This window comes from Mauremys mutica, chromosome 1 (assembly GCF_020497125.1).
Source record: "Mauremys mutica isolate MM-2020 ecotype Southern chromosome 1, ASM2049712v1, whole genome shotgun sequence".
Classification (NCBI taxonomy): domain Eukaryota; kingdom Metazoa; phylum Chordata; order Testudines; family Geoemydidae; genus Mauremys; species Mauremys mutica.
In genome coordinates, this window is record NC_059072.1 from 177729058 (window position 1) to 177853071 (window position 124014).

Genomic DNA, 124014 nt, shown 5'->3' on the forward strand with positions numbered 1-124014 from the left:
CTCATTATTTGACAAGTTTTCAGTCCTCTTTCAAGGGGGTCAACCCTCCTACTCCCCACCCCATCCCTGTGGCAAACACACTGCTCCCTCTCCCCCTTCTCAGCTAGATTCAATATTTCAGAACCTCACTTTTGTACAGCGTAGAGGAACAGCAGGCCAATCTAAAGATCCCATGGCCTGAGACCCTCCCTGAGGGTATGAATTGCAAGAGAATACGGAATAGCCAAAGGTTCCTGTATGTTCCAATGATTGAGAGAAAGCTTGGGCCCGATTCTTCTGTCCATTTGTACATTGTAACTTCATTGACTTGAATGGAGCGCCAAAAACAATGTAAAGGAATAAAGATTCAGCCCCCCTTCCCTGTAGCCTCTGTGTTCAGACCTGAACTGTACAGCTTTTGTGATATATTCCAAACTGTTCAAAGCCTAGCTAAGGGGATTGTTTAAAACAACATTAACATTATTTATTTATTTTGTTTCTACAGACCAATCACCTTCTCTCCTAAAACAAGTAACCCATATCTTGTATTGGTGTGTGCTAACCATTCCACAATGATATTAATTTTGATGCCTATGATATATGCATTACAGTCTCTCTTAGAGCTAAATTCTGCCCTGGTGTAAGAGGGCCACAGGCAGACTTGGTTGCTCAACTAACTTGAGCATACAGTATTAAGGCCTTTATGTGCCACGAGCAAGATCTTGAAATGAATCTCTTTTCTTACTGGCAACTGGTGCAGTTCATAGTGTGGGCACTTGCTCATCTGCCAAGACACTCACAGTATATTTCATCTTATGATAATGCACCGTCCTTTTCGTACCTAATAATTTGGCCTTTTGGACTCTCTCGGTCACCAGAAATGCTTATTGTTCTGCCAAATGGCCGCATTCGAAGCCAGTTGTTGAAATGGAATACAAGATTTACAAAGGCACAGCTGCACTGGGCAGTATGATAAAGTTCTGCAGAATTCCCCAGCGAAAGGCTAATTGGAAGGATTGGTAACAGATATGGCTACAGCGAGAAGTGATCGTGCAAGCTGCCTTTCTGAAAATTCTCCAAGACTCGCGCCAGAAGTGTTGGACGAGCTGACAAGGCTGCTGCATCGTAGATACCCAAAACAGCTGCAGGGTCAAGAGCAAAATGCCAGACTCTGGAATCAATGAGTCCTTATGCAAACACTCAAGAATGACATGCCAACCAATAGATTTGCAGGGCAGTGTGCAATAGCTTGTTATCAAATGCCCCCTGGCAGTGAAGACTGAGACATCTGCAATTCCTGACCCATTTTCCTGCTGGCTTGATAACTAGCTAATTGGTCACCCAATGGGGAAGCAAAATAGAGAGAGAGGCACCAAATCACAATGAGCAAGAGATGCTGAAGCATGAAGAGGCACCTAGAAAGAATTGAAGGGAAATGCATACACAGGTTGTCTTGTATACTGTTACTATTTAAGCATCACGCTCTCTGGGTTGCTGCTGGACCTGTGTGAAAAAATTTGCCATGTTGTCTGAGAATCTTTATCTTGCTTTTATTTTGCATGCATTTGCATCTTCTATTGTATGCTTGAAGTTTCAAGTTAAAATGAACCTAAAAGTACATATCAAAACCCAACAAAGCTGCCAAGTTTTCCTTAGTTTTCATCTGAAACCAGAAAGCTCTCCTTAGCATCCCCTTCTCTGGTCTCAGCAAAGAGGGAAGATCCCCACAATTCTGGTCTCTGGAGCAGCCTTTGCAACAGGATCTCTGCTCTGCAGGATTCAGCTCTTCCTAATGGCCCTGAGCTCCCTTCCATTTTCTTTTGAGGCAGGAGATGACCAATGGTCCTCACCTCCTCCCACCCAGATCCAGGATCAGACAAGATGCCTTTTAGGTCCTAGCATGCTTTGGGGCCAGCCAGCATCCTGACATGTCTCTGTAACCTGCATGTCTCTAGCTATTATGGCTACAATTGATTTAGGAGTCTACATATGGATTTAGCAGTGTAACTTTAGGCACTGGGTTTTAAAATTTACACTGCTAAATCCATGCGTAGACACTTAAATGGTGTGTATGTCTGTGTGTGTTCAGCATTTCTGAAAACTCAAGCTACCTATATTTAAGTCAGCATGTTTTAATATCAGGCAACTTATATTGAGCTGTCTACATCTGGATTTAAGAATCTAACTTTAGGCACCCAGATTTGAAAATTTAGCCTATATGCTGTGTCAAGGAATCTTGTAAGGAGTCTAGCATGAAGTTGATCATGAAGTCTGAGAAAGAGTTTATGAAGTAATGATTCCTGCAGAAAACAATGTCTGCCTGCTTCTTTCCAAGGACCCAGACTTCTTCTGAATTCATAATACATTCCTGCCTTGCAGAGCAGCTGTGACACTAAATTCATTAACTTTGCAAAGTGCTTTGAGAGCCTCAACTGGAAGGTGCTAGAGAAGTAAAAGGTATTCCTAATTATGACTAGTATTATTTTATTACATTGGGCATTTTTTCCAAAGGTAGAATCTATTCTATGATTAGTAATAAACAGCACTTAGGCCCAATTCAGGAAAGCATTTAAGTACAGTATGTGCTTAAGTGCTTTCCTGAATAGGGATGGACTTAAACTCATGCTTAAGTGCTTTCCTCAATGAGGCCCTTGTCTAGGACACTGAAGCTTATTTTATTGAGAAGGAGAACGTTGGCCAAGTCTAGTGTTGTTTGAATAATATTGTCAAATAGTTTATTTGACCACTTTCTTCTGTAAATTCTCAAATAAATCATTCACAAATATTTTTCTTCATGATTTGGCTAACTACATATGGTTGAACAATATTTATCAAACAAATTACTCACACATTTTCCCATCAGTCAGCAATAACATATTCCAATTTTTTTTGTCTTATATACTATCTGGCCAGCTCTATCCAGGACAAATTAACGTAATGCCTATTCTCTTTATCAAATGCCAAGATGACCTTATCATGGACAGCTCAATAGAGACAAGTTTTAGTGTGTATTATATAATGGGAAAGCTGAGCTTTTCACAATTCTTTGTGAACTGTCTGCTGTTCCCCATATTTCTGTTCAGCTACTGAGATAAGAATGACAACAGGGGCATGCATTTTTCATCCAAATGGATACCAAGCATTTTACAAAACTGATTGTAGAGTGTACAATACGTAGGAATCATGCCATCCACCACTGAAATGCAGCAACTTCAGGGGTAGAACATGGAAGCTGTTTAATATTGCATGGCAACAAGTTTAGGACAAGAAGGGAAGACTACTGTACTCAACTGAAACTACAAGGGGAACTAGAGGAAGCATGCAATCAAGCAAAATGGAATTTGGTCAGTACAGTGGGGGGTCATTCCTCCAGCTCTTGAGAAAAATGACAAAGGATGTTTAATGATCATGCATGGTCAAGACCAAGACAGCACTTCTGCCTGTAATGTATCTCCCTGTACAATGCTAGGGCACTGGTTCAGTATGGAGTCAGGGTGAAGAGTGGCAACTAATGAATTGCCATCTCCATTTCCTACTGCACCGTGGATTTGGTGTAGAGGTCTATGCAAATAAAGACTTTACTCACAATCTAAGCCTGGTAGGGCAGCTGGAAAATAGAATTCCCATTCCATGAAAAATGTCATGTTTTTGAAAAAAATGTCATCCAGAACAAGAGCAAAATATAAAATAACCCACAAAACCAACAACAAAAAGGACATTTTTCACATGAACAATTTCCAAGAAAAATTGAGTTTTGGAAGAACAGAATTTTTGAGCTGTCTGGCTGGAAGGCTCTTTTCAGTTTCATGGGCGCTCTGCTTCTGCAGCCCCAGACCTTCCAGGTGGGGGATGAGCGGGCGGGTAAGGGCCAGGGAGGCATCCTCCAGAAAAGCTTTTGTCAGTTTCACTGGCAGAAAGTGAACTGGACAGGAACTTCCCAGACAGGCAACTGGTGAGCTATTTGGAGTTTTCCGATGGAAAATTGAATTTTTTGGCAAAACTGAAACTTTCCTGCAGAAAATTTTGGTTTTGCAACAAGGGCATTTTTTGTTGGAAAATCATTTTGATAAGAGAAATGTGACCAGCTCTATAAGATTTGTGCTGAGGTAACAAACTAGGGGGACACTTAGTTAGAGCCATAGTCCCTTCAATTTTTTTTGGTTTCCTCCATGAACTACTACAGAAAGGGATTTTCTGGGGGAAGGGAGAGTGAGTTTGTGTATATGGGGGGGAAGGGTTCTTGTTTCACTGATGGTGAATGAGAGCTGTGTCTGCTGCGTGGGACTAAATGGGGCTTGGTTTAAGGTGTGTATATGCAGTACTGCCAACCCCATTCATTCAAAAATCATGAGTCAGACCACAGCAAGTCATGTGACTGGCTTACAAATCATGCAACTTTAAAAAAAAAAAAGTTGGGTTCTTTTTATTTGCTTTCTGAGGCCCAGATCCTCAATGGGAATTAGGTGCCTAAATATCTTTGAGGACCTGGACCTGAGCCTTTAGAGGTAACTTGGGTCATGTTTTCAAACTTTTCTCCACAACCAGGAGGGCTAAACACTTACTTACTCACTTCATCACTTGACTCCAAAAACGTTCAGTGTCACATGTTTGAGTGGGTAGAGACAGTGAGTTTGTTTCAGATTCCAGGGTATGTGCATAGAGGCTTTTGAGAGATTGCTTAGGGCTTGGGGGCAAGTCTGCCAAGTGTCATGCATCTCACAGGATGCTCATACCTACAGGTGCCCCTCCCCTTGGATTCTCATGCATCCAGCTGGGAGGCAACAGGTATTCCCTAGAAGTTGTTCCTTTCTGTTATTGGTAGGCACTGTGGTGCCTGCTGAGCAGGTGGCTAAGTGTCTCTCTGTCTCTGTGGTCTCTGTTCCCCCTCGGAGTTGGTAGCCACCATAGAGCAGCTGCCAGAAGCAAGCTGAGCAGAGCAGATGCAGCAGGACAAAAGGCCAGGCGAGGGGCTTCCCTGCCCAAGGCTCTTTCTCTCCTTCTTCTGCATTCCCACTAACACTATGAACTTCCCCTCCCCAAGTTAGGGTTGCTGGGTGCTTATGTGCATGGGCCCTTCTGCCACCTGCTTCTAGGGAGTGTTGAGCTTCCACCCATACTTGCTCCCAATACTCTAGGTGAGTTTGTATGTATCTACACCAGTGGTCGGCATCCTGCAGCCCACGGGACACACACGGCCTGTCAGGGTAATCTGCTGGCGGGCCATGAGACAGTTTGTTTACATTGACCGTCTGCAGGCACAGTCGCCCACAGCTCCCAGCGGCTGCGGTTCGCTGTTCCTGGCCAATAGGAGCTGCAGGAAGCGGCGGCCAGCACGTCTCTTGTGGCCTGCGCCGCTTCTCGCAGCTCCCATTGGCCAGGAATGGCAAACCACGGCCACTGGGAGCTGTGGGCAGCCGTGCAAATGTAAACAAGTGGTCTTTTGGCCCACCAGTGGATTACTGATGGGCCGTGTGTGGTCCGCAGGTTGCCCACCACTGATCTACACCATCCCCGCCCTCTACTACCTAGGCAGGGAGAATAACTGACTCCTGTCCACGAGAAATGTCAGGCATGGGGCTTTACCAAACTTGGCAATTGTGGAGTGATGTGAATGTGGAGTGTGTGCATGGTGCTTCAGAGAGAAAAGAAAGCTACAGCAGAGTTAATCAGGTGTAGGCAGTAGTGACAGATGAACATGGGATAATATCAATATCCTGGATAGCCCTTCTTCAGACAGATGTTTGTGGCTTCTGTCTTATTCACACTTTGGAAGCACTGGTTTAGTCTGTCACGTCAATGAACCATTGTTCAATTGAACTGAAAAATTCTCTTACCCAGAAGCAAAGTCTGGAGCTCAACTTTGCCAACCAAATTCACTAAACGGGACTAAAAACCCAACAGAAATTGGACACATACAGTTCTGCAAACAAATTCTACATGTGTGGAGGAACCCCAGGGATACTGGTGGCAGGGCAGAAACAGCATATTTCACGTTCCTAATCAATTTACAAGAAGAATCCATTTTAGCCAAGACAGCAAACGCTCCCTCCACTGCAAAGCACTAGAGGATTAAAAACTAATCCAAACTAAAACAAAATCCATGCCTATCATCACACCCGGGTCTCAACAATACTAACGTCCTGAGCAGAGAAGCAAACACTCTGGCATCAAACCAAAGAATACTCAAAACCTAAAACACCAGTCAATTGCACAAAGCACTGGGAAGAAAAAAACAAACCCAACAAGCTAGACTGCTGAAGATCCTTGCACAGTCAAACTTGCAAACCTGAGGCAGGCTCCTCTTACCAAACAATTGATAATCAGTAACCCAGGTGGGGATCAGGAGGCATAAAGCATAATTGGAAGAGAGATGAGAAACAACTTGTACTGTGGCAGAGGAACTGAAACAGAAGATAGTGTCCAAAATACTAGCGTCCAAGAAATATTTCCTCAATAAGGTTTCCTCAATAATTTAATAATTTAATTTTCCTTAATAATTTAACTAGCCCAGGGAAAAATGAGACAGCAGAGATAGCATGACTAGGCTGTGCAGAAGCCTGTCACTAAATCTGTGGGGATCCATCAAGGTACTGATTGAACTCCCAAAAGACGGTAGAAGCTCATGGGGAGATGCTTGGCGTACAGCAGGGGTTCTCAAACTTCACTGCACTACAACTCCCTTCTGACAACAAAAATTAGTACATGACCCAGAAGGGGAGACCAAAGCCTGAGCCTGCCCGAGCCCCGCTGCCCCAGGCAGGGGAGGGGCCAAACCCCTAGGATTGCAGCACCAGGCAGGGGCCTGTAACCTGAGCCCCGCTACCCAGGCTAAAGCCCTTAGGCTTCAGTTTCAGCCCCAGGCAGTGCAACTTGGGTTTTGGCCCTGGGCCTCAGCAAGACTAATGCCAGCCTTGGTGACCCCATTAAAATGGGGTCATGGCCCACTTTGGGGTCCCAACCCACAGTTTGAGAACCCTGGTTTATGGTGTTGGGGAATAACCCCAAAACACACTGTGAAGTCCTGTCCTGAGGGGACAGATTCCTGACACCTCTCACATGGAGCTGAGGATCTGGCACGGCACCACTTCTGTGGCTCAAGTATTATGGAACAGATGAATGAACCGTTTCAGACATGGATGTATTTGGTGAGAGGAGAGAGGATGGGGACTCCTCTGTGACTAGGGGTGTCACCCAGAGAGTACGTGTGTGTGGAGGAGGTGAGAAACCTCTCTGAGATCAGGGAAATTCCTCCTCCTTCATGTGTGTGTATGTGAGGGTGTGTGTGTGTGTGTGTGTGTGTGTGTAGGCAGGTGGAGCGAGTGTGTGTGTGTAGGCAGGGGGAGGGAGGATGAGTGTGTGTGTATGTAGGCAGAGGAGGGTGTGTGCATGTGCGTAGGCAGAGGAGGGTCAGTATTGTGTGTGTGTATGTGTATAGGCAGGGAAGGGTGTGTGTGTGTGTAGGCAGGGGGAGGGAGGATCAGTGTGTGTTCAGGCAGGGGAAAATGAGTGTATGTGTGTGTGTAGGCAGGGGGCAGATGACTGTGTGTGTATAGGCAGGGGAAGGTGCGTGTAGGCAGGGGGAGGATATGTGTTGAGGCAGGAGGGGATGATGTGTATGTGTGTTTATGTAGTCAGATGGAGGACTAGCACCTCCCACTGACCAGGGTACACTGCTTACCTCATGTCTGGGACCAAGACAGGGCCACCCAGAGGATTCAAGGGGCCTGGGGCAAAGCAATTTCAGGGGCCCCGTCCATAAAAAAAAAGTTGCAACAGTATAGGATACTATATTCTCGTGGGGGCCCCTGTGGGGCCCGGGCAAATTGCCCCCCCTGCCCTCTGGGCAGCCCTGGACCAAGAGGTCCCTCTTCCCTGTTTCTGTCCCTTCCAGGGGAGATCCCCCATCCTGTGGCGGGATGTGGAGAGAAGAGGAGGGGGGAAGCTCTCAATGGAGCAGGATTTCCCTTCCCCTCACTGTGACCAGGCACCCCCCGGGCAGGGGTTACCTCGGGGTGTGGGGGAATCTCCTGCGCCGGAGCAGGGCAGCCCCTCCGGGGGTGGGCGCGGCTCTGGTGCGAGCCGGGCTCCAGGGCGGGCGGCCGGCCGGCTCTCTCCTCCCCTTTAAGGGGGCGGGGGCCGGGCCGGACCCCAGCGCCTCCCCCCGGTACCTGCGGGAGGGGGAGCGGGGGCGGGGGCTGGCAAAGTTTGTCTCTGTGGTTGGCTGCGAGGCGCGGCCGGGCGGCTCCCAACCAGGGCAGCGAGCGGAGCAGAGCGGAGCGGAGCGGGCGGGCGCCGGGGCGGCTGGTGCGCGGCTCGCTCGGGTCGGCGGCGGGGCCAGCGGCTGCTGGGCGCGGGCTCCCGCGGCTGGTCGGTGCCCGCGGGCTGGGGCCGGGCGGGGGGCTCCGGGTCCGAGCAGCATCTTCCGCCCCGCACGCAGCGCGGCCAGCATGGGGCGCCGCGTGGGGAGCGCGCCCCTTCTCCTGCTGCTGCTGCTGCTGCTGCTGGGTGAGCCCCTGCGCGGGGGCGGGTTACTGGGGAGCGGGCGCTGGGTCCCCACGGGAATATTACACCCCCCCTCCCGCCGCTGTGTAACTCCGCGGAGGAGCTGCTGCTGCGGAGGTGCCCGGCCGGGGTGGGGGCCTCAGGCGAGGTGCCCCCTGGGGAGTCCCGGCTCCTTGCGGTGCCCGCTCCGCTGTGCGAGGCAGCGCGTTTGCGGCGCCGAGACACTCACTGACCCTGGATTTGCTCTGCAGCTGGAGCTGCCCCCCCTCCCTTTCCCAGAAAAGCGCGCAGCCCCGAGGAGTTACCGCCCCGCGCCCCCCGGGGTGTATTGATCCATGGAGCTGAGAGCGCGTCTGGCTTCCTCTCCTGCCTTGCCTGTTGGCAGTGCCTGAGGGAAGCTCACCTTGGGCCCCTCCCTTTGGGCTAGGGAGCTTGGCACGGGTTGGCCTGTGATCGTTTATATCCTGCTTCCCAACGGTGCGTTTGTTTCTTGGAAGGGGTGGGGGTTAGGGAGTCATTGAACTTTCCGGTCACTTACTAGTCCCAGTATTGTAGTTCAAAGTAAAGCTGCTGCTTCCTTGCGTCCATGCCCTGTGCACATTGCTATGATTCAGCCTTTCTTAACCTCTGCCAGGTTCCTTTCTCTCATTGTTTGGTTATTGACTCTGCCATGGCAATGTCTCTAGCACTTGTTTTTACTTCACGTTTTTTTGCTATGACAGCTAGGCTTACAAAAATGCAGAACCCCTCTACTGGAACCAGGCAAGGTAACAGTAGAAAGGGCTGGCATAGCTCAGGAGGGAATCCAGCTCCCACCCTGGCATTCAAAGGCTCGCTGGTGCTAATTTTTGCCTTGTTAACTACCATTCTGAATCTACCAAACTGATTGACTCTTGGCACATCTGTAATTACTTATTAAAGTATAAATCTCCTGAGTAGCTATGCTAGGTATGGGTGACAGTGCTAGACAAGACAGGAGGTGTACTCTGTGCTTGGGCCTTTGGTCTCTAAATACTGTGATTTTTTTCTCTGTAGATTTAATGACACCTTTTTAATTGTCAAATAAGCTGTGTGTGAGCAAATAACCCCAAAGCAGTTAATTGAGATCAGTAAACCCTAGCTGTACTGGCATTCATTTTAAAGACTAGATAGTATGCTCCCTATGACTCTTATAGCTTCAGTAAAATAACTGAGATATGCAAAATACTGCTTTTTCCTCCTCTTTAAAAAGAGACTGAAATACTCTTTTGTGCATTTCAGTGTAGCCTGTATACAGTGTATAGTCAGCCTGTGGAATTCATTTCCATAGGAAGTCAGGGATATAGAGTGTAGCTGAATGTATAAGGTGGTGGGTTAACTTTGACATTATAGTAATAATTACCAATTCTACTAAACTGTAGAAAAGTATTATCTATTCAAGATAAGGGTAATGAAATCTTATACTTCAGAGTCAGGAAGAGATTTTTCTCCTGTACAAGCACAGTTGGCAAGGCACGTTATAGGAGTGTTTCAAGCTTCCTCTGAAATGCTGGGTATTGGCTACTACCAAAACCAGAATACTGGACTTGATAGTCCAATGATTTTGTGTGATGCATCAAATGTTATGTTCTGTGTTCACCTGTAACAACATATGAGCTCCCCGGGTAATTGATTAGCTTACATTTTGTAGTACTGTTTATTTTTTGACAGTCTATCACTGACAGTGGGCAAAAATGAAGATGATTCCTGCCTCGAAGATCATACAATCTAAAAGTATTTTTCTGCAGGTGTATTAAATATGTGTTTTGCAGCTGACAATAGTATTGGAGTAGGGGTATATTTAAGTAGAGACCAAAGATTGCTCAAGTAAGAACAGAATTACACACAGTATTTAAATGATGCTGCATTATATCTATTTAATTGGATAGCAGTACTAGAGGTGTTGCTGCATTATTATATGCAGGACTTGAATAGTCTATTTTATTAATTGCTAGTAGCAGATGGGTGCTAAGCCATTGATTTTTACAGAATTTAACCTTTCATTTAAACAAAACAAATTTTCTAGCCTTCATGGCTGGTGAGTTAACCTCCTGAATGCGAGCTCTTAGTTTTGTCTTCCTGAGGTTGCAGACAGAGTATACTCTGCCTTACAAGCAGCTGAGGTGTATCATAAAATATCAAGGTTGGAAGGGACCTCAGGAGATCATCTAGTCCAACCCCCTGCTCAGAGCAGGACCAATCCCCAGACAGATTTTTGTCCTAGATCTCTAAGTGGCCCCTTCAAGGGTTGAATTCACAGCCCTGGGTTTAGCAGGCTAATGCTCAAACCACTGAGCTATCCTGTAAGCTGGGCTTCTCAGCAGGCTATTATTTCTGGGCCTCATAGGGGGTGTGTATGCACGTGCATTTTGCTAAATGGAGTCTGGGTTTACCAAAAAACAACAACAAATAAATAAATAAATCCCGGAGTGTAACACTGAATTTACATGGTGCTTTAGAAACTAAATCTTAGGTTAAGATAGCCCCAAAGGCTTTTGAAGGGTAGTGCTGCCCTTGTAGGAGATAAAATGTGAATGAAATGTCTCTTTAAAGAGTGACCTAATGGCCAGCAGCAGACTAGAAGGCTGTGTTCATAGAATGGTTTGCTTGAGCACTCTGGGTGGTTATAGCTGCTTGTTGATTTTTCCCTTATGTTGGGGATTGTTCTATTAAAGTTAGAAATGCTGCTGTTACCCAGAAGCTCCTGAGCCAACATTGCCTGGTGAGAAGGTATAACTGTTTAGGCGTGGTTTTCTTCTGGTATAAACTGCTCAGAGCTGAGGGTAACTTAGAGCAGAGGGAGGCTGGGCTTCACTTGAGGAAGTACTTCTCTTCATACTGGGAAGAACAGAGTTTCTGCTTTTGCTAACCAGTGGTGCATTTTCAATCAGTTAAATGTGTAATAAATGCAGGTAACAAAATCTTTCCCCTGCACCAAACAACTGTCCTTTAAGAACCGTTTTTCTGACGTTCAGTGAGAGCTTTTGTGTAAGTGCGATGGGGAAAGGATTTTGGAGTTTAGAAAAGTTGTTCACTGCTTATGCGCCCTTCATAGGGGTTTGTACTGTGCACACTAGTGTAGTGCAGCTCAAGATGCGTGTGGCTGAAGCACTTGTCTGCCAGATTAGGAATAACTCTTATATTCTTAGCAGAGCCAATAGCTATTTAATGAAAACAACCACCATCACAGCTGCCAGTGAGGGGCCTATTAGTGCCAGTCTCAGCAGAGAAGTTGTGAGATCTGAACTCTCCTCTCTCCTGGCTTAGGTCTCTCTGGGACAGTGGGAGGGGAAACTTGCTCTGCTGTTGCCCATGTTTTCAATCTGCAGGGCTGTCAAGCCAACACCGTTGGTCAGTATGAAAATTACTTGGAAAACAAAAACATCCAGGATAGGACCCTATTTTTTAAAAATAACGATCTTGTGATTATTTTATTATTGCTGGCATTTGGTGTGTGTTTAATCAGCACCCCGAATAACTGCCAGCTCTTTCATTCTTAATTATTTAAAAGTATCATGATAAGTATTTAAACTTAATTTAAAAAACAAAGCTTGCTCTTATTTGTGTGAGAAGGAACTTGGGAGAAGCAGATGGAGACAATAGTCAGGTTCCATTACTGGCACATCTGCTCTGCATCCAAACATACAATGTTCTTCATTGCCAAGAAGCCCTTGCAACAGCTCCTCTCCCCTGTAATTCCAGAGATCTGTCCAGCATTACAGATCCCTGCCAGAAACCTTCTGGTATGGACCTCTCAGGTTATTTGTTATGACTTTCACCTGAAATTGTTTGGTTTCTCAACTGCTACAACAATTAATAATTTGAATCAAGATTTAATTCAAACTTGGCAGTTAAAGGCTTTCAATAATTAGTCACCTGTGTATTGTTATAATTGTAAACCTCAAGCCTTTTCTAGTTATTTTCAGCAATGGGGCAGCTTACCAAACCTAATACAGTGAAACCAGCACTGAGCTCTCTAATCCTCCTCTACCTCACTGGCATGCTTCTGCTGGCAGGCCTTTTATTCTACCACTTGGAGTAAGAGAGGGGAAAAGGGCTGTCCCCTCATTGGTGTTTGGAAGGGTGGGAGACATCACTCCAGTCCCTTTCCTTTTCCCCCCCAGAGGTGGATGAAAGTCCCACCAGGAGGGGAGTATCCAGCCCGGTCTTTGTCATCTTTAGGAAAGGGAAGTATTTTCCACATAATCTTGTTTGTCTGATTTATGTTCTTGGAGGGTGGAGTTAGGAAAGCAGGGGTGAGAGAAAGAGATGGGAGGCACAGCTGTTTATCCTCATCCCCCTTCCACAATCTGCCCCTGACATGGTTGTAAGATGTTTCTTCTCTTGTATTCCAGGCTGACTTTCACCAGGGGGGAGTGCTGCTTTCTCCTATATCTGCTTGTGCCCTCCCACTCCACCTGACACGCTGGCAAATAGTAGCTTATCCTCATCCATTCCCATCCTTGGTGTGATGTTTCTCAAAAGCCCATTCAAAAGTTCAGCATAGAAGTAGTTAGCACATATGTTTGTTTCCTAGAACTGCTCCCCCTCCTCCCGCCACCCTTGATTGCTGCTCTTTGAAGCAGCAGCCTGTAGTCTTTAGGCAGCTACTGCTGTGGTTGGCCCAGTGCCCTGCTGCTGATGTATAAGCCTGCCTGAGCAAGAGGTATGATAAAAAGTGAGGGTCAATTTTTAAAAAAAGTGCAGCCTACTGAAAGGAACCCCTTTTAAAAAGGGTACATGTGCATGTAAAAGTCAAGCTTATTTCAAAAACTCCATTTTTCTATGATTTGTTTCATGGACTTTACAGAACTCTATAGATACTGTTGCAGGGCTATATTTTCTGCAGTACCTCCTTAATGTTAATAGACATTCATAGGTCCATCTAATAACTCTAAAAAATTTCCCCTCAAATCAAATCAAATAGTCCTTATTACACACATTTGTGTGTAACAAGTTTGGAAGTTTTCTTTACAGCGCTGCAGTTACAAGAACTCATTTTTAGAAAGTGGAAAATGTAATTGTCTTTTCAATGTTTCAGAAGTCTTTTTAGTGCTTTTGGTAAAGTCACATGTTGGAGGAGGGTACAGATTATTCTGATCTGTCTAGAGACCAATCATTAGAAATTCTAGTAAAAAATGCTTTATATGTATTTAAGCTCGTTGGGTCAGAATCAGGCTTATAATGGAGTATTTCACAATTTTAACAGTCACTACCTTGTAGTTCAATAATTCCCCAAAACAAACGGACAAAAAAAACCTACATTAAAATGGAGTTAAATTATTGATACATATTTTTAATCTTAAGAGTAAAAAAAAAATTAGAGGGCTGTTGCAATTATGCCCAAACTTATAAGAACAAGGAAGGGTCCACAGGAGTAGGCATGGAGCTTATTGTCTGCACACTTTGTAAGACAAAAATGCTTATGGATGCTGAATGTTTCATTTTGATAAATTGTATTTCTTGAGCTTTTTTTGGTGGTTTAGTGAGGGTTGTCATCTAAACTGCATTAGCACTCCAAGAGTACCAAGCCTTTTGCCAATACATGTGCCACAGTTCTGAAGAAAATAGTTATAGAAAGACACACCAGCATCAACTTCTTGGACATCACGATTAGCTTCAACAATGGAGCTCTACCGATAACTATATATAAGAAACCCACGGATCACCACACTTACTTTCATGGGTCTAGTAACCGCTCCAGACACAGTAAGAAATGTTATCTATGACAGTGGTTCTCAACCTTTCCAAACTACATGTACCCCTTTCAGGCGTCTGATTTGTGTTGTGTATCCCCCAACTTTCACTTCACTTAAAAACTACTTACTTACAAAATCAGACATCAAAATACAAAAGTGTCACAGCACACTATTACTGAGAAATTGCTTACTTTCTCATTTTTACCATATAATTATAAAATAAATCAATTGGAATATAAATATTGTACTTACATTTCACTGTATAGTGTTTATACAGACAATGACTTGTTTATACTGCTCTGAAATTTTAGTTTGTACTGACTTTGCTAGTGCTTTTTATGTAGCCTGTTGTAAAACTAGGCAAATATTTTGATGAGTTGATGTAGCCCCTGGAAGATCCCTGTGTACCCCCAGGGGGACATGTACCCCTGGTTGAGAACCACTGATCTGTGGCTAGGCACTCAGATATCACAGAATATGTTCTGAAGAGAAAGTCTGGGATCCACACTTAAAACCGCCTCACCAAAAAAGGATGCTCCATGGGAGAAGTAGATCACATCATGGAACTGGTCATCCAAATACATCGAGAAAAGCTGCTTCTATACAGAAATAAAATCCCCTGCCACTGCGCATCCCTACTTATCACCTGCTGCCCCATCCTGGAACCTAGGTGGGGTATTATTAAACAATTACAACTCCGACTCGGTGGGAAATCTGTTCCAAACCCTCTCTTCTGGCCTTCAAATAATTCCCCAACCTCACCAAGCTCATCATCAGAAGCAGGCTCCGCACAGACCAGGACTCACCAACTCAAGCAGCCACAGCCCCTGCCACAAGAACAGATGCAGAATCTGCAGACATATCTCTACTGTTACCATGATCAGTACCACACACAATACACCTTTCAAGATCCCTGGGTCCTACACATGCCTATCACATTATGTGGCATACATCATCTAGTGCACTAAATACTCCAGTAACAACTATGTGGGTAAAATGAGACAATCACTATGTTTTCAAATGAACTCACACAGAAAAATGATAAAAGACAAAAGCCCCGTCTTTCCTGTGGGCAAACGCTTTTCACAAAATGATCATTCTGTATCTGACCTCTCAGTCCTTAGCCTGAAAGGAGACCTGTACAATGCCCTCAAAAGATGAGCCGAGGAACTTAAATTCATAATTCTGCTAGACACCAAAAATCATGGTCTAATAAAGGCAATGGATTTATAGCTCATTACAACAACCCACTAACCCTCCTTTGTCCTCTGACTGTAGAAGTGTTAACTGCCTGTTTCACCTTGAATGGGCTCTTGCAACATGTTATCTCCTTATCTGTTCCACCCTTATTATTACCTCATCCATCTTGTCTCACTTATAAAAAGACAGACTGACAAAAGTTTGGAGAAAAGGGATGTAATGTGTAAGTGAATTGGTCAGGACATTGATAGGTGTACAACTTTTATTTTTTGCTCTTCGGAGCACAAGGTATCTGGTTTACCAGCCGTTTTGGTGTTCACTAACAATTCAGTCCAAAAGTTCCACGTTTTCAGAAACCTCTTGAGGTTCATATATTTGCAGAGAATAACTCTAAAAGTAACCAGCTAACTGTAAAGTCCTGATGCGTCAGATTATATTGAGGTCAAAAGAATACAACAAACTATTAGTTTCTAGACCAAAATGCTTTTGAGATAGGATTTTCTAGATGATAATGTGAGGGCACCTAGAGCCTTGGATACATAGTTTTCTTTTTTAAATCCTAATAGATAAAACCTAAGACATTTGAAAAGTGAAAAACTACTAAATTTTAAAAGTTCCATATCTCAAAACTGGCTTATCTAATTCAACTTGGACTTTAATTTTTTTTTTAAAGGATCTTCTCTGGACTGAGTAAGCAGGACAAAGCAAACAGGATAGAGCTTTTTTTCAGAGTTAGATGAGGTTTCAAAAGGTGGGCTTATAATGGAAATCATCTCACAATCTTAACTATGGAGTCACTACCGTGGTGCTATAATTAAGTTTAACATCCTTAAAGGAGATTTGACTAAGAGGTGGAGCAATGTCATAAACTTCAAGAAGGGGGTTTAAAAAAAGAAAAGAAAGGAGGTAGTCAGAGCCTGACAGGGGAAGTTAGTAAATTAGAATCAATACAGTAGGGTTGTCATGGAGGCTGTTTAAGACATACTGTAGAGCATCATGGAAGACTTTTTTCTATTCCAGAACGTAAAAAGGAAACAAATGGAGGAAGAATCCTAGCATGGTTGTGTTAATGTATAGGAGTTTATCGAGATGGAGATCCAGCCTAAGCAATGCTAATAGAACAGAATTGTTCTATGCAGTGTTGTCGTTATTGTTGTCCCACAATATTAGAGAGACTAGCTGGTGAGGTAGTATTTTTTTACTAGACCAACTTCTGTTGGTGAGAGAGAGAGAAGCTTTCAAGTTTAAGACGAATTGTGTACGTTGGAACGTGTATCTCTTTCAGCAGCAGAAGCTGGTCCAATAGAAGATATTACCTCTCCCATCTTGCCCCCCAGAATAATTGTTGACCGTTAACTGGTGATTAAGAACCTGATCCAAAGCACTTGCCCAGGGAAAAGTGTAACTGAAATCATTGGTAATTCTGCCTGTGGAGGGGAATACAGGCCCGTATAAGTGCCAGGAGGAAATTTGAAAAAGCAAAGCCAAATATAACTTTTATGTTTCATTTGAAATGAAAAATTTGTGGGAGGTTCAGTGGGTTCATAATATCCCCAGACTATAGAAGGGGCAATCTGAGATTATAAAGAGACTGCATCATGCTTTACCAAAGAGGATGATGAGAAAATAACTACTGGGGAGTTTCTTATTTTCAGGTAAGTGAAGGTGAAATACTATCACAGAGAAGTATCAATAAGTGATGAAACAAGTCAAAATTTCACTGGACTTGATGATATTTATGTGTGTGTTTTAAAAGAACTGAAGAATCAACTGAGCTACTAACAAAAATAACTAATAAGGAGGAGACTGAAAGTTGGCCAATACTGTAATCTACTTTTAAAATGGACCTAATGATGGTGTTTGGAATTCATTGACCGGTGAAGTTCAGTACCAGGATTAATAGCTGGGGAACTAGTTAGATTGAATTCTATGGCACTCTATGAATATATATCAAAGGGACAAACTACACAGCTGGTTATACACAAATCAGCTAGCAGTGCCTATAGTTCAGGCTGCCTAACACTTTCCAGTATAAGACCATGTTTGGAACAGTTTGCCTAGGGAGGTTGTGGAAGCTCCTTCACTGGAGGTTTTCAAAAGGAGGCTGGATCTAAACCATCTCTCTTGGATGGTTTAGACACAACAATGCTGCATCGTGGCAGGGGATTAGACTAGATCAGTGGTTCTCAACCAGGGGTACGTGTATCCATTGGGGAATACTGAGTTCTTCCAGGAGGGGTACATCAACTCATCCAGATATTTGTTTAGTTTTACACTAGGCTACATAAAAAGCACTAGCGAAGTCGGTACAACTAAAATTTCATACAGACAATGACTTGTTTATACTGCTCTATATACTGTACACTGAAATGTAAGTATAATATTTATATTCCAATTGAGTTATTTTATAATTCTATGGTAAAAATGAGAAAGTGAGCAATTTTTCAGTAACAGTTGCTGTGACACTTTTGTATTTTTGTGTCTGATTTTGTAAGCAAGTAGTTTAAGTGAGGTGATACTTGGGGGTACGCAAGACCAATCAGAAATACAGTAGTCTGGAAAGGTTGAGAGCCACTGGACTAGATGACCCTTGCAGTCTCCTCTAGCCCTATGATTCTCTGTTGTCGTTATTTATAACTAGGATTGGCTGAAATTTATTTTTCAGTTTTTCATAATTTTGACGGCTAATATCTACACTTCAAGCATTTCTTTAGATTTGTATCAATTTAACTTTTCATAGTTGTGGGAAGTTATGAAGGGGAGGGTCAGACAATATTTAATGACAGTAAATGTTGAGATTCAAAAAGTTAAAGCTTTATAACTATCGAAACACAGTATCAGAGGGGTAGCCGTGTTAGTCTGGTTCTGTAAAAGCAGCAAAGAATCCTGTGGCACCTTATAGACTAACAGACGTTTTGCAGCATGAGCTTTCGTGGGTGAATACCCAGTTCTTCAGATGCAAGATGTCTTGCATCTGAAGAAGTGGGTATTCACCCACGAAAGCTCATGCTGCAAAACGTCTGTTAGTCTATAAGGTGCCACAGGATTCTTTGCTGCTTTTATCGAAACACAAATGATCAATGTCACATGTCAAAATATAAAAAGTAAATATCCTCAAGTCAAACTGTAATAAGTTCTCAAGCAGCGTTTTTCTTACTTTGCTTATCTGTATTTTCAGTGATTATAGATGGAAAGATTCTTTGTTGGTTTGGCTGTGTACAGAGAAATTGATTTTATTGATAAAAGTCAAATCCTTCCAAGTTTACTTATAACATTGCCAAACTTTAATCATTCAGACTGAAATTTTCCGTGCTGGGTGTCTGCATCAGGCTGAATAGTTTTTGTTTGTTTGTTTGTTTTTGAAAGTTTAAGCAAAAAATAGTTTTTCTGACAAGATTATTTTGCTCATATTAAAAAAAATCTTTACAGCTTCTAAGCTGAGAAGTAATGTACATTCATGCTTTGGAGCAAAGACTTGACATTTGGCCCAGAAGTTGCCTTTGTGTCAGGAATGTGCCTTTTGCCTTTTTGCTGAAAAATGCCCCAGTTTGGCCAAATTATAAGCTTTAGAAAAATATTATTATCTTCAGTAATAATAACCATAAGCAATACTCACCTATATTCGCCAGGGGCATTTCTTCCTGCTTTTTGCAGCACTCAACATTTCCCGATCTTGTTGTTCAGAGATGAAAATATAAGGGACATGCCTTGTAATAAGAGCCTGTTGGCAACCCTACTTGGGACCATCCATTGGAGAACGCAGCTGCCTTGGCTGGCAGGGTCTTAACTCTCAGACAAGCTAGCTTCCACTAACCTTGCCAGTCTCAAAAGATCAGTCAGCAAAGTAATGGGCCTAAAGCCGATTCAGTGTACATTCCATCCTTGGCTCAAACTGCAGGGATATAGCATCATGCCTTTTTTTTCTTGATATGATGTGGCCATGGGGAATCTTTGAACAGGTTGGAACCATGATGCTTTCCCATACATTCTGCATGCTTTGGACTGAATGCTGCAGAAGAGAGAGTTGTCATCAGCTGGGGTTCAGTGTTTGTGACAGGGGTTGGCAACCTCTGGCACGCAGCTCGCCAGGGTAAGCACCCTGGTGGGCTGGGCCAGTTTGTTTACCTGCCGCGTTGGCAGGTTCAGCCGATTGCGGCTCCTACTGGCTGCGGTTCGCCGTCCCAGGCCAATGGGGGCGGCAGGAAGCGGTGCGGGCAAGGGATGTGCTGGCCATGGCTTTCCCCCGCCCCCATTGGCCTGGGACGGCAAACCGTGGCCAGTGGGACCCGCCATCGGCCGAACCCGCCGACGCGGCAGGTAAACAAACTGTCTCGGCCCGCCAGGGTGCTTACCCTGGCGAGCCGTGTGCCAGAGGTTGCCGACCCCTGGTTTGTGACATAGGACACATGCTTCTTCTTACTGGCCTGTTCAGTAGTTTGCACTGACACGTTACCCTTCATGATAACCAGTGTATCCTCTAGCTATGGAATTTGCCTTAGAACCCCCACTGTAAAATGGAACTATTCAGCAGACTCTAAACTCTTGTTTTAAAAATGTCTCTGGCCCATATGTTGGCAAAGAATATCTGCCAAATATGTAGCATACTTGAACCAATCCAGCACTCTTCCTGGATTTTCAGACAACCCAAAATCATTTAGTGAGAAGTGACCTGTTTCTCCTTCTCATCTGGGTGTTAACGCTGAAGCTTAAAGATGACCATTTAAATCCCAACACTAACTACAGGTCTGTCTCATCTTACGCGGGGGTTCCGTTCCGTGGTTAGCACGTAAAGTGAAAACCGCGTATAGTCAAAATTACACTGAGTTGAATGGCGGCCGGAATCGCCCGCGCTACAGAAACAGTATTTAAATTGTTATTTTTCTCTTTTTCTTTGTTTTTGCCAACTGTGTAAAGCTGAAATCACGCATGTTAAATGCGTGTAAGATGCGACAGACCTGTATATCACTGCTGATCATTATAATAGCAATATATCCAGCTAATGTACTTATCCACTGTGGTTGAATACAGTGACTGGTATTGAGTAGTGGGTCACTGAGATAGACGTTTACTAATGAGAACTGCTGGGATGGACTGAGGTGTTCAAAGTTCCTTCCTGTCTGCTCTAACCCTACCCATAGCATGAGGAATGGAGGGTGGAAAGAGATGATGCATCTCCCTCCCCATTGGCAAAATTATCTTCTGCCTCCTAGGCACCAAAAAACCACTACTGTCCCCTACCCAGATGTCAAAGCCTCTAGCGTGTCCCCTGACAAGAGTTGTATTTTTAGTGCTAAATCCCTATGCCACAATGAATATTTTGGGGTCAGCATAAAAGAAACGGACCTTAGTGTCTAAGTAACACGGAGTGCTGCATTGCTAGTGTTGTGCATTTCTTGTTTAATTCAGTTTTAAAAAAAATCAAATTTACTTGCATTTGCTGCAGACTTTCCAGTCTGCTGCAGAAACTAGGTGACTTGCCTCAAACTCCAGGTGTAGATTTGACCCAAGGCATGTGGGTCAAAAAGCTTAACTTTTTAGCTTGCTTAAGGGCAGTGAGATTTCGTCCATGTGTTTGTATGCTCCTTTGGTGACCAACTGTTCAGGTGACAAAGCTCTGACCAATGACATTTCTTTAACAGATCCTTCTTTTCGGCCTTTAAAAAAAAAAAAAGGGCAAGCAAGCCTGACAATTTATTTTGGTAGCTTAGAAACAGTGCTTGTTTGGGGGTGAGGGAGGTTTGGCTGCCTTATATCTTTGGGAGACCTAGCACAAATTGGGGGGCTGAGTAGACCTGTCTGGGTTATTGACCAAGTGCTGGGCACAGGAAGTTGTACTGATAAGTAAGTGTCTGTCAATTATACACAGCTATTGACAAATGTGTGTTTGGGAATACTGGGAGGAACAAAAAGTGTAGCAAGGTGACAGACTGTGGGCACTGAAAATAGGCTGTTTCAAAAACGGGGGGAGGGTTTTTTTTCCCTGCAAGTGAAGAATGAGGTAGGAAAACCTTCACCAAGGAACAGCCCTTGCAAAGGGTGAGAGAGGACATGTCCAAGCTTTGCTGCTTTAATGCAGTACTAGGAAGGGAACCTGAAGCAGCAGATCTTGAGAAGTCACCTTGCCTATTACTCACCAGTGCTGAGTAGTAAACTTTCCCTAGGAAGTCAGGGATCTAATGGATTTCTTCAGAACATAAGCTTTAATTCAAAACAAAGTCTGAAAGGGCCCTGGGGATTGTACTTCTTTCCCAGCTATTAGAGGTAGTCCCTCTTGGCTATGGTTGTGGCACACTGGTAACGGGCAGCATGGGAAAAGCTTGCATTGCTGTTGTCCCTGCTCTCTGTCCTGTGGGTAATTAAAGGACTTTGGTGTCCAAGACTGAGTTGAGCACCCTTTACTAGCACTTCACCTTCCCCTCCTCCCCACAGTTTTATTTTCTATATATTTATACAGTAATTTGAAAGACTAGTGAATTGGCAATTATTTCCATTAAATGCAGCTAAGAGTGACTTGAACAAGCGTGTGGGGTAACTGACTCCCAAACCCAAGAACTTTTCTGAGATGTTGTTCACATACCATCATCTTATGATAGAAAACCCACCTGACAATGTTCTTGATTCTGAGGAGAGACCTGGTAAGTGATTCCAGGTGGCCCATTCTGTGTTTTGTATCCTTAAACTTTTTTCTTCTCTAACTCTGTTTAAAAGCTGCAATTGGCCATGGTTGCACATGTAAGCTATTTAAAGGGAAGGTCAAGACTTGGTCTCCAAGGTGCATGATTTTATTGGAGGTTAATAGAGAATTCCATTTTGCCCCTAATAATTTCCCATATTGAGAGGTGCCCAAACTTCGCCCAGTAGAAGACTGCAGTGGCAACTTGCAGGAGCTTTACAAGTTCTCCAGAATCATGTAAAACAGCAGATGCAGCTCAGATATATTGTTGTGGTCCATGGAGACTACAGCTTCCTGCATATAATTGTCACTTGGCTCAAGGTGGTATGTTACCTGTTGAGATCTATAGTTTCTCTGGGTCACTCTGTAACTGTGGCTCTGCTTCAGCAGTCTCTGCAATCAATGCAATAGAGTGTGGATCTATTCCAGTCTGTTGTACTGAAATTGCATTACTATTTCTGAAAAAGATGACATGAATGCGCTGAACTTGATTTTATAAAAAGCTGATAGTGCCTGCTGAGAAACTTGAAGAGCTTTCTATTTAGAGTGATAATTTTGCTTATCTGGCACATAATTCTGTCTTTCCGAAACTTCATCTGTTTCCTCTTTATTATTAGGCACTTGTAGGAAAATGGCATCTCATCTGGCTTTTTTAGAATTTATCTGTTTCTACACTTGAAATCATAATCCTGTCTTCTATTCTTGCTTTCCCTTTCTTCCTCCAGTTGAATCTACTGCTTCTGTCCAAAGTGCTTTCTTCACAGTGCCAGAATTGCGAAACGGATGAGGCTCTTATTGGTCTCTCTTGGGTGTGGCTTCTCCTGGGAAATTGCTATGGGCAGCAGCCCTAGCAGAGTGATATTCTGTATTTAAAATGTGAGAGGTGAGAAATCATGAGACAGCCATGGGCCTGTGCTGAATTTAAGCTGTTTACTGAGGATTAAGACCAGTGTTTTGTGTACTCCCTCTCTCACCAGGCCTAAATTATGCCATAATTATAATAATTTGATTTATTACAGTTATATTTTTTGCCACATACATGCTGAAATAGGCAGCATGTAGAAGTTTCTGCATAAACTTCAAGTAAACTCAAAACCAGAGGTTTTGAATTAGCCATGAAAATGGGTATTAGTGCAGTATGCCTTGTATTTATTTTGAAGTGCAGTTTGCTCCAAATCTTCATTTTTAGACTATCTCAACTTAATGCTTCCATGTTTTCAATCTGTGGCTTAAATTTGTATTTCTGATATGAACTTCAAAAGCTGCTGACGGGGATGAGGTGAAGACTTGGGTTGTGAGGGCATCCAAGAAGGGATTGGGGAAATGTATGCCATATTGCTGTGAGGGTTGCTAACGGTACCTGGTTACAAAGGACCTCCCCTGTTTTTTCATCTCTGTATATTAAGATCAGGAGTTGCCGAGTGCTGCAAAAAACAGCAACCTTGGCGAATGTAGGGGAATACTGCTTGTTGTTGTTTGTTTTATTTATTATTAATAATGATAATATTGGGAGGAGGGTTGTGAGGGTGCTAAGAAAACAGACCCTTATTTTTGAAACACAATGTTGGCAACCCTAGTGTCAGTGCCATCTAGGTTCAGCTAAGCTCGTGGCACGGGGAGGCTTCTCTTCTTCCCTTCCTCTTTCTGGGCAGGGGTGGAAGTGACCTGGAGTTCCGTTTTCCTTCAAAGCTTTCTGGAGCCCTGTTCCAACAACCCTTGATCCCTTCCAGCATCTTCACTCCACCCTCAAATCTGCATCCAACAAAAGCAAATAAGTACATTTGTTGGATGTTTCTGCTAAAGCTAGCAATGAAATAATTAACGAGGATACTACATTTGCTGTCTTTAGCTTCAGTGTTCAGACCCACTAGAACTGACTGAGACTCAGAGCTGCTGTCTCAGGCTGTGCATAGATTCATGACTGCATTGGTTTACATTAGGTCTGTGTTTGGGAGGGTATTCTCACCAACCAGAGGAGCTAAATGTTAACTTAAAAAAAACCTAGATTCTGGAGCACGGTACTGTCAGAGGGTGGATTCTGCAGTAATTCTGCAGCTGTGTAAACACAGGGCTCTGATTATCACTTCAAGTTGAGAACAAACTGTATAAGTAAAGGTGTTTCATTAAGGCCAAAGGTCTTTTCTTCCAAATTGTTTATATTATAAATACTGTAGTAGCAACCAGATGCCCAGTCATGATTAGGGCCCTGGTGTGCTAGACACTGCACAAGTGCATAAAAGTATGTAGTTCTTGCCATAAAGAATTTATAAACTTGACTATATTGTGTATATGGTAACTCTCACAAACTTAAACATAGCCTGTTCTGAAGATCTTGTAATCTAACTCTGACTAATGCAGTGTGAGAACAGCTTTATTAGAGACTTATAAAGATATATAATAATGAGAGAGACAGATACACCTGCCAGATAGATCACGAACAGTTAATTCATTACATTTATATAGGGGCTTTCCAATGGGATCCCAAAGAACTTTAGAAGCATTCACTGACTGAAAATTATATATGCTTTATAGGAACTGAATCTCCCATAAATTAATGCACCCACCAATAGAGTGAAAAAACACAGTAACATGAAATGAATCAGGACAGGACAGAAAGTGATGAATATCCTAACTGAGACTACAGGTAATTGTCCTTGTAAACTGGCTAAATGCAAGGTGTGTGTCTTGATGGGCAAAAGGGGTGTTTGTTTTTTAATTAATGTTTTAAGCTAACATGATTGAAAAAACACCCCCTTTTTGTCTATCGATGTAGAGCTAAGGGTGAGCACTTTTACTCTTTTGGTGCAACGAACACATACTTTGTATATAGATTTACAGTTAAACCTACCAACTAGTACAGGTTACAAAGTGTACAACTTGCATAAAATATTTTACAGTATGAAGCCTGTTCTATTTGAATATTTTGAAATGTCGTAATCTGATGGCGGTATTATCTCCTGGGAAATGTTGTTCAGATCACTAATATTTTTTTTTCAATTCAGTTCCTGTTGCTGAGAAATTAGGGGAGAAAAAAATGACTTGTTAATTAGGACCACACAAATGTAGCTCTTCGTTAGTTCTCAAGAGGCAAGATAAGTGCCTATTAGTTACTTTTTTGATTGCTCTTATAAGAGTAATAACTGATTTACTGTTTAATAATTAACTAAACAAACTTTATTGCAAGGTGGTGGTGTTAACATGACTGATTCTGGGGTATAAACAAGGAGGTAAAATCATACTTTGAGATACAATAGAATAAAAAAAATCATTTACCAGAGAAAATGAACAGGAATCTTACTTTTAAGCTTCAAAGCAGGAATTGCAAACAATGAAGAATTAATAAATATCTGTTTTAATAGGTTTACATAGGAAGGACCTGTCAGCCTTTTTGTTGTGGCTTTTAAATCTATCAACATGTATCTTGTTGGCTTTAGACATGGCCTAGATGCAAAGGTGTTTTTTTGCTTAAAAATAAAGATTTTTTTTTAATGTTCAGAAATCTGTGATAACTTGATAGGTTTTTCTGTTGCAGCTGTTTCTAAGAGATAATTATATCATAGCTCTTTTCCTCCAGCTCACTGGGTTTTGTGGGTGTTAATGCCTGAGATACATACTATCATGGGACATGAGTGAGGGGGCCATTTTCTCACATCATGCAGGTTTCAATGTCTCTTGTTTGTTCATCATTTATTTTTTGGTTAATGTTTTTGGTCAGAGCTTTCAGCTTTTTTGCATGGGAGGTCAAAGGATCAGAAGCAGCTAGGCAACTCTTGAGTTTAAGTTGGTGCTGGGTAAATGCTATGGAAAATCTCTGTTTTGCTTTTTTCCCCTCCTTTTGTGGGGTGGAAGGTTGTTTGCCTCATGTTTTGAAAGACATGCGTACTCCTGTTCTCTTTGTCACAAAGACCAGAGTGGGAGTTCCTGACTTGGTATGATTGTTATGATATTCTGATAAGGATCAGAAACTAGCCCTGGGTTTGATGGCACAGATGTATGCATTTGTCGGCTGACCTAATCAAAAACACTTTTCTGAAAACCTGGTTCCAATAGAATTGTGCAACTCCTTTGTAACCTGAGCGCTACTCACAGTCAGATGGGCCAGCTCGGGGAGCTGATTATAATGGCTGTATATTAGCTTTTTATATAGCATCTTTCATTCAGAAGGGTCTCAAAGAGCTTTACAGAATATATATATTAATAATTTCATAGTATCTTTTATAAGTCTGGGGGACCATCGTACATCATGTTCGTTGGGTGCCCACCCCCTCCCATTTTACTTTATTTTTACAGATGTTTGTGGAGGGTCCTGAGCTCAGGACCCTGCTATAATTGTTTCCCCTTCTGCTTCTCTCATCAGGCCTGGTGGTGTATGTGAGGGGGAAGGGCGGGGGGTGCTAGTCCTGATCAAATTCCAGTTTGAATACAGCAGAAAATTACTAGCTCAACCCCCCTTCCCTTAATTTTAAATGGGAAGTTCTTCACTTTCTGTCTTTAGCTGCTGTCAGTGTTGTGCTGCGCTGTTTAACAGCTGCCATGCTATGGTCAGAAGTGGCTGCTTTTCAGTGATGGGTGAAGTGATTCCTTTGTAGAAATGGATATAGTGATTAGCATAATGCTGCCAAGATCTGAAGTAGTCACAGGCCACACCCTCATTTTGGTGATGAGGAGGGCTGCTGCTGATTTTTGTTGTTGTTAATTTTTAGGCAAATGAGGTGTATCCCCTCTGGCTCCTGAAAAGTTGGTCGCATGCTCTGTGGTTGGGTAAAGCTTGGTTCTGGAGCTTTTTGCTCATGAAAGCTGCAGGCATTATGATGTCTTAGACTTTACATGACAGAGATGAGCAAGATATATTGGGGCGGAAAGGACTGGATATGGACACGCCCCCTGCCCCATGCAGCAAAGGGTTGTTTTTGTTTTTTTGGCTGTAGCAAATAGCATTCTTTTGTTACTGTCTTGATTCCTATAAACATACAAGCTGATTCTCAGTTTTAGTTACTAAACAATTTCAGGTACTTACATAATACAAATATTAGCAACTTACCATGTACCTAACTGTAATAAAGAGAATTCTCTTTCCATTTGCAGGATGACAAACAAACTAGTACAACCTAGAACAATCCTACAAGTATATCAGCAGCCAAACAAAATAACATGATCTCCATCCTAATATTAAACAATTCCTCTGCTGGCTCCACAGTCCAAGATTCTATACATTTTTTTTTCTGCTCCTTTACTACAATCTCTTTCCTCACCCTGTCTGTCTACCAGTTTGTTTGATTCTCCATTCCCTTTGTTCTTGAAGGAGTTCTTCTAAAATTCCATGCTTCCTTTTTCACCCTCCCCGCTGACTCATGCACTGAAAGTTCAGTCTCCATTGATGTGTTCTGCATTAGGTTGCTGTTCCAGGTTCCCAGTCTTGGACACTATATTGGTGATGGTGGCCATATAAATATCTAGTTAAATGAATTAATGGGCACTTGAATGTGAGTTTCTCTTTCCTTCCTCCGTCCCTCATTGTCATCTATGTTGAGCATGCAGTGTGTTCCCAGAAGACGCAGCAGAGAGAAATCCAACTTGGATATATAACTTTAAGCAGAACGTTTATTGCATATTTAAGCATACCAGTTAAGAAATTACTAATTTAAGGTTGAACATCCAACTTTTACTAAGGTCCTTTGTGACTGTGCTTTATGATGCAGTCTTAAATTACATGGTCACATACTGTTTTTCAAATATATACTTTTTTTCGACAGCCGTAGCAGTACATGTATAATATCTGCAGTACTGTATGTGAGCCTGGCAGTCCATTAATCCTCTTTGTATGAAATAATACACTTCGTACAGATCAAATATAATGGAGTAATAGTGATTTTGTGTGTTTAACTTGACATCTTTAAAGAAGCCTAATTTTTGAGAGGGTTAGTGGTCAGCACTTTCTGAAAATCAGGCTTCATGATGTCTCAGGTTGGGTAGCCTTAAATCACTAGTCATTTTTGAAACTCTCGTTCTGTGTATACTGGTATTTCTCTCTCCTCAAGACTGAAATAGCAGGGAGCAGGAGTGTGCTTCAGGTAAGGATCATGCATTTAAAGTTTAGCACTCTCTTGCAGGACTTCTGCATCTTCCATGTCTCCCCACACAACTGAAAGACTCTTCTTTCCATCTGTTTTAATTGGTTAGCAGCTCATGCCATGCATTCCTTTTAACCGTCAGCACAGCCTTCCATAGGTGCAGTTCAGGGTTTGAGCCAGTTAACTACACAGCTAACTTGGCTGCAAGTTTTGGGAGCCTTTATATGCCAACACACTTTCCCTTATTCAGACAACCTCTTGGGAAGAGATGGCTAATTATACCAAACTGCATGGTGAATTTTGTGATGTGGCCAGATATACCATAAAGGAGAGTTTAGTCCTCAGGGGCTAAGGTAGAACTTTGACATGTAAACCCAGGTTTCTAGAGTTAAAATGTGAGTATGACTCATTAAGCCGCCATAAATAATACACTAGTGTGTCACAGTTTGTGCATAAAAAGGTAGAAACCTTATACTTTCTGGTCCCATGGTGAAGTAAGGAAGAATGCTGTCTTGGGTTATACCTGTTGATTTAAATAGCTTTAACCTGAATCTCTAGTAATCTAACACAAGGATTCTGTTCATTCTCTCCAAGTTAATGTTGTGCTCCCAAGTCCCTTGATCACAATGAAGAATATTGGGGCACAGTCAGCCTAAAACAGGTTGGTTTGCAAAAACACCTGGTAGTACTTCGGAAATGTGCTGTGAGGCAGTGGGGTCTGGAGCATAGACTCTTTAAAGCTATTGACCTGTTCCTGTGTATCTTTTTTTAAGGTTTTTATAAGCCTGCTCACTTCTGTCCTTCACTTACCACTTTCACATTGTGCTAAAATTAAAAATGTCTCTTGCTAAGCAGTGAGGTTTCTAGGTGCCTATCCTGAGACAAAAGAGGGTTCCTCTTTGTCAAGATCATATCAAATAGGAAAGGCTCAACAATGACGACTGTAAATATCTTGTGTCCCCACTTTCAGTTACAGAATGGTTATAAAAATCTTAGATTAAATCAGGAAGAGCACTAGTGTCTCTCTCTCTCTCTCTCTCTCTCAAATCAGTGTGTGTGTGTGTGTGTGTGTGTGTGTGTGTGTGTGAGAGAGAGAGAGAGAGAGATTCTGTCTTGCCTGGGATTGGGGGACAAAGAGATATCAATGCTCCTGACATCCAGACTCTGAGGAGATTAGCATACTAAACAGTGCTGCTCTGCATGACCTGAAATTGGCTCTTAAGTGCTGATTAGGATCCATTGGTTGTGAGAGAATGGGTCTGAAACCAGTAGTCTTTGTTGGTTTTCCAGATTGTCACTGTACACATGAGGTGGCAGTTCGCCTTGCACCAGGAAGATGCCCAAATGCCCTTTGATAAGGGCTATTAAATTACAGGAGTACCATCTTGTAGGAGATGCATTAAAATTAGTAATCACACATTTGCTTTCTTCTTTGCCAGAGTGCATGGCTTTCAGGCTTCTTGATCAGTGAAGAGGCAGCATGATGTGGTGGAATAAACACTGTGCTGGAAACCAGGAATTCCTGGTTTCATATTCCTGACTGTCACTTATTTATTGCATGACCTTGGGCAAGTCAGTTAATACCCCTGGATAGCAAAATACCCATATTATATCAACTGTCAGTAATGGGGTATCTGAACTACTTGTGGGGAGATGGCTCAGGACATTTTATCATCATGCTATACAAACCATGCTCTGTTTTCATTGTTTGTTTGTGCCTTAACTTGGTCCTTAGAATGGTTGTTTTTACAGTGAAAATGGACCCCGAACTAATACAATGAAGATGGATCCCTAGACGACAAAATCTTCTTCTCTAGGAATTTACAATCTGAACGCTAGTTCATCACCAGCTTGTCACTGCAGTTTTACCTCATGGCAAATAGTTTGCAAATGCACTCTCAGGCTTGGTACCATGGTGGTCCTGCACTGTCTGTTTCACTGTTTGTTTAGCACCTCCAGCAAACTCTGAGGCTTTACTCTCATCACCTCCAATCATCAACACAGATGATGTAAACGGGGAAGAAACTGCTGCTCAAGAGAGTCAGGGCCCAAGGCGAACGGGAGAGGCTAGAGCCTGACATGCATGTTTTGGGTTGGTCAGTGTTGTGGCTGCTGTCGCACATATTCTGGCTCTGCTGGATGGTTCTATTTTGTTATAATGCCAGTTTTTGTCACTCAAAGTGCAGCTTGCTGGAACATCAGGCTACCCGGAGACTGATTTCGAATGGTTTTTCAAAAGAGGATTGAAAACTTATTGGAGAAGAAAAGGGGGAAGATGAGATTATGGGCATGTCTAGACCAGGAAAAATGGTAGTATTTTTTCCCCCAACATGTTGGCTGACACATTTTAGTTAACATGACTTTACAGTAGAACCTCAGAATTATGAACACTTCGGGAATGGAGTTTGTTCATAACTCTGAAATGTTCATAACTGAACAAAACATTACGGTTGTTCTTTCAAAAGTTTACAACTGGACATTGACTTAATTCAGCTTTGAAACTTTACTGTGCAGAAGAAAAATGGTGCTTTCCCTTTATTTTTTTTTTTTAGTAGTTTACATTTATCACAGTACTGTATTTGCTTTTTTTCGTCTCTGCTGCTGCCTGATTGCATACTTTCCATTCCAAATGAGGTGTGTGGTTGACGGGTCAGTTCACAACTCTGAGGCTTTACTGTATGAGACCTTCCACCTAGTATAGATTGGGTGATGAGGGAGCCAAGGGTTGACAGGTGTTGTTTCTAGAAGTGACTTTCCCTGTCTATGCTAGGTGTAAAGTCCTTTGTAAAATCATGTTGGTTAAAATATATGAGTCAATGTCTTAAATCAGGGGTCGGCAACCGGTGGCTCGCGGCTCGCCAGGGTAAGCACCCTGGCGGGCCGGCCCGGTTTGTTTATCTGCCGCGTCGGCAAGTTCGGCCGATCGCGGCTCCCACTGGCCGCGGTTCGCGGTCCCAGGCCAATGCGGGAGGCAGGAAGCCGCGGCCAGAACATCCCTCGGCTCGCGCCGCTTCCTGCCTCCCGCATTGGCCTGGGACCGCGAACCGCGGCCAGTGGGAGCCGCGATCGGCCGAACTTGCCGACGCGGCAGATAAACAAACCGGGCCGGCCCGCCAGGGTGCTTACCCTGGCGAGCCGCGAGCCACCGGTTGCCGACCCCTGTCTTAAATAATGACCATTTCTTTACACATGCACAGATAAAACCTAACAATGGTGGATACACTGGCCCAGATGGTCTTTTCCAATCTCAAAATTGTCCCTTAAGGACAATGGCTTAGATTTAGTGCCCAAGCTCTGTGCTGTACAATCCACAAAAATAGTCACTTGCTTCCAAAATATAGACACATACCTGTCAAAATGCATTGGGACTGCTTCTCTCAGGCTGTGTTCTTTCAAAAGAACTGCTGAGAGGACTGCTCCTCTCAGCGGCAAAGCTGTGCCACTGTGAGGCCACCTGTGTAGCTGCTCTGTGCCATCAGGAGAAAGCTCTCCTGCCAGCATAATTAAACTGCTCCCAAAGAGTGGCAGTAGCTCTGTCGGCAGGAAAGCATCTCCCGCTGACATAGCACTGTCCACACCGGCACTTTTATGTTGGTCAGGGTCGTGAAAAAACACACCCCTGACCAACAAAAAGTTTGACCAACAAAAGTGCTAGTGTAGACATAGCCGCAGTTACACAACAGCTTAGGAAAGAACTGGGATAATAAAAACTGTATAACAAGTAGCTACTGTATAACAAACTAGCTATTATTGAACAGCTCTGATTTTAATCCTGTAAATTCTAGTTGGCAGACATCTTAATGTCAGAAAATTTATATACAAATATTTACAGTTTGGTTTGACATTTGTATTTCCCAAAAATTAAGAGCGACAATTGGAACTAATATTTCCACAAACATTTTCAGCTTTGCTTCCAACCATGCCAGCTTTTCCACTTTAAACTTGTTCCTTTGTTGGAGTGGCTATATCAACTTTTCAGCTTATTCTTCCTTAAAATTTAATGTATTCAAACTCTCCTCTTGGAATTCAGTTTGAGGCAGAACATCAGATAATTTCTCCCGTTGCTTTTTGGAATAACTTAACTTCCTGGAACTAGAGAGACTAAACCTGTATGGGCAACTCAGCCCCTTATCCTTTGGAGGTAGGTAAACTGAGTTCCATGCAGAGCGCTATGTGAGGGTCTTTTCTTTTGGATTTTACAGATTTCTTCACTACTTTCTGCAGTCTATTATTACCTATAACTATCAGTGGCAGTGAAAGGAACTACAGAGCCAACACTTACTAGAGTTGCATTTGACATTATGAGAAAGCTAAAAACACAACCGTTAGTGTCGTAAACAGCTAGCAATCAGTGATCTATTTAGAACAAGGGCTGCGTTAGCAGTTTACAGCAAGCTACAGTTGTCTTCTCCCTTGTGAATTCCTCTTTAATACCAGGTGTACTATCATCATCTGATTTGCTTTGTGTAGTGATCAAGGTGCAGCAGTGAACTTTGGGACCTGTACTCTCAAGTAGGCTGTGATACAAAATACTATAGCCATATTTAGTGTTCCATTTTGGCACATAATCAGCCAGTCACTACTTCTCCACAAACTGCCACTTCACTTACCAGTCTCTGCATCTTGGGTGGTGCAGGGTTCATCCTGACAGCCGGAAGAAATACACTGTCAAACTTTCTAGGAGATGAGGAACTATTGTATAGCTGGGTCATTTAAAAGATGGAAGTGCAAGGGGCAGGGGTTACCTTTTCTCTACCAGGGATTGGTGGCTTGGTAGGCTGGAACTCCTGTCCCATAACTCTTCAGTAGAGAAAAGAATCAGGGTAACTGAGTGATGATTGCCCTGGGAAGGAGGTGTCTGAGGCATCCTTCCTTCCTCATTGGCAGGTAGGAGGAACTACTCTAAGGCAGATTTATGGCCAGTGATCAAACGTGTGGTAAGCAACTATTTTTAGTCTTGCACTGTGAAGCTACCAGCTTGTGAGCACACAGTTTTTCTTATGTCCCTGCTTTGGTCACCCCTGACATAGTAATTGGGCCTTCCTATTGCTGTTCCGACAGGTCCTGATCTTGCCCATCCACCATATATATCTCAGGCAGTGGCAGCATACGGGCACTTGTATGAGACAAGTGGGGAGACAGATCTGAATTTAGCTGAGTTTTCATCTGACCCATCATGCTGAGGCTGTCTGTGCTTCTGCCCTTCCAGCAGAGCTCCTTTGCCTTAGAGCAACTTTTGCAATGTATCAAAATCCTCTGGCTTGGGAGTTTAGCCTCTCTGGGACCCCATCTTAACTGGGAAGTGTGGAACACTGTTTCCTGTGGAAAGGTCAACCCTTTTCTCCAGGTATTAATATATTGGGCCCATTATCCCTCCCAATCTGATTTTTTTCCTCAGGACCTCAGGTCTCCTGTTGCCCACTTAAGAAATGCTGGGTTACAGGTTGCTCGGGTGAGTTGAAACTCCATTCCTGGGAAGGGGAGATGGATGAGATAACAAGCCAATATTGTATAGAAAGAAATGTGGGGGTTTAATCCTGGTTGCCTTGTATGTGGAGCAGGACATCAGAACTTGTGGATAGAGTATGCTGTGGAGTGGGATCCAGGAGGTATTCTGCATGGGCTGAGCAGCAGGGACCTGCAGGTCTCTGTTCTGGTCTCAGTGACATCTGAGTTACTAAAAAATCTAACGGAATTAGTCTCTGATCACATGTTTGAGGCTTCACTTAAGATGCAATATGCGTTTCTTCAGCCTGATGGAGATAATGGGTTTTAAGCAATTACACCCAGGCTTAATTCCTTTAGATAAGCACTCTGCATTATCTAAAAAAAGAACCCCAACTGACTGGGAAAGAACAATGTAAATGTCTCTCTCATGCACTCTCCCATTCACTCCTTACTGATGTCTTGGGATGATAATGCTGCAGATCTGTCGAGCCATAACAATCTACAAGTCGTGCTTCATCTAGATGGTGCTGCAATAAGGGAGGTATAACAGCGCTGTCAGGAGACAGGGTACAGAGCTCTGCACGCTTCAGACACTCCAGTGCTTGTAGGATGATTACAGCTTGGCCATAAAGACTCAAATTTGACCTCTCTTAATGGAGCCCCCAGCGTGCTCTCTCTGTAGTCTCTGGTTATGAGATGCCAGGTGCTCTGAATGCTGTCGCTTGGAAGGAGTGATGAGAGCCTACCATTTCATTTAGTATAAACCCCCAACACCCCGTCCTTTTGTGTGGGTCTGCATTAGGGAGAGGGGTATGGTGTTGGGGTGAGTGGGGCTATGGAGGGAGAACGAAAGAGATTTCCCTTAATTAGATTTAAGATGAGTAATTTATTTAAAGTAGCTAGCTGAATTTCTGACACCCAGAGAAATTCCTTTCAATCTGCCTAACCTACTTCTTGCCAGACTGCAAAGCGCAGTATGAGATAAAGGTTATAATTGGATGGATTTTTTTTTAACTATGGTGTTGGTGTAAACATGTCATTTTTAGGGAGGTTATATTATAAAATAAAATGTATGTAACAGCAATAATATCAGAGGGTTTTGACGCAAAGTATGGGTGCATTCATTATCCCCTTCCCTTCCCAGTGGTGGTTCTGTGACTTACTGCATTTGTTTCTTGGTTGGAGCTGCCTAATGGCAATCTGACATGGAAGAATCAGAGATGAGGACCAAATTGTCTTTCACTCCCTGGGGACGGAGAACTGTAGTGCAGCTGAGGAGAGCTAATAGAGGAATGGTAGACCTCCTGTCTCTTCAGTTGCTGTTCTGTCCACAGATGACCGGCAGGTGAATAGTTTCTGACAGTGGTCTGACCAGTCTTCCTCTGGAAAGAAGGCTGCTCTGATGCACTTGCAAGGGTGTTTCCTTGTCAGTGCAAAAGGGGTGTAAGGAACAGGGCTTGTTACCACTCTGTAGAAGTATCATGCGCATCACAAGTTTAGTGCATTTTCAGTTGTAGTATGGAAGGGGGAAACCTGGCACTTCGCTAGAAATAGGAGACATGTCAGCTAGCTGCTGGTGGAAGCAATTCCTGGTTGTTTGCAGCTGATGATACGCTAAGGGGACTCTTTCCTTTGACATACCACTGCACTAAATCAAAGCCCAGATTGCAACTGTGCTAATGATTCTACCTTCCTAAATACCTGTATTTTCAAAGTTGGCTGCCGTATTCTTCCTGTCATAAATTGTTGTACACTGTTAAAAAGATGCTTGTTCCACCCCAGACATGCCTGCATTTCATTGGCAAATCAAGCATCCAGTGTGTGTCTGCTTGAAAAGCATTTCAGTGTGTTCATCCCTGAAGGATCTCAGACATACATCATTTCATATGGTTGCCTTGGTTGAAAGAATCCACCTGGATGTTTCAGCTATCGTTGCCTGTCTGGAGCATAGACATATGGTGCTTATTCTCAGCCAGTTTGCTCGTCTTTCAGCTCTACTTTTTGCTATTGAATGGCCTTTTAATTGGCATCCCACTGCTTATCACATCACACTTACCTTTGAGCAGCTGACATGGCGAGATGACCTTCTCCCTCCTGCCTGTTGAAACCATGTTCTCCTTTTATTAGGTGGATGTGTCTAGGCCACAGAAGGAACTTCTTACAAGAGAGTGGTCTCCAAAACAGCGGTCTGTTCTGTTGTGACTCTACAGTGGGCATGCTTAGCAAGTCCCAGCAGTGACACATGAACGGACTAGCTAGGGTGGTAAAGATTCCCTTATTACCTTTTAGTACAGACATTTTCACCTCCAGAGTAATAGGACACATTACAGCAGCTTCATTCTTATCTGGAAACTAACATAAGTGTACAATCCTATGGTGCTAGCAAACCAGAGTGCTCTCCCAATGTAGTCTCCAGGTCTGTTGTGCTCTAGCAATAAATTCACTCTGCCTGTGTCACAAGAAAAAGGGCTACTTACAGAATACCAGGTTTCTGTGCCTTGTAGGTGACACTATAGATTCAATGCTTTCTTCTCCTATATGTAAAACCTGAGCAGTCAAGAAGCATCTAAAATATTTTAGTATCGGGTGCTCGTCACTTCCTATCAGCAGGAGTCTCATTGATTGAGGCAAGAGCTGCAAACTGGTATTGATGGAGGGAATAATTGAGTTGGGAATTTCCTTGTCATTGAGAATAAATTTGTACAAAACTTAGAGGTGGGATATTTTTAAAACTTCTCTTCATCTGTCCCTCACCATCCTAAAACCATGAGCTGCTCTGCAGATAGTCTGGTTAACTTCAGCCTGTCCAATCAATCTCTTTCCTCTCCTCCCCACCTCTAACCCCTCCCAGCCCCCATCTCCACTCTAGCATTTATTTCATCATTGGATAATACATAAACAGTGCATACAGGTGATTGAGAGAGAAGCCCAGGGGGCAGGTGAATGTGTACTGTATAACAGGTACAGTGAAGAGGGCAATAATGGGACCCGCACAACTGTTAATTAGAGGGGAAATAGACACTAGTCCAGGGGTGGCCGAAGTGTGATCTCCACTACACAATGCCTCCAAGCTGTCCTCTGCTTAAATACAGCAATAAGGCTTATGGAGACTACAGATCCCAGTATGCAACCTTCCATCTTGATGAAGACTGCTTGTCACTCTGATCAAGATGAGGCATTTGTATGCTGGGACTTGCGGATTCCAGTGGGTATATTAAAAGGTGTGAGCAACTGAAATGTGCTCCATTTAAATGTTTCTGATAAATGATTAGCATGGCTCTTTGGTTTACCTACATTCTGGTGGTTCTTGCTTAATCCCCCTAGAGTGCAGACACTAAGTTACCTGGTCCTGTCATTTGTATCACAAGGCTGAGGAATGTTCACTTGTCTATTGTATAATGTTGGCCTCACTACAGAGATCCTTTTATTTTGTAAAGTAACTCTAGTTCTTCAGCTGGTGGCCTGGTAAGGCTATGGCTACACTTGCACTTCAAAGCGCTGCCGCGGCAGCGCTTTGAAGCGCTAAGTGTAGTCAAAGCGCCAGCGCTGGGAGAGAGCTCTCCCAGCACTGTCCGTACTCCACCTCCTGTGGGGAATAACGTACAGCACTGGGAGCCGCACTCCCAGCGCTGGGGCTTTGACCACACTGGCGCTTTGCAGCGCCGCAATTTGCAGCGCTGGAGAGGGTGTGTTTTCACACCCTGCTGCAGCACTGCAAATTTGCAAGTGTAGCCATGGCCTAAGTCTTTAAAGGAGATTAGCATTTATGCAGGGTTTCTGTTCAGCCAGGTTCAGTGTCTTAATTCTAGTTTGTTATATGAAGACAGTTGTCTTTAAGTCCAAGCTAAATAAACATTGTTGGTGGTCTCTGTAATAGTATAAAATATTAAACTTTAAGTATCCTCCTTGCTTTTCTGTCACTAATATATACAGTGTCTTGTCTTCTCCCCCATCTGTTTCTGCAGTTAAATGGGATTCAAGTGAATTCATTACAAGCATGCCACCCTGTATTAACACTGAAATGTATTGGATGTCTTGAGAGATAAATGCTCCCAATAAACCAACAGTTTGGAAACCTTCTATATATCACAAAAGTTGAACTCTGGCTGCTCTGAGGGATGAGGGAAATATGGGTTTTAAACAATGCATTTTAAAACCAAATATTAATAAATTGTCTCCATGTATCTGCTAATGCAAATGGGAGTTGCCCTTCTGCCAAGAACAGAGTTCATAACTATAGCAGAAGCCATGTGCATCACTAACCTCAGTAGAGAACGAAGCACTGTACTTGGTTTTTAGGGATAACGATGGCATTGACTGCAGCAGGAATAAAAGCAGAACCCCAAATTCCAGGGGTTGGTTGATATCCAGCCTTCCAGGTCACCTGTAACATCATGGAATGTGATCTGTCACAGAAGTCACCCAGTAATGGGTATCTTGGGCAACTTGAGCCACATCAAATGCTCTATCAGGTGGAGCTGTGCTCTTGTGTTGGCTGATCAGAGAATGAGGTAGAATCTTAGGACTGGGGGAGAGACAGTTTATATTAGCAGCTGCAAATAGTGTTTTCAGAAAATAATTTTTTTTCCTCCAGTTCTCTTCCGCCCCAAACCCCCAACATAAGAATGGAACAATCCCCTGTTGCCAAAGCTGTGCCCTAAGGAGGGGGTTAGTCTGTGCTTTACCAGTAGGGGTGTTCGGGATGCATGCCCAGCAGATTCACCACAGAGCCTATAGACCTGGTTTTCAGAGGTGCTAAATGCCCAGGCTTCAGTTTAAGTCAATGGGATCTGTAGTGACCTTGAAAGAATAAGGTGCTCAGCTGACTCTCTGTTAATCACAGTGCAAATGTGTAGACCTCACCACATTAAAGATGGCAAAGGCCTGGCTAGATTGGGTTACTGCAGTACACTGTATGTGGGGCTACACCTGAAGACTAGTGAAAAACACAGTTACCTTCTTATTGAGGCCACGCCAACATTACAAACTTTTATGCATGCAAAGTTTGCATATTGCTCAGGCATGTGCATGCTTATCTTCTTGTGTGTTCGCTGTGCGTTCTCACCAGGAGAGCTTGTGTTGATGCAAAGCGCAGTGCACTATGGGTAGGTATCCCTGTGTGACAAATGCTGCTGTCTGGGGCAGTGACTTTTGGGACACTTCAGTAATGTTTTGTGGGATAGTAATGACTTGCCCAGGGATTGCTGAGAGCCAGAGTTTAACTTCCCAGCAGGCAACTTTCTTCATCCCATAATGCCATCCTATCCCATAATTTTCATGCCTTTAAAAATAATAATCCCACAAACTCATATGGCACTTTGTCTGCAGTCTCTGATAGAAGCACAGAGTCCAAAGAGCTCTGTACTATTTTCATTAAGGTTGCAAACACAGGGCGCACGATTATCCTGAATTTACAGATCTGCAGGAAGTTCCCCAACAACCGAGGACATGATTTCTTCAAGGACAGTTTGAGGGACAGAGTGGAAAAACAATTCAAGGTTGGTGGTGGTACTCACGGAGCAGCTGCGGGAGGCAGAGCACTGCTCTGGTTCCAAGAATGAGCAGATTGGTGGGATCGTATTGTAATACAGATTTGGGATGATGAGCAGTGGTTGCAGAACTTTCAGATGCAAAAGGTCACAGTCTTGGATCTGTGTCCTGAGGTCGCTCCAGCCTTTCAGCTCAGGGACACCAGAATGAGGGTTACAGTGACACTGGAGAAGCCAGTGGTGATCATACTCTGGAAACTTGTAACATTGCATTGCTACCAGTCAGTGGAAAATCCTGTTGAAGTTGGAAATTCCCCGGGGGGGAGAGAAGAGGTGGGGTGGGATGGGATGGGGGGATGATGTCATGCAGGTGTTCTGGGCCATTAATTGTCCCCTGCTATGCAGGACTTTGATCCCTGGCAATGTGCATGGCATAGTAGATGGCTTTGCAGCAATGAGATTCCCAAACTATGGTGGGTGATAGATGGCATGTACATCCCTATTTTGGCACCATCCCACCTTGCCACAGAATACATACACAGAAATCTACAGTTATGCAAGTGTTGGTGGATCACTGGGGACACTTCATGGATATCAACATGGAGCTGGTCAGGGAAGGTGCATGACACTTGCACCTTTAAGAACACAGGACTGTTCAGGAAGCTGTACTCAGACCTTCTTTCCTGACCAGTAGATTACCATGTAGGGTTAGCCTTTCAGTAATTTACTGATATAAAATGAACCAGTTTAAGCAAGGGTGAAAAGTTTTTTTTTTTTTTTTTTTTTAAGTTCATCCTATGTTAGGGAGCTTGCACTACCTTAACTAAATCAATTTAGTTAAACCTGGGCAGCTTTTCTAGTGTAGCCAAGGCCTTTGATATTGCTTTTCCTCATGTTATTTCTCAACAGCTGTGATCAGTAGCCTCCAGATTCTAATGTCTGGGGGCTCCTGGCAGAGTGTTGTAGATGAAGTATCCTGGACTATGGAATTCACGCCCCTCGCTGGTCTGACAAAGACGGTTTTGACCTACAAGGCCACATGGCAAGGCTCATCCTTTGCTTATGACTCTCACCCTTTAGGAAAGAGTGGAGGATTAGGGAGGAATACGAGTTGAGCCTTACTGGGGTTTAAATGTGCTTGAGTCCTTTAACACTGGGTCAGTTTGTAGTACTAACTTAATTTGTGGTGTGCCTGTGTGTAGAGAGAGGAGATAAACACACTATAAACCAGTACATTAGTCCCTCTAGCTTCTGTCTTCAGCAACCTGTAGGAGCACATCTTCATGCTTATATTCGTCTCCTTCCTTACACTGCAGACAGTAAACTCTGCCTCTCTCTGGGTGGGCTCCTGCATTAAAACTGAATTGGAGTAAGTGGAAGAAACATAGCTGGGTGGTGCAGTCCAGTTTCCTTACTAGTAACAACTAAGTGACTTGATCTATCATGTAATTATATGTCTTCCTGCTGTTATTTCATTTGGTTTATTATGGTGCTTTCTTTTTCTTAAAAGATGTTAAAAGTGTAAACCTACATTTAATGGAGTACTAAGGTTGGAAACTTAATAGCATGAAAGTCAGGAAATTAGCTAGGCTTACCACAGTGTTCACTTTGCCATATCATGCATATGCCCAGTAGAAATAAATGTACTACAAAATGAAGGGTTGAATGTGGGCTGTGATTCTGTGGGAAAATGCATTTTAGGAGTTAAGAGCGGGGGTGAGGAAGGCCACCTATCAATGCTTTTATTCCTCTTCTAGTTGAATTGCTAGATCATGCTGCCTGTGATCAGAAGATAAACAATCATACCAGATAATTTATTTGAATGTTTGGGCACAAAACTATGTTAAAATTGTTGTGGAGGTTTTAATTGTTAGAATTAATGTTGCATTGAAGTAAGTACTTATACTTCCGACTGGTGCAGGTTATGGGAAAGAAGTGTGGATGGGCAGGGCATGCCTTGTGGGCAGTGACATGGAGCCCATCCCTAAGAAAGAGAGGCTCCTATTGATCAATCCTGGCATTCGGACTGGGCTCAAATTCATATGACAACAGCATGATTTTAACCAATGGGATGTTTTTGTTGGAAATCCTATAGCTAAATTTGGATGTGGCCAGAATCTCGCATTAATCCCCTTGTATCCTATGCATGTCATTGATCTGCAAACAAGGATATCGTTGAGTTTAATGGACCTTTTCTCAGGCAAATATGTTGTTCTTCCATGTCTATAACGGGTGGCTTTCCCAGGATGGATGGTGAAGTGAAGTGGTTAAAAGTTGTCGAACTTTATTTTTTTTTAAGTCTATGCTCAGAGTTCATGTGAGTGCTCTCCAGAGGACTCTGGATATTAGATTCACTTGACCTTGCTTTATGGTCCTACAAGCCAGGGTGGTCTCAGGAGGACAAATCCTTTCAGCATCCTGACTGCCCCTTCGGCACTCCCAAACACTATACCAATATGTCTTGCAATGGATGTGTAGCTAGGGGTGATGGAGCAGGATTACAGGTTTGTGTAAATGATTTTGTTGAGAGACTGAATCTGAAAGGTTTGTGTCTTTTGCTGAAAAAGTGTTTTCCTTTCATGGAAAGGCTGGGGTTGTGAATCAAGGCAGCTCTCGTTCTCTCTTGGGGAAGTGAGCTAACCTGCCAAAGCCAGCCTGCAGCTGCAGAGATTATTCTCTGGCTACAGAGCCAAACCCACCGGAAAAATCTTACTACTGTTTCTTTGCCAGGTCATCTGGCTAAATTAAGTGGTTTGCATTTGGCCCTAGCATAATGTATTGCTTCTCCAGTCTTCTGCAGGGAATTATCACGTTCCTTTATGCCTGCATGGTCGTGGGATTTAAGGAATGCTATCTGGGACTGTGTCTTTCTCGCTCTTCTGTACAGCTCTGAGCACTGTTGGTTTTCCAGTAAATATTTGCAATATTATCCAGTCTTTTGGTACATCACCATCTGGTGGTACAGGAATCATGATCTACCAACCCTAAGCATTTGTGCCACGGTCTTCATTGGGGTTTTGGAGTGGTGCTTGGTGGGGACTTTTTGCCTTTCCTCTCTGTTTTGAGTTTTGTGCTTGTATTTTAAGCTGCTGTTTCTCCTGGACTGTAGACTTCCTTTTATTTGTTTTGGAATTTGTTTGTCAGCAATTCAGGCTGGATAGTTTAATCTTGATCAGGCTCTTTTCTTCTGATGTGGAAAGGAAAGACAACATTCTTTACTGAATTGCTCTGTGGCAGAAAAGGGGGAGAGCCCAGGCGACTTTTTGAAATGTGGTGCGCAGGGGGAGAAAGGACCTTGCCCTTTGGAACCTTAAATATCTGTGACTCCTTGGCTAATAGTCCCTTAGCCAGCAAATGATGACCAGACCTGATTTTCTACAGTTCGGGTACAGAAACGGAATGTGCACAAAAGATTTGGCAGTGGCAAGATTCACACTTTTCATATTGCATTAGTGACATTTTACCACAATTACAGTGTTTGTTACCTATCATGGATAGAAACCCTGATGTGCCAGGGTTTCTGTCAGAAGATTTTAGAGGAGGATTGAGAGTGCAGTCAACAAGTGGTCTCAAAGTGTGCCCCAGAAGTAGAAGAAGTTGGGGATCTTTTAAGTAAATGAAAAGTTTGTTTTACTTTAATTTTATTGTGGGAGTAGACTGTGAGGAGAGGGAATGCATAGGATTACAGAAGTGTTTAGAGCCACTAGTCTTTGGAGCAGAGGTACTGAACTCTATTCTGTGGAGAAGGCTAAATACCATTTTTAATTTTGGTTGTCAAGGCAGAGTAAAAATGTAAGATTTCTCGGAGATTTTCAGAGAGATCAGGTTAGAATGTCCTTTGTGTAGAAATGAAACTGTTAATTATTTGTTTAGTACCTTATTATTGCATTCAGCATTACTTAGCTGGAAAATCTGCTATCCTTTAGGCCCACTGCTATTTCCACCCTGGGTTTCTCTTCCTTCCTCCTCCTCCTTCCTGTTTTCTCTCTTCTCCTTTCTTCTCTCTAAATATTCTAACGCTAACTTAAACAATGAAAGAGTGAGTGCTTACAATTAGTGGGGTTAGGTTTTAGGTTCTTTGCAACCAGAAGGTCTAAAATTCACTTTTAAAAATAATGAAAACTTAAGTTCTACAAATTCTGAACATACTGCATAAATAAATCATACACCTAGATCCTGCCTCTGGGCCTTGTTTGACACATCTTCTCTAGAGGTTTTGGGGGAGCCCATGAGTGTTTTGTTGATCATTATGTCACATGGCAACTAGCCTAAAGGGGAAGGGAGCCCAGTATGTCCAGGCTTCAAATCCTGTATTAGCTGCGGACTTTCACTTTGGGACGGCTGGGCCAATTAGTTGCTTCTCTTGTGTCGTCACCCCACCTTCTACATACAAAGGGCTGTGTCTTAGCTGAAATTCTCTGGAGGCAGAAGCATTATGGCAATAAGATTGGGTGGTAAAGTAGAAGGGTTACATTAATTCTTGGTTCAGTTCTTAGTTGTACTATGTAAAGCCACTGGTGTATCTACTCTAGCAACATGGAAGAGGAGAATGGCGAAGATCTAAGTCTGAAGGAAATTGATTTTGTAGGATACCCTCATCTGATCTTAATGATTGAATCTCACTTGGCACTCCAGAGGAAGGTGGAAACTCCCTCAATAGACAGTGTGTCACTAAGCAAACAGTGATAGAATGAATACAGAATGGGATAGGGAATAATGCTTAGAGTATTACAAGTATCAGAGGGGTAGCCGTGTTAGTCTGGTTCTGTAAAAGCAGCAAAGAATCCTGTGGCACCTTATAGACTAACAGACGTTTTGCAGCATGAGCTTTCGTGGGTGAATACCCACTTCTTCGGATGCAAGTGGTGGAAATTTCCTGGGGCAGGTATATATAAGCAAGCAAGAAGCAAGCTAGAGATAACGAGGTTAGATCAATCAGGGAGGATGAGGCCCTGTTCTAGCAGTTGAAGTGTGAAAACCAAGGGAGGAGAAACTGGTTCTGTAATTGGCAAGCCATTCACAGTCTTTGTTTAGTCCTGAGCTGATGGTGTCAAATTTGCAGATGAACTGGAGCTCAGCAGTTTCTCTTTGAAGTCTGGTCCTAAAGTTTTTTTGCTGTAGGATGGCCACCTTAAGATCTGCTATTGTGTGGCCAGGGAGGTTGAAGTGTTCTCCTACAGGTTTTTGTATATTGCCATTCCTAATGTCTGATTTGTGTCCATTTATCCTTTTCCTTAGAGACTGTCCAGTTTGGCCGATGTACATAGCAGAGGGGCATTGCTGGCATATGATGGCATATATTACATTGGTGGAAGTGCAGGTGAATGAACCGGTGATGTTGTGGCTGATCTGGTTTGGTCCTGTGATGGTGTTGCTGGTGTAGATATGTGGGCAGAGTTGGCATCGAGGTTTGTTGCATGGATTGGTCCCTGAGCTAGAGTTACTATGGTGCGGTGTGCAGTTGCTGGTGAGAAGAATATGCTTCAGGTTGGCAGGTTGGCAGAGTATTACAAAGTGTTCATATAATCAGTGATGCATCCCTACCTGGAATACTGTGTTGTCTTATGGCTAACCCATCTCAAATATGTTATCAGGCATTGAAATGGTAAGTGACAAATGATTAGAGACAGGGGAAGACTTCCAATCTTTTCACACTGTCCTCATATAGAACTGTTTGTTAGAAAGAGGAGTGAATGAGAGAATATGATAACAGTACAAAAAGGTAAACAGGGCACTCTTGTTTACCCTTTCTCATAAAGTTAAGGGGACATTCAAATGAAAATTGAAAGGGAACAAACTTAAAACTGAAAAGAGGAAATTCTTTTTTACACAACAGATAGTTAACATGTGAAACTTGTTTTCAGTAATATCTTGTGATAGCTTAACAGGATTCAAAGAATTAGACATTTATGTGGCTATTCATGATCCATAGTTACACTAGGCATGAAATGCAGATAGAGGATAAAGCACCTAATGTGTAGGACAGTCTGTAACTGACTGGGGTTAGAAGGAAAAACTTGTCAGGTTATTCCATGATTATCCATATTTGGGCTTCTCACATCTCCCCCTGAAGAATCTGATACTTGGCACAGTCAGAAGCCAAATGCTAGACTGGCCAGACATCACATCTGACTCAGCATGATAATTCCTGTGCTAATTGTCTGTTTTTTCTCTTCTCCCACCTAGCTTTCTGCAAAGGACGAATTGTGAGGGTGCCCAAAAGCCCACTCATTCGAGTTGAAGGTACAGAGACGGTGATTCCTTGCAATGTTACTGACTACGATGGGCCCAGTGAGCAGAACTTTGACTGGGAATTTTCCCAGGGAACTGACTTTGTGCGGATAGTGAGTACCTGGGACTTGTCGTTCACCTCCCAGCAATACCAGAAGAGGGTTGGCAGCGGGGAAATCGTGCTGAGGCGGAGCAGCAATAATGCTGTGGAACTTCTGATCAAAAGTATCCAGCCAGTCGACCAAGGAGAATACAAGTGCATCACCCCCAGCACAGATGCCACTGTTAAGGGAAATTACGATGCTACAGTCCAAGTGAAAGGTATTTCCACAGGGTGAGGGGTGTTTGTAATCTGTACCAGACAAATACGTACCACTGGGTGTTCTCATCATGTTGTACATCTATACAGTCCTGAGAATAGACATAGCCCCGTTTTGTCTAAATTCCTGTTACTGGTTATCTGTATGTGGTTCCCCCTCCCTCCAGGTCCTTTCCTAAAGCCACCCTTCAAAAATATGTCCTTCAAGTGGTGGCAACATCAGAGGGAAGTGAGATAAAGAGGCGAAGGAGGCACATTATTGTAAATGCCACCAAACTTTTTCATATTATCAACTGCCAAAAACCAATAACAAACTAAAAATTATTTGTTCTTAGAGTCCAGGATGCTGCAAATTTACAGTCTTTCCAGATTCGTAGATTCCAAGGGACCATTGTGGTCATCTAGTCTGACCTCCTGTATAAAATGGGCTACAGAACTTCTCCAAAATAATTCCTAGAGCAGAGCTTTCAGAACAACATCCAATCCTGATTTTAAAATTGTCAGTGGTGGAGAATCCACCACAACCTGTGGTAAAATATTGGTTGATGTTGAGGCAGGGAGGATAACTTAGAGGGGAGAAAGGAAATAAGAGGGGTGATGGAGGATGTTTTGTAGCTGAGGTAATGTCATCTAGGGGTTTCCCAGTGAGGTAGGAATAGTTTCCATTTTTCTAGACAACATGCTGTGTTCCTTCAGCAGCAGCATCCTGACTTATCTCCTTTGATGATAGAAAAGGAGTTTTTTCCCCCTTGGTGTTTCTTTTCTGAATACCACAAAAACAGATAGGCCCTTCCATGGGGATGTACAATAGATTTAGAATTGTGTTGCCTTGGTCTTGCCCTAGAGAGCAGAACTAGAGGGAAAGGGGTGATGATAAAATTAAAGACTTCATTCCTGATTCCTGAAGTGGGTGGCTTGCTCTGATAAAATACCTGGGGTTTAATGTGACTTTGTTTTTTGAGAGGGCAGGAAGGTTGTGGGGGAGATGAGATGATTGTCTAAGACCTGCTGTGAGAGTTCAGTATAATTGCATAGTTGGGTCAGTCAGCCAGCAGTTTTTCCCATCCCCTCTCCTTACCATTTCCATAAACTCACATATATTACTCTGTGTGTTTTATAATGTGTTCTTCTTTGAATAGTGATTGCCGATGGCTTAACTGTGAGTGGATCTAAAGCCCGGTCCTCGAAACCTCGCAAACTGTCTGAGGGAGACTCATTTGAATTACGCTGCTCAGCTTCCACCATCTCCTCAGAACACACTCACCTGCAAGTTACTTGGGAGCTCAAGAATGGCCCAGCCTGGCAGGAAATCCTCTCTCTGACACATGAGGGCAAGTTCCAGCCCAGCCCGGAATATGAAGAGCGCTACCTGAGTGGAGATGTGCGCTTGGACACAGTGGCAAATGACATTTACCGACTCTCTGTATCCCAGGCACTGCCAATGGATGAGGGCCTCTACAGGTGTCTTGTGAGCGAGTGGGTGAAAGGTGCAGATAGTTCCTGGCAGAAGATCCAGGAGAAGAATGTGGAAGTAGCAAGCGTGGTAATCCAACAGACTAGTGAGTTTCAGGTGCACGGGTCTCCTTATGACTTGTAACCATGTCATACCTAAGCCATGGCAACTTGTGAGAGCAGAAATGTAGCAGGGAAAGCCTGGGTCAGTACTCCTGGGAGAACCTAGATTGCTGCAGGAGATGATACTGGTGGCTCTCTTCTTTTTGAGTCAGTGCTGAGACAGGGCCTCAGCATAGTGCTGGGGGAGATGTGCTGTTGAGGGCTCTGTCTTTTAAATGAGGTATAACATCCAGATTCCAATCACTTATGGTATGTCTACACAGCAGTTAAACACTCGCATCTGGTCTGGGTCAGGTGACTTGGGCTCACCGGGCTGTAAAATTGCTGTGTGGACATTTGGGCTTAGGCTGGACTCTCCCTCCCCCCCCTCACTTGGGGTCCCAGACCTTGGGCTCAAACATTTACACAGCAATCTTTAGCCCTGCATCCTGAGCCCTGCGAGCCTGACTCGAGCCAGTCGTGGCTGTGCCATGGGTCTTTTATTCTGTTGGAGACGTACCCTTATGGTCATTTAATTTCCTGTCGCACCTCCCAAGAGTGGGGTTGTTACTGTGTCTTGGTGACATTTCTACTTGGGTACTTGTATTTTTCTCTCCCCAAATTCCTCTCTCCTTTTACTCTATTTTCTGTCCTATGGTGTTAAACAGCAGCCTCACTTCTCCCCAGAGGTGTCTGTGCTTCAGTGGCAGGTGTGTAGTGTTTGCTGTATATAGCTTTTCAGGGTAAAGACTGATCTCATTTCAAAGTATGACTGTTTAGCTCGGCTTGTGTTCATTTTGCTGCTCCCAACCCATTGGACTGCTTGCTCTGTAATGTTGGCAGCTGTTTAGCAAGGAGTATTTCTAAGCACTGTGGCACACCTGAGTAAGGCACTATCATTACATGTGTTTAGGAAACAAAGACTCCTGGTGCTGGGTTGTGAGTATCCAAATATCTGTTGCCCACAGACTTCATGAACAGATACAGCGAGCACGTAACTGTGCTAGCCCTGCCAAAGTGTGGGGTTGGGGGAGTTGTAATAGTGCTGCATCTTATCATGTAGTAGTTGGTGGAAGAATAGGCATGATGTCCCCTCAGAAATATGAGAGTGATAGTATTTTAGAAAGTGTGTGTGACAGACTGACAATGTCCGGAATAAACCTTATGGAATTAAGACACTTTACTGAATTAAGTTAAATCTTATTTCATTAGGTTTGGTGCATTTGGGATCCATTGTATTGAAAATGCAATTGTTTGTGTTACTGTAGAATTGTATGTAACTTTTCTAGGACTTGACTAATGTAAATGTTAGGAACTTCAAAAGACTTTTTTGGACAATGCGTGTAAAGTAGATTTCCTAGAAAATACAGGGGGGCGGGGGGCGGCGGTGTGAGGAGAATGCAAATTATCCACTTTGAATCCTCCCTTTTGAAACTACAACCAGGGGAGGAAAACCAATTGTCCACTAACTACCTACTCCTGGAAACTTCAGCTCTAAGACCCCTGAACTGTATAAAAGATGTTATGAGGGTGCTGATTGTGAGCTGAAGCTGTGATTAATTTGTGACTATAAAATCTGGATGGGGTGTGGAAGGACTAGGCTGCTAGAGGCTGCATTAGGGTTGGGTTTACCACAATGCATGTAGATTCTTTAGTGTTTTCCCTGTAGTGCTGTTTACCTTAAGAATAAAATAGGCTTGCACAGGAAGAACGTGTGGTCATTTATACCTCTGTTATCAGTCTCTGAAGAGAAAGCAAATAGATGAGGTTGGGCAGCCTGCTTGTGTTGGGAATAACACAGTGTAGGCAGGGAGCTGAGCAGCATGGAAATTCCCTGGTCAGAGGAAAGTGAGGTTTTTGTCTCCACCCAAGAAAGGCAACAGCTGGGGAGCTGGAAGCCTGAGAGGGGGTGCCCTTGCTGGATTGCTGAGGGGAAATACAGGTGCCATTCTGCTGAACTGTGACAGTGTGTTCAGGCAGTCGAGGCCTCTGCCGTGTGAAATCCTTTGTCATAGAGAGAACCCAGAACTTAAGGTTAGATAGCTAATTCTGGTTGGTGGGGCTTAGTTGTGAGCTCTGCTGGATCAATCTGCTCCCTCTTCTCTTGGGGTATGTCTGCTAGCCAGGAAAGCTCTCAGATGCTCTCTCCAGAGTCCTGGGGTAAAATGCCGAGTAAGGGCTCTAATTCTGGCATTGTCTTGTCAAGTTCATAAATTTTTGAGAAGTTGGTTTATGTAGGTGGGGTTTAATCAGTGGTTGAGTGAAGGGGATCACTAGGGATTAGCAACTGTGTATGAGCAGGGAATGCATTTTTGATATTTTTTTATTTTGTTATAGGCTTTTAAATTCAGCTTGATCAATGGCAGCACTAGCAATTTGTCAGGAGCATGAGACCAGTCCTAAATTGCATAAAGTTGAGTAGATCACATCCTCCTCCTTGTATACAAAATGGAGGGTGGCCCAGTGTTGCCTGTACATGTTGTATATACCATCATCATGCAACGTGGCCTGGCGGCTTGGCTTTGGAGAGCATTATATGCTGGGTCCTGTTGTCTCTGTAGACTGTACCTCCATATTAAAGACAAAGGTGAACGAAAGGTATTCCAGGCTATTTTGGCCGTCCTGGACACTACAGTCACTCCTGTAAATAAGGAGGTTTGAACCTGCAAAACTGATATGGTACTGTTAATTTGTGCATGTGACTAGCTGTGTAACTTCATGAATTCGTTACTGCTAACCTTGTCCTATTGCTACCTTCCATTCTATTGTTTGTCACATTTGCTTGCCTTGTTTTAAATTTGATTCTAAGATCTCGGGCACAGGGAGTTCCTCTTCTTTCTATGGTTAAGTGCACCACCTAGCATGATGGGCCTGTAATCCTGAATGGGGCGTTCAGGCACTTCAGTGATAATAGAACAAAGGAAGCTCAGGAATGTGGGGAGGGGTGAGACTCTTACAAAAGTATCTCTTGGTTTATAAATCTAGTGTTTGCATTCCCATGGCTGGTGTGAAGATACTTGCATTTCTTGGACGATCCCTTCACCTTACAGTGGAGTTGTAATATTAGGCTATTACAGCCCTGCAGAATTACTGTGAAGGTTTTACTAGCCCTCTCTACTCATATCATGATGATCATAACAGGAAAAACTAATGATCCATCAGTCAGCTGTGAGGAGGTACTTGGGGCATGTAGGTGACTGCAACTCTGCAAGTCTGGTGTAATGTGGTGTCAGATTGAGCCTTCTGACTTTTCTGTGCTGTCAGATGTAGTGGTAAACTGTGAGAGGAGTAATTCTTGGTTTTAAAGACAAGGGCTTTGATAATTTGGAAAAAAACCACATAGGTTCTTGCATTTATATAGTACCGTTCCCAAGGATCCCTAAGTGCTTTACAAACTGATAGACAATATGTACAGGAATGAGCATATAGACAGAAATCACTTCACGCACCATAGAAATGCCCAGCCACCTTCTGAGATGGGCACATGGCCACAGTTAAGGAACATGTAGCAACTCTGTTTGTGCATGGTCTAGTAGAATTGGGCTCTAATCCTTGACTGGGGTCCATGGGATCCTCAGGTCCCTTAGGACGCCAATCAGGGATTAGAGCTAGTTCAACCAGACAGAGCTATTGTTTGTACACTAACAGTCCTTGGACGTGTGCATAAACAATGTGGATAAATAAATAGACCAGGGGTTGGCAACCTTTCAGAAGTAGTGTGCCGAGTCTTCATTTATTCACTCTAATTTAAGGTTTCGTGTGCCGGTAATACATTTTAACGTTTTTAGAAGGTCTCTTTCTATAAGTCTATAATATATAACTAAACTGTTGTCTGTAAAGTAAATAAGGTTTTTAAAACGTTTAAGAAGTTTCATTTAAAATTAAATTAAAATGCAGAGCCCCCCAGACTGGTGGCTAGGACCCGGGCAGTGTGAGTGCCACTGAAAATCAGCTCACGTGCCGCCTTTAGCACGGGTGCCATAGGTTGCCTACCCCTGAAATAGACAAATGAAGGAGAGGGAACAAGGTAACAGACACCTGACAAGTCTTGCAGCAGGAGGTAAATAATAGCACTCGTTAACAAAGCATAGGAGATGAAAAATATGGAAGTCCCTCTTAATGCATGCTTTTCATTATTTAAACTAGGGCTGTCAAGCAACTAAAAATTTTTAATCATGATTAATCACACAATTAAAATTAATAGCAATTAATCACGGGATTAATCACACTGTTAATACTAGAATACTATTTATATAAATATTTTGGATGTTTTCCACATTTTCAAATATATTCATTTCAATTACAACACCGAATACAAAGTGTACAATGCTTACTTTATATTTATTTTTTATTATAAATATTTGCACTGTAAAAATGAAAAAAAATAGTATTTTTCAGTTCACTTAATACCAGTATTGTAGTGCAGTCTCTTTATTGTGAAAGTTGAACTTACAAATGTAGAATTATGTTAAAAAAAAATATTTTTGAATGCAGCTATGTAAAACTTTAGAGCCCACAAGTCCACACAGTCCTACTTCCTGTTCAGCCAATCGCTCAGACAAACAAGTTTGTTTACATTTGCAGGAGATAATGCTGCTCTCTCCTTATTTACAATGTCACCAGAAAGTGAGAACAGGCATTTGCCTGGCACTTTTGTAGCTGGCGTCGCAAGGTATTTATGTGCCAGATGTGCTAAACATCCTTATGTCCATTCATGCTTCAACCACCATTCCATAGGACCTGCTTCCATGCTAATGACGGGTTTTGCTTGATAACGATCCAAAGCAGTGCAGACCAACGCGTGTTCATTTTCATTATGTGAGTCAGGTGCCACCAGCAGAAAGTTAATTTTCTTTTTTGGTGGTTCGAGTTCTGTAGTTTACGAATTGGTGTGTTGCTCTTTTAACACTTCTGAAAGCATGTTCCACAACTCATTCCTCTCAGATTTTGGAAAGCACTTCAGATTTTTAAACCTTGGGACGAGTGCTGTAGCTATCTTTTAGAAATCTCACATTGGTACCTTCTTTCCGTCTTGTCAAATCTGCAGTGAAAATGTTCTTAAAACAAACAACATATGCTGAGACTGTTATAACATGAAATACATGTCAGAATGTGAGGAAAACACAGAGTAGGAGACATACAATTCTCCCCCAAGGAGTTCAGTCAGAAATTTAAGTAACACTTTTTTTTATTTTAAAGACCATCGTCAGCATGGAAGCATGTCCTCTGGAATGGTGGCCAAAGCACGAAGGGGCATACAAATGTTTAGCATATCTGGCATGTAAATACCTTGCAATGCTGGCTACAAAAGTGCCATACGAACATCTGTTCTCACTTTCTGGTGACATTGTAAATAAGAAGCGGGCAGCATTATCTCCTGCAAACATAAACAAACTTGTTTGTCTGAGCATTTGGCTGAACAAGAAGTGGGACTGAATGGACTTGTAGGCTCTAAAGTTTTACACTGTTTTGTGTTTGAGTGCAGTTATGTAACCAAAAAAAAAATAAAAATCTACATTTGTAAGTTGCGCTTTCACGATAAAGAGATTGCACTATGGTACTTGTATGAGATGAATTGAAAAATACTATTTCTTTTGTTTATCATTTTTACTGTGCAAATATTTATAATAAAAGTAATATAAAGTGAGTACTGTACACTTCGTATTCTGTGTTTGTAACTGAAATCAATACATTTGAAAATGTAGAAAAACATCCAAAATATTTAATAAATTTCAATTGGTATATTCTATTGTTTAACAGTGCAATTAAAATGGTGATTAATTGCGATTAATTTTTTTTTGTTTACTCACAGTTAACTCACGCGATTATCAACAGCCCTAATTTAAACTAAACTAAATTGATGCTGTCACCAGCTTTCCAGCCTACTGATCACAAAGGTCCTCTCTGAATGCTGGCTGTGACCATGAGTTCTGTGGCCTGAGTACAACCACTGGCCAGGAGAGGAACCTGTTAAATGCTCTGAGTAAGTTTGCCAGAGCTGAAGAAGAGCTCTGTGTAGCTTGAAAGCTTGTCTCTCTCACCAGCAGAAGTTGGTCCAATAAATTATATTAGCTCACTCACCTTCTCTCTCTAATATCCTGGGACTGACATAGCGACAACAACACTGAGTAGCTATTTGCATTGCTGTAAAATCTGTAGTGTATGTTGGACACTGTAGTATGTGAAGAAGCAGCAGTCTGTGGAACTACCATTGTCCTCTGTGCACTTTCATTTCTGGTCTTGGCAACCCCCTTAAGGCGAGTCAGGAGTTCAAGATTTGGCCATGGCTGCTTACATTAAGTCACACTTAACTTTCTGTAGCTGCTGCTGCTTCTTTTTTTTTCTCTTTTTATTTTTATTTATTTATTTATTTATTTTGGTCATCAGAGCTCCGAATTGTTTAGACAGAAACTAAATTCATCTCTGATACAAATGGGTGCACTTCAATAGGAGTTCTGCCTTCTGTGAATTAGGCCTCATGTGTCTCAGCACCTCTGTAAGATAAGGGAATATTATTCCCATTTTTCTCATGGGGAAACAAGTGCAGAGGTTGTTCCTTGCCTAAACACAGACAGGAAGTATGTGGGAAAGCTGCGAATAAAAACTCAAGTCTTGATTTCTCCCTCCCATGTCCTAACTCCTATACACACTGATAGTTTGCAACTTTTTTAGATCGGTACAAACCTGTAGTCAAGTCACTAAGCACTGAAAGCAGAGAGCTGAAGTTACTTGAGACCTTGCAGTACCAGAGCATTAGGCACTAAATAGTTTGAGACAAACTCTTGAAACTAACACTTGTCTTGTTTTTTAATATTCAAGATCTGGATGTGCTTATTGCCACAGGCAACATGTCTGTGACTGAAAGGGACTCCCTGGACCTAACCTGCAACATCACAACAGACAGAAGTGGCATCTTCCAAGCTCAGGTGACGTGGTACTTCAGTGAGTCACATAATGATACCTTGTCGGATGCCCAGGTTTTGTTGAGTGTGGACCGTGATTCTGTGGTCAGTGACTCTCCCCTCATCAGCCTGAGTCACGTGGATAGAAATTCCTATCACCTGCTGATGCGTGATGTGGGTGTGGAAGACTCTGGCTACTATTTCTGCCAAGCAGCTGTCTGGGTGCCACAGCACAATGGGAGCTGGCACAAAGTGGTGGAGAAGACCTCTTCGCCAGTCAGCGTGGTGGTGACAGCATTAGGTGAGTGGCTCCATCCTGAGGCTCAACAGATAATGAGCCATTCTTTTCCTGTGTTCAACTCCACTGTAGAGTGTGCAAGGCAAAGACATTACAGGGTCTGTTCTGGCCACCCCACTATCCTATTGACCACAGATATGGAAAAATGTTCCTGCGCCAGGGTCTCTTTATCCATGTCCCTTGCGATACGGATCCATTCACACCCACTCTTCTGGCCTCTGTTGTCATGTATTTTAGGAAAGAGAGGCATGCTGGAGATTTGCCAGGAGCCTAAAGGCCTTGTACTACAACCTACGTAAACTGGTGAACTTTGGAGCTTCCACACCTTTGGTAGCCTGACAACAGTCCCTATGGGGACGGTTATATTTATTCTTTTATGACCGGTTGTTCCATAAGTGTGACTTCGTGATCTGTTCTGTAAAGGTTTTTATACTGCACTCACTGAATGCCTCAATATTCAGATGGATGGTATTTGTTTGCAGGTGACCATTAATGTAAGTTTCCCTGGACTAGCAGAATTTTCTGTTCACTGTAATAAGTTTTAAGATTTTATAAATGAGTGAATTTTTCTAATTTTAAACTTACAAATATACAAAGAATTGAGTCTTTGGATGTACACAGGCCTACCAAGCCAGGCAGTCTTTGTACAGTAACTTCTCGTGGCTCCTCGCACTAACCACAAGTGTCTAATCCAGTCATAAATTTACTGACCTTATATTACTTTTTAATGGTCTCCCCTATATTACTTTATTATAGAGACCCTTAATACCATATGACAGAGTGGCTGACCTATGGCTCCGGAGCCACATGCAGCTCTTCAGAAGTTAATATGCGGCTCCTTGTATAGGCACCAACTCCGGGGCTGGAGCTACAGGCACCAACTTTCCAATGTGCCGGGGGAGTGCTCACTGCTCAACCCCTGGCTCTGCCACAGGCCCTGCCCCCACTCCACCCGTTCCCTGAGTTTGCTGTTCCCTCACTCCTCTCCCCCCCGCCCCGCTGAGCCTCCTGCATGCCACGAAACAGGTGATCGGGAGGTAGAGTGAGAGGGAGGCGCTGATCAGCAGAGCTGCCGGTGGGTGGGAGGCGGTCAGGGGTGGGGTTAGCGGATGGGAGGCTGCTGACATATTACTGTGGCTCTTTGGCAATGTACATTGGTAAATTCTGGCTCCTTCTCAGGCTCACCCCTGCCATATGACATCAAGGGACTTGTTTTATAAGTCAAAGGTCATACCGTGTGTCACTTAGGAGTAAGTCATGTCTTCCAGTTCAGATGGTATGTTAAAAATCCTTGAATTAAGTCTGTGATGTCAGGTTTCAGAGTGGTAGCCGTGTTAGTCTGTATCAGCAAAAACAGCGAGGAGTCCTTGTGGCACCTTAGAGACTAACAAATTTATTTGGGCATAAGCTTTCGTGGGCTAGAACCCACTTCATCAGATGCATGAAGTGGAAAATACAGGAACAGGTATAAATACATGAAAGGATGGGAGTTGCTTTACCAAGTGTGAGGTCAGTCTAACAAGATAAATCAATTAACAGCAGGATACCAAGGGAGGAAAAATAACTTTTTTGAAGTGGTAAGAGAGTGGCCCATTACAGACGGTTGACAAGAAGGTGTTAACTCTTGTGGACAGGATTATTATGTAGAATTATAGAAACTGGAGACGGAAAAGACGTAGTAGGCTCATCTAGCCCACTTCAGCTGCAAGAGATATTCCATTGTGTCTTGCCTACACCAAAGATGGTGAGTTAACCAGCTCTTGCTCTGCATTACCCTGGGTGAACTCTTAAGCTACAAAGATCCTGTTTTTATGCAAATATCCTGAGAAGCGAACAGCCACGCTGGAGTGATCCAGAAAACCAAACCTAAGCAGAATTTCTAAAGAGCTGTATTTTTCAGTTTGCCAGGGCATGTCAACCTCTCAACGAATGATTAAAACAATTTCTTTATTTGACTTTTGCATTTAGGATCTAAATTAGTTTTGACAGCATTTCAAACCCGGAGGGGGAGAGGGGACATTTCTACCCACTCTCTATGCTAAAATCCAGACAGTACTGATTATCTTTCAGAGTTAAATGAGCCTAGTAGCAGTTAGTGCCCAGGCTGGTGTGCAAGTTACCCCACTCCCCCCCAGTTCTGCCAGTGCACTCAGTTGTGGCTTGAAGCCTCCTACTATTCCAGTTCAGAGCCATTCCTGATCAGACACTGGCAGTAATGCCAAACCGTGGTGCCGGTCTGAGGATTAGAATGGAGGCCAACAATCCTAAATTAGGGTCTGAACCCAGGTACTCAGAAGTGAATAGCCAAGTCGCGAGGCTGATGGTCCCATTGAGACCTCTTTGGGTTACTCTTTATTTCCCACATGCATTGTAGGGAGAATAGGCATACTTTTTGGCATTTCCAAAACAGTAAATTAGCCATTAACATTTTAAAAATGTTCCCAATATGCTTTAAAAGATGGATGCCATTGCTATCCTGTGCTGGTCCCCTTCTTCCTTTCAAACTATCATCTGGCCATTCCCAACTTCCCATTACATTACTGGGCTTCAAAACCTGGCTGCAGAAGGTCACTTTGTCTCTGGTCTGAAGCATCGCTTAGGCTGGCGGAAATTTCCTGTCCTTTCTCTAACCGCTTGGCTGAGGTGCAGGAGTGTATAAAAGCTACTCCTCAGATGATAACTGCTGCCTAGGGCTGTGAGGGGGTGGGAGAAGAGTTCTCAGCATGTGAGGTTCTAAACTGCATCCTAAACTCACCACTAACCCCCTCCTCCTTGATTGAAGTTCAGTGCTAACGTGGTATTAAGTCACTGAACTGTCAGTGAGGCTGTCCGTTGACAGCTGACAGAGTGGAGGAATGAGGCTTATCCAGGGAGCCTTTTATTCCTTTTAAATCCTCTGTCTGAGAGTGTTTGTCAGTGTGACGTGCCTAGCCAGAGTGGTGCTGTCAAAGCCAAAACTCTCCCTAGCAATCCTTCCTTCTCCTCAATAATAATAATAATTAATAATTAATACTAATACTAAAGTGATTAGCTGAAAACTGTTTCTTTCAGCTCTTTTCTCATCCTGTTCCCAGCCTGAGAAGAACTTCAGCCTTCAAACTCTCCCATCTTTGTACCAAGCTGCTAAAGCAGTCACAGGACACAACCGTCTGTAGCTACCACTCTTGAATTGTAACCCCTCTGGCTTTGGAAGGGTCAGATTACTGCAGTAATCTGTCGTTCAGTTTCAAATCTTGAAGACTATTGCTGTGTGTAAATAGGATGTCAGGAGTGGTCTAGCTGTCTAGGACCTGTGAGGATTTAGCTCAAGGATTGCGGTGCTGGGTCTCATGGCCTCCCACAGTGGAACCAGAATTCTGTGCATTATTTTTTTTAGGCCTTATTTATACTGGGAATTTTAGGGAAATTTCCCACCATTACTGGTGCTAGCAACCATGGAGGCAGTAGTGTAAACTAGCTTCTTGCATTTTTACCTTTGTCATCTAATCCTGTGAAAACCAATGATTAAAACAACTGATGTCTAGTCTACACTAGTGCTCCCATGGTTGCTAGCACTGATGAAGCTGCACTAGTGATAGCAACTGCAGGAGATTCCCTTAAGATTTCCAGTGTAGATATAGCCAGATTAAGTGGAATTGCACTATCAAATGCTCCCAGAGACTATTAGTGCACCTGGAGAGAAAAGGCACTAGGGCTTATCTCCTAGCGTTTCCACTAACATGTTCTAGTGCCATGTTTCAGAGGTGGCTACATTTTAGACTTGCATTTTCTTCTCTGTCCCAATTATAGACAATTCCTATTTCTGAGATTAATACATCAACCACAAGATAAAGGAATAAAGAATAAATTTGTTGAAAACAAAAACAAAATGTTGGGATATCTAGTCAGAAAATAGTAGGATGTTTGATGTTTTTCAAGTAACATTAAAAAAAAGTAATACAGGAAAAATAAGCCTTGTCTTATTAGTAGAAAGCGCTTATTTCCGGAACTAAAATTCAGTGCTGAGAGATTCTTACCATAGTATCTCAGTTCACAAGCCTGTAGTCTGCTGTCTCTGTAATCTAGTAGAGAACAAAGTCATGCAACCTTGTCTCATCATTTCCTGGGTCAGGACAACCATCTTCTCCAACCTTAGATTCAGTCACTCAGCTCTTAAACTATGAACTTTAAGAAATTCCAGCTCCATGTGGGTTGTACCACTTCACAGTTCAAGCTCAAAATTGCTTTTGGTACATGCATCCTTGGTTGTCATATTAACCAGCTAAATGTTCGAGGATGCTTGCTGGAGTTAACCTTGACAAGGTGTTGGCGTTGTCCAGGGCCAAGGCAGGAGTTGGTATTGGGGATCTGTGGGGCGTGGGACAGTGAGTGGGATGGGGTGGTGTCTGGAGATGGCCGTTTTATCCTGGACAGGGAGAAGAGATGGGGTGTCATTAGAATCTCAATCAGTTTGCAGCTTGAGAATGAAGTGTCCTGAGCTCTCTTAGGAAACACAGAAGGTGATTTAAAATCTGAGACTGAAACCTGCACACTTGGATGTTGGCGAACAGGCCAGGGAAGGAAACATTATTTCTCAGATCACTTTGAGAGGCTTTGGACCTGATTTTCTGAAGTGCTGGACTCTGGCAACTCCAGCTAAAGTCCATGAGAGCTGAAAATCAAGCTCAACAAGTAAGTTGGATGTCTAAATAAAAGGCCACTTATGAAAATTTTGGTCTCTGGGACTTGCTGATGGTCGCACAAATCTATGGCAGAGCCAGAGTCCAGGTTCCCAATCCCCTGATTTCACAGGTCTTCTATATTTAGCCCACATGCTTTTTATGTGTCGTGTTTGATAGCTCCAGATATCAGGACTACACTTGGTGTTCACTGTTACCTTGGGGTGTTTGCTTTTTACTTGCTACTTTTAACATGTTCTCTTGGCTTTCTTCCTACTTTCCCAATTCCCTTGCAGAGCTGGACTACCAGATAGTTCTGAATGCTTCTAAAACACCTAAATTTTCAGACGACCCCACAGAACTGGAGTGCAGGATCATGAATGCACAGAACACAGAAGCAAACCTACGTTTTACAGTCTCCTGGTACTACAGAATGCGCCTGCGCAGTGACGCTGTTGTGACGGATGAACTTCTTGCCACTATGGATGCAGACTGGACGTTGCTGGTTGGGGATAAGAGCAGAGAGAGGACCCAGAATGGGGAAATAATTTTCTCTAAACAGGCCGTGGATACTTTCAGTTTACGAATCCAGTGGACCTCTGAAGCAGACAGAGGGGATTATTACTGTGTCGTCTCTGCCTGGAGCTGGCACCACAACAACAGCTGGGTAAAGACCAAGGATGTGACTTCCACGCCGGTCAGTGTTTTCTGGGCTACCCAAGGTAGGTACTTCACACTTACTGGTTTAAATCTCTTGCTGCTGGTAGCTGCTGATTTCTTAGCTTTCTCTTATATAGCACCTGCCAGTCAGAAGTATTCCAGTGGGTTTTGGAAGCTATATATATATATATACACATTTAGGATTTGTTTCATCCACTACAGAATTATAGCCCCTTCTGGAGTGAAAGGGAGCAACTACTTAATGGTACTAACAGTATCATGCAATGTTTTGGAAAGGAAGTGAAGAATAATAGTGTATCCATCAAACTGCAGTGGGAATTTAGGAAGGCAGAATGTAACTTTCAGAACTGGAATCACGCCAGGGCACTGAGGTTATTGTGCCTTCTATTCAAAAAAATGTCATGGTACACAAAGCACAAGCGGTCAGGATCTTTAGCTCCCACGTAAAGATTTTTCCAGGATGCATCTCGTTGCCAACAACTGAGACATTCTCTCTGCCTCTGTAATGCCTTTATTGTTAAGCTGGTAACCTGTGCTTGATACTTTGTAAGGCCCAAAATGAAGACAGTCCATGCTTTGACAGGCTTACAGCCTGGAAACTGTAGTCTTCTCCCTCCCATCCTTTACCTGTAGGTGTTGGCTTTAAGAAGGCACCACAGAGAAACTTGCAGGCATGCAAGGAACTGGCTTTTGAAAAAATAATGGCCAAGTGTGAGAGCCATACAGTGCTGAAATTCCATTTAGAGCTGGTTTGCTGGAAGGAGGGTAACTGGATGTGCAAGACTTCGACCGTTCATCACTGAGGCCCCGTCTATGTAGGGGGCTAAAAAAAAATTACCTCAACCAATTCTAAAAAACAGTTTAAAATGGGTTCAGGCTGACTCCGTCTAGCTGGGTACTTTGGGGTCAGTCCAAAATATGTTTAAAACAGAGTTTAACAACAGCGTTCCAGTTTAGATGTAGGGTCACTGAGTGGGGGATTAGACTAGAACATAGCATTTAGGCAAAAGGCTTTTATAAACTTTCTCTTTGTTTAATGTGTGCATCTTCCAAGATATATTTGTTTAAACAGTCTGGTCCCCTCTACCCTTGATTGGCAAAGCCATGTCTAAAACCCAGCTAGCTTGAACCAGTTTAAAATGGCTCAGGTCACAGCCTCAGACTAGAGAGGGACCAAAGGGAATCCCTACAGTGATTCAGCTCCAGCAAAGAGAAGATCTGTAAGAATCATGCATAACGTTCAAAACACGATTTGTAACTTGGCCTGGGAATGGAGAGGTTTAATTCCTGCAAGATCAAACAAGTTACCATGTTTCTCTGAAGCTTGCTTCTCCAGCAGTGATGTGATCTCATTCATAGGAAAGACATCACATGGCAGTCAGTCCAATCATTAATATGGCAGGCACTCAGTCTGATCACTAGTAGGTGCAAACAGAAATACCAAGCACCACGTTAATAGAAACATCTGATGAAGAGAACCTGCTTTTGTGGTACAAGGGATGTTGCCCCCAGGAAACTAAGCTGTATGCCACAACATGCAGCATGTATGTGTGCCATGTATAACAGTCTTCTGTTCAGCTGAGGCAACCTGGAGCTATGAGATGTCTTTGCCCATGTTAATTTTTGTGGAAATAATTATGACAGGTGTAAATATTCCTGTTTCTGGTACTCTTCCAAACTTTCTGCTAGTTTCGCAATGTTCACTGATATGCAAGTGTAACTATTGCAGCCCAAGTGCCAGAGGGTTTTCTAAATGAGACATTTACTGGAAAAGAGTGGGGCCTGATGTGCACCCACATTGTAGTCAGCAGCCACAAAAGCGTTAAGCTGCCGCATGCTTTTCTGTTCCTTGTGCTAATTGGTTTAACAAGAATCTTTGGTGATTTTGAGTTCCTGGCTGTTCCCAAGCCTAATAAAAAAGAGGGCAGCCTACCTCCTGGGTGCTTGCCTAAAGAGAGAACCTTTTGCATGTCCCCTTGGGAGCCAAAAGTTGGCCTGTTCTAAATACAGCTTGTGCCTCCACTGAGGTTTTTCTGAGATTCTCTCACGGTTAGCAATGCTGCCCTGGTGCTAGTGCAACACTGAGAGAATTTGAGAGTCACCGCAGTTTGGGAAAGACCAGTGTCTGTCCATGCTTTACAGAAAGGAGAGAAGACTTTGTACTGCATTCATTGACCCATTGGGATTCATGGGTGTTCAGTTCCTTGCTTGAAATGTAAAAGCCACATGTAGAGATTGAGGACTCTTCTTTTGGCTTGTCTTATGCAGTAACTGTCTTGTTTGTCCATTAATGTACGATTGTTAATCCACCTTGTTCATTCTCAGGAGACCGATATAGCTTAAAGGCTTTTCTGCTTGCTCAGCTTTGCAAATACAGCCAGTCATTAAGATACGTCATGACTGGTTTCTGACATAGTCTGTGTAAAATTCTTCTGTTTGTTTTGAAGGCATCTTGGCTAGATCTAACATCACTTCACTTTTGTATATTTTTATTTCAACACCGAACTTAACTTTTATGTAAACAAACAAACATGCTACTAATGGTACCTGAGGTTATTTAATACCAAAGAAATCTGACAGTGAGATTTACTACTTTCATCACAGCTGCTTGCATATAAACAAAGTTGTCTGCTTGCATGGAGATTCCAGGCAGGTCTGGATGTCATGCCTGACCCAGTGCTGTTGAATTTGGGTTTGCAGCACCGTATGGGAATGTTCGAATAAGAGAGAACTTCTCCTTTCAATTGTATTGTTCTGTAGACATCCACACGCTCTACAAACACTATCGGGCCTTGTAAAACCCTCCATTTCTTATACAAAATCTAAATATATGGCCTAAAATTAATTGATTTTTTGTTTGGCCTGAAGCAGGGCCGGCTCCAGCATTTTTGCCGCCCCAAGCGGTGTGTGGGGGGGAAGCTGCGACAGGCGGCACTTTGCAGCTCTGCCGCCACCGCTTCATTCTTCGGTGGCTATTCGGAGGCAGGTCCTTCCCTCCAAGAGGGACTGAGGGACCCGCCGCCAAATTGCCACCGAAGAGCCGGACATGCCGCCCCTTTCCGTTGGCTGCCCCAAGCACGTGCTTGCTGTGCTGGTGCCTGGAGCCGGCCTTGGCCTGAAGTCCCATGCAGCAGTCACCTGGGTTTACATTGTGAGCAGAAGCTGCATGATTTTTGTGCTTCAGAAATAACTGAAAATAGAAATGAAAAAAAAATTGTGACCCTTTCACAGCTCTTCTTGATACTTGCTAGTGTAGGACAGATTCACGAGAATTAGGAGTTGATACTCTTCACTTGTAGACTGTGCATTGGAGATGCTTGTATAGTGATTACCCTTACGTTTAACCTTCCAGTTTGCCTTCGATAACAGTCCCTTGGTGTTTGCAGCACCACCTAGAGGGGGGATAGTGCACATATTGAGGTAGTGTAACTTAAGGCAACTAAAAAGATTTTAAAGGTAACTGCATTAAACACCAATCCTGTCAGAACATCTGTTCTAGCTACAATCTCCCTTTTTTCTGTTTTTGTCAGGGTGGGGATTGGTGGAATAGAGCATTTTTTCCCCTTTGTTTCTAAACTCTCCCTCCCTTATAACCATCTGTCTTTTCAGTATTGTCATTATGGCCACATTTTGAATTGATCATTCTCTTTTTGAAATCTTGCCTTCAGTCATTACCCAGAAGTATATTATGCACTGTTTGCTAAGGCCTTGAAAAAGTGTACATTAAATAGTAGGCACAACAAAGGAATACTGTAACTTACAGAATTGAAACAGCCAGTCACACAAGTCAGGAAGTACTGCAAGACCGAAGGGAATAATTTGGCTAGGATTTCTTTTGCCTTTGGCCTTGGTCTGTTTGGAGTAACACCCAGACCAACAGTAAGTTGGGGGTGTATTCTTGTGGTTTCCTTCCGGGATCTTATCTGTTAGTTTTTTTTTCCTGCTGACAACATAAACTGTGCCCAATTGTGCGTTTTTGTATATGTAGGGTATTGGGTGGGTTTCTGTTGCACGTTTGACCCTTTTCATTAATTGAAGGTTCCAGGAGTCTAACTTTCAAAGATGAGTTTGCGGGAACTACTGCAGATAGGAGGAGACGCGTACTCCAGAAGGGTTCAGGTTACAATGCTTGAAGAAAGTTCCTCTTTTTTTAACCTTTTCGGCCAGTCTTTCTTTAAAAGTTAGTAAGTTGCACTATTGCTTAGTATTAGGAAATGTGAAGAAATGTTTTCCCCATTTCATTCTTTACTTAACTTCTGAAGCATTCTCTTTCCAAGTACCAAATAATCTTTGATTTTTCTGTAACCTGCACAACTACCACTGGCTGGCCTGTCCAGAGGGAAATGTTGATGGTGGTGCTGTTCTGTAGCTTGTGTGCTGTGTGCAATGAGAGAGAAAAGCAGTATTTCACAGGTCACATTAATAGGGCCCCTTAGTCTTTCCCCAGTAGCAACTGATGGAGAGTGGTTTTGGGGAGAGCTTTCTGTTTTGATCACTAAAGACATACTAATGGCCATACTGGGTCAAATCAATGGTCCATCCAGCCCAGTATCCTGTCTTCTGACAGTGGCCCGGGCCAGATGCTTCAGAGGGAATGAACAGAACAGGGCAGTTTTTCTGTGATCTAGATTCTGGCAGTTAGAATAGGGCAATCTGAGTCCTATTTTAGCCTAAATCCATACCTGGCTACATTGATGATCCCAGCTATGGCAGTGAGTGGGGTACAGTTAGTTGCATAAATTAGTGTCAAAAATATTGATGTCTTGTATTAGGGATGCAGGAATGCTCACTCTTTTCCCTTACGTGACCTTTCCTTGCTCCTGTTCAGCAATAACTGTCTAAGCCAGTGGTGGGCAGCCTATGGCCCGTCAGAGCAATCCGCTGGTGGGCTGCGAGACAGTGTTTACATTGACCATCCACAAGCACGGTCGCCCCCGTCTCCCAGTGGCCGTGGTTCGCTGTTCCCGGCCAACGAGAGCTGGGGAGAACCGGCGTGGGCCCCAGGGACATGCTGGCTGCTGCTTCCCGCAGCTGCCATTGGCCAGGAACGGTGAACTGCTGCGACTTGGAGCTGCGGGTGGCTGTTCCTGCGGGTGGTCAATGTAAACACTGTCTCAGCCTGCCAGCGGATTACCCTGATGGGCCACAGGTTGTCCACCACTGGTCTAAGCACCTGTATGTTTCCTGGTGATCCCTGCTGTGCTTTCATTTCCTCTTTCTTCTGAAGCAGTCCCCTTTTGATCCTTAGGCTTGGATGAATCAGAAGGTGGATAAACTTGGCTAGATTGAGAATACTGGCTTCGTGTCCCCGCCTATGGCAGCAAGGTACCAAAAGCCATGAAGTGGGATGTAGATAAAGGCAGGCCGGAGTGCCCTATAGAGCAGAACAGGGCTACCTTAATGTAAAATCTAAATAGGACATTTCCTGGGAAGGGAAATGACTCTCATGGAGTCCTGGCGATGACTGAGTCATTCCAACTGGAGAGGTTGTTCTCTACCCTTTCCTTGTCACTTCTGAGATCAGTGCATCATTGTAAGAACTAGTTTTACAGTGGTCTTGTTCTAGGAGGCTCAGATGTTCTCATGAAGGGGATTGTTTGTAGACAAAGCGGGGTTCCATATACATCAGAGGGCCATGGTGATTCAATATTGCAAATGTATATTGCATGTTTATGAAAAAATCCCTCTGTGTATTAGGTCCTAGAATTGACTCATCAGACTCTCCAAACGCAAAACAAAAAGCTTCCCACCCATCTCTGAAAATCAATTCCTCCCACTGTATCCTGTGTGTGCAAAAGCCTGATTGAAGATGTGGGATTTGCAGCATGTCCTGACTGTCAGCCAACTCCAGCTCTATCAGATGAGTTGGAGAAGTGAATCTGAGTAAGGCCTTTTGCTGAAAATGCTTTTCCACAGTAAGCCCTCAAGACATAAACTGCGGATTGTCAACTTGAATCTTCCAGCTGATTTCAGTTCCCAGCATGAAGCATTTATAAAACAGCTAGGACCTAAAACATACTAGGCTTTATAGTTTAAACCTAAAATCTTGAATTGTACCCAAAAACTAGTTGAAAGCTAGCACAGTTTATGAAGCAAGTGTAATATGCTCCATGCATGAAACACTAAGTAGTGCAGCCCCAAGAATAGCTCACTGCAGTAATCTAATATGAAGGTGAGAAAGGTGTGGATAGCTGTAGCAATGTGCTTATAAAGTGCAGATGGATAAGAGCATGCTCAGATACTACTATTTCCTGGAATTCCAGAAGTAACTCAAGGTTCAGTAGGATCATCAGACTGTGAACCTTAATAAAAAGCAGATGTATCCCTTCTCTCATGAAAACCAATATTGCCTCTGCCATCTGACTGCTTCCCTCATCCAGTCAGCATCACTCCGATCTTATCTGGACTGAGCCACAGCCAGTTAGCTCTGATTCAGGCCCTGGTCTCAGACAGGCATTGGGAAAGTCAAGAGAGCACCATCTGGGGGCATGAAAAGGAGATACGGAGCTGAGTGGTGTCCACGTGCAACAGAACTCGACTGCGTGTGTGTATAAATCATGATAGTCCCCTAATTACATGATTACAAGTGATAGTATTTCTCAAATGAAATATAAAACATGAAACCACTTTTTTCTATAAACATTACAGACCTATATGGGCCATCTTGCAATACTGTGTTCTCTTCGGTGTATGCAAGCTATGCCAGGTTGGCCATGAAAATTGGGAACAAGAAGCAATACGCCGCTCTTATTACAGAGTAAATATAAAATAGCAAAAATTTCCAGCCAAGTCCCTCCCTCCCCCCCAATAGGTAAGGTGGAAGACAAAAATATTTCAAATATATATAAACTTTCAAGAATGTTAATGTTAAACAAATAGGAAATTAGAGTTAAAGATATAATTCTACAGTTAACCACAGCCACTTAAAACATCAATCACAATCTTAATTCTGTCCCATTTGAGCTAAGAAATACCAAACTCCGATTGGGGAGGTTGTGGGGAGGGATGGAAGCATTCAGGTACTATGGCAATGATGTAAAAACCTCAAATGAACAGAACATTTCATTACTGTAACCAGTCCTCAGGAGGTGCTAATAAGTTAGCTGTAATGCTGCAGTAGAAACTGGCTTATTTCAAAATGCTCTGCATTGTAGACATGGAAATTAATAGATTTATCAATTATGACTCAGTTCACTATGTAGTGAAAAGCATTTTAAATTCAAAGTTGTGCTCTGTTCCTCTTTTAAGAGTTAGGAGTTCAAATGGGGACATATGGCATATACTTAATTAAATTCTGTACACTTTATATAACGTATCTGAAGATACGTTACATTATTAAAGCCATTTTCAAAGCATGTGGTTTGAGTACATAAATGCTTGGGTAAAGCCATACCTCAAGATGGAAATAGACAAAGGTGCTATTCCTCTGTTTATTACATACATGGACTGCAGACTTTATTGTGCTTGTATTTACTGATGGAAAACTACTTAAAAATAACCTTCCGGGCAAGATGTTCACGAACAAGATTTGGACAGTTGGTCCACAAGTCAAGCTGTGAGTTGTCACCAGCACTCTTAACTGACTTCTTAATTTAAAAATGCATAATTTCTGGAAATGAACTGTTTCCTGTTTCGAAAGTCAGGAGAGGAGCCCTGATCAAGCAGTCCTTAAAAGGAGGTCATTGCAGGCATATGTGAAACCATCAGTAACTGGTCATAAAGCATCTGCTAACCACAGTTCCTATGCACCCTCCTTTGGAAAGGAGTCCTGATGCTATAAGCCTATGGCCTGCCAAAAGGAGTCCCACTTATATGAACCCCCTGTAGGCCCTGAGAATCAGGGGCCTCTCTCCTAAAGAGCTTAGGAGTGGAGCCACACCCCTGTCAACTTCCTACGGGCCACTGGCTGGGGCTGTCCTAGGGCCTGCAGAAAGGGAGATGTATGGGGCTTGCAAGAGACTGGAAGGTGATCAGAATCCAGTGGAAGAACTTCCCCCTACCTTGCCTCTTGCAGTTGTCTGGTTTCTCTGGAGCAGGTCATGTGAAGAACTTCTTCCTCACCCTCCTTGCTGCCTTCTAACCCCCCACAGCGTTGGTGGGCTGTCTCCCATTTCTCGGTGATTCTCCCCTCCCCCTTACTCCCCCCGAGTCTTTCTCTTCAGCCACCTGACACATGGTGGTGGTTGAGGAGCCTAAGTAGGCTCATTGGATGGGCTCAGTAAGGGTTTTTAGGGTGGAGATTGTGGTCCCAGGGAATGAAGAACCTCTTCCCTACTGCCCCCTCTCTGTTCTCTGGACCCTGTGCAAGGGTGGGGGAAGCAGAACTGTGACCAAGAGGACAAGGTGAGGTCTGGGGCAGGAAGGGAGGCAAGGAAAGAGAGAGTCCCCTTCTGTGCTGCTTCCCCTTCCTCCTCAGATCTCCCAAAGCCCCCTCATTAGACCTACAGTAGTGATACTCAGACCTCAGTGGTAAAAGCATCCTGATTGGTTAATAACTTAGATTGGTTATTAATTAAATCACACATTGTTTTAATATCATATGCACCATGAGACACATGAAAGAGCCACTTGTGGCTTGCGAGCCACAGTGTATCACTGCCTTATAGGAGGGGACTGGGCAAGCAGAGTGCCTGGGGGACAGCCTACCTAAGGGCAGTCCCCATCCCCAATCTTGCTTACCTTCTTACTTGCAGAAGAGCCAGGAAGTGGGCAAACGCTTATCCTTCTCTTCCCCCTCCCCTGCCTGACGCTTGCTGCTTTCAGGCTTGGTCTGTTGAACTTCTACTGAGCCCTAGCACACCAGAGTTGATGTGCCATCTACCATTATTACTTGTTTAATCAGGTCCCTGGGCACTAGATCTCAACTAGGCAAGTCCAGCAAACTAGGTTTTCTCTTCTTTCCATTTTCTGGCTACAGAGTGGCGAAATAGAGGATTCTAATTCATCCTTAACTCCTAATGTATCAACCCCTTGTCTGATTTACTTAAATTTGATAGAATAATTCTTCCCATTTCAGACCTAACCTGCCAAAATGTGTCTTACAATGGAAACTCAGTTCCAACTTAAACTGTGGCATGCCCACTGCTGCCTAGAATAGGCATTCAAAATCCAATTGCACCGGTAACTATTTTAATAACTACATTACTGTCCATGGGATTTCATTATATTCCCTCTTACTGTTAACAAACTGTTACGGTTTAATGTGATCACCTACTTTACACCTGGAAACGATGACAAGTTAAACTGCCTGTTTATGGAAACATTCAGCTTTCAAACTTGTTCTCTTCTAATTAGGAATATCAAAGTTCAAATCAGTGACCTATAAATAAAAGCATTGGAAATTAATTGTTTCACAGCACCGCCTATATTTGGAGAAAATAGTAGTATTTTAAGTTTATTAAGATTAAAATAGCTTGACAGGTCCCATGAAAACTACAAAGTGATGCATTTGTACTTAAATGACACTACAAAAAACCATCATAATAATAGGCACTTACTGCAACTCTGCATGTGTTCCTTTGAGATGCTAATGGTCGTGTACGTTGCTGAACGCTTCTTGCAAGGGGTCCAAGTGCTTTCAACTCTCACTGGGCTTCATCCTGCTCCCATTGAAGTCAGTGACCAAACTCCTATTGACTTCAATACCAGTGGGCTTGAGCACATAGACTTCAGTGGGAGCTGAGGATGCTCACCTGTATTGGACCATTATGACAACCAAGTTGATGTAAGTATAAAGAAGTCAAATTCAGTTATGCAGCTATATATTGTCTTTAGCTTATAAACTCTTTGAGGCTGGGACTGTCTTTTACTATGTTTGTTCAATGCCCAACACAATGGAATACTCAAGGCTGCTAGGTACTACAACAGTATAAATAATATAGTGTATCAAAGTTTGTAGAAATGATGGTATGGAAAACCAGAATGTGGTTGTATAATTAGACTGTATTTTAATGTGCATGCATAAGGGGGCAGAGACTTGGTTGTGCATGCAACCACAATTTTGGCATCTCCTGCCTTTTTTGAGCGCCTAACTGCAATCCTAATATTCTCAAATTTTGTTGTATGGAATATCTAATTCCATGCTTGCCCAAACCACTGCTAACACCATATTCCTTTTCTGTTCCTGCTGATGCTTTATATAGCATTGCATAGTGATCTACTTTGTACAATGCTGATTTTAAAGTTGTCATACCCGGTTTCTCATTTCGTGCACTGTTTACTCATTGGGAAAACTGCTGCTTACAGGCAAAACACTCCAAAATGTAATCATGACTAGTATCTTGTTGCTCTCCTGGGGAAGGCAGAAGTATTTGTTTCAATTTGGGGGGTATGTGTTTCAGCCTTACTCTAGCTTATTTCCCTGTTGCCCTGTAAAGTTTTGCCTTGCACAGCGTGGCTGGGTTTGTGTTTCATATGGAGTCATTTTCATTACTGGAAGAAAATTCACTGTAGCAAAAACAGTACTGAACACTGAGCTGACTCCAGTCTACTATTTGCACTTCTGTGTTTTCTTGCCATAATAACCAATAGATACCTTGACTTGTGTGGGTTGACTGACAAATATACTGGTGTTGTGTGGCGCAGGCGAAGGTTAGACAGAAAGCATGCTCATGCAGACTAGGGGCTTGGCTACACTTGAGAGTTGCAGCGCTGGGAGTTATAGCGCTGGTCGTACAGCTGTGTAGGGAAAGCGCTGGTGTGTGGCCACACTCAGCTACCAGCGCTGCAGTGTGGCCACATTTGCAACATTTGCAGCGCTATTGGGAGTGATGCATTATGGGCAGCTATCCCAGCGTTCAAGTGGCAGCAACGTGCTTTTCAAAAGAGGGGGGTGGGGTGGAGTGTGACAGGGACCGGGGGGGAGAGAGAGAGTGGATTTTTGGAGCCGACACTGTGTATCAGCTCCCTGCCTTGCAAAATCAGAAAATTTTCCCGACCCCTTACTCTTAACTGCAAACAGCCTGCAGACCAGATAAGCAGCTGCTCCAATGGACTCCCTTTCTCCCCCCCTGCCCCCGCTGTTTCTATCCTCAAGCAAACACTCATCCCCCTGCCTGCCTCATTCACAGCAAGGTAGTGGGTTATCTCAATTGATTGTTCACAGTCAGTTACAGATTGATCACAGCAAACAGGAGCTGTGTTTGTTTTTTAGATAAGCAGCTCCCGGAGCCCCGAGTTCACAACAAAACAAAGAGAGGCATCATAACAAAACAAAGAGAGTAATTTAGTTAAAAGCATTCTGGGATATCTCCTAATACCCTGAAGGCCAACAACAGCGCTGGTGTGTGGCCACACTTGACGAGCAGCGCTGCATCACCAGCGCTGCAATCGTTATATCCCAAGCAGACCAGGTGTACAGCCAGCGCTGCAGCCAGGGAGTTGTAGTGCTGGATGTGTCTTGCAGGTGTGGACAGTTACTAAGTTGCAGCGCTGGAAAGCCTCCACCAGCGCTGCAACTCTCAAGTGTAGCCAAGCCCTAGGTTAATATGCTCTCCCAAATGGCTCAAGGGTTTCGCTTTAGGGATCAATTTTGCTTTGTTTAGAGGGGACGGGCAATGTCAATCTGGAGACTTTTTTTCAATTTATAATGTGTGTGTGCGGGGGAGGGGTAATGTTGTACCCTCTCCACTGGAAGGAGCCATAGCTCATGAGATAGATGGAGGATCAATCCCAGCAATCAGCTGGAAAGATATTATTGGGGTCATCTTTTTCCACCCACTTTAGCCAAGCTAGGACACTGTTGGAAGTTAAGAGAACCCTGTATTCCTCATGGAAGGGATGTGAATTGGAGCCCTAATTGCTCTTTGTCTTGTGGATTGGCCACAAGGCCTTTGTGTAACTCCTTTTGTTCTTTAAAATGCAGCTAGTACAAAGTTCTTATCTAAATGTGGAAATTTCACCAGTTTAATTAAATTGTTTGTAAAATGTACTGATGGATGGTAAATTGATGCTTCTGTACAGCTATTTATCCGACTGTTTTTTAAACTGACTTCAGTGAAACCAGTGCAACTTCTGTGGGTGGACCAGGACATAGATATTATGCTGTTTGGTGGTTTAAGTGCCTCAAAAAGTAGGACTGTTCTCAAGTGTGTGATCTTTCCCAGTAGTGAACAATATACTTAAGTTTGCAACTCACCTTCCTTTATCTACCTCTGGTATTTTTGTTGTTGTTGGTTTTTGTTTTTGTTTTTTGCCTGTAACTTTTTTTTGATTCTTTGCTCTTGAGCTCAAACTTTCCATGTCTGGGGACTCTGCTCCCCTCCTAGATGCAGAATTGTCCAAAATCCTGTCATTAAGGGATATTTAGGATTCAGGCTCTCACAGACTTGGGAAGGAGCGGGGAAATGTAGGGCAAGTCCTCTGTTCTTTATTTGACATAATTAATGACAATAAATATGCAACTTCTAACATTACAATATTAGTTATGACCGATTTAGACAAATTAGTAGCATACAGGTGAGCGGTCCAGAGGTGGAGGAAGACATATCCTGGATTTTTTTCCTACATGTAGAAAGCATTTGCGGGACTTTTTTGTTCTTGTAACCAAACCTCCTTATGATCTGATCCCAGCTGATCTTGCCAGCTAAGCCAAATCAGGGTAGGACACTACTGGAATGGCTCTTCAAGGCAGACCCATGGTGCTGCAGAAATTGGTGTTGATCCAAAAGGCTGCAATTTTCATTTTGTCACTGGTGCTGAACCAATGTCCCAGCACTTTGATCTGAAATGGCACTTCCTATAGCAACATAAAACTGAGGCCCTGATTCCTTTAGGGATTTATTCAAACATAGGGGTACTATCCTTGATGTCCTAGCCACATCTGTCTTGGGTAATTAAGTTCCACCTGTCAGTTTCTCTGTAGTGTCTATCAGGAATAATGTTCTTCACATCCTATCCTAAGCTGTTTATGTAACAGTGTGAGCTGTTAAATAGCAACCTGCACTCTACACCAGCAATAGGTAAAGTGTTCTAGGGCTGTGTCTACTTGTTTGTGAAGCATTTTGAAAATCTGCTGGGTTGAAAGGTGCTATATAAATGCAGACAGCTATTTATTGCTTCTGATTTCCTTCCCTCTTTCAGATTATACACTAACAGTGGAGGCGGTGAAACTGAAGCCATTCTTCGTGGCAGGTCACAACTTTGAGATGACATGCAAGGTGTCTTCCCAAAACATCAAGACCCCGCGTTACTCTGTGCTCATTACAGCAGAAAAGCCATTGACGGATCAGTCAAACTCAAATGGAACCACTCGCATAATCTCCTTGAACCAGGATTCCGTGGTAAGACTGGAAGACTGGACAGACCAGACCCGAGTGGATGGTGTGGTCCTGGAGAAGGTTCAGGAGAACGAGTTCCGCTATAGGATGTACCAGACGCAGATGTCTGACGCTGGTCTGTATCGCTGCGTGGTGACCGCCTGGTCCCCAGGCGGTGGTGGCTTGTGGCAAGAGGCAATGAATGGCTTTTCCAATCCCATCCAGATAGATTTCCAAACCTCAGGTCAGTACAGAACTCAATGTGTATGTGCTTTGGGAGGGAGCTGAGTGCTGCACGGTGCTTGTGCCAGTGTCACTAACCTCTGGGGTCATTGCTGCTATTCCTTAGCTCAGTCTGAGAGCATCTCCATGCTGAGACAGGGCTGGTTGCTAGAATGTTGTGTATCTCCACTCCCCAGGCACTTCTCTGCTGTTTATTGTATCTGGTTATATCTTGGAATACTTTAAATGAACTGGGTCTGACATTGGAGTCCTGGCCCACATTCCTTCCTTCGCTAATACAGGCTTGAAAGTCTCTCATGGCATGACCTATCTCTGAGTGAAGAATGGCTACTACGCTTGCCAGCTCAGTCACTATATTGCTGGTATATAACGATTGCTTTGGGAGAGCTTTAATGCTAAAAAGCCATGGAGAATCCTATTTCTGTTCTAAAGCAAACTTAATTAGTTTGGAATAAAATTGCCCAAGTGCATTTCCTATCAATATAATTGCAAAAAATCCAGGAAACTGCCAGTTAAGCCAACTTTAACATTGCAGCAGCTTTTGCTTGTATGCCCCACTACCCAAACATCTTAAAACCCAATCATACTTGGACTCCAAAGTGTGACATGGTATTTTGAATTTCAGCAAATACACAACTGCAGTGCATACATCTGTTCTTCAGAATTGCACTCAAACTCACAACCTTAGCTGCAACATCAACTAGATTAAGCTATTTCCAGTAGACGGATGTTGTCTGTACATGGGTGTGATGTCCGTGTGTACTTGTGTGTGACTGAGGCATCAGGTAGGTGCATTTCTGATTTGTTATATGTTGCATTCAGTTACTTTTTTATGGTGCTGAACTGTCTGGGAAGGTTTAGAGTGGTTATACAAGAGCTGAGGCTGCCCTGGATGTTGATGTTGGCTTAACCAGAGATTTCTTGGATTTTTAGTGATTACATATTTCAAATTCCCCAAGAGCATTTCCATCAAAGTTAACGGCTCCATGGGCAAATTGACCCCGTTTTTTGGGGTTTTTTTTTATGTATCAGTGCAGTTAGCAACTTCATTTTTATCTCTATTCCCGTTCCCCACGTGTTCCTTCACCTTGCACCGTCTCACTCCTTCTCTGTGACCTCATGCACAGCCCAGAGTCACAGTATGTATCTGAAGCTTTGGGGGAAGAGGAATTCTGGGTTTGGTGAGAAGACAGAGGTTTGCACAAACTAGGATCTGTTAATTTCCAGTTGCCCAAATAGTAATGAAATGATCCTCAACCAGCCAGTATCTAAAACTGAAACGTCTTCTGGCAAGGGCCACGGGCTAAGCCTTAAGCAGTTGTTATAAAATGACGTTCTCCATTGCAACTGTGCAGGGCTCTGACGCTGTCAGAAACTAGCCCTACTGAAAGTGCACCTGACCTTAAAGAGCCTGGACAATGTTGAAGACTGAACTTCCAGGTGAGTTTCACTACTAGGCCTTACTATTCCCTCCCCTCTCCCTCTTTGCTTGTAATCATAAAACCGTCATTCTAAAAGCAGACATTACCCATGCTCTGGTCCCATTCAGAGTACCCGGGCTAGTGGCTTATCATTTCAACAGGATGTGTGTTACCTGAATGTTTGTGTTGCCAGTGTACAGAGTAATATGAGAAGCCTGAAAAGGTGAGCCTTGTCCCTCTCCCCAGAGCCACTCCCACCCCCCGAGAAGGGGGTCACTAATACGACTCTTTTGAATGTATTCGTATGGTGTCACTTGGTATTCATGCTAAACAGTTTAAGAACAAGGCACACCATTAATATCTGCAGTATGGAGGAAAACCTGTGAGCTATGTAAGGGATGGGTCTGTTTGTTGCATTGCCATCTTTCCTGGCCAGCCTTCCACCCCCACTTCAAAAGAGAATCTAATTTCCTTTTTCAGTCCTTCCAAGAGAAGAAAAGGCTGTTTCCCAAAATAAATCTGGCAAATAGCAAAGGCTGATTTAAAATTTTCACATTCTCAATTCAAGTTTCATGGCACATGAACAAATGTCAGTCTCGTCCAGTTCTGATTGTAATATCATCTGCACTGGCCTTTCCAGTCCCCCCGAGTAGTAGCTTTTCTAAAAGCTCTCTTGCAGCTCGACCTGCTGCCTCACTTTGAGTGATTAGCTGACGTTTTAAAATCCTATTTGTCTGCAGGTTATTTATTTGGGACCTTGTCTTGAACTGTCTTTATACAGTTTGGATGGGAAATGCTGGTGTTGCCAGACTGAAGCAACTCTGGAGAAAAAGGAACTCCTCAAGCTCAATTAGAAGGGACGTTGGCATACATGCCAAACCAAAAAATGACTTCCTGCTAATTGTTAGGAACAGGGGCACACATGAGAGTGCATACCACACCTCCCTTCCTCTAGCCCCATTCCTATGCCCTGTGCCTTTTTGTTCTGTTCCTGGATTCAGACAGGCGAGTCAAATTTAGAGGAATGATTACAGGCAGATACAACACACCTAGCTTTCTAGGGGGAATGAATGTCTATGGTTGGGCTTACGTAGAAGATGGGTTAAAATACAACTTAAATTCAGGATACATTGTGGATTGAAGTAATAGTTACACAGATGAATAGCAAAGGTAGGGAGAAATTTAAAAGCATAGTTTAAGGAGAAATGTTTTGACTAAGATTTGAAGATTACTCACCAGCCTCAGACAGAAGATGCCCAATAACAGTGAAGGTGCTTATGCAAATTAATTTACCCGTATATCTCTTTCATGTCAGATAGGAGGTGGTATCCTTGTTTTACTATGAGAAAATGGGCACAGTGTCAGGGGTGCTGGAACAATTTGTATAGTGGGGGTGCGGAGAGCCATTGAACCAAACTGTAAACCCTGTATATAATGGAAACCACTTCACGCCGGGGGTGCGGCAGCACTCCTAGTTCCATCACCTATGTGCAGATATTGACTTGATCGAGGTCAAAGTTCAGAGGTGAAAGGTAAGGTCGGCTATTCTACATAGCAGACTCTGCAGAGGGGAAGGCACTCATGAAGACTGTGTGAAGGGAACAAAAGCCAATGGGTGGGGAGTAGTGAGATGAGGTCCTTGACATAGGCTGGAACAAGTCCATGAAGGATTGAAAAAGCTAGAAAGTGCCACTATGCAGTAAATCCTGAACTGAGTGGAGGCCTGATGGGGGTGAACTCTGACTTGCTCCGAACGATGCTTCCATCTTCCGCTTGGTAATAGCGCTGCTTCACCCTCTGGAATTCCTGACCCTTTAGAACAGTCACTGCTGACCAGCAAGGCATTTTAACTGCTGCTGCTGGTTTAAAATCAGGTTACTTATCTAAACAGTTAACAACTGTAGTGTTCCAATCTCCAATTTGAGAAGCTCAAACTATAACAGTATCCTGAGTCCACGCTTTGGGGATAAGGTACAGGGGTGAGAATAAATAAGAAAATAGAGAAACTCTCTCAGCAAAGGAAGTCGTTAATGAGTGTTACGTGAAAGCTTTTAGTGGTTGTAGGAATATCCTTCTGTGTCTCTATTGATTTCTGTTCGGAGCTGGGGGACTTGTTGGATTGGAAGTCCTTTCCTCTAACCCGGCTTCCTCCCAGATCTGTTTTGTCTCAGCTTGGCTGTGTTTCAAGGAAAGCTTTTTTTATGCACATACACCTTGTGAAATGTGACCTGTTTGAACTGCAGGAGGCCTGTAAGATTTTTATATACAAGCTGGAGACTGCACACACAAACTCCAGTATTTCCCACCAATAATAATCTTGAAATGTGGCATTGTTATGAAAAGTTTTTCCATTAATATCTGTGGGAAAATGTCTCCCTCCAGATTCTTTCCAGTGGTGGCACAACTTGCTGGCTGCAGGCAGAGGCCACCTTGTTTCTTTGCTCAGTGCTGAATAAAGATGAATTTACTGCAGTAAATTCATGGTCTGAAACTTAAAGGAAAAGCCTACTTGAAATTCCATTAATTGAAAGATGTGATTAAATCTATATTTCAGAATCACATAAATTAGAAGTATGTGGGAGAGAAGCAGAGGGGAACTACTAGGTATAGTCTATGTACTCCCAAAACCTGAGTCGATTGGAGATTGTTCCCTAGTGGATAGCTTCGTAGATTTTTATGGCCAGAAAGGACCATTGTGATCATCTAGTTTAACCTCCTGCATAACCTGCCACAGGACTTGTTTTAATTTCTGCTGCAAGTCCAATAGCTGTGATTGAATTAAAGCCTATCTTCTAGAAAAACATCCAGTCTTGATTTAAAGATTTCCAGTGATTCTCCAATTCCCTTTTTTTAGTCTACTTTGAAAAGTATCCTGAAATGGAAGAACTGTCATTTCCTTTGGGAGATTATTCTGCAGTCTAATAGTTCTCACTTGTTGGCAAATATTTCTTGATATCCAGTCTGAAATCTCCTTCTCTTAATTTCATGCCATCACTCCTAGTGACATTTCCTGGCACAACCCAAAGCAGTTCTTCTCCCTCCTTAGTACCTACACTCTTCAGATATGTGTACATGTGTCCTCTCTTAATCTGGCCAAACCCTGTATCTATTTAGTTCTTTAAACGCCTCACAAGGTAGTCCCTTTCATAGGGCACACACCTCCAACCCAAAGCTCATGATCCTTCCTAGCCTTCCTTTGGACCAGACTTCTTAATAATTAGAACTACTTGTAACATGTTGAATACTTTCCACCTCAGGGTATAAACCATGCATGCTAGGTGATGTTAGAGCTGCTCCTTCATACAGTGAAACACCCTTGCTAGACCAGTGCCCCAATTCTCATTAACCTAAAGGATCTGTTGTTAGCCCACTTGGAGAAATTCTCTGAGTCCTTTGAGGGCAAAGGTCTATTTGGCAACTGAAAGGTGCTAAATCAACAACCCTGGAGACTGGTGACTACTAAGACTCCGAGCAGTGCTAACTTCTTATTCCACAATATGTCTTTTTTCACTGCACTCACGGGGGATCACCACTGAAAGAGAGGAGTGTTCACTTTCCCATGGCCTTTTCCATCCCCTTGCTGAGCTGGGTAACAAAGGTCTAACTGCATGTGTGGTTTTTGGGATGTGGACCCCTATTGGCTAGGCCTCAGGCTGGGACGAAAACATTCATTTCACCCAGGTCATTGTACAGCCATCAGATAGTAATGGGTTCATCCTTCTTCCTAGCTGCGCCACAGTTGAGCCAGTGACCTAGATGTGAAAAGCTTCCTACTTGTGTACGCAGAGGCACCCAGTCACCCTGCAATTCAGGTGGCTTATCCCATAGGGTTAAATTATTTGCCATCATCCCCCAGATAGTATTTAGAATGGCTTCTCCCACAGCATGGTTACGGGGTGGGTGCAAGGATGTTTTGTGCCCTAGGAGAAACCTCCACCTTGCCCCCCCCCCCCGAGCCCTGTGGCAGCTCTCCGCCCTAAGGTGCCTCTCCCCAGGACAGCTCCTCCCCCCTGCGGCAGCTCCCCCCCCCGCCCTGAGGCACTCCCCCTGGCCTGAGGAGCCATGCGGCAGCTCCCCACCCCAGCTCATCTCTGCTCCGCCTTGTCCCGGAGCACGCTGTCGCCGCTCCACTTCTCCCACCTCCCAGGCTTGCGGCGCCCATCAGCTGTTCGGTGCTGCAAGCCTGGGAGAGAGAGAAGCAGAGCGGGGCGGTGTGCTCAGGGGAGGAGGTGGAGCAGAGGTGAGCTGGGGCGGGGAGCGGTTCCCCTGTGTGCTGCACCCCCCCCTTACTTGCTGCAGGCGGCCCTCTCCGCACCCCCCGCCCCAGGTCCCTCTGCCTAAATGCCGACCATGACCGGGGCTGCCGAAGATCTGGTCGCCGCAGAAGGACCCAAAATGCCGCCCCCCAAATGCTAGCGCCCTAGGCAACCGCCTAGGTCACCTAATGGGTTGCACCGGCCCTGCATGGTTACACAGAGATCCAATACAGTATTTCTGTTCCATAGAAGTGATTTGCTGGTGGTGGTGGTTATAATGTGCTTCTGTAAAATAAGATGTAAGAGAGATAGGAATCGAGCTTGGCTTCACTCTGCTGGCTGCCTCCAGAGAAACCCCAGTGAAGGGTGAAAGCTGGTGAGAGTCAGAAACAAAAGGGAATTTAAGAAGCATCTTGGTGTAATCTTCAACTCTGGATTACATCTGTGAATGAGCTCATTACACAGCAATGTTTTATCACTTGTTTTGGAAGGAGCAAAGATAAACCAAGAACTGTTGAAATGTGAGCTGCGTATTTGTTGTTAAACTTGTGATTAAAATAAAACTCTGCCCTCTGCTAACCCGGAGATCTGACTTCTCCCTTTCCTTCTCTTTCTGCATCACTCACTCACTTGATCAAATATATTTGTCTTAATTAGGGAAGTGAATGAAGTGCAATACAGCAGAAACTCCCTGGCAAGAAATCCCTGTATTTTCTACCCTTTATTAGTGGGTAGAAATATGTTTAGTCATCATCGTTTTTTCCCCTCGTCAATTTGTAGTTGGGAATGTAAACCACAGATTAAAGTACAGAGGGTTCTTTCCAGTAATAACTATTATGAAATTTGGGATGGTGCTGGTTAGGGAAATCTCTATAGAAAGAATAAAGGCAGTGGGGGAGGTTGAGAGGAGTTTATTACTTGGAGAAGAGCAGATTATGGTCTCTTCAGTGCAGTAGTGGATGGCTTAGTGCCAGGGCAGTTATGAGTAATATTTTTGAATAGAGAGAATTTGCAGATTGCATCAATTTTTCCTCGCATGGTTTATGGCACTGCCTGATTTCAAGGAGAAAAGGCCCACTACAATGATTGCTGTCTGGCTGTTGAGGAAGAGAGTATGTGACAGAATTCCTTGTTTGTACTTCTGTTTCTGAGCCACAGTTACCTTGGGCAAGTTACTTAACTTCTCCGTCCCCCACTTTTCCCATCTATAAAATAGGGATAATACTTGTCTACATGAAGCTAAATTTGATTTTTGTATAGTGCTTTGAGAACACAGTCTAAAATGCAGTATAGAAGGCCAGACGTTAAGATTGCCACCTTCCATTAGAAATCCTTTTTCCCATTACTTCTAACTTTCTGAAACATTTATTTTCTGCACTTTACTTGGTCTTGATCCAGCGATCTAGAAAGATCGATTGCTATCAATTCAGCTGTTTTTATTTTAAATTCTCTGCATGAGTCTTTAAAAAATAAAAGGAAAACAATCCTTAAACTCAGAGGTTTTGTGCAAGTATAACTCAATCAAGTAAGCCAGTTTTGTTCAAGCCTGGCTTCTTGTGTAGATGTCTTTGAGCTCTAAGGAATAAACCAAGCTTGATGTTATTTGAACCATTAGCTTTTTTCAGTGAATCCACAGATGAAATTGCTATAGCTTTTTAAAAAAATCTAAAGCTAAGTCACTTCAAACTGCTAGGCACTGAGATGTTCTCTGTTTTTTGGATTGAACTAAACTCTCTGGCCCAGCATTTTGGCCAGGAGAGTTAACCAGCAGTGGCATTCAGGAGGAATTAAACCAAATAAATCCTGGTCCTGGAATTTACAAATTCCCATTTAGCAACTTTGACTCTTGGTTGTTTTTTAAATTATGCTTAACCTCATTCCTCCCTAACCTCCCACTCCCAAAATCAAGGTGGTGTAATGTTGGACTTGAGTAATCAGTCTTTCAAAAATGAAGAGCTGTGGTTGAAAGATCTATTTTAACTTTGTCATTATGTTTATAGCGTTTTAATATAACAACTTTTTAATCTTTACAACCATAATATAGTAGAATAAAAACAGGTATTCCGTATTACCTGAGTATGTACCACAGTTTACTGTCTGAGTTCGATCTTGGTTTGATTTTTAAGTTTCAATGAGATTTACAAAATGTCAACTTAATTTCAGAACTAGGGAACCAGTTTTCCTCAAAGAATGCTTGTCTGAAAAGTTTATGTTCAAACTTTTTCATTGGATTTCTTAGCTTGAGTCAAAGCTAAATTGGCTTTGACGTTGATTTTTCCAAACTTGAGGTCATTCAGCTTTAAATGTTCCAGACTTTAAACCTACCGAATAATATTTTCAAACTTGGCTTGATTTAGGTCTCAGTGAGATCTATAAAACAAGTCATGTGATTGTCTGTACTGTAACTGAAAATTCTGTTTGTCGTTTGTAATAGTGACTGTCCATATTTTAAAGTATTAAGTACAGGCAACAGGGTTAAGATGGAGCTATGAGCGTGAGGTAAAACCAACCTGATTTTCACCAGTGTCCCAGAAGTCTTTACTGTTGCTCATTTAAGTTGGGTGCCCTGTGCTAAGAGGCATGCCTGAAAGCTGTATGCTGTTGCACTGATGCCAGTGCTTGCCAAGATGCTTTTCTTAGAGCCCTCAGAAAGAAAATGCCCAGGTAGCGGATTTTTTGCTATGTATGCTTTAGCTGACAGATCACAGCATTGTTTTTCTGTGGGAGTGGTTCACTGATCATTCCTGCTTATCTATTCCTATTAGCTCAAGGCAATAGCACTCTGAAAATAAAGATTACTTTCAGCTGCCTTTTTTTTTTTTTAATTTAAGGAATGGGGACTTGGTGGCTGCAGGGGACTTTTAGGGAGTTATGGAGCACTTCACAGCTAGGTCACTAGTACAAATCCTGCCCAAGTGGGTAGCAACCAAAACGTGTTACTTTCTGATGGTGTTTCAGTGGCCTGCGTGACATAGAGTTGGTCATCTCAGTCCAATTCCTGGTTAAGTGCCCACATCACAAACAATCATAACCATGAGCATTGATTGTCCTCAGGTACTTGCAACTTCTGCAGAGGGACAAATAATTGAATGAGCCATGAGCTTATCTCTGAAGGTGGTCTCTTCAGGCCAGAGGTCAGGGACATTGGTGTGAACAGTGGGATGGTGCCTCACTGGGAAAGTGTTCCCCTCGAAGGATGATGGCATTCTTCCCTCCTCCTAACTTTCTTTGTGCTTCAGGGTCAATTTTCCCCAGTGTGGAGATGATTTGCAGGAATTGTGTACTCTGGAAGGGAACTAATGATTTCCCGCTGGTTACTGTGGTTTACCTAGGGGAAGTGTGATCATTAAATGATGGACATAGGGAAGCAGCTGCTCTATTTGTTGCATCAGTATTGCCCTAGAAACTTGGGCATGCTGGTGACAAGCAGGGAAATGCAGCTGATGGTCTGAAAGCAGAAATTCTCTTTTATAAGAGATGAAAACATTTGATCTGATAATGACCTGAGCACTTTGAATTCTGCTTTTAAGTTCTTTTATGGTAAAGGGTGCTCAGATTCTGCCCAGCTGAGAAGCTGCACTGGCAACTTGCTGGGGCCTTGATGGCTGCAATCAATGTCTATAAAATGGAGTAGATCGCAGATGACCTCATCTTTAATATAGAGACGTGACCTGCAGAAACTACAGGTCACAATGTGTGATGTTCTGCGTTGATAACTCTCCTCTCTGCCTACACACACACACAGAGTATCGAGGCTATGCTTTTGAAACACTCAGCAGAGCAAAGTGACATTGATAAAGATCAGACAATTCTTCTCTCACTCTCTGTCCATGGTCTCTAGGGAAGTATGTACAAGAACGCAAGCTTGATTCTCTTCTCCCTACCAACCAAGTGGCAGGATCTGTGGGAATGCAGTGATTCTCTCCTGACCTGAAGTGAGAGTTCACTCACTGATGCTGAATCGCTGAATTGCTTACTGTAAAATGGAGTGCATATAATACAGGATACAGTGATTATGGTTGCCATTCAAATTCAGTCTATACTGCAGCACATTAGACTCTGGGAGGGCAGTGGTACTGCAAGCAAACATGGCAATCTCTTTGATGTTTTATAAATTTAAATAAAATCAAATGAAGGGATGCTGGCCTGAACGTGATGGTTAACATTGGCTTTGTAACAAGTGTGTTAGCATCTTTAATTTCTAGCTGCACAGCTCACTGAAGACTAACAGGAAAGAGCTTAATTTGTTTTATTTGAAGGATAAACATAACAACACCTTTAATGGCAATGAGATTGCTGGCTATCCTTGGAAACAATTTGAATTTTCATAGGAAGATCTTGGACAGAGTCTGAGGAAGTGGTCATGCTAATATTCCTTCCCTTTTCCTTGCGGGGAACTGGGGGGGTGGGGGGCTCAACGTGTTAACTTTTAAAATGTGTGTGTATTATAATGCATTTATAAGGCACCCATCACAATAGCATCTGAACTTCATAAAATTCTGGGTCTCTTAAATGTTCTATGTTACTCTTAAATGTAAATATGTTCTAGCAGACTCTTCAAGTCTCAACCAATAGTTCATACAACTTCTAAGGCTTCTTTGTTCATTTATCGCCATGTTTTCAGGGACATCTTACACTTTTATATAATGCCTTTCATGTGACAGCGGTTTTATAAACTTGCATAGGTAGACGTTGCTTCATCGCTGCCAAAATGCAGCCATTTCGGGGAGGGGGACGGGGGGAAATGAGAGACTTAACTGCACACAAGAATGTTGCACTACAGTTTAACAGAAAGTAAAGAAAATTATGCCCATTTGAAATCATAGGGCAAATTTAAGAAACCACAAAGTAATTGCTTCCTCTTAATTGGAATTTTGGCTCTTGTAAAAAGTGCTCTGTAATCTATGTGGACCACAAATAGTCAGCCCTCTGCGGTCTTCAATATCTCAACCAAAAGGTTACACTTCCAGTGGCACAATGCCCTAATTCCATTCCAGAGCATTGGTTCAGTAGTAACGTGAAGAACAAGTACAATCTAACTCAGTCGCTAGTACAGCTTCCTACAGAAACCTGGATTTTCCTAGGAGGTTTCCCATCAGAAACCTGGCGGGACACTGCAAGAGTTATGAAGAGTATTGCAATTAAAGTAGGGCCTAGACCACAGAATGATGGAGACAACCATAGATGGTGCTGTCTAGTTTCTCACCTCTGTGGTAGGTGAACCCTTATTTTAGTGGAGGACTCATATTATGGGATAGTCAGATATCTGTCGTTCAGTCTTCTGCCTACAAAAGAGGTACAGTTCTAGCCATGTAAACCTATGTGAAGTACCATCACTGTCATTAATTTTGCACCACGGATTTGGTACTGGTCAAAAGTGGGTGTCTTGATCCTAAAGGCTTTTCTGTGGTGCACATCACCATAGTAGCTGAGCATCTCACCACACCCCTGTGAGGGTATATCCATATCACCATTGTACAGCTGGAGGAGTTCAGACACAGATGTTTTGACTTGCCTAGGATCATAGAAGAAGTTGTATATGGTAAAGCCAGGACCCGTATAAAATCATATGGAATTGTGGCCATATAATAAAGGTTACATGGTTTAAAAGGTGAGTTGGGCTTTGTTCAGCTCCTAATAGATATGTCCACATCACACACATCAGTGGCTCTACAATCAAAGCGGGGGCGTGTGTGTGTGTGTGTCCGTCCAAGACTGAACAGGTGAAAGATGCGCACAGGGGCCTCCTCCAGGGCAAGTGGGAGGCACACTGGCAGAGGACAGTGTGGGGTAAACTCCTGCTGCCATACTGTGCCTGTTCTATGAATCAGTAGAGGACATCAGAGCTGGTGATTGGTACTTTCCACCGGCAAATCAGTGTCCTAAAGAATATGTAAGTGGCTCCATAAATCTTCACTCTGGGAGCAAAGGCAATATAATAGTCATCTGATATCAGAGCGCTTCACAAACTAACGTAGATTGGTTTAAGCACTGGTTAAAAGCTTTTGGGTAACACAAAGAAGGAACCTTGAATGAATAATGGGATTAAATTGCTGTCTTTTAGGTCCTGTGTTTAATGTCTCGATGCATTCGGACAACCCGACGGTTTACCAGGGCGAGCTGGCAGATCTGCTCTGCATTGTCACCATCGACAGAGCGGCACTTGAGCCAGGTACCCCACTGAACTTTATTTCATTTTTGTGTTTTGGAAATAACTCAGTTACCTTCACTGTACTGTACAACACTGGCAATTGGTACACTATTCGAATAGGTCTAAAAATCAAGAACCACCACAAAGCCCCATAGTACAAGTCAAAGCAATGGAGGATATAGAAGATACAGGCCAAAAGGTTATGTGTGTATATATAAAACAAACTGGTAGGTTCTCATTTCATATCCTAGTGAAGAGGGGTCCTCATCACAAATCTCCATTACTGTTCACACTAACAGTCCCCATCGCTGGCAGTCTCAGCAAAGAGCCAAAGATTGAATGCGCTGTGGGTCAGTCACCCTTAGTTAGGAAGGAGATTCAGTGTGGGAAAAAGTTGTGTATCTTCTGTGGATAGTCATTAAATCTCCACGTGTCAGCTTAGCACTGTTTGCCCAACACTAAACTTACTTTATATCTTGTTTTTACCATTTTAAAATTTAGCCAAGATGCTAACAATCCTTTCTCATTGCTGATCTCGTTAGTAATGAGCCTGCTTCTAGATTCAGGAGCTTTTGTATGAAATATCAAGAAGAAATGTTGCACTCTGTTCATTGCTAACATGGCAGGATGCACACTGAATGCAAACTTTAAAAGGCTGTGAGGTTCAGAGGAGCACCAAAAGTTCAGATGTCTGCTTGACACTAGCATGGCTGATCCTGATTTGGGGTAAAAATACCGTGAAATAGCTTTAAATGATATATTTGTGCTTTGAGAGCTCAAAAACAAACAAAAAACTTAGGCTTGATGAGAGTTTTGGATGAAGGTTTAGCTTGGTTTATATTCTCTTCAATTTGTCCCTATTTGTTATGTAAATTAATATGTGTGATACTTATGACCTCTGGAAGCATGATGCTTCTCCAAAAAAGAATAAATAGATCTCTTTTTAGTATAGAAGCTCAGAACATGACATACCAAGAGTTACTCAAGACTCACCACCTTATAAAGTTCCAGGCTAGCCAGGTATATATGAATATAGAGGCAAATGCAGTGCGGAAATAGTCGGCTAAGTTACTGCTCTGTGCTGCCTGTGAAAATATGAGTGAAGACTATAGTGGGAATGGTGGAAACCTGGTTTGAGTGTCTTAGGGTATGTCTACACTACAAGAGTAGTTCGATTCAACTTAAGTCGAATTTGTGGAATCGACCTTACGAAGTCGAATTTGTGTATCCACACTAAGGACACTAATTCGACTTTGTGAGTCCACACTAACAGGGCAAGCGTCGACTTTGGAAGCGGTGCACTGTGGGCAGCTATCCTACAGTTCCCGCAGTCCCCGCTGCCCATTGGAATGCTGGGTAGAGCCCCCAATGCCTGCTGGGGGAAAAAATGTGTCGAGGGTGGTTTTGGGTAACTGTCATCATTGAACCGTCACTCCCGCCCTCCCTCCCTGAAAGCGCCTGCGGGCAATCTGTTCGTGCACTTTTCTGGTCAGTGACAGCGTGGATGCCACAGCACTGCGAGCATGGAGCCCGCTGCAGTTATGGCCGTTGTCAACTCCTCGCACCTTATCGTCCACCTCTTCCACAGTCAGCTGCTGAGAAATAGGGCTACTTTTCAATGGTGCTGCAAGCACTGGTGGACCATAGGGGACGTTTTACCAACATCAACGTCGGGTGGCCGGGCAAGGTTCATGACGCGCGTATTTTCAGGAACTCTGGTCTGTTTAGACGCCTGCAGGCAGGTAGTTTCTTCCCGGACCACAAAATAACTGTTGGGGATGTGCAGATGCCTATAGTGATCCTCGGGGACCCAGCCTACCCGCTAATGCCCTGGCTCATGAAGCCCTATATAGGCGCCTTGGACAGTGACAGGAACTCTTCAACTACCGGCTGAGCAAGTGCAGAATGGTGGTGGAGTGTTCTTTCGGACGTCTCAAGGGGAGATGGCGAAGCTTACTGACTCGCTGGGATCTCAGCGAAACCAATATCCCCATTGTTATTGCAGCTTGCTGTGTGCTCCACAATCTCTGTGAGAGCAAGGGGGAGACTTTTATGGAGGGATGGGAGGTTGAGGCAAATCGCCTGGCTGCTGATTACACTCAGCCTGACACCTGTGCTATTAGAAGAGCCCAGCGGGAAGCGCTGTACATCCAGGAGGCTTTGAAACCTAGGTTCCCCAGCAAGCAGCGTGACCTGTGACTGTTCAGTTTCTTTACAGAGAAGCTGAACCTGCCCCTGTTTCTTTACCCAGTTACTGTTGACTATCCTCTGCAGTTACATACCCCGTTTTCCCCCTTCCAACACACGTGTAAAAATAAAATACATGTTCCATTGTTACTTAACAAAGGTTTCTTTATTAATGACTTTGCGTTAAAGGGTTGAAACTGGGACGCAGACTGTGCTGGGTAGGGTGTGCGGTGATGTAAAGACCGCCTCTAAACTCGAGGAATGACAGGCTCCTGCTCCTAGAGCGGTCCGCAGTGCCAGACTGGTTGTTTCAACGGAGCCTGCCATCCCTCCTTTTTGGGATTCTGTGTGCGGGGGGCTATGTGACCTTGTTGCGGAGGAGGACGGATACAGATTCCCCTGCTGCGTGGCTCTGTGGTCCAGGACAAGGACCGCTGCATAAGATCTGTAACCGCCCTCCCCCGCTTCAAAGTCACGTCCCCCCCCACCCACACAGAACCTGGAAACCACCTCCCATACCGACCAGGGTGCCTACTGACTGCATTGTGTGTGTGACCTGCTGCTGATCCTGCCCCCGTGTCTGTACCCTGGTAAAGGTGACTGTCCTATGCAATTACCAACCCCCTTCCCCACCCCCGCCTTCAAACACAGTCTTCTGTAAAAAAAAAAAAAATGACGGAAACAGTAAATAACAGCAAAGTATTTTTAATAATTAACTAGACAGTTAGGGGATGAAACTGGGATTGAGGCTTGGGTGAGTCAGGAAGGGAAGGACTTCTCAAAATTTAGGGAATGAGAGCTTTTGGGTACTTGAGCACTCTGCTGGGGTGCAGTGACAGTTTTCACGGCCCCTGGCACCCCTCCTTCTGGTTATTTTGGGTGAGGGGGGTATGGGACTTTGTGGCGGGGGAGGGCGGTTGCAGATACACTGCAGGGGGGCTCTGTCCTCCTGCCTGCGGTCCTGCAGAACATCCACAAGGCGCCGGAGTGTGTCCGTTTGCTCCCTCATTAGTCCAAGCAGCGTTTGAGTCTCCTGCTTGTCTTCCTCACGCCACCTCTCCTCCCGTTCGCTGTGTGAGCGCTGGTACAGAGAGAGGGTCTCCCTCCACTGGCTCTGCTGGTCCGCCTCGGCTCGGGAGCAGCCCATAAGTTCAGCGAACATCTCGTCCTGTGTCTTTTTCTTTCGCCGCCTAATCTTTGCCAGCCGCTGTGAGGGGGATGCTGGGGCAGGTCTGGAGACAGTCGAAGCTGTGTGATGGGAAAAAGGGAGTGAATTCCTTGCAAAGATACATTTCTGCGAACAATGAACACAGTCTAGTCTGTGTCTGTGAACAAGAGCATGCACAGCACCTATCTCGTGCGCACTCCTGCTGCAGGCAATCCGGAAAGCATAAGCTCTGCCCCTGTTCCACCCCATCGCAGTCTCCCCCGACCCTTGGAAATCTGGGTTGAGATCCCAGTGCCTGATGGGGCAAAAATCATTGTCGCGGGTGGTTCTGGGTAAATGTCGTCAGTCATTCCTTCCTCCGGGAAAGCAACGGCAGACAATCATTTCGAGCCCTTTTTCCCTGGATTACCCTGGCAGACGCCATAGCGTGGCAACCATGGAGCCTTTTTTGCCTTTTGTCACTGTCACCATATGTGTACTAGATGCCGCGGACAGAGGCGATTCAGCAGCGCTACACAGCAGCATTCATTTGCTTTTGCATGACAGCAGAGATGGTTAGCAGCCGTTCTGTACCGTCTACCATGCCATTGTAAATTGGCAATGTGATGACGGTTACCAGTCCTACTGCACTATACCTTCTGCTGCTGTCATAGGTGCCCCTGGCCGAGATCAGCCGGGGGCGCAAAAGACAAAACTGGGAATGACTCCCCGAGTCAATCCCTCCTTTATGGTATCTAAAAATAGAATCAGTCCTGCCTAGAATATGGGGCAAGTGTACTAGGGTTCCAGTGTATCAGAGAACTAAAGAGCACAGCCGCTCCATGTCAGATCATGCAGGAATGATGAGCCGCATGCCATTCACAGGAGGTGCCCCTGCAACAACCCCACCTGTTGCTTCCCTCCTCCCCCAGCCTTCCTGGGCTACCGTTGCAGTGTCCCCCCATTTGTGTGCTGAAGTAATAAAGAATGCAGGAATAAGAAACAGTGACTTGTTACTGAAATGAAATGAGGGGAAGGCAGCCTCCTGCTGCTATGATAGTCCAGGCAGTACAGAATCTTTTCTTTACACATGAAGGGCGGGGGCTGATGGAGCTCAGCCCCCTGTTGCTATGATGAAGATGGTTAGCAGGCCGTCTACTTATGGGCTGATGACGAGGACGGATAGCAGTCCTACTGCACTACACCATCTGCCACAAGGCTGATGATGACGACGAATACCAGTCGTATTGTACCGTCAGCCACCCATGATGCGGGGTGGGGGGGGGGAGGATGCCGCAGCATCGCGTCTACCAGCAGCATTCAGTACACATAGGGTGACATTTAAAAGAGTCAAGAGACGATTTTTTTCCCTTTTCCTTCTGGGGGTGGGGGAGGGGGGTACATTGACTAGCTATGCCCTGAACCACAGCGGACAATGTGTTTGACCGTACAGGTATTGGGAGCTCAGCCAAGAATGCAAATACTTTTCGGAGACTGCAGGAACTGTGGGATAGCTTGCATCCTCAGTCCCCCCTCCCTCCCTCCATGAGCGTCCATTTGATTCTTTGGCTTTCCGTTACGCTTGTCACGCAGCAGCGTGCTGAGTCTCTGCTACGCCGTCTGTCTGGAGATTTTTAAAAAATACTTTGGACCAGGCGTAACATTACAGTAATTCCCCTAATTAGATGCAGGAGTCGCCGAGCGAGATCACCCTGAGGAGGGTCAGTGAAGGAGATAGAGAGCGCGTGCTGCGCGAAAGCCAGCACAAACCAGGGGCCTATGCTGCCATGCTCGGGGAGGCAATGCTCCCAGAATATCTCATGAAAGCCTGGCGCGGAAAAGTGTGCTACCACGGAGCACCCAATAAGGCAGCTCTCCCCAGGAACCTCCTGCGGAGGCTTTTCGATTACCTCCAGGAGAGCTTCGTGGAGATCTCCCAGGAGGATTTCTGTTCTATCCCCATATATATATATATACCTCCTTTTCACATAGTTCAGATTCCTGTTCCATTAATAATAAAAGTTTACATGTTTAAAGCACTTACCGACTGATCCTTCCCCTGATTCAGGGTCCGGGTTAACGGCCGGGGAGGATTGGTAGGGGATCTCCGTGAGGGTGATGAAGAGATCCTGGCTGTCGGGGAAACCAGCGTTGTAAGCGCTGTTGACTACCTCCTCCTCCTCATCTCCTTCCTCATCTTCCCCGTCCGCGAACATCGCCGAGGAACTGGCCGTCGACATTATCCCATCGTCGGAGTCCACGGTCACTGGTGGGGCAGTGGTGGCAGACCCACCGAGAATGGCATGCAGTGCCTCGTAGAAGCGGCATGTCTGGGGCTGGGCTCCGGAGCGTCCGTTTGCCGCTTTGGTCTTCTGGTAGCCTTGTCTCAGGTCCTTGATTTTCACGCGGCACTGCGTTGCATCCCGGCTGTATCCTCTGTCTCTCATGGCTTTGGAGACCTTCTCATAGGTCTTTGCATTCCGTTTTTTGGAGCGCAGCTCCGAAAGCACAGACTCCTAGCCCCACACACCGAGCAGATCCAAGACTTCCCGGTCAGTCCATGCTGGGGCCCTCTTTCTATTCAGAGATTGCATGGACTCCTCTGCTGGAGAGCTCTGCATCGTTGCCGGTGCTGCTGAGCTCGCCCCGATGTCCAACCAGGAAATGAGATTCAAACTGGCCAGACAGGAAAAGGAATTCAAATTTTCCCGGGGCTTTTCCTGTGTGGCTGATCAGAACATCCAAGCTCGGACTGCTGTCCAGAGCGTCAACAGAGTGATGCACTGTGGGATAGCTCCCGGAGCTACTAAGGTCTATTTCCGTCCACACCTAGCCTAATTCGACATAGCCATGTCGAATTTGGTGCTACTCCCCTCGTCGGGGAGGAGTACAGAATTCGAACTAAAGAGCCCTCTAGGTCGAACTAATTAGCTTCCTGGTGTGGACGGGTGCACGGTTAAGTCGAATTAACGCTGCTAAATTCGACATAAACTCCTAGTGTAGACCAGGCCTTATTTGAATTGGTCGGTGGGGAGAAAGTTGAGTAAACTTTAGTGTCTACAAGATTCATAACCCTGGAGAATGGGCGCGGTCTGCAGCAATATAATTGTGTTCTTTTTGTGCCCCAATCTGAAAAGCACACTAAGGACAGAAGACCCCTTTAGGAATCGGCAGACAGTTTAGCCTCCATGGCTCATTTTCAGTTCTTGATGCCTCTGAGATTTCCAACAAGGAAGCCACTCAGTGTACATTGTAGTGAGGTTTATTATATGACTGATCTGGGGGTATGTGGTGAATGAGAGATTGGAGGTATCCGGACAAAGGGTGGAAGGATGATAGAGAACAGAGTTTTACATTGGAAAGGTGATCTCTCCAGGGAACTGCCAGTCCCTATGGCCAAGGTGTGAATGGTGCAGTCTCATTGGAGTTGAGATGATTATTGAAAGCACTGATAGTGCTGAGAATTAGAAATGTCCCTGTCACCCAGAGCAGTCAGTGCAGAGTTTCCATTATCATAACACTGAAGATCTTTGTAATCGATTCTGCTTCTGGGAGTTGTCTCATTGTGCTTGGCAGATCTCTGTTTCCACAGATTCTTAGGTCTGTAGCAGCTGGGCAAACAGACCCGTATTCAGGTTGTACAGTGGACGTGCACAGCAGGGAATGACTAAGTGTGGAATTGTGACAGGTGTCCAGTGGTCTGTGCAAACATTGTTTAACACGATTTGAGATTCAGACCAGTCCCATCTGTGTCCTCCTGGAGAAGCCACATCTGGGTGCTTCAGGCATGCTTGGCAGCTCTCCAGCCCTCTGCTGGACCTGTGGATGGGAGTCTGATATCTTTTTGACCTGTTGGTAGCCTGGACTATATTTAGTGAGACATCTCTCCATATCACAACATTTAATTCACAATTAGAATTAATAACCCAATCTTAGCAGAGATGTCAAGGAAATGAACAGACCATGGAACACCCCCCCCCCCCTCCCGAATTGGAACTGACACACAATGCTGGGGAAAGCTTGCACCAATTGAATACATACAGGAGAGTTGATGTACTTTCTGGGTTGACTGGGGCTGGGAGGATTTCTGAGTCTCTTGAGATAACTGGATCAATGTATTACAGGTCTCCCTCTGTCCCCCAGGGTGTGGGAAGTTAAGTGAAGGCAGAGCAGACATCACTGCTCTGCCAACTGTCAGCTTAACTTGCACAGAGAGAGAGCACCACCCTTGGCCCAGCCTGCATCTTCTGGAAATCATAGAAGTCAAGTCTCCATATTAAATACTTGCTGTTTTGGTCTCTGACATTCCAGAATTGTTCATTCTAGGTTATCTCATGAACACAGAAGAGCCAGTGGATTTGAGAGGATCTTTTTTTTTTCCTCCCCAGGCGGCAGACATGTTGTTGAGGGCATTACGCCCAGATTTATGCTGAACAATTTCTATCTAAGCTCTCCTTCACAAGTGTGCAATTCTAATAGATGTTTATATTTCATGGAGTAAGGAAGGGAAACATCTGGGGTGATCTATTTACACACTCAATTTTCATAGCCATCTGTGCAAAGTACTTATAGGAAGATTTTGAAATATTTGCTGTGCTTTAGAGAAGACAGTGTCCTTCGCTTTATCTGTCACCCAATCCTCCTTTTGTTACGCCCAGGGTCAATTAGAGTACTTACAATGCTACTGGTTCTAGGTCAGACTTAGGTGGGGCAGTGTACCATGTCTTAGCTAGCTGAACATTTATCCATCATTGAAGGCACTTTTGGATGTGTCCCTTAGTGCTCTGCTCTGGCTGCAACCCTATTCAAAGAAGTGCTGCTGCTGCTTTGAGCCCCCTCCTGGAGTGTGCATTATGGAGGGTTGGGACACACTGGAACATCTGTCCCTTACAGATTCTTCATCTGGGAGAGCCAGTTTGTTAGTTTAACAGCTGTGATTGGTGCACTGAATTTGAATAGGGAAAAAAATATATTTTACTTCTTTGAATAAGATAGTGCCTCTGGTGCCTCTAGGGCCGAGTCTCTTCTATTAGTTCTGTAAAAATTCTTATTCTAACAGATAACAATGTCTCCCAAATGACCCCTTCATAGGCCTGTATTCTCAGGTACTTGAGAGTATTACGGTGCCTCTCTCTGAAAAAGTAGTTTTATGTGCTCCAGACAGACCCAGTGAGTGCCCTGGAAAATTAACAAAGCCAGCTTCTTTATCTATCGTGAAGTGGTACTCTCAGCTCTCTAGGAAGCCCTGTTCAACCTCATATAAATTTAGTAAACAAAAAGGGGTTTCAAAATTGTGATTCAGCACAATTGCAAGAGGCTAAAAGAGCTCTGTTCTGTCGAGTGGAAGTGTGTAATGTGTAGTAGCTGGGCTGGGAATAGGATTCACTGTCCTGAGGACTGAGTGGCCAGGAAAGTAGCTAAAACCCAGACAGCTTAGTCCTGTGTGTCAAATTGGAATATGCATAACGATGTGCCTTACATGTTGATGATTCTAGCCAGCCTGGAGGGAGAAAGCAGGACACCACCACATTAGTCTGCCTGTAGAGAGGACCTGAGAGTTTCATGACCCAAAGGGATCATGAGCTCCCTGGATTTGTCACTGGGATATTATATTTCTCCCTCATAATATCACAGGGTGCATTTAGCTTCTCTTTTCCTGGTGCCTGATATCAACTAATATAAGACTGTATGGCAGGGGCAGGGAAGAATGGCAGTGAATTTGTGGTGACAGTGATCTGTTCCAGTGATCCAAAAATTAAGACTTTTTTTGTTCCCCGGTTAAAATTGATACTTAGTATGAACAACTGACATGGGGATGGAGGAAAGATTTTCTTGCTTTTGGGGATGCCAGTGTATAACCAAATATTTAAATATGCTGTTTAATTGATCAGATCCTGGGAGCAGCTGGACATATTTGCTACTAATCTTTAGAGAGCACCGAATTCATGTCCTGCTGTTGCTAAATTTCCTAATATTTTGTAATGTGAAAAATCACACAAAACTCAGGAATAAAGCAAATGATTTTGGCACACAGGCCCTTCAAGGGATATAGTAATGAGGAAATCTTTCAGGCAGACAAACTCTCCCCCTGATTCTCTTGAGTGTGTTGGTACTGAGTCACTAATTGCGCACTGTGTATACTGATTAATAAGATATGTTGGCATAATACTATTATGCCACGGTGTAATTACAAAAAGCTAGATCTGGCATTCTCAAAATGACAGCAAGATCTTGTAACTTTCAACTCAATATCTCTGTATGAAGGAAAAAGAGAACCTCAAATTAACAGTATAATTTTAAACAGAAAACAATTCTTCAAAGGTATGAATTTGCCTGAGAGGTTAAAAAGACTTGTCTGTTAAAATTTTGTTCTGCAAGTGTAACCGTGTGTGACTGGGGACTTGGGGGAGGCAATGGGTCAGAGCTGTGTCATCTTTGATGTCATGTATCCTGGAGAATGTCCAAGTGTTCTTACTATAACTGGATCGAGCTTGTCTGATGTACAGTATGCGGAAGTAAGAGGCATTTATGAGTAATGTATATCTTCAGAGATTGGGTGTAGCCAGGATGTGTGGACCTGTTACCTCAGTCACAGTTTCGAACTCAATCCAGCTTGGTGGAGACAAAAAAGCTAGTGGCTGTCTTAATGATCTTTGGAATGAGTGGATGTTCTCAGTCTGGCTTCTTGTTGACTGGTGCCCACGACCACGTTCGGCACTAACAGGCCCCTTTTTTAGAAGTCTCCGCAGCCAAGAACTGACTGGGCTATGGAGATGGAACTGTTCTCCTAGAAGTGGTCGGTTCAGGTACAGAATGAGGGACACTGGTGGTGGTGAAGGGAGCAGGCAAGACAGAGGGTGAAATCCTGGCCCTATTGAAACAAAGGAGATTTTTTCCCCCTTCACTTCAGGTGGGCCAGGATGTCACCCTGAGTAACTAAAAGTAGCCTCTGCAGTTACAGGAAGTAGGGGTGAGCTCCATGGATTGTCTGTCAACAAGTGTGCTTCAGGGCATTAACTGATCCCCCAGGTGGGGTTGGGTAATGTTTCCCTTCTCCAGAACTGCAAAATACACCAGGTACTTTTATGGGGGTTCTGTGGCATCTTCTGGTATTGGCCATTGTTGCAGAACTTACTGGGTGAATGGACTATCTGGGGATGCCAATGTCTTTTGCTATATAGTGTATCTGCTGTCTTTCCTTCTTTTCATTACAGAAGACGTTGTACATGAAAATAGGACATTTTATTCCATAGCGTTTATCTGCTCCTGCTACATATTTCAATCCTGCTTATGGGTACTCCCAGGTCAATTAATCATATTACAAACAGAATTATCCCCTCCAATATAGGAATAAGTAACAGGATTTGAAATGCAATATGTATCTATTAGAGAGACAAGGTAGGTGAGGTAATATCTTTTATTTTACACAGAGCTTTTCTTCAGGTCCTTCCTGAAACGTGAAGAAGAGCTCTGTGTAAGCTCGATCACTTGTCTCTCTCACCAGCAGAATTTGGTCCAATAAAAGATATTACCTCACCCACCTTGTCTTTCTAATCTCCTGGAACCATCATGGCTACAACTCTGTGTGCATACATAGATGTGGCACCTGCTAACTACAGATACCCCCTGCAAGTGTAGGGTAGGGCTAGGTATTGAGATTGAAGCTCAAATCAGGACTGATGGTGCTGATATCCTGCAAAGTGTTAGTGATATTTTGGTTGGACCTTACTCAGAAATGGAAAACATGGACCCTTTCCAGTTTTAGATCTGACGTGGATCCAAAATTGTACAGACTGGCTTGGATATGGGAATTCAACTAATTCATATTCAGTATCTCCTTTTTCCGCCACCGATCTGTATCCAAAATGCATAAGGACGTGGGCTTCAATTTTGGCCCATCTCTGTGCTTAATATGTAGGGGAATAAGAGATGCAGATAATGTATAGAAGCAGCAGAATTGTGTGCAAGGCTGCATCCTCATTACACGCAAAGCCATGCTACCTACTACTACATCTGAGGCACTTGTGTGGTAAGAATTGCTCAACACAGATTTCCTTTGACAGTGTGGGCTACTGATTATTTAGTTAAGAACAGTATTATCTGTGTGCTGTGTATTATCTAGAGCCCATTGATTACAATGTGGCCAGGCTGGCAGACCTCAGGATAAAGTCCCTGACTCTGGTGATCAAGGAAATAGTGTTAGGCCCCTCCTGCTTATCTTCCTGACATTGTGGATAGGTCAGGTAGAGAATGGTCCATCCCACCCCTATCATCCCGACACACAGATTATGAGAATATCTCATTATTGCTGTCAGATGGGGTCCATCTTTAGCAGGAGCTTTAGATAAGTTTGTGTTAAGTCATAGTTTTTTACGCTCTCTTTTTTTAGCAGCTTTCTGTATATTATTCCTATGTAATAGCATCCATGCTGGTTTTCTAACCTGCTGTGCGGTGCACTGGGGCATTAACATAGAGGATGTTGCAGTGATTAAACTGCATCCTCAGCTGCCAGCCTAATAGGGTTAAAAGTGCAGATCTGCTAAATGGATCAATATGATCTTGTATGAGCACGGAAAGGGACGGTTGTACTGATGGACTCTGACTGCCTGTCAGCCGGCCTTAGAGGTGGCAGTCACTACCAAGACACTTGGTAGATTATCTCCTTGCAAGTGCCATGTGTGCAAGGCATAGCCCCTTCTGACACATAACTAAAGTAAAACTTTGGCAGAAGGGTGGGCTGTTTCATGGGCAGGATGTGAAGGCAAATATTTAGTGATGTCATTGTGTGTGGTGTTTTATGAGCAATTCTAGCATGTGCATCACTTTAGTACCTGGAGGCCTGCCTTTTTACTAACTACAGCTGGGAGCTTGTCTTTTTAGAGGAGAGACTTCTCTGCAAGCACGAGGGACTAGACAAGGTCAGGGACATTGCTTGGAAACTATTACCCACTAGCAAACTTCTAGCATTCTGCTCTTCAGCCCTTGTGCTTTAGTTTAACCATGTGGGAGTTACAAATGTCTTACCCAGCTTCTAGGCTTGCTTAGCAAAGACTCACCTATGAAATTAAATTTGAGATTTCAGCCTAAAATAGCAGGAAAAAGACAAAAATAGAAGATCTGCTGCTCCCCCCAGTAAGTAACTCTGTCCCTCGCCCAGCTATCCATAGCCTTCCTACCGTTGTACCCCAGCCCAACTTCATGGCACACTTACTCTCCCCACAAGTACCTGCACGATTTACCCACTCTCCCCTAGTTGCTAAACCTGTGTTTTGATAATACCTTAATCCCATTCCTCTTCAGCTGCTAAACACTCATGTGCTGCCCTCTACTAGAGCACCCCACTCTGACTCTTCCATCAGTTCTGTTCCCCTGCAGTAACCCTCTCACTACCCTTCCTGTGGTCCCACTGACAGCCCTTCCCAGGAGCTAAAAATCCCTTGCTACCATCCCTGAAAAAAAGCCCCAACCACCCCACTAAGTGTCCTAGCCCTGACTCTTCCCTTTCTGCTGCCTCTGCTTTACAAGTGCCCACGACTCCCATAAACTCCCTGTCATAATTAGATAGATAGAATTCCAAGGATTGATGCCAAATATTGATCCCAGCCTACTTCGTTTCCTGCAATCATCATCTTCCTTGTGTGTCTGGTCAATTCAGAAATGAGGTTAACTGCCTCAGAGTTCATACGTTCATGATACCACCTGCACTGTAGTCCTTATGTGATTTACCCTGTTTGTGCTGGAAAGCTGAGTTGTCAAAGAGCAGAATGTACCAGGAAAAAAAAAACTATGCTGTATTTTGAGTCATTTGAGTATAGTGCTCCTTTATGTTCAGAGACACCAGACTGCGCCCATTTGCTGACTAAGTGACACTGTAAATATCCTTCAGAGCTGGCTGTCCTTGCCAAATTCTGTTTGTCTTTAAATTCAGATGATATGTCCTTCGACGTCTCCTGGTTTGCTGTGCATTCCTTTGCACTGGACAGAGCCCCTGTCCTGCTGGCTTCCTTGGATCGGAAAGGGATCGTGACCCAGCCCAGGAGGAACTGGAGCAGCGACGTCAGCCTGGAGAGGATCAGCCCCATGGAGTTCCGGCTGCGGGTGCATGGCTCGGAGGACCAGGATTTCGGCAACCATTACTGCTCAGTAACCCCTTGGGTACGATCAGCCACAGGTGTCTGGCAGCGGGAACCGGAGATCAAATCCAAGCCCATATTCATATCTGTGAAAATGGATGGTAAGGATTTTAGAGACTTTCCTTGTTGAGACTGGGGAATGTACTTGCCACATCCCTGTTGGAGCCCTCAGGTACCAACTATTCCCCATTCTACCCCTACCCCCGCATGTTGGAGGCCCCTGCGTTGTAGCTTCCTCCTTTCTGCAGAAGGGGACTGTGCAGGGTACTTCATAGCCTGTCTGTACACCTGCTGTATTCTGCCAGTGGGGACGCTGGGGCTCAGGAATAGCAGTGATGACGCTTTGCCCCATATTGACAATAAAAACACATGTAATGCTATTGGCCTGATGTGTATTGACATAGAACTAGAAAAGCTTTTTAAGTACTCTGCAATTGCCTCTAAATATGAAAAGTGCTAGGTCTATCTGCAGTTAAACTTTGCATTTGCCATTGCATGTTAAACTTTTAATTCCTGATCATACAATGTGCCCAGCAGTGTATCATGCTTACAAAAGCAAAGCTTTCCCCTTTCCCAACCCATTGAGTGGCCTGATACTTTGCACATCTATTAATCAAGACTCTCAACATGATTTACATTGTAAACTAACCCTGATGCTGACCACACAAGGGAAGTATTAAGCCATATCTATATTACAGACTTTGGTAAATGCAAGGTCTATCAGTGTAAAGCCACCGCAGTTAGTACATCGCTTGTGCGAACATGACTGCTTGTGTTGGTGCTGCATGTACACACCAGGAGAGCTTGTGTCAGTGTAAAATGCAGTGCACCATGGGTACGTATCCCAGTGCGCCATGCACTGCCCTCTGGTGCAATACCCTTTTGGAAATTTTTGCAACACGCACACAAATCACGGGGAAGGTGGAGCCAAGGGGTCAGGTTCCCATCAGGCAACTTTCTCATCCCATAATGCCATTTCTATCCTGTAACGTTTTTGTGCCTTTTTAAAAAAAACCCTACAAACCCACACTTGTCAGTGTCCACCATCTCCGACAGAAGCATGGAGCCTGCACAGATGTGAACTATTGTCCTGAACATTACAAACTCGGAGAACAATGCTCCGGTATTTGCAGAGCTGCAGGAAGTACTGCAACAACAGGGGATGTGATGATTTCTTCAAGGACAGATTACTAGGGAACACAGCAAAAAAAAAAAAAAAAAAAAAAAAAGTTCAAGGTGGTTGATGGCATTCACAGAGCAGCTGCAGCCAGTGGAGTGCCGCTTCTGGCCTGAAAGCCGAGCACTGACTAGTGGGATCACGTCGTAATGAAGGTTTGGGATGATGAGTGGTGGCTGCAGAACTTTCGGGTGGGAAAGGCTACATTCCGAGCTTGCACCCGCAGTCCAATGCAGGGACACGAGAATCAGAGCTGCATTGACGGTTGAGAAGTGAGTGATGATAGCCCTGTGGAAACTTGCAATGCCAGGTTGCTGCTAGTTAGTGGGAAATGATTTGGGAATTGGAAAATCCACAGTGGGGGTGCTGCTTTCATGCAAGTGTGTAGGACCATTAACTGTATCCTGGTACACAGGGCTGTGACTCTGGGCAATGTGCAGGACAACATGGATGGATTTTCAGCTGTGGGTTTCGAGAGCTGTGGTATGCATATCCCTATTTTGGCCCCAGCCCTTCTTGGCTACTTTTCTATGGTTATGCAAGCATTAGTGAATCACCGGAGATGCTTCACTGAGATCAATGTGGGCTGGTCAGGGAACATATATGGTGCTTCCATCTTTAAGAACACAGAGTTGTTCAGAAATCTGCAGCAGGGACACTTTTTCCAGACAGGTGGATTACTATTTGGCAATGCTGAAATGCCAGTAGTGATATTGGGGGACCTCGCCTACCCTTTGCTCCCCTGATTTATGAAGCCGTACACTGTCCACTTTGACAGCCCCAAGGAAAGATTCAATTACTGGCTCAGCAGGTGCAGAATGACAGCTGAATGTGCTTTTGGCAGATGGAAGGGTTGTCGGCGGTGTTTACTCACTAGATTAGAGCTCTGTGAGAAAAACATCTCAATTGTTATAGCTTCCTGCTGTGCACCACATAATATCTACGAGGCAAAGAAGGAAAAGTTGCTGCTGGGATGTAGGATGGAGGTGGAGCAGCTGTTGGCTGACTTTGAACAGCCAGACACAAGCATCGTTAGAAGAGCTCAGTGTGGAGCTGTGCAGCTGAGGGACGCCTTGAAAGAGCATTTTAACCATCAGCCATTGCAGTGTGGTGTAGTAGGCTGTGCTCTACCTGGCCCTGACCTTTTGGCGGCTGTCAAGAATTGTGTAGTGCTTGGTGGACATTTATGTTCATCTTTTAACAAACCAGTGAATTGTGTGGTGCTCACTGTGCATGTATAATTATTACACTGGGTTTTTCACTTAATCTATAAATTCTGTGGCTCTGATCTCTTATGAGTGATCTAGTGGCACTCAAAGCACAGACATACCGCAGAATGTGATGAAGTAGTAAAGATAAATTTATGTCCAAAAAATAAAAATGTATTGCATACCAAAACCAGTGCCAAACATTGATGTGCAAAGAAAAACCAAGATAGTGCAAAATTGTAATTGTAAATTAACAGAACAGAACTTTAAAATTAGAATGGTGGAAAACATTCATGTCCATGCCAGTCCATTTCTGCCAAACATGCACCAGCGCTGGCTCTCACAGGTCAGTGTATGTGAAGCTGTGGTTTTCCTTACTGTCCCTTGGTGTGGGGTGATAGGGATGTGGCCCCTGATGCACGATGGAATGTAGGGAGCTGCTGAAGTGGAAGTCTCCATTGACCGTAAGGGGAGATGAGCCCGTGACTGTTGGAGCTGTAGATCAACAAGAGTCTGCAGCATTTGTATTTGCTGCCTGAGAAACTGCATTATGTCCTGGTGCATCTTCCTCTCCTTTTCCTGCTGGTACTCTTGTGTCTTTCTCCTGCCCGTTCCTTCCTTCTCCAGGCTGTCTGCTGTGCTCACCCTCCTGGCTCTCTGTTCACCATCTGATGCACCACTGACTTTCATTATCTCGGTGAACATGTCCTCCTTAGTCCTCTTCTTTCTCTTCCTCATCCGGGGATGGGTGTAGAGGGGGCACCCTTCAAGGCCGCAGTGGCAGCAGCTACAGATAAAACAGACAGATGTATCATACTTACAGTCACAACAGAAAGCAGAAGATCTCAGAATTCCCTTCCCTTATTCCCCTACACGTTTTAAACAAGACCTGCTTATTGACCCTCTGGAGTGCCTCTGCACAGCACCAGTCTCCAGCAGCAGCCACAGTCACTATGGCCATTAGGGGAAAGGTGGTGAATCAGGAGGGAATTGTTTGGTTGTGTCAATCAAAAAATGTCAGCACTTATTTCCATGGGCATGAGTACAGGGCAATGGCACTGAGTACTGGCACTATTTACCATGGGCAGCAATGATTTTAGCTGATACCTTGCTCTTGAGGGTCACAAAGGCCCAGAGAACACTGCGGATGCTGGTGTCCTGAAGCCATCTGGGCCCATTTGCCATTAGCCTGTTTACTGCAATGGTGCCTGCCAAAGTCATCATGGAGTGACGTGGGGAAAGTGTCCTACCATGGAGGCAGAAATAAGGCAGCCATCCCTAAAAACGTTCGGGAGAGGTTTGAAGAGTACCTCCATGGAAGTTTCATCAAGATCTCTCAGGAGGATACAAGGGACATCCCTGTGCACATTAACAAAGTGCTCCATGTCATGCATGCCCCACACTGCCTACCTCTATAGGAGACTGAAAAGCAGAAAACACTACCTCTGTGTGTTGTACCTTTACCTCTTCTTGTTGAGTAAAACAGTGAAGCGTAGATACCTGAGTCCTGCTAACCTCTGATTGGGCCAGGTGCCCTCTCCACATCTAAGCACGTGAAGGGAGAATGCATGCCCACATTCACCCTGAGATTCGTTCTACTGGATCAGGCTCATTTGTGCTTGGCTGGCGGTACTGGCTAGATGGTGATGGAGTCTCCAAGTTCCTGGCTCGTGGCATAGCAGGATCTCCTGCTGCATCTCCCTTCTTCTCATTGTTCTAGGCAAGGGTCTCTGTCTGGGCATCCATGGTGATCTGCAGGGCCCAAGTATGGCCTGCAGCTCATTGTAAAAGTGGCAGGTCTGTGGCTCAGCACTAGACAGACGGTTGGCCTCCCTGGCCTCATGATATGCCTACCACAGTTCCTTCATTTTCATGTGGCATTGCTGCTGATCCCTGTCATACCCCTTCGCCTGCATCCCCTGTGCAATGTTTTCATATAGGTCTATGTTTCTACGACTGGTCCATAGCTGTGTCTGCACAGCCTCTTCTCCCCAGAGGCCCAGGAGATCCAATACCTCCTGTCTCCTCCAGGCAGGAGCATGTCTATAGCGTGTAGCTGGTATGGTTGGTTGGGCAGTTGCACACAATAGTGGAGAGCTGCTGGGTGCACTTGTCAAGCTGAACAATCAGGAAAAGGCATTCCAAAAGTATGTGTGGGTTTTAAATGGAAGTGGGTGGCTTCTAGCATCTGGGCAGTGGAGTTCACAACTGCGTCCAGAGCAGTCGCTGTCTGGCATTGTGGGACAGCTACTGGAGGATTGTTAGGGTTGATACAGGTCACACAGTGTCTGCGCTCGTATTCATCACAGTGTGTAGACCATGGTGCAACGCCATTAGGAGAGGTGGCATCTCTTGTCAACAAAGGTTGACGTAAGTTGCCTTAACTTTGTAGTGTAGACCAGGCCTTAGCTGCATTTCTCAGACAGGACCTGAGGCACGGTGGATTGTCATGCAATTAGTATGAAAATAAATAACAGAACCCAGGAGTCTGACTCCTAATCCCCTGTTGTAAACACAAGATACACTGCTCCCTGTGCTCATGGTTCTTGACCTACGTTTCAGCCCTTTCTGCAAGTTGAACACAACCCTTGAATTTCTTGAAGTATGAGAAACTAATTTTGTTAGCTGCTGCATGTACTTAACATTAGGTGCATGCATCCAGCAGATAGTTAAACTGTGATTAGTGATAATCTAGGAGGCATTTCAGGCAAAGCACTTACCAAAGTACTTCCCAGAAATTCAAGGAATGGCCTCACTGAGAGCCCCAAAGAAGATGAAATGAAGCATTAGTCTTTGTTCTGCTCTCTGTGCAGATAGTGAGTTACCTTGGGGACAGAATGTCAGTTTCTAATGCTCCACTCCTGTCCCTGGTGGAGCTAATCCAACAGTTAATATTGCTTGTCAATATGAGCCATAGAGAGAGCTTCAGTTGAGTCGGACTCTGCATGAGCCTCCTGGAGCAGTGTGCCTCTTGGGTTGATTTACCAAATCCCCTGAATGGGTCCTCATTCCAGACCGTCCATTTCACTGAACTGCAGGGTGCTCAGCACTTCTGAAAAGCAGACCACTTCTTTGGGCACCTAAATATGGACTTGACTGGAAACTTCTAGGTGACTAGAATGAATTTGCTTCCTAACGAGCTCTAAATCTACTTATTCAGTCCTTCAAAAAGTCAGAATCCTTGACGCGTCACTTGGAAGCTGGGTTGTAAAAGGAAAGGTTTCCATTCGGCTTTGTTTAAATTGTTGGTGGATGTATCTGCTTTGGTTAAGCACCCAAAATATGAATGCTCCTCAGGACTAGATTAACCTTTGGAGTCTGTCAGATTGGAGCTGGGAATCTCACAATGAGACATTCTCTTATGACATTTTGCATCCTGTCCTCTTTGTTTCCATATGGTCTTGAGAATTATGGAAGCAAAATGGGGGAGGGGGAGGGAGGTGAGAGCTGAATTTTTTCAGAACCTTCAAAATGGGAAGGGGGAACTAGAATTTCTTTCTTTCCAATGGTTTCATCTGTCCCTGGCTGATGTGTATTTTCCCTTTCTTAGACAGAGCAAACGTGTTTGGCATTTCTCTATACACTGTATTTAATAACTTTTCTTTGGCTTTTTTTTTTCTCTACCCTTCCTAGTGCTGAACGCTTTGAAATATCCACTGTTGATAGGCATTGGTCTGGCCACCATCATCGGACTCTTATCCTGCCTCATTGGCTACTGCAGTTCCCGCTGGTGTTGCAAGAAGGAAGTACAAGAAACCAGACGGGAGCGACGCCGGCTAATGTCTATGGAGATGGACTGAGTGTGAGAATGAGACTACGCATGTTTTGGGAGAGATTTGGGCAGTTGGCCTGAGACAGAGGTGTGTGACACACACAAATGCCCAACGGACAGTATCTTTCTCTCTGATCTAAGCCAGGACCTAGAGCTTCTCCTCTCCACATGCTAAGTACTGAGCACACAGGCCATGTGTACCAGCACAGAGCTCTTCTTCCAGGGACACTTACTGTGGGGATGTTTTCTTCTGACACGCAAACTGTTCTGCAGCCTTCGGACAAGATTCACTGTTAAATCCTTTTGTCTTGTTTTTTAGGAACTTTCTTTGTGTGTTAACATTGTTGGGAGGGGGGGTTATTGTGGTGGGTGGGGCTTGGGAGAAATATTTTGCCTTTTATAAAATTAGCTGACCTGTTCTCTCTCTTCTCCCTCCCCTTCCCCCCAGGGTTTGGTTCCTGTCTCCAGCGCTGGGAAGGAAACAGCCGTACGGGGTGCTCTAGTACTTATTTGGTGAAGATGCAATGGTCAAGGGTGGGTTTATGCTTGTCAGGGTGCCCTCTTTTCCCCTATTTTCAGGGGTTTGCAGTTCACTCCAGAATACAGCGTGTATGGACTGTCTGTTTGAGACAATTTTTTTAAACCATTTTCTTAAATTTTTTTTTTTTAAAGTTGGTCTTTATTCTGGTGACAAGTGCTACCTTGGCAACCCTAGAGGCTGAATGCTCAGACCAAGTACTTCACAGCGCAGATCTTCCTTCCCACCACAGCCCCTCCCACTGTGCCTCTACCCTGACCCACAGGGAGCACTACTCTCCCTGAGTGGAGAGTTCAGTCTCCTTGGCCTCTCTGCTGAGACCACCAGCAAGGCACCAGTTACCGGTCATGGCGGTGGTGATGTGTTCATCAGAGGAACACCTGTCCTTTTAGGAAGAGGATGGAGACCACCAGATCTTTTCAGGTGTATGGTCAACTGGCCGTTGGCTGGAAATGATGTGGGAACCAGCTGTTACCTATACTCAAAGTAGGTTCATTTCCATTTTGTTTCCTTGCAGTCACCTAACACAAATCTCTGCGATCTCTAATTTGGCAGCAGATTAGTGTCCATTAGCAATGTCCATGATCGACAGCAGCCACATTGTGACTCAGTGTGGGTGCAAAATCAGGCCATCATAGGGGGGAGTTTTTTGTTTTAAACAGGTCTCTGTCTCTTTATACCTGCAGTGATCCCTGTCTTTTCAATAGGTCCTCTCCATTGCTGGGCACTACATGGGCAGATCTCTCCAGGGGGTTTGAGGCATATTCATAGGTGCTATAGTATGAAAGCCCAGCTCTGGTCTTTCACAATCCCCTGGCATAGCTCCTAAGGAGCTGCTCTCAGTTATCCGGGCAGCTCTGTCTTCTAGCACAGCTGGTGTTTTTAAGCAATAAAAGTCAGACATTGTGTACAAAAGAAGTACGCTGATATCACATCCAGTGTTTGGCTAAAATCAACAAAGATGGGAAATTGAGTTACTGTCAACGCTCCATCCTTCTCCATTATGCTTTAGGAATAAAGAACCAACGATCGATGAGCACAATTAACCATCTAGACTTTCATTATATTCTAGATCTTTTCTATGATTAGTAGTCCATTCGTGCGTACCCTCCAGGAGTGCTGCAGGATCTAACCTCCTTGTTATTAACATGACTTCATTTCACAGCTGAGCTAGTGAAGTCTTTAACGCCGTTGTATTGTAACCACTGCAAACTGCATTTATTTGAGATGCTCAGTTACTTTTGTCTCGATTTTTTCCAGTACTGGCACAAGGCTCTTTCCCTAAAAGGGACTTAGGCTAAGATTTTTCACGTGACTATTTTGGATGCGTGCGTTTCAAAAGTGAGAGCTCAGCACAATTGTTTTGTAGTTTGGCCCCTTTTAAGGTGTCTCGTGGTCATCCCGAAAGGGAGGCACCCAAAATCACTAGTCACAGCTGGAAAATCTTGACCTGAATCTTCTCAGCAGCCTTCCCTATTGCTAGCTTTTCCTGCAGCCGAGCCTCATATTTCAGTGCCCCTCCTGCATCTGCAGGCAGACATCGCAAGAAGCTGGCAGGGGAGGAACACGTAGCCATCATGGCACAAATGAGTTCCCCATGTTAAAGTGTAAGAACTTGCATCTATATTCTCCAAAAAGAGGCAAGCACAGGAGGTGATTTGCTAGAGCAGGATGTCCTCCTCTTCCAGAACCAGCACAGAATGTTTGTTGTCTTCTCCTGCGCTGCCTTACCACTGAGGCACTCACTTGCTGGTCTTGTGGGGCACTGAGTTTGCACTGATGTCCTCTTTCCCACACGCAACTAAACAACTCTTACCGTTCCTGCTTTAATATTTGCTTTCCTCACATCATTGCCGTTCTTTTTAAAATGTTCCTAGCATGGGGGGAAGTGGGGATTAGTTATCCAAAGCACAAGTCACTCACTCTCCTTGCAGGTTTAACCCTCATCTCTGTTGCTGTCAGTTACATTTGGGGGAAACGGAATCAGGCTCGTAATGCAGTAATATGGAACGAACAAGCGGGGAATGGCAGCTCCTCCTAAGCACACACTTCATGCTGGCATTTTCTCCCCGCAGAAAGAAACTCGGGGTTATTTTGGCTGGGGGGGCTCCTTGCCCGTTAGTGAAGGGTCCCCATGTCCTTAGCTAATGTCAACCTTATTTTCTGAGTAGTGTCCCTCTGGGTGCTCCACTCTGGGTGCGTCTGGGCCCCAAATTCCTTTGATCGGAGACTTTCATTAGCAATGTCTCTTTAACCCGCACTTGCGCCGTTGGTATCCCTGTGCCCCACACCGAGACTATATCAGGCTGCACAGGCAAACTGCCTCCTCAGTTACTTCTCAGCTGTGTCGGCATAATGGAGTTAGCATGTCCGCCTCTTGCTTACCTCGGCAGTTGCAGAGTTTCTCTCTAGTTAGCTAGTTTAGTTTGTTCGTAGTAGTTAGATTAGTATTTGTTTAAATTTTAAAAAAATAATAATAATAATTATAGAGGGTGGAGTCCAGTCTTAGATCAAAGACTTTTCTGTTTGCTCACTCCACACCCACAAGATTCATGAAAGGCCTGGGAGGACCTTCTTCCCACAGGCAAAGACCTTCCCACAGGTCTTGTGTAGGGACCCGAACCTAGTTCCCAAAAGCCTCACAAAACTCCCTTTTGAACCAATGGCGACCTGCACCTTATTGACTTTATTGAGGAAAACAGCCTTCCTAGTAGCTACTATTACCTCAGCCTGCAGAGTCAGAGTTTGGGGCCTTAATGGCTGACCCTCCTTTCACAACATTCCACAAGGATAAGGTGCCCTTACAGCCACGTCTCAGGTTTCTCCTAAAGTAACACATGAATTTCACTTGAATCGGAGCATATACCTACCAGTTTTCTTTCTGAAGCCACATACTTCCAACCTGGGGACTGCTCTCCATGCTCTAGATGTCAGGAGGGCATTATCATTTCATCTGGACAGAACTAAGCCATTTTGTAAATCCAATAGACCGTTTTTGACCTGTCTGCAACTGAAACCAAGTTCTGCTATTTCTACCCAGAGACCTGCTCTAAATGGATTTCTGGGTGTTTTATAGCTTGCTACCAGACTGTTGACATTCCACCACCATCAGCGTTTTAGCGCGCTCAACTAGATCACAGTCTACATCTATGGCTCTCCTTAACAATGTTCCCTGTCCAGAAATATGCAGCGATGTCACATGGTCTTCGATACGTAGCTTCTCTAGGCACAGACGTGGCTGTTGGCAATGTAGGTCTCTCTTCTGTGATGGACTCCAATCCGAAGCTCTCTCCTCCCTGGGGGGATACTGCTCGGGAGTCACCAAGAGTGGAGTGCCTATACAGACCCTACTCGAAGAAGAAGAGGTTACTCACCCTCTGTAGTAACTGTGTGGGTCTTCAAGATGTGTGTCCCTGTGGGTGCTCCACTACCAACCCTCCTTCCCCTTGGTTTCAGTTTCCTCTGAGACTCAGTGGTGCAGAAGGCACTGAGGGGGCAGTTCACCCATGTAGCCTGCTACAGCCTCGGCGCAGGGCACAAGGATAACCTTGTACAGTGCATGCAAGGGCTGAATGGACGCTGCTCCTGAAGATCTCGAAGGCCTCTGGGGCACATGTGCACCTAGGTGGAGCACCTGTATGGGCACAAATCTCGAAGAACCACAGTTACTGCACAGGGTGAGTAACCTCTTCTTCCATCAGAGCATAACACATCTCCTTCCCATTCCAAGTGAAAGGAGTTGGCCACTAGATCACACAGCCACTAGCCCTTTGGGAGGTGGTGCTCCATCCCCCTTTCTCTCTGTTATTGCTGTATTTTTGAAGGCTGAAATCCTTGGGGCAGTAGTTCCCCAGCAGGTCTTCCAAGTGTGCCAATTTTGTAATCCCCTTTTTTTATACAATGGGAATCTCGTCTCTAACTAGAAAAACTGTGTGTCTTAGTTACTCTTTCCCATGATTTTTTTTTTTTTACTCCCTGTAACCACTTGTGTGTGTTAGGAGTGGTTGGTATCAGGAGGTTAAGGATTAAGCCGCATGAGGTGCAATGCAAGGGTTCAGTACCCTCTAAGCTGCAACTCCTGGGATTGAAACGAATAGCCAAGTATGCTAAGGGCTCCTGTCGATCTTACTCTGTTCACTTTGCCACATGTTTCCTACTCAGTTGCAGCTGGGAAATTCCTCTCTTCTTGGACTCTGAACCAGGCATTGCTTGAAAATCACTTAATGAAATCGACAGGAATTGGTGGAAGGTACGGAATAAGGTGTTTGGCACAATTCTGGAATGCCGGAATTGAATGGTTCTAATGATGCTCTGTATTGTTTCTTTTTACGTTCAAAATAAAGAGCGAGTCTTTGGTAACCGTTCTGTGGTCAGAATGTTCACACTGCAGGCAGCTCTTCCCATCTGGTTTGCACTCACAGCTCCCCTCAAACAGACATCAGATTTGAGCCTCGCAGCCCTCTTTTCTCTTCTCCCCGACCTCCATCCAATTTAGTAGGTATTCTCCCCGTTTGATGGACAGTTTAAATGACTGGCCTAAGGTTATATGGTGTATTATCATCCAAGCTAGGTCTCAACTTTGGTTCTGTGCTCTGCCCACTATAAAACAGGCCATATTGAGAGCAGCAACTTTCTCCACCTGTCCACCCTGAACCAGACTGTTGCTTGCACAAGGGCCGTGAGTTAATGCCTATGGTATCCTCTAAAACCAGCATATCAGGGCTGCTGGCTGGCTCTCCTGACTCTTCCAAACAGCAATCAGGAAAGTCAGTGGTACTGGAGCTGAAAATCTGTTTTTCTCCTACTCTGTCTGCTGCTGTCTGAGAGCTGTAACATGCCAGTGTAGACAATGCACCAGCGCTGGGAGCCGCGCCCCTCTTGGAGGTGGGGTTTGGTTTTTTTACAGCGCTGGGAGAGCTCTCTCCCAATTCTGTGCTGCGACTACACAGGCCACGTTAAAGCACTGCCAGTGAAGATGTGCCCCCAGTCTGGGATTTTTTCCCCTCTTGTCACAGCTGGTAACATCACCAAGCCCTACAGCAGTGTAAAGAATGCACCTCTCTGCTCTGCTACGGTAAGGGTGGTAATTTGTCCTCCTGTAGGTATTTAAGTCTGCTGGTGCAGAAGCCGCTGGGAACCACCTGTACTCATTCTTTGGCAAGGTCAGTCTTTCAGGTCACTCATGCTATCCTGCTTGATCACAATACCAAAGCCACCTCACAGTGGCACGTAACGCTGCTGAGTGGTGGCTTGCGTGGCAACTCCCACCACAGTATATGACTTGGTTTCTTTCCCTCCCCGGCTCAGGTCTGACAGCCATGACTGAAAGAAAAGATCACGACAATCAGTATGGAGTTTTCATGATTTCCCAGTTTCCAAGTTATGAGATCTTTGGGGCAGGGATTCTTTTCAAATAAGTGTTGGTAGTGGCTGAGCGCAATGAGGCCACTATGCCTGATTTGGGAACCTTAGGTGCTACCATAACACAAATAAGTGAGATCCCTGGGAATAGGATGATGGCCCAGCAGCTTTTGTCCTGTGCCGCTGCTGTGCTGGCAGCATGCCTGCTAGGCTTGTGTTTTCCCCAGGAGGTTGTCTTGCACCAGCATTACTTCATGAGATTGCTGCCACTTGTAGAACCAGGAGAGAAGTGCTAGTATTGTTATCCATTCTCCTGCTCTTTAAAACCAGTTCTCCACTACACCATTGTACTGTTTGAACATGGTTGTGAATGGTGTTGGTTGTCAGGATGCTGAACAGACTGAGGGTATGGCTACACTGGCGATTTGCAGCGCTGGAAAGCCTCCACCAGCGCTGCAATTAGTAAGTGGCCACACCTGCAGGGCACTTCCAGCGCTGCAACTCCCTGGCTGCAGCGCTGGCCGTACACCTCACTCAGCATGCGGAAAGGTCATCAAGTGTTGCCACACGCCAGCGCTGTGATTGGCCTCCAGGGTATAAGGTGTATCCCAGAATGCTTTTATAAATTACTCTCTTTGTTTTGTTATGCAGCCTCTCTTTGTTTTGTTGTGAACGAGCTCCAATCGGAGCTCCGAACAAACAGAGCTCCTGTTTGCTGTGATCATCTGTACCTGGCTGTAAACAATCAAATGAGAGGCAGGCAGGGAGAGTGAATGAAACAGAACGGAGCCGGAGCTCCGTTGAACTGCTTATCTAAAAAAACAAACACTGATCACAGCAAACAGGAGCTATCTGTACCTGGCTGTAAACAATCAAATGAGAGGCAGGCAGGGAGAGTGAATGAAACAGAACGGAGCCGGAGCTCCGTTGAACTGCTTATCTAAAAAAACAAACACTGATCACAGCAAACAGGAGCTATCTGTACCTGGCTGTGAACGATCAAATGAGAGGCAGGGGAAACAGCGTTGGATGCAGGGTTCGCAAACATTTTGTGATTTTTCCAATCTCTCTCTTCCCCGCTCCCTGTCACAGTACACCACAGGGAGTGAGTGAAACAGCGGGGAGTCCGTGTTGGAGGCAGGCTGTTTGCAATTAAGAGTTAAGACTAAGGGGTCAGAAACATGTTCTGATTTTTCAATGCAGGAAGCTAAACACACAGTGTTGGCTCCAAAAATCCCCTCTCTCTTCCCCCCGCTCCCTGTCACAGTACACCACCCTCCACCCCCCTCTTTTGAAAAGCACGTTGTGGCCACTTGAACGCTGGGATAGCTGCCCATAATGCATCACTCCCAACAGCGCTGCAAATACTGCAAATGTGGCCACACACCAGCGCTGGTAGCTGTGAGTGTGGCCACACACCAGCGCTGGCCCTGCACAGCTGGATGACCAGCGCTGCAAACCGTAAGTGTAGCCATACCCTGAGTGTAGACCGAAATATCTACTAACTGAAGAGACCCTCCACGTAGTTTCTGTATAGGCATTAAGCTGCCTAGTGTGACACAAGCAACCTCAAAGATGTTTTCTTGACAACACCTGAATGCGGAGCTGCTTCTGCAACCTCAGACTTCTGCAACCCAATTGGACTTCACTCTAAGTAGTTTCTTCCTATTTTTCTCTTTCTTTGCTCTGTGCTTGGGTTTCCCTTTTTTCCACGTTTGCTTGGGAGCATGGCATCAGACCCACTACATAGCCGCTTCTACTAGACCTATACCAAATATCTAGCTCTTTCCCCACCCCCACCTCGGTGGAAATGGTATTTGAACTGCAGCCAGACAAGCCAAATGGGGGATAGCAGTGCAAATAAAATTCTACTAACAATATTTTGTGTAGCTACATTTTTTCCATTTTTCTTTCCATCTTTTATCTCCAAATGCTTCCTACGTGCTCTCCTCTCTCTTTGTTTACCTTTTTCATTTCCCGTCCTATTTCCCCTTCCCTGCCATCTCTCCCGCCTGTATCCTGGGCGCCGTCCCCATCTCTCTTCCCCTAGCTTCTCTTAACCTTCCTGCCCTCTGTCTACAGTGCTCCCGTTTGCTAATTTTCTTCACCTCCTCCCTTCCTCCCTCCCTCCCAAGCACATCTAGTATGTCCATCTGCCCGCGAGTGCAACATTACCTGTCCTCAAATAGCTTGCTGCGAGGCAGACCGCTCTAGCCTCTGGGAAATCTCCCACCCTTGCATTAGCATTGGTGGAGCTCTGCCCATGGTAGTAACAGCAGGAACACTACGATAGGCAAGGCCTGGGGGGTCTTTAACCACTGCGTATCATCTAACTTTGTTCTGAGCAGGTTTAGATGACGGTGCTGCTCTTACTAGAGCTGGGCTCAGTGTAGTGCAATGGTGGGAGATTTCCCCCAAAGGCTAGTGTAAACAAGGCGTGGGCTAGGCTCTGTACAGCACTTGGAAATGTTTACAAACATGGCTAGAGCCAAGCCCCAGAATTTGGCACAGCTTTGAAACCAAACGGGGGTACAGTTGTCCCACCCTGCCCCTTGCCGGGCTGGATCCTGCCCCTCACCCTAATAACATTGTATGGCCTTCTGTTCTCAAGGACCCAAGAGAACATGCTGTAAAACTAAGCACCAATGATAGGAAACAGCTCCAAACCAACATAGCGCACAGAGCCAAAGCAGAAGGGGCCAACTTCATCCACTTTGGGCTGGTTACTCAACAGGCAGTGCTCTTATTGACTGGTATTACATGCCCCAACTGAACCTGTGGCCTTGTTGTGCTAGACACTGGCTATAACACCGCTACTAAGATGGTTCCTTTCCTGAAGAGCCTAAGTCTAAACAGCCAAAGAGTAGGGGAAAGGAAGTATTACTGGCCCCATTCAACAGACACGAACTGAGGCTCAGCTTGTGATTCTTAAATAACCAATAAGCCAGTGCCCCAGAATGGTGGTCGGAGGTACTGTGCTGTCTGTCACTAGTGCCATATTGCACAGGACGTAGCACATATGTGCTCAGGATCTGTGTGTTGGTGTCTGATGTCTGTTAATAAACTGGTTTTCTCACCAAATTTCAATGTGAAAGGGGATGTGGTTACCTCTGTAATGCCACGGCTGCTTCCACTGACCATGGCATTCACTCCCGGTCCTGCTGAGTAGTGCTGCCACTTCACACTCAAATGGTAGCTGCATTTCCTTAGTGGAAGGCATTTCCCTGGGGTATGTACGATAGGCGTAGTGCTTGGGCTCCTTTGGGTGAAAGGTGCTATGTCAATGTAAGATCGGTCTCGCCATGTTGTAGTGCTGGTCCTGATGGATCATTTATCTAGGTACTTTTCAAATCACTCCTCATTCTAGAACCATTTGCACCCCTGGGACTAACAAAGGTGGGACAGAGACACTGCGACAGGAGAGGTAAGGTAGAAATGGTCTATCCAGCACTGCACAAATGTATGTGTCACAAAAATGGCATGCCTAAGAAGTTCCCGTTTCTTAGCCCCACCTGCTTTTAAGAAACAAAGTTTGACTTGGCATAATGAGGGTTTCTTTTCATGTAAATGTTGTAATGGTGAAAGGTGCTGGAGCAGCCTCTCTCCATACAAATGGCAGAGCATTGGTGGTAGCAGTACGGGTGTTACCTACACTGTTCTGCAGTCTGACCTCCAGGGACCACCTCTGCAGGGGAGAGCAGGTCAGCCTACATAACCTGTTCAGTCTGTGGGTGTTTTCCTGAGACAGACGACAAAGGGATGGAAGGGCAGCAATTGTATTGATATGAATAGCTGTCTGCTAGCAAGTGAGCAGAGACCACTAGCTTACTGCACCCTGGCCCTGGAATAGCCATCACTTGGTATCTCTTCAGATACTGCCAAACAGTGCTGGAATGTAAACTGGAAGTGAAAGGTTCTTCCCCCTCCCCTCGCTCTGCTGAGCCATGCATGATCCCAAGTTAGCAGATTATATTCATTTCAGAGGAGCTATAAATCACTAAGAAGCAGGTTGGAGGCTTTAGGAGCCTGCAGTAAGCCAGAGTTAGCAGCTCCAGGCTTTCAGCTGGACCCACTTTGACTTTGCTAATGGACCTTGTGAAATCTGAGCAGCTTCTGCGGCTGCTGCCTGTCTGACACACGCAGTTTCAAGGGGAGGGGGAGAGAATTGGTTTCTGTTTAGAGTGGAGTGTCACTGGCCATGCACAAAGACATTGCTCTGGGGATATTGTACCTGCTACAGTGATGAGAGTGAGGCCCTTTAGGACTGAGTAGAGTCAGACACAGCCAGGGGTTCAGGAGCTCAGAGCTCTGCCAGTACTTCTTGGCGTGGACATGCGATCCCCTGATAGTCCAGTGCTGAACCCTTGCTTCTTAGCAGGGTATTTTCATTACAGTCCATTTCAGTGTGTCTGTACAGCACCCCAATCCCTCCACAGAGCCAGGGTGCTTTATACATACAATTGCCCAGCAGCTGTCTGTCTCCCTGCAGCCTGGTTGCTTAGCCCTGCAGGGAGACTGCTCAGAGCTGCTCACTCAGCCAGTGCCTGCTAACAAGCCACCTTTTGTGGTTACAGGCTGGGCTCTCTCGACAACAAAGCTCAGGGTTTCAGGTGACGCTCGCAGTAGAGAGCAGGAGCCCAATTTTAGGCAGCCAGGTTTGAAAATTTGTGGTTTGAGTCCACATTTATCCCAGTAGCTGGCGTCAGATCAGTCAGTCACAGCACAATAAGGCCCAGTGCTCCACGCTCTGATTGCAATCGGCCTGTCTGGCTTTCAGCACCCGCAGCAAAAACCATTGCTCCCTCGGGCCTTCACTGAATGTTTCAGCAGAACCCACGTTTTCTCCGGGAGGATTCAGCTCACACACACACCTAGAGGAGCAGAGGGGAAGAAAAATCCTGAGTTCAAATCCTAGCAACTTGGGGAGGGGGAAAGTGCAGCGCTACCACGATTATCTCAGTGTCTTGGGGGACACCAGCAGCCTTCAGATAATCAGGCGAGCTGGCGCAGCAGACTTTGAAGTCTGCTGTCAGGTTTTCTCAGCCCTGATCGCAGACTTCAAAGCCTGCCGGTTAGTTCCCCTAATTACAGAGAGCGAGCTGACTGGCTGACTGCCCTAAGGCCAGCCAGATCAGCTACGCGCTCCCACGTGTATGTATTCATGTGCTGAAAGCTCACGTAGGAGCACAAATATCTGAGTCCTCCAGTCCTTGCGTGGCCCAAACTCCCCATTAACTTCAATGGAGCGGCTGGCCTGTAGTCACTTAAGCTCTCGCCTGCCGTTTTAATGGAGTCAAGTCAGATTTCAGTGGATAAAGGCTTGTGCAGCAAATGCCACTGAGCCAGCCAGCCTTAGGGAAGCCAGCTGGCCCTGACTTGGGGGGGGGAGAACCAAGCAAAGGAAATGAAACTGCCATTCCTCCTGCAGGAAGCAGCTGCCTAGGGAGCTCTGAGTGCAGCCACTATTATCTGAGCCTCACTTGTCTAATGCCCCCCTGGGCTGTGACCTGGTTTCGGATAAGAGGAAGGGTTCAGTTAAGGGAGGTGTAGTGATGAACCACCCTGGGTAGCTTCAACAGCAGAAAGGCATGTGCGAGAGTTAGGTTTGTGCAGCAAGGAGGCTATTGATTCCCAAGCTTAAAAACTCACGGTTTTTAAACTTTAAAGTCGTCTGGGGTGTGTGCGGGGAGGGGGGAATGCTGTTACCTCCTTGGCCCTAGACTGCACGCTGTGATAGCCGGAATAAATAGAGCTACTCGGATGTTAGTCGATGAATCATGCGTTCACAGTTTTGCTGTTATTCCTTGAGTAAGTTATTTAGGGAATAGTTTACATCAGGTCAATTGCTGCTCAAATCAGATTGGACCCATGATGAACAATGGCATCATCAGGCACCTATGTTATTGACCTCTGGATCACAAACTTTCAGAAAGGAGGTCAAGTTTCATTATGCTAGTTTTACATATGGGGAAACAGAGGCACGGGGAGATTAAGTGACGTGCCTAAGGCCACACCGTATGTGGCTGCGGCAAAAATAGAGCCCAGGTCTCCTGCCTCTGTGCCCGGTCCCACTAACCAAGTCTCTCAACCTTTTTATCTGCCACTGATGAAATGGCTGGGGGTTGGGGGACCTGCCCCATTACTCTGCGTATCCTAAAGGGCTACGGGATTTGGATCACAGTTATTTTTGGATATATTGAGGGTTGAGGTACTTGTGGAGCATGGGTCTAGTGGTGCGGGGCCTTCTCCCTTTCCTCTCCCCTTCCTGCCTGCACATCCTTCAGCTCTGGGACTTCTCTGCTCCAGGGAACCGTGAATCCAACCCCATGGCCCTTTGAAGCACACCTCTGCTGCCCTGGATGGGCAGAGAAGGGAGGAGCAAAAGCAGCAGCAGGGAGGACAGAAAGAAAGCTCCTGCTTCTCTTCCCTGCCTGGACTGCTGCTGCTTGACCCCATGGAGCATGGGCATTGTTCTGCCGTCTCAAGGCTGCAGTCCAGGGTGCAGTCCTGCAGATGGCCCTTCACAATTCAGTTCCAGGTCATGCCCCACAGGAAAAGCAGCCTCGCCCAGGACGATGCCGCCTATTTTCTTTTAAATAGCGATGCTACCCCTATTCCAGCATAGACCGGGCCTAATCATGTTACCAAACAGTTGACAAAAGCAGGTGATAGCCTTGGTCTTACTGGTTGCTAGTCCTGCCAAGCTAAACTACAGCAGGGCATTATAAACTGTTACATAACCTGGTTAAACCTTGTCTGCACTGGGATTTGAAGATACACGAGTCTCTTTTTAGCAATAGTGAAGCATGGTTCAAAATGCCTGATGGACAGAATGGCAGAGGTGATACACGTAGCTCCTCACCTGCCCTCCAGCTTCCTGACACATGCTCTTAAGGCAAATGCCGGGAGTTGGGGGTAGGAGGGAACCCAAGAGGGGAATGGAATAAAAATTTCAGCTGACTATTGTTTAATGAGAACTTCCGTTTTGGAATTTTAAAAAAATAAGCAGTAAGTGTTTGGGAAAGAAGCTGGGTTTTAATGTTAAGCTGCTTATTTAGGTCTCCAAGTGCTGGAGATACAGTATTTCAAAACTAATTAGATTGACAGAGGCTTGGATTCGATTACAGGATTTCCAGCGGCCGAGGGTTTTTTAAATTAAATGGTTACATTTGAAATGGTAGAGAGAATTAAACAGCCACTGCTGCAGCCAATTATTAAACACCTCTAAGAGCTGCTGAAAGTGATAATGCTGTCAACCGAAAAGCCTTCGCTGCCCCTTTCAGCCCAAACTGCACCAAGCCTTAAGATGCAGGAGATAGGACCTACTTGCCGGACCATTTTGACTAACAGAAACACATTAGATGGGGTTTGCTGCCGTCCAAGAAACAAAGTGGGAGTGGGGCACTTCCCTCGCTCCTCTGCGAGCTGCTGGGGCAAGTGTTCCCTCTTCACACTGAAGACTCCCAACTTCAAGTCATCCGCATTCTTCACTCCGCCTGGGTGCAGAACAGCCAGGAGGCATCTGAACATGGTGGCGGTGCACTGGGGGAGCTGTGTGAAGGACCAGGACTGGAAGGAGAAAGGTGCTGCAGGTCAGGATTAAGGGTTCACTGCTGTAGCAGCTACAGTGCCCAGCATAATCAATCCAGGTACTATGCAGCCACGGAGCAAGGTCATTTGACACACTGCATACAAAAGGCAAGAGGGTTAGAAGCGTAATTTTTAAAGGGGCGAGTCCTACATAGGGAGTCACCTGAACTTAAGCTGAAAACACTTCTTGGGAAAAGTTGGATTTGCCCATGGTTTTTAAAAGCTGGGAGGAATGGGCTGTGCTAGATGTTTGAGGAGTGAGGGCCACTCTGTCAGCTGTTGGCAAGGAAGAATGGCTGTACTCTGAATAGGCAGGTGCTGTCAATCACAGATACTCACCTGACCAAGGGCTTCTCTAATGTAACCGGGAGCCTATACCAGGCAACGGGGTGGAAATCAATAGCTCAACTCTAAAAAAAAAAAAAAAAAAAAAAAAAATCAATCCATTCCCTTAAAACAGTGACTGAACACAGATCCTCTTGCCTCGGCTTGAATGGCGTCTTTTTCACTCTTAGGAAAAGCAGGGCTAAAGTTTTCAATCTCAAACACCGCCTCGCCCGGTGTAGTCATGGTGGGATGGGCTCACCTTGCCTGGCCACCCTTGGCACCATACACGTGACAGGGCCGCCCAGAGGATTCCGGGGGCCCGGGGTCTTCGGCGGCGGGGGGCCTTTCCGTTCCGGGTCCTGTCGCCGAAGTGCCCCGAAGACCCGCGGCGGGGCCCCCCCGCCGCCAAATTACCGCCAAAGCGGGACCCACCGTCGAAGCGCAGCCCGGTCTTCATTTACGGCACAGCTGGTAGCACCACATATTAAGGTGGCCTTGATGTGTCTCATTATCAGACCCTGCTTTCAGTTGCTTTACCAAGCTTCAACTGTTCAGGCTGAACTTTCTGTCGGGCAATTTTTTTCTGGAAAATTTAGCCAAAATGGTTCAGCCATTTCCAAGAAGGAGAGTAAGGAAGAGGCATTGCAGGGGGCCTGGGGGTGGGGAAGTATGTGCTCATGTGATTAAAAACTGTATTATAATGCACGTGCACAAGGGGGCTGAATGAAGATTGTAGCAGCAGCTTTTATTGTGGCAAAGTCAAGCACTCAAGTAAGAATATGAAACCTTAATGTTCTTTTAACATATTGTGTGTGTTACATGGGTATTTATAGATGATAAAAGCCTCCACTATTCCAATTCTTACATTGATCGGGCTTCCCTTGAGAAAACGGTGAGAGGTAACAACATCTGCCCCCAGAGGGTGCTAGAGTAACACTTGTAACACATCATTCAAGGTACAAGTAAGTATCTACTTGTGCCCTAATTTTTTCCCCCAGCTCTAATTTCATATTTAATCAATTCCCTGGGAGCTAGTGCATAGCTGGTCTATGTATTATCCTGGTCTTTGTTGAGTTTATTTCATTTTCCTCTCTCTCTCTCTTCCCCTCTCCCCATCCCTCCTTTTTTGTTCAGGTACCTGGAAGATAGAATTGCTAAATCTCTCTCCACTGATCTGGCTTCACTTAAATGGTTTTTAACAGAACTGGCAACTTTTAACCAGCTTTGTAAAGGACTCTGATCCTTTCCCTTCTTTCCGCTTTGTGCCTTTGCTAGCCCTCCCCTAGGTTTGTTTTCGCATTTTCCCTCGGAGGAGGCGTGTTTTTAAAGACTGCAAAACAACAGCTCCCAGCCTGGAGGAATTCTCTGTTTAGAGAGCTCTATACACACACCTATGTGGCTGGATAAAGTAAGTGTATCCTCTTTTTCTTTTGCAAATGCAAAGGTCAGTTAACACATCATTTGACTTGTAGACTCAAAGCCAAATTGTCCCCCTGTGTGTATTATTTCCACCCTGACTGAAGGAAACTGAGTCTGACCTCTGTGTTTCCTTTCCATTGCTTTGTTGGGGTAGCAATGTCAGTTTGCTCTTCCACAGACGTGGTAGGGGGATTGACCTGGGATTTTCAAGTAGGAGAGGCGCGGGCCAGAGTCATCCACAGGGAGCCATGGCAGTAGAGTGCTCCCGGAATGCTCCTTAACCCGTGCCCAAGGGGGTTTCATGCTGGGGTGGAAGAACTAAGGTAAGCTCAAGCAGATGTGGTAAGGACTGACCTAGTCCAGGAACAATGCCATGGGCTTCAGCCATTTGCTTGACCCTCACACCTTGCCAGTTATCTCCCATGATGCTTTGTCTCAATGGAGGGGCTTTTGCAGGTTTGTGGGGGAGGGCAATTGGGGAACATCCCACAGAGCTTATCCCCTCCCCCTATATACATATACCTATAGAGAGACGCCGCTGCTTGTCATGATCAGCCACTTTCTACTTCCTGCCATTTGTGAAAACTGGAAACAGAGGGCGGAATTACTCCACCAGATCCCTGAAAGCACATGCTGCTTTTATATGGTTGCACATAGGAGGCAGGCAACATCCTGGTGGGGAGCTCTGTATGATGGGTGTGTCACCAAGGACTGAGGCTGGTCTCTGTAGCTGAGCCTGCTTGTACTGAAATCATTCAAGCAGGCTAACAAGCAGCCTGAGTAGGAGCTAATAACGTACTGAGTCTTGCAGCAAGCAGTCTCTGTCTTTATCTCCCAGACCTGCAGGCTCTGTCATATGAATCCATTTATTAAAAGGAGAAAATAGAGATCTTATGTTTGGTTTTGTTCTTTAAATGAACCTTGCTCCCTCTCCCAGTCTGGTGGGATCACGCTAACAGCATTTGTTTTACAATCTGCATTCCAACGGCATGTCCCTGAACCAATCTTCTATTTCAGCTGCTACCCTAGCAGTGCTGCGGGGAGCTACACACAACTCTCGACTAACCATGTTCTGTCAACATCCTTCCTATGGAAAACTCCTTTCAGAAAAAAGAACAGGAGTACTTGTGGCACCTTAAAGACTAACAAATTTATTGTAGCATGAGCTTTCGTGAGCTACAGTTCACTTCTTCGGATGCATAGAATGGAACACACAGACAGGAGATATTTATACATACAGAGAACATGAAAAGGTGGAAGTATGCATAACAACAGGAAAAGTCTAATCAATTGAGATGAGCTCTTATCAGCAGGAGGAAAAAAAACTTTTTGAAGTGATAAGTACTTGTAGTTGTAGTACTACCCTATACCGGAAACCCACTGACCGCTATACTTACTTACATGCCTCCAGCTTCCATCCCGGACACACCACACGATCCATTGTCTACAGCCAAGCTCTAAGATACAACCGTATTTGCTCCAATCCCGCAGACAGAGATAAACACCTACAAGATCTCTATCAAGCATTCTTAAAACTACAATACCCACCTGCTGAAGTGAAAAAACAGATTGACAGAGCCAGAAGAGTACCCAGAAGTCACCTACTACAGGACAGGCCTAAAAAAGAAAATAACAGAACGCCACTAGCCATCACCTACAGCCCCCAACTAAAACCTCTCCAGCGCATCATCAAAGATCTACAACCTATCCTTAAAGATGATCCCTCACTCTCACAGATCTTGGGAGACAGGCCAGTCCTCGCTTACAGACAGCCTCCCAACCTGAAGCAAATACTCACCAGCAACCGCACACCAGACAACATAAACACTAACCCAGGAACCTATCCTTGCAACAAAGCCCGATGCCAGCTCTGTCCACATATCCATTCAAGTGACACCATCATAGGACCTAATCACATCAGACACACCATCAGGGGCTCGTACACCTGCACATCTACCAACGTGATATATGCCATCATGTGCCAGCAATGCCCCTCTGCCATGTACATTGGCCAAACCGGACAGTCTCTACGCAAAAGAATAAATGGACACAAATCTGACATCAGGAATCATAACATTCAAAAACCAGTGGGAGAACACTTCAACCTCTCTAACCACTCAGTGACAGACTTGAAGGTGGCAATTTTGCAACAAAAAAACTTCAAAAACAGACTCCAAAGAGAAACTGCTGAACTCAAATTAATATGCAAATTAGATACAATTAACTCTGGCCTAAACAAAGACTGGGAATGGTTGGGTCATTACACTAATTGAATCTATTTCCCTATGTTAAGTTCTCCTCACACCTTCTATTGGCCATCTTAATTATCATTTCAAAAAGTTTTTTTTCCTCCTGCTGATAAGAGCTCATCTCAATTGATTAGACTTTTCCTGTTGTTATGCATACTTCCACCTTTTCATGTTCTCTGTATGTATAAATATCTCCTGTCTGTGTGTTCCATTCTATGCATCTGAAGAAGTGAGCTGTAGCTCACGAAAGCTCATGCTGAAATAAATTTGTTAGTCTTTAAGGTGCCACAAGTACTCCTGTTCTTTTTGCGGATACAGACTAACACGGCTGCTACTCTGAATCCTTTCAGAAAGTCCTCCTAATTCAAACCATTTTCTGTGGCTTAGCCAGATGCCTGGAGGGGCTGGATTTCCCCTGGGCTGGCCATGCATCAGGCTGTGTTGCTCTCCTGCACATTCCAGGTGTGCATAGAGACGGTGTGGACAGACCCCAGGATGCCCTGTAGGGGGCAGCTTGAAGCTGAAAGCCAGAGAGGTCATGGTGTTCCAAACCATCCCGTTGAAATGAATGGGAAAGCAGCACTGGCCAGGAGGCAACTCTTTGCCTCTCTCTCTCACAGAAGGAAAGAGAAGCCGCAGTGCTCCCCTCTGTAACCGTGTCAGACCCTGCTGCCACAGCTCCAAAAACCAGGAGTCTCAATTTCCATTGCAGTCCCCCCAGGCCCCTCTCTGGGTCTCTTCAAATGTTTGCCGATGCCATGGGTTTTGCTGAGCCTCTTGCACGTGGCTGCCTTTCCACCAGCCTTGCTTTGCTCAGGCACATTTTGGGGGGGTGTGCAGACTGCTGAGCGGCGGGGGGTGGGGGGGGGGCTCGTTTTACTCTGTGGCCGCCATTTCCTCAGCAAGTGCAGAAAGGGATCCCTTTTGGAAGCAGGAGGCCTGTTCAGGGATTTCCAATGCCTGGCCATAAAAGTTAATTGAAGCAAATGCCCGCTTTTGGCACGCAGCCTCTAATGAGGTCATAGAGAACTGTGGGGCAGGTGCTCTGCTTTCCCGTTAACCCGCCTCATGGTGTTAAAGGGAGCTCTGGGGGAGCAGCTGTTTCCTAGCTGCGAGGCAGATAAGTGGAGGGGAGGCTTTCAAGAAATCCCTCATCAATGAGGCCCCGGAAGCCATGAAACGACTTGAGATTTAAAGCAGAGTGGGGCTGATGGTGGAGATGGTGGAGCACTAAGGGGGCTGCGATCCTGTGAGTGCTAATAAGCCCCACAGGTTGGGCCTACTCAGCATCTGGATATGAGAGAGATTCCCTTCTCCCACGGGCAAATGAGGTTGCCAAGAGTGGTGTTGGTGACTCAGTCAAACGGAGCCAGCATGGAGTCCGTGCCCCAACACTGTAATGGAGGTGCCACGCTGCCTGTTGTGTAAGATGTAATGCCAAGCTCTTGGCCACACGTGGTCACGTGAATCCCAGTGGATCTAAGTAAGGGTTTTGTCTTGCTCCTCAGCACCTTCCGTGCGCAATAGAGGGGCAGTATCCAAATCCCGAAGTGATCTTCTATGGAATCGCTGGCTCTTCTCCCTCTGCTGGGTGGTGTATGTGTGCGTGTGTGTGGAGGGGTCTGTTTTGGTTGGTTTGTTTGGGGCCTCTTTTTAGGTTTTGTTTTTATTTAATAACAAAATCAAACACAGCAGTGTGAACCCCAGTGTCGGGCACATGGGGCTGTATGGTGAGCATTTTAATGGTGGTCACAGTGACGAAGGAGGGGGGTGATCTCTATCATCCGTTGCAGAGCACTCACTGCACACTAGGTGCTGTACGGACAGCAGAGAAACCACAGTCCCTGCACTGAGAGG

At 44.6% G+C, this 124014-nt stretch overlaps 1 protein-coding gene across 1 annotated transcript; it reads left to right on the plus strand.

Annotated features, from left to right (window-relative positions):
* Window positions 1–8314: 8314 nt before the first annotated feature.
* Window positions 8315–109570, plus strand: PTGFRN (prostaglandin F2 receptor inhibitor). Its single transcript, XM_045002008.1, has 9 exons — window positions 8315–8474; window positions 45265–45631; window positions 46769–47188; window positions 54003–54386; window positions 59338–59763; window positions 72803–73222; window positions 84963–85070; window positions 98312–98617; window positions 104535–109570. Exons 1-9 carry the CDS (start codon window positions 8427–8429, stop codon window positions 104699–104701), a joined length of 2646 nt encoding a protein of 881 aa, XP_044857943.1. The 5' UTR covers window positions 8315–8426; the 3' UTR covers window positions 104702–109570.
* The last annotated feature ends 14444 nt before the right edge of the window (window positions 109571–124014 follow it).

Excerpts from the sequence above, each read along its gene's own strand:
- PTGFRN (XM_045002008.1), top strand. The coding sequence starts at position 8,427 with ATGGGGCGCCGCGTGGGGAGCGCGCCCCTTCTCCTGCTGCTGCTGCTG. Across the intron at positions 45,632-46,768 it reads TGCTACAGTCCAAGTGAAAG|TGATTGCCGATGGCTTAACT; the intron begins GTATTTCCACAG and ends TTCTTTGAATAG. Across the intron at positions 59,764-72,802 it reads TGTTTTCTGGGCTACCCAAG|ATTATACACTAACAGTGGAG; the intron begins GTAGGTACTTCA and ends TCCCTCTTTCAG.